The sequence below is a fragment of the Fimicolochytrium jonesii genome (assembly GCF_025526975.1).
Source record: "Fimicolochytrium jonesii strain JEL569 chromosome Unknown EV422scaffold_27, whole genome shotgun sequence".
NCBI classification, from domain to species: Eukaryota; Fungi; Chytridiomycota; class Chytridiomycetes; order Spizellomycetales; family Powellomycetaceae; genus Fimicolochytrium; species Fimicolochytrium jonesii.
Window position 1 is genome coordinate 1 of NW_026515694.1, and position 128,229 is coordinate 128,229.

A 128,229-nucleotide genomic window follows, 5' to 3' on the forward strand; every position below is an offset into this window, starting at 1 on the left:
CCGCACGGATTGCCAATCCGAGAGTCTTCAATTAGAGAATATGATATGGGGCCAACTTTTCAATTAGGACGCCAACTACGGATCGGCACTATAAGAATCCCAATTTGCACAAGTCCTATAACGTATATATAGCATATATGTCCCCTTTATATCAACCCCCCCCCCCTAGTGGCACCCCTGCCGCCCCCCGTACCCGCACCACCGCCCATATGACCCATCACTTGCCCTTGCACACCTAGTCCTCCCCGACTTGCCTAGGTGCGCAACACCCCTCGCCACTACATCCCTCAGAGTCAAAAATTCGAACTGTAGAACACACCCAAAAGCCAAAAAACTCGAAAATTTCTAAGTCCCTAGGGTTCCAGGCAACCCAATAATAAAACCCAACCCAGGGGGTCTTGTAACCCTAACCCTAACCCTAACCCTAACCCTAACCCTAACCCTAACCCTAACCCTAACCCTAACCCTAACCCTAACCCTAACCCTAACCCTAACCCTAACCCTAACCCTAACCCTAACGGATGACATAGGGCATGCAAATGGACATGCACTGCATGCTTTTTCCATGATTTGCTGGTTGACAAACACCCTGTCATATCCATGTATTGCAATGCAAAAAGGCATTTGCCATCCTCCACCAACAGGAGGAGCAATGGAAGAAAAGAAAGTATTTGGGCCTTAAAAGGATTTAAACATGGAGCAAATTGAGAGCAAACCAAAATGAGTCATTCGCCGCCAACTAGAGAACACCCCCATATTGCCTGGAAACAAAAAGTACCAGGAGTTGATGAATACTAGAGTAGATGAAGGTTCCTAGATGTTTTTGGGGATGTTTTCCGAGACATATTCCACTTTAAGCGAAATCCATCCACTCAGAGTTTCAGAAAATGCATTTTGGCAATATTTTCATAGTAAAAAATCGGAAAAACAGATTTTCCCGGGGCATTGAGTGGAAAACATGCCCCAAAATTTGAAGCACATTACAGTAAGATGCCCCTGAACATTGCTAGCAACTTTGTTTGACACTTTTTGGATGGCCAAAAATAACCCATAACCGGGAACAGTCCTGTAACCCTAACCCTAACCCTAACCCTAACCCTAACCCTAACCCTAACCCTAACCCTAACCCTAACCCTAACCCTAACCCTAACCCTAACCCTAACCCTAACCCTAACCCTAACCCTAACCCTAACCCTAACCCTAACCCTAACCCTAACCCTACCCTAACCCTAACCCTAACCCTAACCCTAACCCCTAACCCTAACCCTAACCCTAACCCTAACCCTAACCCTAACCCTAACCCTAACCCTAACCCTAACCCTAGGGTTAACCCTAACCCTAAAAAGGATTAGTGGAAAAAAAAAGTCAGGAAAAAAACAAGGATTAGTGAAAAAAAAAAGTCGAGAAAAAAAAGGATTAGTGAAAAAAAAAAAAGGAAGAAAAAAAAAGTTAGGAAAAAAAAAGGGGAGGGTTGCAGAAAAAAACTGAAGAACAGCTCCAGGTTGCCTTTGGCCAGACTTTTATAAAAGGAGAGGGCTGTTCAGATTCCCTCCCTCCAAAAGCACGCACCACCACCACGTTTCAGCACCTACGCCAATACCAACACCAATACCATCACCAACACCAGGGCCAACACCATGCCTTTCACCGCATTCACCAACAACACCCTTTCGCCGTCAAGCCTTACCTCATCCTTGTCGAACACCAGCCTTGAGGTCGAAATCTCCCAGACCTCATCCAGCATCGGCAGTTTGGATGTGGAGTTGTCCATTTCTGGTTCAAACGGCTCCAACTTTCATCATCATAGTGATGAGGGGCGTGAGGATATCAAGTTGCCAACTTCTCGCTCAAGCTCTTCAGATGAGGAACACCATCACTCTCCTGCCCCTCAGGATGAGCAGTTTGGGGTCTTTCGCAGTACTGGCTACTTTGATGTGGACTGGATGGCCTTTACGCTCCCTACCACAAAGCTGACCACCCTCTTTGGTGCCTTCACCTTGGTTGAACTGTTTGGAGTGATGCAGCATATCAAGGACAGTGAAGCTTTCGCCGGTTGGATGCGGATCGCTAGCAGACCTTGTATCATTAGCATTCCATTCAATCCAGAGTCAAAGGCAAGGATTCTTGAGTTACTTCACAATGAACATTCGATCATCGTGAGGGAAAGCACGGATCACTCACGATTGATTGCTGGGCGGCAAAATCTGTTGATGTCTGGATTCCAGGACATCATTGGTGCTGTGTCACCCTCTGTACGCATTGTGCAGTATGGAATGAAGCAACGCATTCGGACTTTGCCAGCTTATTCCTTTGATCAGGAAGTGAGCAACCATCCCAATGCTGCACTGAACACATGGGACATTGGTCAGACGTTGAACACTCATGGGGTCATTCCTTTGGTTCGCTACAATGGACGTGGAGTTGGCGCCACCTTTCCCATGCTCACCATCCTTGGTGAGGGATTTGGGTCCACCCGCTTTGACATTGCGGGTCACGCCAATGTTCGGGTTACTTGCTACCCAAAGCTTGTTCATGCGCTCAAAGCCTACTCTTCGACTTTGTCTTCGCGAATGCCCCAAACCAAGTCCAGCCTTGGTGATCGCAGTGAGACACTGAGAGGTTTACGTCAATGGCTCAACAGTCACCCGCTCCACATTACTGGCATGCGAGTTGAAGTGCGAGTTCAGTGCGCCAGGTTGGAATCAGCGGAACAGATGGTTTTGAATCTCCATTTGGACCAGATCGAGACCATTTTCCAGCACATGGGCGCAAACTCCTTGAAGCTTGTGCCGGTGGAAGAGTACTACAGTCTCATCAATGGCATCATGGACGCTGCCACCAGAGTTCTATTCAGAGGAGATCGCAATAGACAGACTACTGTGACAGACTGTCAGCGCTTCCGAGATGTTCTCAACTTCTTTTGGTTTCAATCCCGGATGGTTCAAAGGCATTGCACCCGTCATTGATCCTGCTCGTGCTTGGTGGGGTCATGGGGATGGGGAAGTGCCTGATGCTGCTCCCATTGGCAATATCCGTGAACTCTTCCATCAGCATCGTGATCAGCTTCAATGTCCCAACTGTGGAGGCTCAGCTTTTCATAGCATTGGCGGTCAGCATCGTTTCCGTCTCCGCTGCGCCAGGTACCCTGAGTGCCGTACGACTTTTGGACAGAACCAAGTCCGTGACATGCTTGCGGAAGTCCTTTAGTACTGTTGAATGTCGTTGATAACTTTACACCAAAACCCTTTTCTGAATGTGCGCTTTTCCAATGTACTCTAAATCAATAAATGCAATACTACTTTCCACCATTTTAAATGTTCCATGACAGAGACAGTTTGGCTGAATTTAATAAGTGATCTGGGAAATCTCTAACCCCAACCCTCTCACTCTGCGTACCCTGCAAGCAAGCCCAGGTCACGTGCTCTAACCTGCATGGACAAACTGTAGAACACTGCTTTAACCGGAAAATGTTCAACAGTTTTGGTAAATACATTCCGCAAGGGTCCTACAAACAGTCTACGATGCACAGCGGAATCACAAAATAGTTTACTGGAGAACACAGCCAAACCCCTTTGCCTGCACATACGTACTCGTGTCTTTTGTTAGGAGGATCTTGGGGGTCACTACTTGAGAATTGAAAAGGGGCCCTGTTCTTCAGCCAAAAGCAAGGTTACACAAGATTTGCTACCACATCAGCTATGCAAACCATAGGCTACAATCAACTTTCATTAAGTGCCCTACACTGGATAGTCAGCCAGATGTTGAGATATCACCACATTTTCCAACTTTTTACCCCCCGTCGCGTGAAAATTTCGTTTTTCTAAGTTTCTGAAGCCGTTTCCGCACGGATTGCCAATCCGAGAGTACTTCAATTAGAGAATATGATATGGGGCCAACTTTTCAATTAGGACGCCAACTCCGGATCGGCACTATAAGAATCCCAATTTGCACAAGTCCTATAACGTATATATAACATATATGTCCCCTTTATATCAACCCCCCCCCCCCTATTGGCACCCCTGCTGCCGCCCCGTACCCGCACCACCGCCCATATGACCCATCACTTGCCCTTGCACACCTAGTCCTCCCCGACTTGCTTAGGTGCCCAACACCCCCCGCAACTACATCCCTCAGAGTCAAAAATTCGAACTGTAGAACACACCCAAAAGCCAGAAAACCCGAAAATTTCTAAGTCCCTAGGGTTCCAGGCAACCCAATAATAAAACCCAACCCAGGGGGTCTTGTAACCCTAACCCTGTCCCAGGGGGTCTTGTAACCCTAACCCTAACCCTAACCCTAAAAAGTAAGAAGCTCTTCGCAGCGGCCGCTCAACTGACAGCTTTATATATGGGCTGCCAGTGGGGCTTGCGTGGCTTCAGTGAGGCTTGGCGCCTTATGTAATGTATCACCGGGAGCTCGGGTGGCCAGCCCGGGTCTCGGATCAAGTAGAAGTAAAGAGATATTATACGAAATACAGGTGAAGATGAGATATCCCCGACAGTCTACATAGTTTTTCGTTTTTCCATTTGCAATTTTGGGGCTGATACAGTCTTATCGCTAATCTTTTCTCGGGGTTTTCTGCAACGTTCGGCGTATACGGCCACTGGAAATTGGTTTTCTTGTTTTGCAGGTGATTTCTTCAGCGTTTTGGGCATTGTGGGAGCTTCTGGTTGGTTAATAGTCGGGTCGGGGGTGCTTTCATGTGTGGGATCCTCTCCTACGCCTACATCTTTCGCATGTCAGTCGTATCCGAGGACAAAACGTCGTTGTGAAGCAAGGTTTCCGTAAAGGTAGTTGTATTTGGTAATTCTCGGAGTGTCGGGAACGCAAGTGTGTCGATTTATTGTCGGAAGTTTTGACGGTATTTTGACGTTGTCATATAAAGATGATTTCATTCGCTCGTTGAAGATTCTAGACGTACAATTGGCGGCGGTATATTATCGACTTCATGCGCAGTTTGAAGCGCACTACTACAACGGTGACACTGTTAGATGGATGCCGAAAGCTTCGTGAGGCCGTTGAATGCCTGTACCTGTAGGTGCCTTGGAATTGTGTCGCTCGCAATTTCAAGATCCTGGCTGGCTGGCTGGCTGATAGCCGGCTGGGCTGGTGAGGGGGCTGATGAGGGGGCCCTGAATGAGCTGTTCTTGGCCAATCTTTTGGCCACCCACTGTACAGTCACCTTGCAAAACTCTGTACACCCCCTCTAATTGAAATCAATATTGGTTACTCACGTGAATTTGGCGTCGCGGCAGTCGCTGATTTATTTCAGGGGGGGGTACAGAGTTTTGCGAGGTGACTGTCCGTTCCTCGTCCAGGGCACAATGAGTGCACTTGTTGGCACTATTTGAGGCTATATATATCGAAGACTAAGACAGAAGCCTTCTTTGCCCCACGCCTCAGGGCAACCAACGTTTCCATATCCTTCTCACCCCGCCCAACACTGTCCCTCCTCCCACCGAACCCAATCTTGATTCCACATTATCCCCCTCACTCTCCTCCAGCAGCACCACCCAACAAACCCCAATAGCTTCTCAAAGAAACCAGCGACTCCACATCCGATTTCCGCAACTCGGCCTCCGACGAACCAGGCAAGCCATTCAGCCCCCAATTCACCATGAGCCGCGCATCTTCTCGTTCATCTGGAAACAGGGTACTGAACTGAACTGAACCTCTTGTCGTTTCGGCTGTCCTCTCTGACATTGTACTGTTTCTTTACATGCAAGTCGTCTGTCTTTCCAAGACACGTCAAGGCCCGCGATGGGAATAACTGCCTGATTACCGGGGAGTCTGTGGGCATTGATGCCGCCCATATTTTTCCTGTAGAATACGCAGGAACCGTACGTGTCGCCTTTCCATGAAGGGTAATATCAGACTGCAACTCTATAATCACTTTGCTCTCATAGGCCACCGCTGCGAAGGGGTTCGCTCTCTCCATCCAGGGGCATGACGATGTGCGGAACGGGCTGACCTTAGACAAACAATGGCATACGCTATTCGACGCAAATATGTGGTGTCTGAGGTATGATGCGGAGGTATGTAACAAAAGGAAGAAAACTATCATACTATACAGCCTGCCCCTCTCCATACTAAATTTGACATACCTGCTAGGGTTGGCCGTTCGTCCACGTCCTCATACCAGATACACGATTAATGCCGTTTAACGGCCAACGACTCCGGCTAGATGCTGGCGACAGGAGTAACTGGCCGGCCCGGGACGTAGTCGAATGGCGTGCACGTATAGCCGATGCCTTCTCCTCCGCATGGACGGGTCTACCTAGACCAAGTCCAAGGTGGTGGGATGGATACGATCCATCAAGCGGTGCCGGCGGCGGCGAGGCTGAGTTCGGACAAGGTGGTGATGGGGCCAGGGATGTGGGTGCGCATGGCGGTCCGGGGTTTCGACGTAATGTGGGTTTGGGAAGAGGGAGCGGGGGTGGGGCGGGGCCGATGGAGGAAGACATTGATATCGCGGGGGAGGGGGGATATGACAACGACGACATCGACACACCAGGAGAACACGAGGAGGCTTGTATCGACACATTGGTCGGTGGCACATTCCTGCACAAAGGTGGGGAAATCTTCGGCGCAACCATACCCAACTACTATGCCCCGCAAGGAGGCACAAGCCCAAGAGCCATCACCCGACCCTGAGATGAACTGCGTCTTAGGAGACGCGCGCAACAAGTGACCGGTCTTGAGATCGCCGACCATCTCGACGGCCTGACTGGCGGCGGCGGAAGCGAGAGCTCCAGCCATCAAGTTCTGCATCAGAGCACTCTCGACCAAAGGCGATTCCGTCATTCCCTTGGCACGGGTAATACCACCGTACACAATTTGGGCGGTCTTGGCAATGACACCGGTGGGGTTGATGTCGGTAGTACCGGAAGCTTGAATTCCAATGAAGGCGAAAATGAAAGCGAGAATAACAGCGAGGATTCCTTCACCGACGCCCACACCGAACATAGTGGATCCGACAATGACCGTCATAATGATGGAAGCGAGAAGACCACCGACCCACATCCACGCCTGGGGTTGTTCGTCGGGGCCTGCAGGGTCTTCCTCAGCGTCCTCGTCGATGGAGCGTGAGGAAGTTGAGGATCGGCGAAGAAGCTGAAAGTAAAGACCTTTGAAGCCAGCAACCATAGTGCGCCAGTTCCAGAACCTGCAGAAAACAGTTGAGTTGTTTGATCGCGGTCTCTTGAACTCAGAGTCTCGCAGAGGAGCGAGTATCAACTTACAATTCGGTGAAGGGAGCGGCAACCATGATCATGATACCAGGCCAGAGCAACCAGTAACGAGCAGTCGCACCGGTGGGGCTGGCAGCGTCGGCCGGTTAACGTTACTCCGGCTCCGTTACTTCGAGGATGTGACCCGTAGGCCGGTTATGCAACAGACTGGCGACTGTTGATAACCGTAGGGACACTAACATAGGAGAGGTTCCGGATCTCGTGGGCCATCAACATCAACGTCTGGTAGATACCTGGTGGCATGCAACCACATAGTGACCCGGACACTACTTTGCGGGTAACAAGTAGGGTGGAGCATTTCCTGACAACTCCTTCTTCTCCTGCACCAAGTATCTAACTAGCTCCTCCCCCTTCTTTGGCCTGATATCATCCCTTGCCCACCTAAATAAAGCAGCGCGTTGTGTGGGAGAAAGGATGGAAAAGATCTCGTGGGAAAATTGGAGGGATGATTCTGCATATTTGCGGCGGATTGCCCTGTAGGGTATTCTATATACAGTGCTACTATAATATGATCTAGTTCATTTCGAATGGGGTGGTAAAAATATGCCGCATCATAAACCCCGAGAGTCTTCTTCACACATCCGGCCTGCACACATTTTCTGGCGAAGCCTCAGCACCGTCCTCCAGCCTTTCGATATTTACTACAGGAGATGCATCGGGTAGCTGCCGCCCGGACGCAGTCCATTTAGCCGGCGGCGGTTGTATAGCACTGCTCGCTAAAGGTCGCAAATTTCTCCTGCTGACGGGGCCCGCAGGAGTGGATGCGTCCCGCGCGCATGCGAGATCTTTAAACGAGAAGGAAACTCCAGGCGGGTTCGCAGCAGGCCCGTTTGGATTGAGAGCCCGGTTGACGATAAAGTGCTGGCGGAGCTCTAAAAATCATCGGAAGGACTTGTCAGATACTGCCACACTCGGCTTGCGGGGAAGGCGATGCAATCGTACCTGATTCTCCATGAGAAACCAGTGCAGTCGTCATGAGGATGGAACTCATATAGATCTGGACCAAATACCGTTCTCTAGTGCCGAAGAACGCCCCAAACGCAATCGCAGACTCCACGGCGGAGAAAGTCATTGCATAAGGCCCTCGCAGCCCCGTAAGCGTCCCTCTTGACAGGATGAAGTTGACATGCAGCAAAAGCACGCTGGTGACGGAAGCTCCAAGCGCAGCGAGATCCCCACCTTCTGCACGATGATTGATCCACCGCCTCCACGCGTTGACCACCATCCACGCCAATCCAAGCTCCAAGCTCCCACCGAGCAAGATACAGCTGATCTGCTCCCGTTTCGGATGCTTGGGCCCAAACGCGGCCAACTGTTTGACCCCGGCCGCTAAAATGCACCCGACCGGTACCGTCACACAGAGATGGAGGAACCATACCGTGACCGTACGCGTTAGATAATACTCCCCACAGGCCGCGATCACGCTAGAGACAGCGGTGGATAAGAAGAGAAACTGCTGTTGTCGCTGGGAAACATCTGAGCTGAACGTGATGTACTTGACTTCCCACTCGGCCGCTGGAAATCTTTGCGCGTAGAAATGCAATATGATCCGTTTGGTGCTCAACAACCCAGCTCGGACGGTCTCCTGTATCCACTTCCACCTCGTTGGAGAGTCTTCTTGTTCGTTGCTCCGCCCGTGATTGCTCCTCCCAGCCCGAAAAGTGTCCACGACAAAGATATACCTCCAACGAGAACCCTCAAAGAGGGACCCCTGAGCGCCATCTTCGAAATCTTCGTCTGGTGCCAGGTTCTTCCCACCCTCCCCTTCCTTCAAATTTTCACCATCCTCCACAATGTGAGCACCGCTTTGCTTGCGTAACATTTCCGTTCGAAGGACTGCGACTCGTTTCGCTTGCGCGGCGTTGCCAGTGCCCAGCTTCTCCAGAATTTTCCTTTGCTTGTTCTGATATAGGAGCGCAAAGTCCTCTTTCTCCTGTATTGCGCGCCTGTGGAGAAAATAATTCTTTAGCATGACGCAGAGTAGCAGTCCCTTTCCATAAAACGGACTCACCTGCGATCGTCATTCAGCAACGTAACAATCACCGTAAAAATCAGCTGCACTGCCACCTGATACCCGCCGCCCACAAAGTCGTCTGTATGCCATGCCGCCGTCAGAAGCGTCCGTACGCCCAATATATACACCACTACCACCACCGCCTTATGGATCCACTCGCAATTCACCGCCCGCAGAATGATCCACGTAACGGCGGCTTCCCCGGGCCCAGCCAGCGGCTTCAGCCGCGGGTTGGATTGGTAGGCGATGAAGGGAACGTGGATGAAGTAGGTGCTAAACGTTATAAAGAGGAAGAGGGAGACGGCGCTGAGACGGGAGACCCATGGGGGTTTCAGGAGGATGGCGACGAGGAAAGCTAAGGCGCCGGTTAAGTAGTTTATCTGCATATATGAAAGTGACAAAGCAGTTAGGAATGCGTTGGGTCCTGCGCGGCCGACGGTAGCAGTTCTTAATGGGGGCGTCTGCGGAGAAGTACTTACCACATACGGGCCATGGACGATAAAAGCTTTATCCCTCAGCGGCAGGTTCGGGTTAAATTCCGCCGATGCTCGCTGCCAAAACACCGCTAGCATAACCCCCCCAACGGTGTAATTGACCAGGTTGCGCCGCCGCCGCTGGCTTGCTACGTGGTGCTCATATCTGGCCCCCGTGGATTTGGAGAAGGAAAATACCGCCGTTAGATTCGCCCCACTTCTATTGAAGCCCCCCTTTGCGATTGGGAGCAGCCCACGCGGCGTACCTCCCCTCCATCTCGGCGTCCCGGAATCGAGCCGTCCATCGCGACAGGGAATATGTAGCCGTCGCCGCGTTTTCCATATCAGTACAGCAAACGCCGTTTCCCGACGGCGGTCGTTGTCCAGGGATACTCGGAACCGAAAACGCTCGTTATTCGAAATGTCCTTGAACTCTTTACGGACTTTCCCTCTAAGCCACATATCATGCGATTGACTTTTAGGCGCACCTCCTGGCTCAGAAGCCGGATCCCAAGAATAGGCACATCTATTTGCCTTCATCCCGCAAATCAAACATTTGTGCTTAATCCAAGTTGGCTTTTCAGGTACCGATGCCCGGAACCCATAGTCGGGAATTCCAACCTGTTAAAATCCTGTCAAAACGTCGGTCGTTAAACCCTGATGAAAGTGCGTCCCCAACGGAAGTAAAACATACACATATGAGCCCTTTCTGTGCGCAGATAAAGCCTACTTCCGCCCCCCTTCCCTTTTTCTCTGATTCACACTGTGTCTAGGCTTCTCTATTCAATGGGATATCATACCGAGATACCACCAATCTACGCCAAAATTGCCATTCTACATAAAAGTTTCTCTACCATAACAGTGCCAGGACCGCCACCCCGCACACCAGCTTTGCTGCCGCTGTCCCACAATCAAAAAGCACGTTTGCTTTGGCTGAGGACAAGTAACTAAGCCTTCCTGCGGTGGTATCCCCCTGGTCTACCGAGCGGGGGATACCTGATGCGGTGCAACCACTAGACAAGACTAGTGCATCCACTAGTCGGACATCCGAAAAACCGGAACGACGGTTTTTCTGTTGTATTCTGGGATAACGGCGCAGGTATTCCGTTGTTATTATCAACTTAGAGTATCTACTCGTTCCTTCACCATGCCAGGAAGATCTAGTGGAATAGGTAACGTCCTGGTATGGCCCCCCAACGTTAGGGTTTCAGCTTAGAGTTTCAGCCACAGCTTCCTTTTTATAGTTGCCGTACCCCTTTTCTTCTCTGCAGATAGAGAGCTGGTTGTGTGTGCGCAGACCGTCCGTTCGAATGTCTATAAAACGAGTGGTGTGTGTGAAGGGGAATAAAGTAACGAGTTCCACAACAACCCCACGTCCTTTACACGCGTGTAAAGGACAATCCTCACTCTACTCTTCCTCACTCTACTCTTCCTCACTCTACTCTTCCTCACTCTTCGCACACCTCACGCTCTTGATTGCACCTCATCATGGCCCCCAATTACATACCAAACCTCCTTCCCAACCCCCTTCCTTCCCAACGCAATTGTGGGCAGTAAGCATCCCCGTTTTCACCTTCAACCGCTACCAGGTAACAACCGCAATTCCTCACCGCTCTCCGCAATCATTACCACAGCACTGACGCGAGTTCTTTGACACACAGCTATCACAGCAATCAACTGCAACACCTCTCTCGACTGACTTAAGGCACAGCACAGTCATCATGTCATCACACCAAGCGCTCCAGGGGTACCTGTGGTGTGGCATATTTACTGGAGCAACCACACCACGGCGGAAGAGGAGGAAGGTTGCTCCGGTTACCCCGCGGTTGCCCATATGTCTGCCAACTGTACAGACGCCATTGCAGCCCCCGCGATTCGAGTTCCCACCGTCTGTCCAACGCCACTTGCCCCAAGCAATTGCAGACATGGTTAGCGAGAGTTCCGGCAAGAGTTCCGGCAATGAAGACGGGCAGCAGCAGCAGCAACAGCAGCGAGGGCTTTCACCCGTGGACAGGGGTCTGCAGCGCCAGCGCCCGTTGAACCTCCCCGCTCCCATCCCGTTCCTTTTTCCCAGCACACCGGGTGGACCCCTGGTGTATGAACCCCCGCCACCACCACCCGCTCAACGACCCCGCTCGCAAACACACGCCAGCACCAAGGTTTCGCTTCACCGAATCATCCATAATCAAGCTCAAAGGGAGCAAAGGGAGCGCCTGACAACGTTCATCGGCAATGTTCACGTCCTTGCGCGCCACACAACCTTCTTTCTCAAGTACTACCTTGGTGAGTTTTTGAGGTACACTGTATATTTCCCATAATATTTCCCATAAACCAATGTCCTGACTACTACGTCTGCCCACCACAGCTGATCATCCTCTGCACGATTTCCCGGACATCACGGATAAGCACATCAGCATGATATTTGAGCTGCTAAACAATCCAGGCTACAACGGCAATCCGGTCATCACGCAAGAGTTGCGTCCATGGGTTCAAGACTACTGTAATGTTCACGGATTCGCCCCCATCCGCATGCAATATTGCCAACAGACTGCAGCGTACACAGCTACGAGCATCTTCACAAACCTCAAAGTCAACGTACAAGAGCATTTCATTCAAATGCTTCTGCGCTATGTCAATGAAAGGCTTGGTTTGAAGCAAGTCGTACTGCATCTCCGTAGAGCTGGAGTCAACCGAGCGCAGCGGCGACACTATTATCAGCGTGTCCGTCAGTTTAAAAAGTATGTGACGTTTGAAGAGTTTCCAACCGAAGAAGAGTTTGCGCCCCTCACACGACTTGAGCGGACCGTCCTCGACGAGTTATGGGCTCTGTTTCCTCCCCAGGATGAACCGCTTGCGTACAGCCTTGCGGTGGATGCAATGCCATATTTAGGTGAGTTAGTATATTTCCCCCCCCCCCCCCCCCCCGGCTTCCTCTTTTGTCTAATCATGCTCCGTACCTGCCTCATCACAAGTGCCTACTGTGAGCTCTCATGTCTCTATGAGCGCTGTGGAATGCGGCTGTTTTCAGCGATCCCGCTACGCAAATCTCGAATCCAGTCATCTGTTAGGATCGACACAAAGGTCCTAGCCACTCATATCCTGGGCTTGAGCCACCATCGCATGGGGAAACTCACCGATCAACGCAAGCGGGAGCTGTGGGGGCAGTTTCTCAATGTGAATGTAAGTTAAGTCTGTATCCTTCTGCGCTTATTTCACTCACCTCACCTCGCTGAATGACGGATTGCAGGACAAGGTCTTCAAGGATCGAAAGAAGCTTGGTCTCAAATTTGATGGCTCAATCAGCACAAACGAGTATTCCGCTACCATCCACTTCAAGAAGCCAGGGCTCAAGTACGGCCATCGCGCCGGGAAGCGCAGCAAAGCCCAAATGCAGGAAGAAGTCAAGCAGCTGTATTTTGAGCACCACATCGCCGAACTACGGGAGGCTCCAAACATCGTCTGCATTGATCCGGGCAAGCGTGACCTCTTGTTCTGTCGAGACATCAAGAAGGAGCGGCCATTTCGGTACGTTTCAGTTGATTACTACTGCCCTGCTGTCCCTCCTCCCCCCCCCCCCCGTCTCCGCCCGCCAGCCACCACGCACCTCACCCGCCAGCCCCCCGTCTCCGCCCGCCAGCCCCCCGTCTCCGCTACCCCCCCCCCCCCGTCTCCGCCCGCCAGCCCCTTGTCTCCGCCCCCCAGCCCCCCGTCTCCGCCCACCATCCCCCCGTCTCCGCTGCCGCTCCCACCGCCCCTATCCCCACCATCCCCATTGCGGCGACATTCCGTTGCAGCGTTCTCACAATGCACCACCCCATACCAGATACACATCCAATCAACGGGCGGTCGAGACAAAGTCGCGGTACTTTCAAAGAGACATGAGAGAGCGAAAGATCAATGTTGGCATCGCCGAGATGGAATCACATATTCCGTCGCACAAGAGCATGAAGATCGAGGCGTTCTCAGCGTTCATTGTGGATCACATACATGCAGGTATGATGTATTATGCATTGTCTTCAAATTCCATAATACATGGGCTGACATCCATATCCCAGATCCCGCCCTGGATGAGTTTTACCGGGATGAGATTCACGTCGCTCGCAGATTCAAGGCTCTCTCACTGCGGCAAAAGTCTGAGAGCAAGCTCATTAAGAACATGCGACGCCGGTATGGAAAGCATTTTTCGGTTGTCTTGGGTGATTGGAGCGATGCTGGGAAAACAATGCGCTTTCAGGAGTCATCAAAGACCAAGGGGTGAGTGACCATGATTGGTGGTATCTACTATGTATTCTATTATGCTAACTCATCATGGAAATTAGATTCCGCACACTCTTTGCGAGAAACAGCATTCCATGCTACTTGCTAGATGAGTATCGAACGTCCTCCGTGTGCCCAGACTGCCACGGGCGTGTGAAGAAAAACATCCGACGGCGGCTGTCATCTCGGCCATGGCAAGCTAGAAAGGGAAGAATGGAATACGTCCATGGATTGGTGGGTTGCCCCAACCCCGAATGTATCAACCAAGACTGGACGCCATTTGAGATTGCTGGAAGACGACCACTACGGATGAAAGTGCACAATCGGGACGTCCTAAGCACCAAGAATTTCCTCTCGATTGTGCGTTCGGTGGTGTTTGGCAATGGCCGCAGACCAGACGCATTCTCCTGTAACCGTAGGTAGTCTAGATTTCACCCCATACCATTTTCCGTGGTGGTTATCTGCCATCCACATCATTGTACCTCTGCCTGAGGCGTCGCCGATGAAGGCAACTTGTACACTTGACAGGATTGAACGCGCTGCATTTTGCGGAGGGCATTGCCGAAATTGGCTATTCGCTCACCGTTTTGTCATCGGCCTTGGCAAGCTAGCTCTTTTCGGGACTCCACGCTGGACTCCACGGGCACCCGCAAATGGGGAAGTCGTGCGCTGCTCCGTATCAAATCAACAACCGCACGGTTATCAACTCTCTCCATTAGCGGTACAGGCTCGGCTGCCACTCTGCATGCTTTGAAGCGCAGGTGGGCGCAAGCCCATAGACTTGATGGCCAATAGCTCCACTGACTGGGATGACCCGAGAAGCGGAGAGGCTGAAAGGCACCTTGGAACGATAGTCACCATCTTCGCTCTCGAGTGAAGTGCAGTTTTTGCCCCTCGCAGGGGGTCTTCCTGCGAGGAACTAGCCAATGGACTTAACCTGCAAATAGCCTACGGTAAACGAAATCTGATTTGGGAAGCTATTATGGTTCTATTTTGACTAGTGACATGATACACATAAAAGGCTATCATAGGGACTAGACTATGAATCGTAACTCCTCCACAACGCCAGTGTTGGATTGGCAGCCATGCCTACGTCCTTTTGATTCGTGATTCCATTACGTCGGCGGTTGCAAATCTCTTACGATCCGGGACGGAATGGGTTCCGCCTAACCGATCGAGGAAACTGAAGATGGGCGCGAAATTCTTCTTCAACGTTAAATGGTGTTCCTCATGCTCTTGGGCAACATGACGCGCTGAAGGTAGAGCTTTGACAAGCCATTGTAAAGGGCTCATCAAGTAGAGCAGAGGATGGTCGAGGTATCCGGTGTGCGCCGTATTGAATTCCATGACGAGGGTCAGCACAGGGAGGAGTAGAGTCCAGAGGTTGAGTGTTGGGAAGAACTTGAGGACCAGGATGACCCAGATCGAGATGCCGGGCGATACGGCCAATATGTTCTCAATATATTCGGCTTTTGCCGTTAGGAAGAGATGGACGGGAACATCCTCGTGATGGCGTTTGTGGATGTGCACATAAAGGAAGGGGACTTGGTGGAAGGTCCGATGAACGCAGTAGTAGATGACATCAAAGCAGATGTATATCCCGATGACCGATACTGCGATGTCCAGTGGCCGAAGCGCGAGATCCAAGCGGCCACTCAATACTTCAGGCGACGCGATGTGCACGAGCAGGGTCATCGGCGTTATCGAAAGACAAGTGAGATCTTTGAAGTTCTCGGAGAGGTGTCGACGACTGTTTGTCATCGGGCCGAGAGGCGTGCGACGCTTCAGAATCCTCGCGTGGAAGTAGAGGAAGTTGGTCCACTGCTCAAGGACGAGCATATGCGCTACGGCCCAAGCGGCGAGAAGGACCGACAAAGCGACCCCGACAACAATGGAAACGGAGATGTCTGTCATGTTTGTACAGCAGCGCAGACGGAGTTGGCAGATACATGATGCAATGGGAAAGCCTCTCGTTACCCCGCTTTTATACGGCAAGGGGTTATCTCGATCTCGGGCCGTCTCGCCAACTCGCCTGTATTGAGCGCGTCTCGCAATTCGAATTGTATACCAACCGTCGCTATTTTAGGAAACCTGACAATGCTGCTAGACTTCCTCCACGCGCTTTCTAATCCTTGCAGGCTTTCTTTCACGAGATTACGTTCTTTCACAGGTGTCAAGTCCTCTCGGCAAGGTTGATGTACACTTCCTCCGCCCGCTTTACCATTCCATTGAAACATTGAAAACAAACCGTTCCCGCAGTGCCCGGGTATTTCAAGAAACTGGAAAGGCTTTTTTTTTTGCGCATGTTAGGTTAGATATGCTTCCTCCATCCGCGTCTTATCCTTGCAAGATGCTTTCAAATGTACATGTAACGCGTCCTCTCGGCAAGCTGGTTATACTTCTTCCACCCGCTTCTTAGTCCTTGGAGGCTCAGTTTGAGATGTATCGAATCCGGTCGGCATGCTTGATGTGCTGCAGTCCATATCCCTCCAGATCCTTTCTTGACGCATCAGTTAGACTACCATAGTGCGCATAGATTCACCAAATCACAGCTATGCTCCTCAATGAAGTGCGCTTCTTGGATATCACCACCGTTCGATATAGCCCTGTCGACAGAGTTCTTATCTTACTGCTCTTGCTGGTCAATTTGGGGGCATGCCTTGGAAACGCCTTTTTAATCTACTTGTTCTGTACTGACAAGAAGCTTCGCAACCCCGCGGTAAGGATTGGGGAAAGTTCCCCGAGGATTTGTGCTCGACGGCTAACGATTTGTATTCTCTTAGACCTACCTCGTGCTCAATCTTGCCATCATCGATTTGTGTCTTGGCTCCGTCAACGCATTCTGTTTCTTTGCTCCAAATTTGATTACCGGCAAGTTTTACCTTGGCTTTGTCGGCGGACAGATCAATGGATACGCTGAAGTGATGTTTTGTGTGAGTGAGAATAAGAAACGTGACCTTTCCCAGTATAAAGATGAAGCATTCCTGATTTCGTTTTAAACATCCTCTAGGGGGCTTCACTCATAAATTTGGGCCTTCTCGGGTTTGACCGCTGGCTTGTAATCGTGCGAAACTACCGTATCAGTACCAAGCAAGCTTTTTATCTAGCAGCCCTCAGCTGGGTATGGGGCATCATTCTCGCGTCCGTTCCGTTCTGGTTCGGCAACCATCATATTCTTGAGTACAGTCGCCTGTACTTTGCGGGAGATTGGTCCAATCAAAGTCCTGGCGGTCTCGTCATGACCATAGGCTGCCTGTTTACCGTGTCAATGCCTCTGCTCTGGTTCACATATTCCTATGCACAAATCCTGCATGTTGTGAGGCAGAACAACCGGCAGTGGGCTCAGCTACAGCAACACGGACGGGGGAAGGACAGGAAACTGAGTGTCAAACCCGATCAACGAAGTCTGAAAGATCTCAAAGCTGCGCAACTAGAGGCTGCGATCGCGAAACGGTCGGCAATCGTCGTGGGTGTCTTCGTCATAAAGTACGTAAGGTGCAGAACATCATCGTTCTTGTGGCCGGCGTGAGCTTATGAATCGAACCATCGTGTAGCTGGCTCTTCTACCTTGTCAATTTTCTGGCGGAACTCACAACTGGGCGTCAATTCAATGGGACGCTCGACACATTCGCAGTTTTCGGTGCGCATCTCAATTCCTTCTTCAACCCGGTACTATTCATTCTATTGGATCCCCGATTCAAGGCCAGGGCTCGCCATGCACTCGGTATTAGACGTCATGGTGGTAATAGACGTCATGGTGGTATCCAACGTCAGGATGCGGACGACATCAGCAAAGAGAGTGGAGCCACGACATCCACGCACCGATCCGCGAACTTGTCTTGGGTGCCTCCGGCATCCCGAACCTCTATAGCTTCTACAGCGGTAAAGTCAACCCCCTCCCCCGTCATGGAGGCGTGCACAAACGTGTAGCGTGCGTTGATTTAGGCTCAACGGGGAGCGCGACAAGGCCAACTTCCGTACTTCTACTGCTCGCGTCTCGAAGTGTCTCTCGCCTGAGCAGTACCATTGTAGAATATAGACTTCTCCCACTTCACCGCTCTGATCAACTCGGCGAGTTTTTTCATAAACTCGCATCGTCCATTAAAGAGCGCATGTTCCGCTACAACCTTCATCTGTGACGTCGTTGCTTAAAATAGATATGTACTGAAATATGGCATCTTCACTTGGAGATGTACAGAGATATGACATGGTCACTTGGAGATGTTCTGAGGTACGTTGCGCTGAGATCTTCGCCGTCGAAGTTCTGACCGACAAATCTGCGCCGTCGGCACGGGTGTCCGAACATGTCGGCACATTGATCACTTCCAGAGCCCCGGGGGCCTGTCACGATTGTCCCCGTCCTTCCTGCTCCCGGCTAGTCAATGTTATGTGAATGGTTCCATTCACACATCGTCTTCGACCTTCCGGCGGCTTGCATTCGCGAACGAAGCTCCATTCACCTAAAAACCTTGATTGTGACAATCGCTCTGCCTGGCTATTCATAGGAACATTCGCTTGCAGACAGGTGCGTGGTACCGCGACATCCGAAATAGATTGTGCGATGGCTTTTCGACAGCGCGTACCCAAGTGAGGCGGTCGGGAATTGACAGTTCCGCGACCCCGCCGTCTCTAGAAGGACGAAAGAAGATGCCAAGGGATGAGCGGAATGCTTTCTAGAGAATGAAGGTTATTTTAGTATCGTCGTTTCTTCATTTGGGGGCGTTTACGGTCCCCACCGGTTTTCGTCGTCATCTACGCATTGCATAAAAAACTTCTCGTCAGACTTCCCTCCCCAACCGTTTTCATTAAGACAAAGAAAAACAGATTTGTGCGAGATCCGCGTGCTACCTATACCCCACGATACACTTCGCCTACTCAGCAACACTCCCCCATACCCACGTTTGCGCTCTCCATACCCACGTTCGCACTCCCAAATGGGATGCTCGCGAAACATGTTCAAGCTGGTGCTCGTGTGGACTTTGATCCTCCTGCTTGCGTGGCCTGGCACTTCAGCTCAGGGCATTAAGATCGGCGTGAGGTAACTATCGTGACTTTTTCATATCTCTGGATGCCCTCTGACCCGCCTTCTATTTCAATGACCTCCGCTCTATCCAGTCTATCCTTCCAAGGCGACGACGCCGAGTGGTCCGTCGCAGTGACAGAGGTCATGAACCTGCGGCTGCAGCAGCTGCTCGACCCCGCCGCAGACTACCCCGTAGTCGCCGATCTGCGTGTCCCGGGAGCGATCCAAATTGTGACCAACGACGCGTCGAGGCCGCATCAGCCATCGGTTCCGCCATCCACCTCGCTCAGACCCTCAACGCAAACGCGCTGATCGGCGTGGGCTACTCGGAGCCGACGACGGCGTTCGCGTCCGCGGCTCGGACGTTCGGTCTGCCCGTCTGCGATGGCGCGTCCACCAGCCCGAGCCTCTCCGCCAAGGGCGCGTATCCCAACTTCTTCCGGTTCCTCCCCAACGACAACATGGCCGGGGAACCGATCGTCGGGCTTGTGCACGCGCAGGGGTATCGGCAGGTCGGGGTCGTGTACAGTGTCGACAGCTACGGCGTCGGGCTCTCGAACTCCGTGCGCGACTATGCCGAGCGGTATGGCGTCGCGTTGCTCACGAGCCAGACGTATATTCCCGGCACGGGCGATTTCAAACCCGTCATGGATCAGATCGAGGCGTCCGGTGCGACGATCATACTGTTCCTGGGCACCCATAACGATCTGCTGAGCATCCTTGCGGAAGCCAGCACGCGCGGGATGGTCGGCGCGGGGTATCAATGGATCACGGGTGACGATGCGCTCTACACCGATGTGAACAAAATCACTCCGGTGGAGAGGCACCTGCTGCACGGGGTATGGGCGTCGTACCCCAAGGAAGGCACGGGGGTGGCATGGGACGCCTTCCTTACCGACTGGCGCAAAACGCACGATTTCGATCCATATTCGTATTCGCTTTTCTTCGCGTCCTGCATCGAATCGTTCGTCTGGTCCTACGACCACGCCCTCCGCCACGGCAATGGCACGACCCTCGCCGCCCTCGCATCCAACACCGTCCGGCTCGCAACACCGCACGACGTGAGCTTCCCTGACCGGCTGGGAGTGACGGGTCCGTTGGCGTTGGACGGGAACGGGGATCGCTGTTTTACTTTGACATGCACGACGGGGATAACGGCACTTTTGCCGCGTTTAGGAATTGGACGGGGATTGATGTCAAGGAGTTTCATCAGTACACGACTCCTGTGTACTTCTCCGGAGCGGTGGAGAAGCCTGCCGACGCGCTGGAAATCTACAAGGAGTACAGAACCGTAGCGTGGGGTTCGGGACTCGGGGTGTTTGTCGTCATCGTTTGTGCGCTGAGCGTTCTCGCTGTTGGCGCCGTCGCGGCATATGTGCTTGCAAATCAGCGAAGCAGTGTCTTCAAGGTAACAGCGGGATGTCTCCAACCTTTATGCATCTTCTTGCTACTTTTACTTGCCTCCTGTCACGGAACAACGAACACACTCCTTAGCCATTTTTTTTCTCCCTCCATCTGCAGCCGCTCAGCCCCTCCTTCCTCCTGACCACCCTCCTCGGAACCGCCATCGCATCCTTCTACCCGCTCACCCTCCTCGGCACGCCCACCATCACATCCTGCACAGCCTCCGTGTGGATCCTCCCCGCCGCGCTCGGCTTGGTGCTGGGCAGCCTGCTCGTCAAGACGTACCGGTTGTTTCGCATTTTCCGCAGTCAGGGCTTTGCGACCAAGAGTATGCAGAACTCGAGGATGTTTGTGCTGCTCGCGGTTTGTTTTGCGGTTTATATGGTATGTGCGTGCGCGCACACTTCTGCAAGGGATAGAACCGGGGGTGGGGGGGGGGGGGGGGGGGGAATCCGTTTCTGATGGCATTTCGTACGATTGTAGATGCTGGCTGTGGTATGGACTGCTGTGGATGCGCCGAAACCGCAGTGGCACTTGCAACAGAAAGTGAGCCGCACGCACCACATCTTCGAGTACTACTGTCGTTCGGACTCGGAAACGCTTCAGTGGGTTTTCCTAGGTGAGTGTGAAAGAAATCGGGTGCCATGTTTTCAACGATCTTTCTCCCTGTGTTGTCCGTGATGCTGACGAACGTTTCGTCGTTTCTGTCGCAGGCCTCACTTTTGCATACACCATTGGCTTGCTCATCTACGGCGGGTTCTTGTGCTGGGTCAGCCGAAATTTGCCAAAGAAGTTCAGGTGAGCTTTTTGGGAATCTGTCCCTTCTTTTCTCAAGTGTCCAACTCATCATCCGTGTGTATGTTAGGGAAAGCAAACCCATCGGCACCCTCCTCTACACGTACATCGGCATCTTCATCGCGCTCATCGTCATCCTCTTCGTCCTCGACCTGAATACCAGCGGGTTGTCCGCCCTCAAGACGATCGCCACCGGTGGGGTGGTGGGGTGCACGTTGGGCGTTCTGTTTATCAAGAACTGTTACCTGGCGTGGGCCGAGAAGCAGAAGGAGAAGTCTGCGCCGCTGCTTGTTTCGGGCGTGGGGGGGACGTCGGAGATAAGGGGGAAGGGCAAGGGCAAGGAGACCTCGAGCGTGGGTGGTGGTGGTGATCAGGGTAACAGTAACTTGGCTGTGAAAGCTGGGTCTCGGCATGCGGTGAGTGAGAATGAACATCACTTTGACAGCTGAACCTGTTTGTCCCCGGGATATGCTCATCGCCATGTTATTCCCCGTTCCTTCTGGTATGCTGCAGACCAAGGTCGGTGCGGTGTTTGTAGCCTCCAAACAATCGTTCATGACGGTTTGGCTCCCGAAACAGTTGATCCTTTATGGCGATAAAGGATTCGCATTGATTGTCAACAGCAGCGATAGTGATCCGACATTGAACAGTAACATGCCCGTAAATGGGGGAATCTTTGTTCATCAGTCAGCCCCCTCTCTTTTCTCTCCAACACATCCTCTGTACTTTATCACACACAGACCTGTCACTTCATTATGCTCTCAGAGTTTACATCAAGCATTCAAGCGTTGGAAACCAAACAACTTTACTGCCTGAAGCTCGCCCACAAGAAGGGCAAGACGGCCAACTTTATGATCCGAGTAGAATCTGAGCAAGAGTTGGACGACTGGACGGCGAGACTGGCAAAAGAGTGCAGATCGGCCGTGAACGGGACCAACACCATTGGGGCCGGGGCGATTGCGACGACTCAACGTGTCGCTGCTATCATGGAGTCGGCTACGGGGACGTCGAATGGGATGGACAAGGTGTAGGCGTTTTGACATCTAATCCCAACCCGGTATTATTGTTGATAGATTCCTCATCATCTATATCCTCATGACCGGATATTATGTAAGATTAATGTAAGAGCGTACTGTACGAGCGAGCGACTCGGGGGCTGGTGTCAATGGGTGTATGAAGTGCATTTGACGGAAACCGACAGCGCAGACTCCGTTGAGATGATATTTCATCCTACCCTAAGTCACGTGAGAGATGAAATCCCTTGCCATTTGATTGGGTACTAACTGGTACTGGCGCCGGGTGTTCGGAGGATGGGTAAAATTTGCGGGGGGGCCCAAATCAGCGAGCGACATGGCCGCCATCCCATCAGGCAGTCTGAGAGACTCTGAGTAAATACGATGGGTGGATGGAGTAGATGGATGGATGGAAGGGCGCAAGGCGAGGAGGAACGGGCGGGCGGCCGCAAACGCAAAAAGCAACAACAAACACCCAACCCCCCTACGGTATATTCTGTACCCTCATCCTACATTATCCTGCTCCCCACCCACCCCAGCATCTCTCTCGCCCAACAACAACCAACCACACTACATACAGTCCCCCCTCGCAACAACAACAACAATAACAATGGCTCGCTCCTTCGCTATCGTGTCCGCTATCGCCCTCTTGGCCGCTGCCCCCTTCGCAGGTGTGCTCGCCCAGGCCGCAGAAGCTCCCTGTCCCGCAGTAACAAGGTTCCCCGCTGCCTCCACCGACGGTTCAAGTATCGGAATAGTCGCTGAGTGTGCTAGGGCTTGTCTGCAGATGTCCAACGCGGTGAGTAGTCAGACCGACCAACCATCACTCTCCCCTTGGAGTTCCGTCAGTCCCATGAGGTCTCCTTTCTCATCCTTCTCCCCCCTTCCTTCTCCCATCCCACAGTGCGTGTGTGGATCCACCAACCCGTTCGCCGACCGCAACTGTGTCTGCACCCAAGAAAAGTTCGAGGACGACTTTGTCGGTTGCGCCCAGTCCGACTGCGCCGGCGCAGCTGACATCAACAAGTTCCGTGCCTACAAAACCGGTTTCTGTTCCGGCACCATCAAGCCCCCTGCCGGACCCGCTGCACCAGCAAAGACGACCTCCAAAGTCGTTGCCTCCACTACCCGCTCGGTGGTCATCGTCCCCACTTCCACCTCAGTCATCGCCAACCGCACCGTCAGTGCTAACGTCACCACCAGCGCCGTTACTAGCTCCACCTCCGCTGTCGCCTCCGTGACCCTCCGTCCCTCTGCCGTTGCTCCCGTCGTTGTTCCCGCTCTCACCAGCGCCACCGCCGCCGCCGCCGCCACTGGCACAAACTCGGCCCAGAACAACGCTGCCGTCGGATCCGGCGCTTTCGCAGCCCTCATGGGTGTCATCGCGGCTGCCCTGGCGTAGATTTGGACGATCGACATATGGAAGTTTCATCTAAACGGCGTACAATCATACAAGTAGAAATCAATGTAGATAAAGAGTTACTGTTACCCTCATCTTTTCTGTTTCGCACATATATATAGGCAGGACCCATATGTAATGTAGAAGAGCACTTACAAATACATGTTCAGAATCTCATCGCGTTTCGTTCAGAGACCGACTCCGGCGGATGTCAAAACCATATTGGCTCTAACATCAGCGAGGTATCGCACCGTCCCTTTTCCCCAATGCCTAGATCTAATACGTACGACTAGCCCCTCCACCACCTTCTATTCCTTCGCCCCTCCACAACCGTCTCAAACTCCCTCACGATCCGCTCACACTCCGCCCTCTCAAACCCACTCTTCCTCCCCGCCTCCTCCCACCACGCCTCCTCAACAACCCTCACCTTCCTCCTCTGCCACCACCTCCTCCTCCTCGGCATCCTCGGCCTTCATACACCTTCTTTGCACGCTTCCGTTTCGCCGCCTGCCTCACAGGCCCCTTTGATCCAACACCCCACGCCGGTCGCCAACCCGCCAAGCGCTTTGATGAGGTTAAGACACCCGATGAGCAGGCCGAGGAAGCACCCGAGGAAGAACCCGAGGAAGCAGCCGTTGCATCGCGCATATTGGACGGGGGCGACGGAACACGTCGGCGAACCCGGCCCACACTCCGACGGCGATGTGGCGGAAGCCTTCGACGAGGCCGGCGCCAAAGTTGTTGATGGGTTGCTCGTGCGAGTAGCGGTCGTAGAGGAGCGGCAAGCGACGGAGGAAGTCGCCGACCTCGATCAGCGTGTAGTAGTAGTAGCCCACTGTTCGATTGGAGAGAAGGACGGTGGGGGTGCGCGTCAGCCACATTCAAAGATCATCCTTACCGTCCAACCCGATCCCCCCCCCCCCCCCCCCCCCTCCCAAAAAAAAAACACTCACTCTCATAAGGACACCACGCCAACCAACCGACAGCCAAAAACCCCGTCCAAACCCCCACGAGCACCCGCGCAAACGCACCACCCCCTTTCTCCCCTTCCCTGCGCGGCCTGCCGGGAGAGCTGGAGGGTGTGTTCTGGCGCGTAGAGGGAGGCCGCGTAGGTGCTGTTGAGGTCGCTGCGGAGGGTGGTGGATAACGCCAGCGAGGCGTGGAGGGCGGCGACACCGGTCTTGATGCCGTTTTCCTACGCCCTCTGGTTTGCGATGTGTTGCGCGGCGTGGAGGGTGGCGGGGGAGAGGGCGGTGGTGATTGCGGCGGCGGTCAGGTCTTTTGCGGGGACCGGGAGGGGCCCCGGCTGTCATCTGCGAGAGGGTGTGGGTGGGTGAGTTTCGTGGTGAAAAAGTGGTTCATCCCCCGAATGAGACAACCCTTACCCGATAGACCATAGCCCCCCAGAAGACCTGATCCCCGGAAAACGGCACCACCACCGTCGGCTTCCCGCACCTCAACCGCGCACTCAGCGTCCCCGCCCCTCCATGATGCACCACTTAGGGGGGGGGGGGGGGGGGGGGGGAGTCGCTTGGTCCAGAAAGTAAAAGCCGGTGATTGCTACGTATCTCGTCGCAATGAGAAAAGAAACTATGACCCCCGTTTAGCGAAAATGGTGCCGGGGTCATTCTATGCAAGAACTCACCGATATTCGGGCCCCCAATCCACGGGCTTCGGAATCAAACTCGGACTCCAACAGGACGTCCACGGCACCTGCAACTACTCGACGGTCTCTGTGCCCTGCTGCACGCTCAACCCCCTCAACGCCAGCACCTCCCTCCTAAACTCATGGATCACATCCCCGACTCCCAACCACGTCACCGTATCCGCGAACTCCGTAGCTCATCCTGTTGACGAGCTTGTGGACGGGCTCGCTGTGCTCGATGTGGGTGCGCGGAACGAGATCGTGCGCACCCCACGGCAACCGTGAACGACATGTGCCGCGGGATGCCGAGCTTTTCGGGGCAGTGGATGTGCCCGAACGAAGGCGGGTTTGGCGATGATCACTGCCGCGCGGAACGGTTCGCCTATGCATTGCGAGGTCTTCATCACCGCTCGTTTCGAAAAGAACCCATGAGTGATGTTCCCCGCCGTACATACTCGTCTCGTCATCAGCCTCCCCGCAGCTCTTCCAACACCCTCTCAAAATCTCCCGAATCATCTTCCGCTTCGAGCCGATATCCCCCTTAGCTGGGTGTAGGCCTTTGTTTTCCACCGTGAAGGCCATCAGCACCGCAGGGTCGCCGCTGATCGGGTAGAACTCGACCTCGTAGCGGCGGATCCACGTGCGGAAGGTCTCGTGCGTTGCTATCCGCACTCTGGGGGATTCGTAAGGGGTTTGAGTTACATGCACCGGGGTGATGTTACTTGAATGCCACCTCACCTATGTCCATAAGTCTGCAGCTCCTTCGTCAACGCCGAAAACGGCTGCACGTCCCTGCGACTCCCCACGATCTGGATCACGATATTCATCATCGGCACCGACACGTCCGTCCGCGTCTCCCCATTCACTTGCGGAGACGCCGACGGGGGTACGCCGCCGCCGCCGCACATCCTCCGGGCGACGCAAGCTGCGCGGTTGCCTGAGGGATCCGGCGGTGCTGCTGGAACAGTTCCGTTCCTCGAAGGAGTCGGACGGCACGACTTCGGCTGGTCCTGCATCGTAGGGTGGGGTGTTGTGGGAGGAGGTGTGCGAGAGGCGGGGGAGGGAGAGGAGACCGTCTTGTTGGAGATTGACTTCGGAGGTGAGCTCCACGAAGGAGCTGCTTTGGATCGGTCGCATCTTTGGGAAGGTTGCCCGTCTGACGGCGTTGGGAAGAGGACGGAGCGCCCCCACGCACCCTGGAGCGGATCTATCGATGTTTTCTGGGGACGAACGCGGGCGGACTCGTTGGGGGATTTTTATATATCGTCGGCCCGCAGATGCGAAGACACATGCAACCCCGGACGTCCCGAGCGCCCCCCATGGCCTACATCACTCTGTGTGTATTTGGGTGACGGGGGCTAGTCTGAGGGTATGCGTATATCGAGTTAGATTTGGGAATGTGAATAGCACAGTGTTTGCAGCAGGATGAAGGTCGCCCGGACGTCGGGAGTTCCGCTCCCACCTGGGTTGCGCTTCCATGTCCATGGTTGCTCGGCGTGAACCTGGCTTTGACGCCGAACGAATATCATAAAGGTCCGCGAATATGTTTGCCAGCAATGATTGTCCCTTTCTTTGGTTGTTGGGGCGGGTTGTGGCTTTTGACAGTGACGGGATGTTTGACGAGTGAATTCGACAGCGCGACTTACATAAACACCCTTGAACGAGTATCGCAGAAGAGAGGATGAGATACAGTATGTACACGCGAGCCCCGACAGCCACGAGGGTATGTGTTTTGCCCCGCTTCTGGAGACTGGAGGCCCGACAGCCCCCGGAGAACCGTATAAGCGACATAAGCGACATCGTTCTTTCTTCCGTGGGGTCGTTCATGCATGCGAGAGGCGGGGTCACGTGACCTCACCGCTGATAACCGTACTCTGTATGTGGAAGAGGGTTTCTGGACTGAAAGGTGGTTTCAAGATCAAGACAAGTCACGCAGATGTGGAGCATCTGAGCACAGCCCCATCTGCCCAAGGACAACCCTGCCCGTCGAACGGAGCAGCCGGCAGAGACGAGAGCACCGCCGTTACCCCTGTCATCCTGATTGCCTGTGGAACTCTTGGTGGAGACCAAAGTACTCTGTGGAGCGGCGACAACCGAAGATGATATGGCTGGTTTTGGAAGTCAAAAGGTGGAGGGAGTCTAAAGTCGTGACTGTCGCTCGGGATGAATCGCATTCGCCTTGCTGCAGGAGTTCATGGGACCCACTGTGCTAGATCTACGGCCACCTCCCGAACAACGGCCGAAGTAAGCATATTCGACCAAAAGCTGGGACGAAAACCGAAGCAACGTCCCAGCACGGTATATCCAATCTCGTGTACGGGCAAACGTTCCAGGGAGCTCTACGCATTGTTGGTCGATGCGCTGGGTTTTCAGACAGGATCAACCCCTATGCATTGCGCAGAGGAGGTGCGCAGAAGGTTCAGCTTTATGGCGACCCACATCTCCGGCGGTAATGTGAGAAGGATATACCAAGCGAAGAAAGATGTTTGAGACAACCTACCGAACCGAATTGGTACCGTACGGTACGATTCCGGGGCGGCTCATCACGCGCAGACTGACGGTGGATTGCGTTCACTGGATCAACTGGTTGGCCAACGAGAACATACGGTCATGAGAACAAAGGGTCAGAACCATGTCAACCACGCAATCATCGCGAACTTCCAGCGAGCATTCCCCCAACGAAAATTGCTGGACGGACTCAAATTTGGAGAGTTGAGAGCAGCTTGGTCAAGGATTCGAGATGGAACACAAAGGTATGAAGGAGCGTCTGAGTGCCCTCGAACTCCACAAAGCGACAGTAGTTCGAGTCTCTTCCGCCGTTCACTCCGATGGACAACAGCGACGAAGGGGTCCGTGTGGCATGGGGGTTAGCCTCCAAAAAAAAACGGCGCGGGGATGACCGAAATCCCGTCGGCTGGCCTGAGATGGAAGACCTTATCTGACGACAAAGCAGCACGAAGCGCTGAAGAAATGCGCTTATCCGCAAAGCGCGCTTCTCCCCGATGACGAATTGGTATTGCTCGCGAGAACGGAGACGTCAAGGGGAGAGATCTGCCGAGGCGTTCGGGAACGGTCCCAAAGTGCCGCGAAAACCACCCAGCCTACTTACCGGTCGCGAAGAGGCCAAGATTCAATTGTCGCTTTTTTGTGCACCGCGGGCGGAGTTTATGAGGAATCCGCTACCGTCCGCAGCCTCTGGAAATGTCATCATTTGAACTGCCGGGACTCGGATGCAGGCTGGAGGTCTGTCGGGCTTCCACTGTATGCTCATGATGTGGCTATTCTCGTGTTTTTGGTTCAATGCAGAATTGGTGCGCCACCGTGATGGGACTTCTGCGGCGACTTTTGATATGCTACTACCCTTACGACACTTGTGAATAAGCCCTTGAGCATGTCTTGCCATGTCACCTTTGCGCGACATGCTCAACGGCTTATGCTATGACCGGACGCCGCCCCGAAGGTGGAGTTGTGCACACCTTGGAGGAGACTCGGGAAAACTCGAAGCACTGATCTGGGCAAGCACGTCAACGCGGACCACCTCAAAATAAACCCTTCGTGTGCAGCGGCTATGACTGCGCAGCAGCGTTTCCTCGAAGCCCTGATCTCGAAAGACACATCAACGGGGTCCAAGAGGAATCAAAGCCTACGTGTGCAGCGGCTACGACTGCGAAGCGGCGTTTAAGAATATCGAATTTCCACACCTTGGAGCGCCTGTGAGAAGGTCCGCTTTTCAATGCGCATTGATAAGGATGTTCGGTTTTCGTGTCCGCGCTTGTAAGCCGCCTTCGTTTAAGGGCCAGGTCCACCATCCCAGAACGAGTCGAAACAACCGCTTGGGGTCCACATTCCATCATACAGCCCCGGAGGCGTCTGCGTGGTGTGTGGGGCCACCACATCCGCTGCGTGGAGGACGGGTATTGTCAATGGTGTCAAGACAGCCCGGGCTGCTTGCAACAAGTGTGGGCGCGCCCAAGCCTATCTTGATGCCATCGCTGCCATCCCGGGCAAACCCGTCGTCCCCTCCACCACTCTCCCCGCACCCACCACACGCCTCACCCTCCACCTCCCGGCCCGCCCTCCGACCATCCCAACCCCCGTCTCCGCCGCCCGCGAGCGCATCCTCAAGCTGCGCGACGTCTTTCAGATCCTCGGAGTCCTAGAGACGCTTGCCGATATTTATGGCCAAGAGCGCAATGCAACCACGCGTGCTCCAACCCAAACCGCAGACACCCAGCGTCTGTCTACCGAAGGACAAGAGTATCCACCCGCATCGTCCACAGTCTTCACGAACGCTTCGGCACCCTTCTTGCCCAAGCTGGCGCGATCGCAGATATACGCCTCTACCAGGCCTACCCCCCCGTCACGACGGTGTCGCCGAGCGCGGCCGCGCCAATAGGAGTCCGAGAAAACGATGCGCCGCACGCGAGCAACGAGAACCAACCAGGTTCGCTACCATTCCTCTTACACATGGATATCAGCGAACTGATCTTGAGAATATCAAGGACGACGTTTTCGCTCTCCGGGCAATGGACGTATCTTCGCAGCGCTGACGCCAGTTCTGGATGGACAGATAGGGACGATCCACGGGCGCAGTGGGTGATCAAGGGGCTATGGTGGGCTTCCAGGATGGACTCGAGAAAGAAGGCGGTGCACTCATTGAAGAAGTTGAAACGGCAGCACAAAGAACAACTGAGGGCGGTTCGAAAGGAGGCTGCAGCAGAGGGGGAGAAGAAACTGCGGGAGGCTGAGAGGCGTATTGCAGAATGCGAAGGGCTATAGGTCACACTATCTTAGGGCGAGCTTCGAGGCGATCCCGAGCTTTGTGGGCCGCTATGGGGAGGCCGACGACCTCGTACGAGAGATGCGGTCTTTACGGGTCCCGTTGAGCGTAAGTTTTCCCTTTATAAGGTGGCACCCATCCTCGCCGCGCCTCCCACCGTCGTTACTCGCGGACCAGCGGGGATCTCGCATGGTGCCGCCCTCCGTAACCCGGCGTTCGAGGCATACAGTACATGGCCTCAAAGAAGTCGCGTCCCGGACCATCACAAGCGTCACATGCATCATCGAGGTCCCTATCCGGATGGGAGGCATGCACGGAGAATTGGGAGATCGACCCATCCCGGAATGGAGACTCAGAGGAAGGGAAGCAGCAGTTGGTTGGTAGGAACCATTTCTTTCGGCATGCATGCTGTTAAAAGTTCGTTGCCAGGGGAGACGCTATCCGAACTGCATCACAGTGAATTCAGGGACGCAGTGGACGATATCAGCAGACATCCACATTAGTGAGTGCACACGGCTGCTAGTAACGCGCAAGGAAGCACCCATCGGGGATAACGTCCAATCAGCGTTTCTCACTACGGGAGGAACCCTATCAGCACTATGCAACTAGTACTCAGCGATCTACAAGGATTGCACCCGGAGAGTGCTTAGAGAAGACTTGCGGGAGTTGCGTGGTGCCTGCGAGTGGGTTGTCGTTTGGCGTTCGTTTTTTTGCACATCATGGACTGCATCAAGGAACCCTACCTGGATTGTGCAGCTTTTGGGGAAACGGTCTCCCCCACCCAGCGAGGAACCGTCCGACGTTCAAGCTCGCAATGAGCTTCCACCCACCCACCGCAGCGACAAAGGCGATGGTATGTTCACCTGAATTGAACGATGCAATCCGTGTCTATGCCCAGGACCAGTAAGTAGGTTGAAAGTCCAAGTGAGGGAGGGAGTTATCGAGCGACAAGAACGGCGACCCAAAAATTCGACTGCTCGGCGGAGTTCCCCCAGACACTGCATTGTCTCGCGTCAGGCAACGTTTGACAAGCGTTTGCAACCGGAGGCACTTTTGGGTCTACGCGAAAACAAGCTCTTCGACTGTTTCATCATCTCAGACCTACAGTACAGCAACACACACGGCAACACGAACAACGAGCGAGTCGACACCGATGGATACGACCGAACACGAAAGCAGGAACAAAGCGGGTGCAAACCACGTCTATGGACCGCAACAGCCACGGCGAGAGTTGGGAGAATCGTGGGGGTGATGCTGGGGAAGCTGGCGAGCATGAAAATGACAGGCTCGGTGAGGATAGGATCGAGAGTGACTCAAACGAGGAGAGGGACGACAGTGACCATCCGCGACCCCTCTCCAATTGAGGCCTCCGGATGGGTCGGACGGCTGCCTGCTCATGGCCTGCCACTGAGTGGAGTGCTCCCCCCAAAACACGAAGGACGATCGATGTTTTGGCGCCCATCACCTGTCACTGCAAATCCTGGAGGTCGAAAGGGGGCCGGGTAGGATGCAAGGGGCGTAACGGGGAGTACGACGGTGGCGACAACTGAATCAATCGACCGCAAGGATACCCGTCCGTAAGGGACGGCCACACCGGATCACAAACTCCATCTCTCCGCATACGATGCGCATTCGTGCTCATCCTACACATCGCGGAGGACTCTGGTTGTTCCGGGTTCCCAGGCACCACTGGGCGGCCTCGCGGCGACTTCTCCGAGCAAGTCCTGCACGGCGCCCGTGAGGTCTGTCTCGTAATTGCGCAGATGAACCGCTGGCGACGTACGACTCGTGTGGGCTGCGTGTTTCCAGCATCCTTGGCAGCAAGGGTCGCCTGCATGAAGGGCCCGCGCGAAGATCTGCGTTGTCGCCGACCGTAACCACCTCCATTTTTCCGTCGTGAATGCGGGCTACGAATCCACATCCCATTCGAGATCGGAACCGACATCTTTGCTTTCGAGGATGTCGGCGAGATCGTGGTGCATTCAAGGCGGGCACGGGATTGCATTCAGGAGGAGTACCCACACCTGATCCAACCTCGATTCCCTGCGCCCGCAGCCGAGTGACATACATGCGTATTCGGAGAGCCTCCAGAAGCCATCCTCCCGCGCACATCAATATGGGCCAGCGACATATCTATCCCTTATGATGGGACGGGCATGCAAGAAGCGTGGGCTGCACGGACGCGCTGAATGACGCGGAACTCGGATGGAGGCGACCGGGAGAGGCATCATACATCTCATGCAGTCCAGCAGAAGTCCGAATCGCCACGGCCAGCCGCTTGTCTGAACAACCCCCTCGGCGCCGGCACGGGTGCGGAATGCGTTGGTAGCGCTTGTATAAGCTGCGGCGAGACTCCCTTTGCAGCCAATCAGGCCAGTCGTCGGGGCTCTGTCTTTCACCTTCGGCGGTCGAGTAGGTGCGTTGTTTGTGCGCGAAAAATGTGGTTTAGGACTTGATGTTGCTGGAAGCTCAGTGCGCACATACGTTCGCGCAGTCGCGTCGCTTTTACTGCGCGTGTTCTTCCCAGCCTGGCCGCCCGCGCATTGCCAGAATCTTGACCCACCATCTTGCAATTCAAAACCCAAAATCACTCAAACCCAACCCAGCATGGAGCAGTTTTCCAGACCCACTCAACATGCTGCCGGAGAGTACCCTTGGTCAGATCGCCAGAGTTTGAATTGGAAATCTGCGGCTGGAGGGTGACAGTAGATGGGAAGGGGCATAGTGGGCGCACAGGCTTGGTGATGGTCGACAGCGCAGGCCCCTTGAGTGGGGTTCTTTCTGTAATGTGTATGTGATATCTATAACACATCATCAAACGAGCAGCGTGCAGAGGGGGGTCCACAGGGGAAAGCCCTGGTGGGGGTGCGGGGTGAACCCCACTGTTGATGAAGTGTAGTATGGTGGGGTTCTCTTCCCGCAGCAAAGTGTAGTTTGGTGGGCTACGGATCAGGTGGGCGAAGTTGGCAAACCCCACTAAACTGCACCCATACCGCCATCGTCCCTTCCCGCCTAACACCTCTCCCAGACTCTCCGTTCTTCAGAGGCTTCCACCTTGCCCGACTTAGATGGATGCCATTCCACCTTCTAGAATGACCCACGCTCTTTCCATGTTTTGCTACATACGCCCATTGTCACCCAGTGGCCGGTCAATGTCTATGGTGGCTATGGACTCCTGGTTCCCCTTCCGCGCGTGCGAAAGCGCGTTCCTTGCTCGGCCGACGCTTGTAATGAATATGAGAGTTTGTCTTGAAGATTTTTTGTGGCGATTACACATTCCGGCCCGCTCTGCAGACTTGGCGAACGGTTGCTGTGCACTGGAGATGGCCAAGACGGGCGCACGCAGGATAGCAGCAAGGACCGGAGCACAAGGGATGGACAAGCGCTCTACGTGGGTGGCCTTGCGAAGCTGAGTTACTCTGTCCGTAGGACGGCAAAAACGTTTCGTAGATTATGTTCCGCAATTTGGAAAAGCTTTCTTACGTTTCCAAGGGGGAACATGAAGGTTGATCGCCCACGGCGTTAGGCCAATTGCACTTAAGTTTCCGAGGGTTCCTTTTTTATTCATATGAACAATCAAAAGGGGAAAAGTGGGTGTCTCACGGGACTTTTTCGCTCTCCCCGTCCCCGTCCGTCAGCCTTGTGTTGGAATATAACCTCTGCCGCGTGTGCCTTGGACGGCAATTTCAGTTTATTGCTAGGGAATGGAGATACAATTGTATATGTAGTACCTACCATTTTATTCATGATACGGGCAAGGCCGCGGCCTAGGACAGGTTTGTCCTGGCCGCGATGATCCTCGCCCAAAAATAAATCCACAAAACTCGGGCTTAGCTGCAGTATTGCCAAGGGTGCGCTGTTCATGATAGTGACAAGGTCGTGGCCTCCCGCAGGGTTCTCCTTGCCGGGCTGACCCCAACCCTAGTGTACTTGGACATCTCGTCGTGTCCGTGGAAATGAGGGAGGACTGTTCCCGGTGAGCGGGAGACGAATCACCCGGAGCACTCGCTGTAACGGAGCACTCCGACTGCGTATAGGATTCCTTCGCTGACGTTTGCGATCTTTGGTTGGGATGAACCCATGCATCCGGGGTTGATGCACAGCAACCCATTGTTGATGTACCGTTAGTCGGACAAGGGTAGCAAAGAAACCTCCGAACAGTCAGCGACCCGCCACTAAATTTCCCGAGCTCCTTGATCCCAACAAGCTTGAGTTACATCAACATGTATAACAGGATAACCCAAAAGGCCGACGGAACTATTCCACGTCCGAATATGACTTTTCACTGTGCTAGAGTCCGGGGGCGCTACCACTGGCTCACACGTCAATATGGGCTGCTGCGTATCTTCAAATGCAAGAGTGCAACCCAACAAGAACTCGGCGCAGGAAACAGCGGCGTCAGTTGCGCCGCGGTCAAAGGGCACAGTCGTGGACGGTGAGTGCTCGCAACACAACCATGTATATTATTGTGAAATTGACTTGGGCTTGTAGCGAACCCTGAGAGTGAACCATCTCCGGCCTACGCCGAACGGCCGTCGCTCCCTCTCCCAGAGATCAAGTCACATTACAACAATAAAGAAAATGCAGCGTCAGGCTTAGCCTCGCCCTTGGGCTCCTTAGATGCGCTTGGTCCTCCATCCGGTCGGGTCGATCCAACGGAAGGACGAAGCCCGTTGCACCCGAAACCAATTCAGTTCATCAAGACGACATTGGCCGGTCCCAGCCGAACATTTGAAGTGACTTCGGAGGCAACCGAGCTTCTGCAGGGCATTAACAAAAATGTATCGGTGATAGGAATTGCAGGAACTTACCGGCACGGGAAGTCTTTCCTGATGAACCAACTTTTCGGCACCCAATCTGGTTTTGAGCTGGGACCTCTTGCCGAAGGGAAAACCCGGGGGTCCTATTTATGGGCTTTCGAGCAAGCGGACAAAGATGAGGTCTTGCTGCTGCTTGACTTCGAAGGCCTCAAAGACACGGAGAACAACACGGCTGCGTATGACCTGCAGCTGTTCAGTCTTGCGGTTCTCTTGAGCTCATGTCTGATTTACAATCAGATTGGCAGTGTTCTAGATGCCGCTCAGATACAAGATCTCAGGTGTGATGCCTTGAAACGATGTCATCAAACGCAAAAATCACTCAAACTCTTTGACTCAGCTTCATTATAGACTTGACCAAGCACCTTCGAACTAAGAGCGGAGAAGAGACCGGTGCTGATTTTGATAAACACTTCCCGAGCCTGATCTGGGTGATGAGAGACAGTGTGTTGGAGCACGTATCCATCGACGGGAAGGAGCAGACAGACGATGAGTATTTCGCTAAACAGATGAAAGAGGAGCCAGGGTTCAGTCAAGATGTCGACAACAGAAACCGTGTACGCCGACTCATCAAAACGGCGTTCAAGCGACACTATTTTCGACGTCTACCCCGTCCCATACATAAGGAAAAGGCGCTTCGCTACATTGATAAGGCTCGGCCGGAACAAATTCGTAGCCTATGGTATACTTTAATGGATTCTCTGCGGGAGTTGGTCTTCTCCGTCACGGGACCAAAAGAACTCTTTTCTTCCGCTACCGACACAGTCACAAAAGTGAACGGGCCTGGTAGGTTTTCGGATTTCGGGCTTGGTTTGTTTGTCCTGCGGCAAAGATCATTGGCGGAAACTAAATTGCAAGTATCCAGCATTCCTCCTCATGACCGAGTCGTATATAACAGCTTTCAATCGAGGGGACGTCCCGAATATCAGTAACACATGGGATGTTTTGTGCGAAAACACCCGCAACAAAGCACAGGCGGAAGCCCTTTTGAAATACACCGAGCTCATGAGCAGCCATGTCCTTCCAAAATTCCCCGTGGATATGGACACACTTTTCGAGAATCACTCGGCGTTCCAGGAGCAAGCCATCGGCCGATTTTGTGAAGTCATAATTGGAACTGACATAGAGACACATGTGAATAAGCTAAAGGTATATAAAACACTGCGGCACTTGCACGGGGGTGAGAAAATCTAATTCGAACGGGGATGCAGGGTTTGCTCGCGCAGTACGACGAGGAAGGGGTGCTAATCAGCGGCGAATACCATCGATATGTGGAGATGAACCGAAGCAAGAGCCGCGAGCACTGCGATGTCATCCAGGCACGCATATGTGCCGCCCTGGAAACGAAGATTTCGAAGAAGGCTTTTGCTTCCTACGCGAAATATGAAGCGGCTGTAGAAGCAGCTCTCAAAGAGTATGACACTCTGAGCGTCGGGCCGATGGCCATGACAGTGAGAGAGACTCTTCAGCAGACCTTGGCCAGAGGCTCCGAGATGCAGGCTCTGCACTTCAAGCTTGATGAGGCCGGAAAAGTTGCCGCGCGGGAGGTGATGGAGCGTCAACGCCTGGAGGCCAATTTCATGAAAATGCGTCTGGATAATGATCAGCGGGAAAAAGGCCACCGCGATCAGCTACGGCAGCATATTGCTGCCAATGCGGCCCTGGAGGAAAGGCTTGTGCGAGAACACAGGTTGTGGGTGCAAAAGCACCAGGAAGACCTCGATGAGCGCGAACGTAAGTGGAAGAAAGCTCTAGAAAACCGGGACGCTCAGGCAGAAATGCATCGGACTCAGGTATTGTATGCACCATGCCTACCGTGATTACGCGACTTCCGCGCTCACGCACAATTTGACAGTTTGAAGATCTGAAACGGGAGATGGAGAGAATGAATCACATTAGGCAAATGGAATTTGAGGAGATTAGGGCTCGGCCTGTCCCGCAGATAACTTTTGAGCAAAGCTTGCCTCGGTGGGGCGTTTGCCAAGCTAGACTCGGGCGAGGATCAACACGGCCAGGAGAGCCCTGTGGCAGGGGAAGACCATGTCAGTATCATGGATAGCATTCATTGATGATACCAGCTAGCGATCCTCGCCCCTGTTCGACTGCAAGTTTTGCATGGGATTGGGCCGGCTTGTAACTTGCTGGCGGGGAGGGGGGTTAGGTCCAGCTGCTGTGGTGTGCTCAGCTGAGGCTCGTCCACCCGAAGATCCTGCCGCGTGTAATGTGTTAAATCAAGATTTGAAAGTGCCATCCAAAAGCAAGTTGTCTATATTTGTGTATATTCTGTGGAGCGGTTTTAGGAAACTACTCGGCTTCGCTGGTTTGTGTCCACCTGCGGCGGTTTAGTTCGCAGTTCGTTCTATGAAAACATCGTTGCCCCGGAGACACGTTGGACTCAGGCCAGGCTGGAAGTGCCGTGATTTAGTAGCGCAACATATTGTGCGTCGATATTATCATTCCCTCCGGCTCTGGGGAAGTCCCGTTCTATCATGTAGATAGATGGAATCTGCCCCGCACTCCATGGACTCAATCACCGCAATGATTCCCACTCAGACAAGAAAAAATCCGCATGCTATTCTCCACACGTCCTCAGCGCCAGCGACAGCGTCAGATACAAGATATACAAACGAGCGGGTGGGGGATGCTACAGTACACATAGATTACAGAGAGTCGTGGAAAAAGGGGAAGTAGAAGGTACAAGGGTAGTGAATTGTTTTGGATTGGGGGATGCGCGGCGGGGTGGGTGGGGGGTACGCCATCCGGTGGTCAGGGTGTGGTGGTGGGAACATACAGTATATACGCCGAAAGGGGGATCTCGGTTAGGGTGAGAGAGACAGGTTACTGATGTCCAAGTAAACGCGGAGAGTGTCCATGTGCGCGAATGTGTAAGAATGTTACGCCGCGTTTGGTAAGTGTCGCGGTTGGAGAGTTTAAGCGTCCTGGAGACAAGCAACGGGAAGCAACCCCTGTTGACCGGTCGTTTCGTTCGTTCCTTTCGCCCAGCCTGTAAGAAATACGAGTAAGACACTTTGCATTCCTTCGACCCAATATCGAGTGGGAACTCGTTCCCAACGTACCATCATTGAACAGGAGATCCAAACGGATCCTGTCGCCGACCTTCAATTGCACTTCATCTTCTGCGGCAGGTTGGTAATCGTGACGAACGACTATAGGATAGAGATGGAGGTTAGCATCCTACGTAAAAATTTCAATAGAGGAGGACGATCGCTCGATCGCGCTCGCTTCACGAAACATACCATAGTTCTTCTCCAAAACCGACGCAACACTCAACCCAGCCGCAATCCCCCCGATCGCCGACGAACTGCTCCCCTCGCCCGCTCCACCAGCCTCGCCCATCTCCTGCTTGCCCGCCGACGCAAACGTCACTGGGGGTGTGGGTCCCATCAACGGCGTGTTGGTGGCACTTCCGGTCGTTTTCCTGCGGCGGTAGATGAAGAAGGCGGCGATGAGTGCGAGGAGGACGAGTGCGCCGACGATCCCGCCGATGATTGCGCCGATGTGGGAGGAGGAGGAGGAGGAGGATGCGTTGGGATCTTGATTGGCGTTGGAGTTGTTGGTGGTGGGAGTTGCAGTGGAGGAAGGGTTCGCCGTTGCGGATGCGGCGGAACCTGAGGATGCGGGGTTGGGAGTCGCAGCGCCGCCTGTGGATCCTGCTGGGTTAGCGGCGTTGGTTGTTGCTGGGGTGGCGGGGTTGCTAGTCGTTGCGGCCGGTGCGCCAGCTCCCAGTGGGCCGACTTGCGAGTTTGAGCTGCACAATGACGAATACGGAGGGTCGTTGATGCATGGCCCAGTACACAGATTTTGCGTGATCCATTTGCGTTGGTCTGTGGAGAAATGAAATGAAAGAACGATAAGTACATCGACCGATGGATCGTTGGAGCGTTGATTGATGGGTTTTGATGACTGATGGATGACAACGATTCCCTGCTCGCTCGCTCCCCTCGCGCCAAGGATGTTGGGCTGCGGTGGGCGGAGCTGGGCTTTGCCGCACCTCAAGCACTCTCCTCGCTTCGCTCGGTTTCCAAATTCCCTCCTTCCCTCCACTCGGCCCTCGCTCCGCTCGGTGCGCTCCGCTTCGTCACTCGACCTCTCGGTACCTACCCTTATCACAAGAGACAAAGGTGACGCCGTCACAACCAAACTGGTCTTGTGCTGGGGTGCAAGCCGCGCCCAAATGAACGTTATTCTGAGCGGCGACAAAAGACGACGAGAGGAGAATGGCTCCAGCTGTGAGAGCCAGTGTTTTGATGGAGGGCATTGTTTGTGAGGGGTGTGTTGGGTGAGTGTGGTGGTGGTGGTTACGTTTTGGACGACGTTGGTTGAGTGTTGCTGAGGGCGGGGGAAATCTTTGGCCCCCAGTCGACAATCCCTAGAATTGCGGTGGCTGAAGTGAGCGGGTGACAGTCCGTCCCCGAAAGAAACGGCTCCTGTACAGCAGTAGTGGAAGGGTGGGTAGTGCAGTGTGCGAGTGGGGGCGGGCGGGTGGTTATGACTTTGTGTTGCAGGCCCTCTTTTTCTGAGGGCTAGAAAGGCCGGCAAAAGGACGAGGGCGTCTGCGGGCTGTTTGTTGACCGCAACCTCCCTCCCAAGAGTCCCAAGCCACCATGTCTAACCCTAACAACTCGCATACTGATGAGTTTCTAAACGTCGCGCTTCGAACAGACCCGGTTATATACGGCTATGTACGGTTAGCGTCGAGTTCATTCGCATGATCGCCCATCGTCCCACATCCCGATATCCTGGGACTCTCCCCCAAGTCCCAACCCGACGTCCATGACTCTGCCGAACAAGGGGCCGCTCAACAGATTGTTGTCAAAGTCAAATCCGGACGTGGATCTTCCCACGCTCCTTACTATTTTCTTGGCCAACGGCAGTCGGTTTCAAGGCGTCTGGACCGCCGCTACTGCCTTGATCCCGAACCCCCGTATATACAGGCATGATGAGGATTGACGATACCCCGTCTGACTCACTCTTTCAATAGTTGCATCTATTCCAGAGAAAAGGATGCTCCTTCTTCCTGAACGCGTCGTACTGCTCGCCGGTCATGATTTCGAAGGGCGTCCGCGATGCTTTCTTCATCAACTTCTTGAGTTGCTTGCGAGGGTCGCTGTTGAACCCGTCTGGCAGGTTGATGATGGTTCTGCTAAGCGGGCGGTGCAATTCATCCCAGAACTACTCTTCCAATTTAAGGAATCGGGTTTGAGGGCTCTCGGCCCATGGTGCTTGCCGATGGAGCCAACTAAGTTCCGTTCGAGTGGGGAACTTGTTGGCACTTGGCGGAGGAGGAGGAAGCGGCGTCAGCAGCCTGTTGGGTGAATATCATTTTTTATGGTTCCTTTGATCGCATCGCAAATATTCAATTCCAAATATAAGGCTGGCGCACTCTTCACCTCCATCGCTCAACGGTAGCAAAGATTCATAGGCTCCTACTGTATAACACGCGGTCCACCAAATCACAGTGGTAGGGAAGGAGGCCGTCAATGGTGACTGTCGAACGAGGCCGGGAGTGGCTTGGGCGTGGCTTGGGCGTGGCGCAACCCTCCTCGTTCCTCTCGCCGATGAGCCCCCAATGCAAACCAACCACCCTCTCGCAATCTGACCACCATACAGCACGCACAGCCAGGCAGCCGGACGCCGTTCCGTCATATAAGAACCGTCCTACTTGACAACCAGCGAATCACCGAAAAAATGCCTCTTTACGAATTGGTGTGCATATCAAAGGTATGTATGTGTTCTCTATGAAATTGTTGGAAGAGCAGGAGCTGCGAGTTTACGGGCCAGGGTGTGGGAGAGGTGAGGGAGGGGAGAGGTGAGGGAGGGGAGGGCGACGTAAATTTAGGTTGTGTGAGCGATGCGCATGGAATTACGACGACTATCGGACGGAGATCGTTCACGAATGAACGAATGAGAAGGCTTGGGAATGTGGACTAAGCAGACGGAGACCAAGAGCATCACTTTGGTTCGACACGTGAAAGCGAGTGCAAAGGGCAACGAGCGAATGAGCCTGAGAAGGAAGGGACCGCAGCACACCAAGGGGGGATCGGTTTATGTGGAGTGTCTCATGGGCCGGAGGCCTGGGACGACTGGCGAAGGCGGTTAGAGATCTCGCGTCTAGCTCTCCCGCCGACATCAATGATATCCCTCTCCTTCCCTGCGGAGAATGAGCCCCAATCGCTCACCTGTCGCTTCCCTCACTCCCACTACAAAGGCCGTAGCGCGGCAAATCCCCAAAAAGCCAATCCCCGCCCCCTCCCCCCGCCCCCGCCAATCCGTCTTCGGCCCCACTTCACCATCCGCCCACCCCCTCGCATCCTCCACCCAACCAAAATCAACGTTCTCCGCCTTCAATTCCGCGCCCGAGCCCGAAAAGGCTGACGAGGTCATCCCCCTAACACCCACCGAGGCGCTGATGAAGATGGCCGCCACGCAGATTATGGACCGTAAGGGGGTGGTGAAGGGGTTTTCGATAATGGAGCAGAATAGACAGCTGGTGTATCGGATGAAGAGACATCAGACGATCTTTGATAAGGGGGAGTATGTATCGAAATCTTGGGAAGGGATGATTCTGAGTCCGTTGATTGCAGTTACGCTGACGAATCCCTTTTGATTCGATTATGTAGCACATGGACAATGGAATTCTACGCATCCCCGCAATCCGTCCGGCAAATGTCCAAATCACTCAATTTTGACGAACGGGTCATCCGCCATACCGTCGTCAAGCTCGGAGAATCGTTGTCGGAACTCACGGGGTATAGGCGGCCGGAGAATATTGTTTGAGGGATCTGGAGGTGCGGCGGGGTGGAGGGATGGGTGGTGGGCGAATGTGGGGGTGCACACGGCGACTTATTGCTGCGCGCGGTTTGTGAAGGTGGAGCGATAGCCGATAGACGATTGACGGGATGGGGATCGGGATAGATGCGGGCGGGCGGGGAGAGCGAGGTGTATGGGACAGCGGCGCGGTCACGGTCGTCAAATCAACGGGCCAGCTTCAACGTCGACGTGATACCCCTTTCCGCCTCGTTGGGTTCCCGCCCGCCTCGAGTTTCGGACCTGCGGCGGGGATACGAGGGGATATTGCTGCGAAGCTAACAATGCGCCCAACCTCGAAAGTCGGACGAGCGGAGGAGGAGAACAGAGACCGGTGTGCGTCCGAGGAGCTCTCGTGCAACCCATCTAGTCCACTGCGGACTCTCTCCCTCTCCTCTCACGCGACGCACATTCACAGCATCAAACGCCGCCCCCTTGCACACTCCATCTGTACCCATATCTCTGGATTCTAGAATACATACGCCTGTTGCTCGCATACATGATCAGAGAGACCTCGCACATGTCCCGTCCATCGTGTTGTTTTACGTGTAGGTCGCATAATGTATCCGGCACCGAGAACTCAGAACGTGCTTTGACTGTTTACGGTACATCCATTAGCGTACAGACACTGTTCATTACAAAAGGGGCGATACGGGAATCGATACTCTACGGGTCCTTTCGTCAGAACGGCCGCAAAAGAAGGGGGGGAACCAACTCGATCGGCCCGGTGCAAGCCGGGGGGGTTGGTACGCACAAAAACCGGGGAATAAAACGAACTAACTACGGTATATCTACTTGGGGTGGGAATCCATGGACAAAACGGGAACAAAAAAGGGGACAAAAAAGAGGGGGGGGGGGGGGGGGGGTCTGTACAAAAACCAAGACTATACATTGTGTGGGACTGGAAGGTGAGGGGGGGGTGGAGAGTGAAACGTTGTTGTGGAAGGGGCTAACGCGCGAGGGTGGTCTCACCACAGATCGACGCCGTCATCGTCGGCATCAAACTCGGGACACGGCGGGAACTCGATCGCAAGCGTGGACGCGTCCAGGGTCGGCAGCGGGTGCGGTCCCGCCGACGGTATCTCCCCCCTGCCGCCCAAAACCCCCTTCACAACCGCCCGGGTCGCCCTCCGCGCCAACACGCTCCCCACCCCGACGCTCACGTCCACAACCTCCCCTCCCGAGCCCCTCACCATCTCGCTCTCAAACACGAGCGGGAGCGGGATGTAGGTGCGGGTGGTTAGACAGAGGTGTGTGTAGGTGTACAGGAAGCTGAGTTCGGTGGGGATGAGGTTGAGGAGGCGGCGAAAGAGGGGTGTTGTGAGGGTTGAGAAGATGTGGGTGAGGATGGTTGTTAGGTGGGTGAGGAGGGTCAGAAGTTGCGGTGAGGTGTCGGAGGGTGTGTTTGTGATGGTGGTATGTACGCCTGGTGTGGCGGCGGCGGTGGAGGTATGTGAGGTGTGAGATATGAGGTGCTTATCCTTATGTTGTTGAGGATGTTCGGTTGGTGAGGTATCATTGGTGGTGGTGGTGGTTGTGGTGAATGAGTGAGAGAGGGCGGGATGTCGAAGGTGGATGTTTGATGGCGGTATTGGGTGCAATGGCCTTGAAGACCGTCGTGGGGTATGCGTAGCGGGCGCCGATGTCGTCGGCTCGACAGACGCATTGGCAGATGCAGGTGGCGATGTAAACGCACCCCTCCCTCTAACGACCCTCCCCACCAACAACCCAACCAGGGCAGCATCCCCCAACGTCCTCGCCCATTTCCTGCGATGCCACTTGGGTTTGAGAATGAGTGCGGCTGCGCGTTTGGCGCGGACGGCGCAGATGACGAGGCCAGCGATGATGAGTTGGGTGTAGGAGGGGGGTGTGGGCCAGGTGCGGACGGCGGGTGGGGGGGTGGGAGGAGGCTGGTGGTGGTGGTGGTGATGGTGGTGATGGTGGATGTGGGTATGTTGCCGAGCTTGTTGCTGTTGTCGTGAGTGAGATTCCTGTGGGCGAGGTTGATGTGATCCATCAAGATGTTGATGTTGGGATGTTGAAGCGCGCTGCTGGTGAATGTGTTGACTGAGTTGCCGTTCGTGATGAATCCGTTGCTTAGGTGCCGACTCTGGGCGTCGATGGGTGGTCTGCGCAATCGCAATGGAATGCCTTCTCGGTGCCGAGTCTACCGAAGACATGCTCTCCTCCGCCGATTTGCTTTCCGTCACAATCGCCGCTTTACAGTCACACTGTCCACATGGAAACACGACGAGCCTGTTGATGGATTTGCAGTGCAGCATCTCTGCTTGTTCCATCGCTTTTTGCAATCTAAGGCTGTTCTGCTGCAAGGCCCAGAGTATTCCTGCCTTTGCTGTTTCCGCTGCTGCTGCCGCCCTCGTGGTTGCGTGTCGCTTTTCGAGCAGCCTGATCCTCGCGGGCCGGGCCGAAAACACTACGCGAGGTCGGGGTGAACTCAGCAGGAGTCGCCTGGACAGTGGCGCTTTTACTGCAGCTGCTGCGGAGGTGCTTCGAGAGGAACGCGAGTGAGAGATGAGAAAGGGTGCCACTGCTTTTGTTGCCGGTGCCGTTGGGGGCATGTTCAGGAGGTTGAAGAGTCGTGGGCCATGCGTGAGGGAATGTCTTCGGAGCAGTGCTTTTCTTATGGTCGTTGAGTGTTAAGTGGGCGGTATCGGGCTGTGGGTGAAGGTAATCTTGGGCCGTGAAGGTGGGAGATCTGCGCGTGAGTTGCGGGTTTGCCCCGAGAAGCCGCCGAGGGGAGTGATGGGGGGGAGGCGGACGGGCACGTCGTCGCCACTTCCTGGAGTGGAAGCCCCTTCTGCAATGGGCCTACTCTCAAGGGATGGCGGTTGTGGTGGCGAGCGAGCGGAGAAGGAGAGGAAGGAGGAGAGAAAGGGGAGGGAAAAAAGAGCGGCGGGTGAAGCCGGCGGGAAGCGCAGCTCCATCTCAAGAAAGGGCCCCCCTTGCTTCAGTAGCTATCATCCATCACCCACATGCATGATGTCCTCGAGATATCGATCTCAGCTCTCCGTCGCAACCATCTTAGTTACATATGGTAAATATGCATGGAAGATGGATATGTCGTCGGCTCACAGGCGCAGGGTTCCTAGGTACACTCAATATGTTGCCACCATGACCTTTTGACTTGGGAACTGCCCTGGATGTCCCTTGAAAATTAGCGATGAGGAAGCGAAAAGTCCGCCAGTTGATCTGTGTTGGAAACCCTCAAAAAGGTTGTCTACGTACGTACAGTACATGGCTTCTATGAATGGCGCTGGAACGCATTGATGCAACGTCCTCGACCTAACAACACCAGCGCGATATCGACTTTTGTCTTTGCTGACATAGATACTGCACATGCATAGATAGATATGCATCAGATGGTGGTGGGTTGGATATCTCGCAATACGCTGGCAACAGCTCGCCATGGGAATACCCTGCGATCATGATCGGGAGTGCGTGGAGAGGGGGGAGGGCCAAGGCTGGATGCACATTGCACACCTTCCTGCTCTGATACGAGACCATCCCAAAGGAAAGGAGCGCGATCACGAAGGGGTGTGCTCACGCGTTTCCGCGCAATGTCCGCCGCCCTCCCCTGCCCGTTTGTGTTCCGCTCCCGCTCGCTCGCGCCACAGTTTGCAATGGCTGACATCCAAGCGATTTGTACATCTCTCTGATGGATCAATCTCCCTTTCTTCGCCCTGCAGAGTGTCTCGCGAACGTCGGATGGATGGGAAAGGTCAGGATCACGCTCTTCCCTGACGCCATACTGTATGCGGTATGTAGTGTACAGTGCATAGAGTTTCGAGCATAGCCATATTTACCATCAATCTTCCTGGATGTCGATCGGGCTCGCCGAAGGTCCTCAGACCCTTGAGATCAGGAATCAGGATTTGGGCTTTGCGTTTCATGCAGGACGCAAAATCGTAAAGATGCACAAAACGAACTGGAAATACTGTACTATGACCGGGCGCGACAGACACCTAAAAACCTTACTCGGATTGCGCAAGCCAAGGCAACTTGGGATCGATGTACGGACCACGGTATCATCATGCATTTGTGGTTCCGCCGAAATCTAGGGGCGCTTCTGCAGGGAAGGATCGTCCGTCTGGACTATGGATCGCATTTTCGTGCAGAGTCGGAGCTGATCGTCTGCCCGGCATGTCGTCAGCGCATGATATTCGCCGCGGCGAGACACCGTTCAGGTTTTCTGTGATCTCGTCCGCATTCCGTGCATGTGTGAGAGCGATCTATACGCGTATGCATCCTCGTCATGGGCGCCCCAAATGATATAGGGGCATCCCACATATCCCGTTGGAAAACCTTCGAGGATGGCATTGCGAGCATCTGTACGAATGGCGTAGCCTGGACCATCCCCGCTCTGCGACCCGCCTGCAATCCGTGATTTGCGCCATACATCCAGGCCCCAGGCTCCAGCCGCCGAGGGCGGCGCAAACCAGGCATGTACCAACCTCGCCCAAAATCCGATCAAACACCAGGACTTCACGCCCCTCCTTCCTTCTCTGATACGCCCGTCTGGGAACAGAACCGTTCCCTCCGACGTACCCTCCTTGAAATTGAGATCCATGTACGACTGGCCGCACTGATCTTGCTCGCTAGCCGAGAGAATACATGGCATGGCTCCGACATGGCGCAATCCCTGCCGTTGATCGCATACACGGTCGATCATGGACCGCGGATGTTGCGTAGTGTTCTTCCAAAGTCGCTGCAGCCGGAACAGGACATACACACTGTACATACACAGCACAATCTTCGCCAATGGACGTCCCGGCTATAAAAGCTCGACAGGGCACGCTGCTCCCTTCTTGGTTTTCCTACACATCCCCACACACATACACACCGCTGCCCGCTGGACTCGGCGCAGACCCACATCCCTTAGATTGCGTACACAACTCATATACCCCCTCGACCACAACAATGGTCTTCCTCGCCCACGCCTGCACGGCCTTGGCCGCCACCGCGGCCCTCCTCAGCAGCACCGTCCTCGCCGGCCCGTACACCAACCACCAACTCGTCCGCGTCTCCACCTCTTCTTCGGACGGTCTTGCGGCCCTACATGCCCTGCTGGAAGACCAGCTCGGTCTCGATGTGTGGAACACGGGCGCGGATGGGATTGATGTGAGGATCGCGCCCGAAGAGAGGAAGTTCTTGGGGACAAAGGGGCCGATTGCGAAGGCGGTGAAGGTTTACAATGCGACAGTGGAGGTTTTGGAGAAGAATATTCAGGAGATTGTTGATAAGGGGGAGAGTGTCAACAAGGCGGCTAGCTTGGTGAGTCTTCCATTGACAATATCATCAACTGTTTGCGTACGGTTACGCTCTTTGTAAGAGCTGACTCGTTTCCCCCCCAATCGATAATGCAGGGCTTCGCCGCTAACCCCACCGCCGCCGCCGCCGACTGGTTCTCGGCCTTCCACACCTACGACGAGATCAAAGCCTGGTACCAAGCCCTGGCCACCAACAACCCGACCCTCGTCACCTTTGTCCCCTCCATCGGGAAATCCCGTCAAGGCCGCGACCTCTTCGCGGTCAAGATCACCAGCAACAAAAACACCGCTACGAAAAAAACCTTCTTCTTCCAAGGCCTCATCCACGCCCGCGAATGGATCTCCGGCTCCACCGTGCAGTGGGTATCCAACCAGCTCGTCTCGCAATACGCCTCTGCGCCGACTCTGCTCGACACGACGCAGTTTGTGATTGTGCCGATCGTTAACCCCGATGGCTATGTGTACACGTGGGGGTCCAACCGACTCTGGCGCAAGAACAGGGCGAGCCCGAGCGGGGTGGATTTGAACAGGAATTACGATGATGGGCATTGGGGACAGGGCGGGTCGTCGTCGTCGACGTCGAGTGACACGTACAGGGGCCCGTCGGCTGGGAGCGAGCCGGAGACACAGGCGGTGCAGAATTACTTTTTGGCGCAGACCAACCTTGTTGGGGCTATTGATTTCCACAGGTAAGCACAAACAGTCTTTGCCCTGAACGGCGACTTGAGGACTCGCGTTAACCCTCCAATGACTTTACCCAGCTACTCCCAACTCGTCCTCCGCCCCCTCGGCTGGACCAGCGCCGACTCCCCCGACGAAGCCAAAAACAAGGTCATCGGCGACGGTCTCCGCGACAAGATCTACGCTTCACACCAGGTCCGCTACACGTCCCAAAAATCGATCGACCTGTACGTCACCACGGGCACGTCCACCGATTTCTGGTACAACCGCAAACGCATCTACGCGTTCTGCATTGAGTTGCGCCCGGGGAATGCGTTCGGGAACCAGGGATTTGTGATTGACCCGAAGCAGATTGTGCCTACGGGAGAGGAGATTTGGGCCGGGGTTAGTTGGTGGGTGCAGTATGCGTTGGCGAACCCGTTGCCGACGAAGGCGGCGAGCCTTCAGGCTAGGTCTGCTGCTCGCTCGGCCTGAACGGCTGTTGACGCCAGACTGAGACGCACGATCTGAAGTCTGTCGCTTGCTTGGGCATTTCCCGACTCCCTATCTGTACTTTTCCCCCGGCGCCTTGAGCACCGCTGTTTACATATCTGACCTTAGTGCCTTAGAGGGGACATCGCTGATGCCCTGGCCTGAATCCTGATGCGGATCTCTTCTGATATACCTACCTGTATATGGACTCCTCTGCTTTTCGTGATCAAATCTGTACACACCAATACCTCGTTGTATGTTCCGCTTTTCGCTACTTCGCTTTTGTTCGCTGCAGATATATCATTTTGGCAGCTCTGAGGCGAAAGGATGGCCTCTTTCAATTGGGGAGAGCTCCTACACCAAACATTGCGTAACATTTCCGACTTTAAGTGTGGAAAGAGTGCGATTTCATTTGTACAGATTCGGCAACGACGATAAATAAATGCATGCAACTTCCGACTCCGCCTCAACACCTACACTGCAACTCCCCACCCGCCTCACTCCCATCACACGGCACCAACCCGCTCGTCTCACAGGTCAACTCCACCCTTCGCACACCCTTCTCCAACGGCGCGCTAAACAGCACAAACGGTCGCTGCCGCCTATCCTCGCCCTTCCAGAACTTGCCCTGCAGATGCAGCTGGTTGGAGGTAAAGTAGATGCGCCCGTTGGCTGAGACGCTGAGGGTGTCGGCCCATTGGATGCGGGGGTCGCGGATGAAGGGGGTGAGGACGAGGACGGGCGGGGGCGGGACTGCCGGTGTTGTTGCGTTGGTATTGTTTTTGGCGTTCGGGAGGGGTTTGGGAAGAGGGCTCTGGACCAGTCGCCCGCGGAGGATCGCGTTCTGGTCCTGGTTGGTGATGTAGATGTTCCCCTGGTCGTCCGCCTCGAGCCCGTCTGACGTCCCGCCCTTCTCGCCATGGTCGATAACGGTGGACGCGGTATCGTTGTCCCCCGCGATGGGGTCAGCGAGCAGGCGGGTGGAGACGGAGAAAATGCGGCGGGATGCGAGCGGGGTGTAGAAGAGGCGCAGGCCGTCGGAGGAAAGCGCGATCCCGTCGGAGCCGTCGGTCATGTAGCCTTGTGGCGCCGAGGCGTTCGGTTGGAGGAAGATGGGGAGGCCGGAGACGGATGGGACGAAGGAGGGGGTCGGGAGGGTGGAGGGGTGGCGGTCGAGGCGGCGCCAGGATGCGCCGGTCTCCAGGTCCTGATGAAGCGAAGTCATCCGTTAAGTCGAGGGATTCAACGAGAAGAGCGTTACTTCCCCCGTACTTACCACCACCACGATCCCGTTGGCACCCTTGTCGGACGAGTCTGTAATGTAAGCGACGCCTTGCGTCAAGATCCTCAGATCGAAGCGGATATCGTTCAAGTAACTCTGCGGAAGTGCGACGGTCTAGGAAAACGGACGGCATTGTCGATTATGAATCTCTGCCGCCCTTCGGAGAAGATAATGGACCGGTGGATCTTACCTCGGGGAAAAAAATGGTTTTGACGATAGTGTTATTGTTCAAAGCGACCGCAATCAGCTTCGGTCCACCATAGGAAGCCGGCTGCATAGTCTTGTTGATGGTGGGCCGGCCCGTATCCAAGATCCTGCACCCAAATGCATCAGATGTCATCCCTCGTCAAACCGCGTGGAACCCCAGATCTTTCTCAAAACTCACCACAACCGATCTAACGGATCCACTACCACACTCTGCACGCTAACCAACGTCTCATTCTGCCGCGTCGTATTCCACGCTCCCGGCCCAACCAAGGAATGATCAATGCCCTTAGGCGGGAACGGCACCTCCTTCTGGGATTTGAGGTCCAGCTCCGCAACGGTGAATTTGATGTCGTCGGACCAGTAGGGGTAGTTGACGAAGATACGATTGGATTTGGAGACGGTTACGCCTGTGGGCATTTGGGACTTGAAGAGGAATCTACAGGTGGGTCGGCGATGGCTCTGTTAACAATTTCCTGCGATCTCGTGTTAACTGCATAGCCCGCGTTTGTCCTTACTCGGTCCTGAGCTTTGGCCCAGACTTGCCCTCATCCTTCAATATGTTGCCATCCTGTCTGTGTGTGACGGAGTGCAGCACATCTATAGGGTTCGCGAACACTGCCGCCAACACCGATGAAACCGCCAAGTATTGGAACAGAGTGCGCAACATCTTGTTCCTCTGGCTTAATGGGGGATCTGATTTACAGGGCGAAGAACCACTTTGGAACAGGAATGGAACTGGCAGCACCTGTGGCCGTTATATATGCGTGCGCCGCATCCCACCCATCCCACCCATCCCTCATTTTTTCCGTTCTTGTTCAGCAAACCATTGTTCCATAATCTTACATACAAAGCGTCATGACGAACGCTTCGCCAGAACAACCAAAAAAAGAACACAGGACGATCGCCGTTGCAAATAAACGTGCACGTCCCTTATGCGCGCGCGTCGGTTGTTTACGTCAGTCATGCCTCGCGTTCTTCCTTCAGCCCTTCCTTTCGCCGAGAGTCCGTGTTTGGGAAAGCCCGCTGTTATGGAATAAGGCGGTTCGGCGGACGTTTGTGTGTGTCCGTCGGTGCGGCGGCGAAAGGACGGTGTTCCGGAGAAGGAACGGCTGCAGGAGGCTGGGGCAATGGAGAGCACATAGCCATCCATGTCCTAGCTTTCTGCTTGTGGGTGCAGGGAGACTCTGGGTTTCTCGCCATCGGCCACGGCCGCGCCTGCGGTGCGAGTGCGATGACGGGCGACGATCTGCTGTACAGTATGTTGCCCTACAAACCAGCATCTGAGGAATCTGAGGAACAGAGCGGCGAAACGATAGATATGCCCGTGGAGCATGGACAATCGCACCACGGGAAGAAAGCTCGACCAATGCATAAGCAAGTCTAAGCAAGTCACAAGACAGCAACAAATCCAAGACATCCAATGCGATCAATTGACATGCATTAGATAAATTGTGGTACAAGGGATATCGGAAAGAGTGGATTGGAAAGCTGGTGCGGGAATCTGAGAGGGTACTAACAACAGCCTTTCATCGTTTCACGCGCGACATACGTATGTATAATCGGCAGCAAGACGACGAAGGAGGATTGAAAGTAAGGCTTCCAGGGAGAAGTCGGATGAAAAGGCGCAAGGGGACATCTTTTTGTAGAGTGTAAAGGGAAACAATCTACAAACGACGACCACGACGACCTCCCTTCCTGCGGGTGCTGTCAGTGGGGATGGGGGTGACATCCTCTGTAGACATGAAGAAATAGAAACGATCAGCGCCTGGTCCGTGTTGCTCGAAAGTCTGCGAGTTGAGGAACAGTGGTACATACCAATGCGACCAATCTTCAAGCCAGAGCGGGCAAGAGCACGGAGAGCGCTCTGGGCACCAGGACCGGGGGTCTTGGTACCGTTACCACCAGTGGCACGGAGCTTGATGTGGACAGCGGTGATGCCGACTTCCTTGCACTTGACGGCAACGTCCTGAGCGGCCAACATGGCGGCGTAGGGAGAGGACTCGTCACGGTCGGCCTTCACCTTCATACCACCTATGAGAGGATAGAGATTGCCAAACAGAGAGAAAGGTTTCGGTCATTTTTTGGGCCCAGGTACGGATTGCGTGTTTCACCACTGATCCGCCCTCTGGTCGGGGGAGGAGCGTGAACGAACTGTGTGGGTTTCAAGCACCCAGTTTCGCCACACGTAAACGAACTGCGTGGGTTTCAAGCACGAGTTTCATCACGTCCAATACACCTTCCCATGCCTTCGAACCGTTTCCGGAGAATGGCTTCTGGTGTTACCCTTGATTCCATCATGCTTCAGCGTGAGGAAATAGAAGCGTATGGGAAGGGTGGGAAAGGACGTAGCAACATACAGTTGTGACAGCTATGGGGTTTCACGCCATTTCTTATCACAAAGCCAGTATGCACGAACCCCCGGCCAAAGAGCGAGTACATCGGGTAGCGAAATAACTGCAAAACGAAATAGGTACATACCAGTGACACGGGAGATCGTTTCACGGCCGGTCAAATCGGTGATGTGAACGAAAGTGTCGTTGAAGCTGGCGAAGATGTGAGCAACGCCGAAGACGTTCTCGCCTTCGCGGACCTGAGGTCCGAGCTTAATGTTCTCAGCAGCAGGCTTGGCGGCTTTGGGTGGCTGTTGAATAAGAACGGGAATGACGGAATGAGCAAGGGGTCCGTCCGAAGCACAAATTGAATTTTTGTTCCGCCCAATTCAAGGTAGTGGCGTTGTCTGCCATCGTCAAAGATGTCTAGAGCACCGCTGGGGACATAGATTCCCACGCTGAACACCATTTCGTTGCATAAAGATGCCGAATGCACAACTGCCTCGACCGTCCGTTCGACCGCATGCGCACCAACCCACGGATGTCGTGTGAGTAGCCCCATCGTCATTAGTCAACGCCTTGTCCACTCGCTTCCTTCCCTCGTGGTCGCAGCCATTTCCTGTTCTCTTCCTCACTAATCCATCCATCCGTCCATCCGTCCATCCATCCATCCATCCATCCATTCCGCTCCATCTCTCGTGTCGTGCTGTTCGTTCGTTCGTTGTGTCCGTGCCTGCGTCCGGTGATGGATACGTACCATGGCTGATGTTGCTGTCTGTCGACTTTTGTGACAATTGAGAGCGTTGGCAGAAGGGGGGAGCGAAAGGAAGGATCGCACAGCTTGCAGCGACTTGGTGGGAATGGGGCGAGTCGCGGGGGTTGAATTACGCTGCACGTGACACGTCATGTGACTGTCATGGGAGAGAGAGAGAGATGGAGGATATGGGCAAGCAGAGGAACGCATCCCTTTTCGCTCTTTCCCTTTTTCGTCGCTGAACTCACATTGCAAGGATGACTGTAAGTAGCATACACCCCCATAGAGACACTCACACACTCCACAGGACAAAGTTGCAACCGCTAGGTGGAGGGGGAGGCTATGCCCGACCGAACAGGGACAGAGAGCTGTGGCGGACGTGCAGGCTGAATCGAACGGGCGAGAAGGGCGGTAATTCGGAATCGCGAAATAGAAATTTTGGCGCATTTGGTTACCCTCCTGGGAGTCCCACGGGGGCTGGCAAAGAAGGCTAGGGTGGACCAGGTCTCTTTGGACTCGACTTTTCCAGATGGTTCAGTGGGATTTTGGACTTTGGCGAATCCCAGTCCATTCTCGACAGGATTCCGCTCCGGAATGGTCGCAAGCGAAGGGATTCGGAATTGAAATGCCAAACCGCTCCTCCTCCGCACAAGCAGCACAACCAGTCTGTCCTTCTCTCCAGAGTCTAACGCTGGCCTTCCTCTTCCGCCCCTTCCCACAGTTGGCCGTCGATCTCCTCAACCCCTCCGCGGCTAGCGAAGCCCGCAGGCACAAGCTCAAGCGTCTCGTACAGAGCCCCAACTCTTACTTCATGGACGTCAAGTGCCCTGGTACGTACACTGGGATCGCTTTTGCTTGCGGGGGTGCATCTTATCGGGCTTGCGCTTGCGAGTCGGGTATCTCAGAGGGGTTCATTTACTTATCACATTTGCCTCATTTTCTCCCTTCAACAACAGGATGCTTCAACATCACCACAGTCTTCAGCCACGCTCAGACTGTCGTTCTCTGCGGAAGCTGCGCAACGGTGCTTTGCCAACCTACCGGTGGTAAGGCCCGTCTTACCGGTAAGTACCGTACTTTTGAAGGCCTTTGTCTTGGGTGGTGCACCTTCTCCTGCATTCACGTCGGTTATTTTCGAATCTACACCGTACTCATTACTTTCTCCACTCTCGTTTCACAGAGGGCTGCTCTTTCCGTAAGAAGTCCGGTTAAAGCATCCGTAATATAGCAACAAATCTCAGCACAGACCCCTCCGCATTTGTTACATATATTATTGATCTTTTTCTCGCATCATCAAACCCCGACGGGCTAGCCTGCTGTTGTTGCTTGACGAACTTGGAGGACGGGAAAGGGATGCTGTACCTGCGATGCGATGCGATGCGAGCTGGAGCACGCATACGTTGTTTGGATCGTTGAAATAAAGAAAGGTCTCAAATACAGTTGTGCTGGTGCATGTGCTCCTTCTGCAGGGTCCATGGCTGTGAGCGGATAGGCTCCATTGCGGGAAAACTGTACGCTTTCAAGCTGGCCGAACTATGAGATCTACGAGTCGTTTTCGGGCATTATATACAGTACAACCTACGAAGGGGCCTTCCTTGGTCGGTTTCCATACAGCACAATACGCGCGTAGGAAACACGCCACCCTATCAAAGTACCTGCCTCCCTACGAACACGCCGTGACTCGGAACATGACTTTCTTCCCTACTGCCATCCCCTAGCCCGTCATCTCCTCCTATCATAGGGCGACCGTGACCATGACCGGCCCCTGAATCTCCTGGTCGGCGGTGGTGACCGCGACCGAGACCTGGAACGCGAGGGCGAGCGTCGTCTGCGTGTGTCGTTCCGGTCGGGACTTGGTGAGAATGATCGTGACCGATTGCGGGATCTGCGGGCGGGTGGGGATCGTGAACGTGACGGGGAGCGGTTTGAGCGAGTGCCGGGTGGTGGGGAGCGTGACCTTCGTCGAGATGGTGGTGGTAAGCGCCGAGCGTGAGAGCGGGGCGGTGGTGAGCGTGATCTGCTTCTCCGTGATTCCCTTCTGCCAGTATCGTCCCGTGCCTCCCTTGGTAATGTCTCGCGATCGCCATGTTTGTCGAACGAGCGCTTTCCATCGCCATCCACAGACGTCCTCCCCCGCTCCGCATCCCTGCCCCTCCCCGCCCGGTCATCGTGTCCATCATCTCCAACCGCCGCCGTCCCTCGCTTCTTCTCCTTTTTCTCTTTCTTTTCCTTCTTAGCGGCCTTCTTGGCTGCTTTTGCTTTCTTTTTCGCGGCTTTGTTCAGCATGTATGCTCGCATGGGGTCCTCTTCGTCCAGGGCATTTGCTTCGTCGTTGTCTTCTGAATCTTCACGAATGTCGGTGTTAGTATGCGACAAACTAGTGAAGCTCTGCGAGGACAGACAAGACATACCTTCTTCTGCACCAGCCTCGCGCGGCCTTAGATGAGGCGGAAGGATCTGGTTTTTCCGTTTTCGTTCCTCTTCGGAATCATAATCATCGTCTTTCTTTTCCCCACGGTATTTGGCTACATGGTCTACGCGTATTGTTCTGTTACGGATCTGCGAATGATAATGGGATCAGCAACTCGGCCCAAACTTGAATGAAAGGACCCCTGGCAAAACACCAATCACCCGCTCGACACCCACCTTAGTCCCATTGAAGTTATCAACACTCAAAACCGTCGACCTTTGATCCTCAAACCCCACAAACGCAAACCCTTTACTCTTCCCCGTCTCCTTATCACGGACCAAGTTCACATCCACAATTTCCCCGAACTGGGAGAAAATGGTGATCACGTCCCCCTCCGTCAGCTCGTATGGTAGTCCGCCGACGTAGATGTAGGCCGAGTCCTGGTGGTTGGAATGGGGTTGGTTAGCGGAAAAGTGGCGAGTGGGGAAGTTGGGCAGTGGGTCGGAAGTCTTACCTGGTATTGCGAGTGCCATGATGCTGTCTCTTTGGTGTTTCGCAATAGTTCGGAGTTGTTGAGGCGGTCGATTTCCTTAATGACGCTGTTGGGATTGCGGCGGTTAGCGATCGAGATGACTTCACACAATTGAGTAGGGATTCGTCCAGTCACGTACTTCATTTTGTGCTGGGCTTTCCTGCGTTCCGACTCCTACGCCGTTGACGGAGATGTAAGCTTCTCCTCGTATTATTGTCCAAGAAACAAGCTTTGGAATAGGGCAAGAATATAGTACGGTTCGGTGGATGGGTTCCCGGCCTGGACGTCGCCGTTGAGACAGACAACTGTAAGTCCGCTGGGAGAACGTAGGGGAAAGTGAACAACGAGGTCCTTCACGTAAGCAGAGCGCGCTTGCCTTTTCATCCCACACACGCAGACTGGGAAATCGCAGTGGATACCTGCTGAGGTAGAGAACGCCCCATTTGTTTGTGGTTTCAAAGTTTGCAACATTACAAAGAGGATTGGGACCCAGAGAAGTTGAGCAGATTGAGCAGTTCCATGCTGAGGCTGCATCGAGCTTCATGTGCCTTGGATATACTGTTTTGCAGCAGACTTTGCGACGTGGGCTTACTCGCTCCCATCTTTTTTGCGAATGGTAGCCGCAAGTAGGAGGGCTAGGCTTTTTGGTTGGTTGTGCACCTGCCATGGACACCACCTGGGCGCCAACCTGGCGACCAACGCCGGTTTCACTTTGAGTTCCGATTCGACAAGACGACGAAGAAGGGTTCGCATCGCGCGCCATCCTACTCGCGTGCCTGGGCTATTTTTTGGCGGCCACATGGTCTTGCGTGTGGCGACAGCAACGAAGAACCCGCCAAATGATCACACCTCGAACAACACAACCAGAAGATAGGCAGACCTCATTAGCTGCAGGGACTCCAAACACCCGAGAATGAGTACGCATTCCGCCAACGTGCTGAAATATGCACACTCTCATTGAGTAACATCGTATTCGGCCAGTTGTCCCTGTGGCCTCTGCCTTCATTCCTGCCGCCACCATGGGTGCATTCCGTACGGTTCCTGCGCCAACAGGGGAAGTGACCTCTGTTAAGTCAGACCAATATCCCTTCTTGACCCGCAAATGGGTCCAACGCGGATATGGCACCCGGGTGAGGAAGGCTCTGAATCAGCGCCTACATCCGGGAACGCATCCTTCGGATAACAGATTGCCTACAAGATCAGCAGGAAAATGGTGGATGAGCAAACGTTGTTGTTCCTTCAGCGAGAACTGTGGACAGGGAAGAGGGTTCGTCTACGGGACGACCTTCGGTGACGAAATGATCAAAAGTACGGCCTGACTGAACTCGCTTTGCCTCACACAAGCCTATCGTTTACCGTCTAGATAGGCCATGTTATCCCTCTTGTTGTGAGAAAAATTGTCTTCATTGTCTGTATCGTGGTCATTTTATGCGTTGACCATTCTTGTTCCATCATGTGAGCTGGAGAACTAAATACAGAATGGAACATCTTGACGTGGGAGCTTTGCCGTTGCTCTACTGACATACTTCAACAGTTTTTCACAGTTCGACTATGCTCTTCGAATGGGTGCGACTCCGGAACAGCGGAATGTAATAGCATCATCCCCGGTTCGAATGGAGATTTTCTTGCTTGTAATCGCCAATCGAAGGAAGTAAATGCAGGACCTTCTCTGGAAGGAGCTGCATGTGGTCGGCTCTTGTTCACGTATCTTTCACAATAAAAAGGACGGCATTAGGCCCGCGAATTCCACGCTCTCGTATATATGTACACCTCGAGTTTCAACACTGCTGATAAACACGGTGTCGCTTTCTCTCTCTATGCCACGTCATCCCAAGCTGAAAGACCACAACAGCAATGAGGACCGACTCTTTATGGGCGAGTTGACCAATCATGCGCGTCCCAACAGCGCGTATAATTATTTTTGCGCCTTCTAGAACCGCCATCCGCTCAAGTGACCCCGGCTCGTCCTCAAATTTGATTAGACGTCAGCCGCGTTCGATGCGCGCAGAAGTGATAAGGGTCTCTCATCAAAAGGGAGCTGAAACAGGCGGCTTTTGATTAAGGTGGCTGGGTTTACATACGCCAGGATGAGCAGCAGCAGCAGCAGCACGCACAAGCAAGCGCATCTGCAAAAAAGAACAGAAGAGAACAACACTGGCCGCCCCGCTTCGCAAAGTCCCCCATCGATCCGCAAGGCGCACATCTCGCAGGTATGTATTGCGGTGGCTATTCTTGCTTGGAAGCTCAAGCAGAGGTCTATATCCTATCGGTGTTGTGTCGTCTCTCCGCTCCATTTGCCCGATCCAACTTTCAAACCCTCTTCCATCTCGATTCTCACACCCACCTTTTGTCTTTCTTCGTGTTCGCTCATCGCAGTCCCATCTACACAACGCTTGGACAAACCAAATCGAATTCATAACCAACTACACCCCCGACACTACCCCATAACAATGGCTGAGAGAGGTAAGAGGCAATACTACCCTAGGCCTGGACTCGAGACGACGCGTTGACTATGCACGATGCGTGGGAAAACCAGCTGCATCGCAGTTCTACTGCCCTTGAGGCAAGATGATGCGGCTGGGGTTTTCAGCTCTGGGAAGACCGTACGCCTTCAGGCGCGATTTCTTCGTTCGTCTGGCTAACTGTACGTTCTTCATCCTACCGTTTCTTAGCACGTGAGGACCAGGTCTACATGGCCAAGCTTGCTGAGCAAGCTGAGCGATACGACGGTGAGTACTGCTCTGGCCTTTTACACTCGGAGGAAAGCAGATGGGGTAGTCTCAAACTCGGTTCTGCGGGGAGTGAGAGGGTATTACCTCGTGTGGGCGGTTTCACAATGAGCAAATAGTTTGGGTACCTTCATGCTATTTCCACAAGATCTGGCACTCATACGTACTTTCCTTTCGATCTTCCTTTTTCGCAGAGATGGTCTCTTTCATGAAGGCAAGCATCCGGAATTTGTCAACCGCAGGGGGCTTGTAACAACAACTTATACTTTCCTTTATCCACAACGAATTTCGAAACTGCAGGAGGTCGCAAAGGTAAGGAATTTACGGCACTTTACGCTGTATGAGTTCGTGGAGGGTCTTGGACATCGCTGATGGAAACTACTCCATCTTCGCGTGAGCAGCTCGGTGTCGAACTTACCGTTGAGGAGAGGAATCTCTTGTCCGTCGCTTACAAGAACGTTATTGGTGCCCGCCGTGCTTCGTGGAGGATCGTTTCCTCCATTGAGCAAAAGGAGGAGAGCAAGGGCAACGAGGGACAAGTGAAGAAGATCAAGGACTACCGCATTAAAATCGAGGGAGAGTTGGGTGACGTCTGCACCGATATCCTGAATGTCCTCGACGACCACCTCATCCCCGCCGCCGAGGCTGGCGAGTCCAAGGTGTTCTACTACAAGATGTAAGTCGAGCTTTGCCATAACTGGAGCGGGCACGTCTATCGCCGTTTTGACCGTCGCATATTCTAACCTATTCATCCGTCATTCGGACATACAGGAAGGGAGACTACCACCGATACCTCGCCGAGTTCGCCCAAGGGGAGAAGCGGAAGGAGGCCGCGTCGCACGCCCACGACGCCTACAAGTCCGCCACCGACGTCGCACAGACCGAGTTGGCCCCTACTCACCCCATCCGCCTGGGTCTTGCGCTCAACTTCTCCGTTTTCTACTACGAGATCCTGAACTCTCCGGACCGTGCTTGCCACCTCGCCAAGCAAGCCTTCGATGACGCTATCGCTGAATTGGACACTCTGAGCGAAGAGTCGTACAAGGACTCTACGCTCATCATGCAATTGTTGAGGGACAACTTGACATTGTGGACTTCCGACTTGCAAGATGGTAAGCAATGACGTCGACCTTTCACCCAAGTCGGTATATGTCGCTGACTTGGATTTCCTTTCGATTTAGCTGAGGGCGAGAAGGGCGAGGAGACAAAGGTTGAGGAGACCGAGGAAGCGAAATGATTTGGTATGTGCTAAATCGGCGCACGGCTGACGCATTGAATCCAGGACTCATTGAACATCCACATCTTTCCTTCCACGAAAAGATGCTCAATGTTATTTCAAGTTTTATATATGTAGCGGAGAATCGACCCGGAGTTGGGTGCAGATGCAATGAACATTGGGAGGCCCTGGGAAGACCAACGGACCATCAAACCACCGAGCGGAAGGATCTGGGGGGAACGTTGATCCGGGGAGCAGGGGAGACAATTGTTTTTCGTTGTCGTTGAACGTCATGACTTTATTAGGTTTTGATTTTTTACCCCTATCCTCGGACTGCAAATATCACCTCGTGCTTCTTTCTACTTCATGTGTGTAATTTGTTTGCCCTTGAACCGTGCTAATCGTATGCGTTTGTGAGAGCGTCTGGTCCAGAGTTACTTTTTTATGGGAGCGTGTGTGATGCGGCATTGGCACCCTCGATCTCTACCTTGCAAAGCTTAGGAGGACGAACCAGGCCAGGCGCGGCATTGATCGCCTCGTTTCGTTTCACGGGCTTTCACTGGTTGTCGCGCCGTCACCTGAAGGTCCGTCGTCCGTACCGCAGAAGCTGCATCGAAGCCACGTGGGAACGACGGTAGGTCCCTAGGGTGCATTTGACCCAGACCCATCCATGAACCCGGTCACCGCTGATTGGGGGGTCGCTACATACCCATCATTGCTCTCTTCGGTCAGGAAGGGACGCTGTGCCGCCCCGAACATGTTTCCAAAGAGTATAGGTGGGGAACAAATGCTGTCAGTTGGGGAAGTGACAGCGGGATGAATTTGACAGGGTTCCGGAAGTGTTGGTATATTTTCTTTTGTGATCCCTCCGAGGCTCCTCGTTCATATACAATATACAGAGGATGGTACAAAAGGGATGTGGTAACAGGAGGTCTTGAGCCTAGACGAATGTCGCCCGGCGGTGAGAGCTAGACCACGATTTTGGTCCTTTTCATATCGCGGGGTTGGGACGCTGCCGCGTAGTCTTGCAGACAGCTTCCAACCTGACGGACACCAATCTGTAAGAACGGAGCTCCTTAAATAGGTAGCCAGAGGGTTCTTTTGTCTTAGTGTATCACATTACTACGCCGTCAGACTTGATCGAGGCTGAACTAGGATGTTCACTCGATCTCTTCGATTATGGTACAAAAAAACGACAAAAGTCCAATGTTGGTAGAGAGTTCAGCGTCAGACAAGGGGACAAGAGTTCCAAGGAGATGAACGAATTACATAGACGCTACGCTGGATATCGAAGGCACATGGACGCAAAGTCGTGGTTCGAATAGGGTCTTTCTTGCTATGCGCGGAAGGTGCGCAAAAACGAGCTCAGGTACATAGACCTGGTGTGGGGGCCGCGGTGAGGAAGTCTACACCTCGGTGACATTCTTCTCAGCCTCATGCCGGGCAGCAATGTCACGAATCAACGCAGCGTTGGCCTGCCCCGTTGCCTCGACCAGATCCGCAAACAACGACTCCGGGTTGGCCAACAGGACGTGCGGGGTATCAAACTCGACGAAACGACCGTCTTTCAAGACAAGCACCTTGTCGAAACCAGCGATTGTGTTCAGACGATGTGCGATGCTGACTACCGTGCAATGCTTGAAATGGGACGAAACCATTTCCTGAATCCGCTCGTCGGCTTCGTGGTCGACGCTCGCTGTGGCCTCGTCCATGATGATGATCTTGGCGTTTGATAGGATGGCTTTCGAGAGCACGATTAACTGTCTTTGTCCAGAAGACAGATTTGCGCCGCCCTCGGTGACTTCCGCGTCGAGCTGACTGGGCAGGCCGGAGATGTACTCCTTCATACCCGCCATCTCCAACGCCTTCCAAATCTCCTGATCGGTGCGCTTGCCCCTACGATCGATGTTGGAACGGAAGGTGCCTGAGAAGAGGATCGGCTCTTGCGGAATGATCTGCAGACGTTCGCGAAGGGTGTCTAGATCGAGCTCGGAGATGTCTTGACCGTCAACGTGGATGGAGCCTTTGTAGGCCTCGACAATGCGGAACAGGGCGAGCATAAGCGTCGATTTGCCGGCCCCGCTCCTCCCGCAAACGGCCACCTTTTCGCCGGCGCGGATGGAGACAGACAGGTCCTGCAACACAGGCGCCGCCGTCGAATCGTAGCGGATCTCGAGATCCTTGATGTCGATGGCTCCAGATTGCGGCCATGCGTCGGAGACTTTCACCGTGCCGACCTGCCTTTCCATAGGTAATTTGCCTGCGTAGTAGTCCATCCGCTCGACAGCGTTGAATGAGGCCTCCGTCATGGATATCATCAACAACACAATGTTTAACAGAGAGGCCAGGTTGATCAACCCCACCAACATCAGGCCCGCCGCGCTTCCTTCCACCACCCCAACTTCGGCGAGAATCAATCCAGTCAGCACAATGATCGAAGTGAACAGCGCCATCCGCAGACTGATCCACAGCTTCGCCGAGTCCATCAGTAGCAGCGCTTTGCTCGCGAGGTCGGTGGTGTGTTCCTGTCGGGCGACGAAGCTCGCTTCCCAACGATACGCCTTGATCGATGGTATACCGTAAAACGTCTCGGAACAATGCGCGGAGAGTGGGGACTTGAGAATGGAGGAGAGACGCTTGAGTTCGCGGTACGACCCTTGAAAAAAGCGGAAAGCCCAGACGGAAGGTATCGACAGGATGGCGAAAGCGATCAGGATGTATGGCGTTCCATACGCAACCATGACGACCGCCGAGAAAAACATAATACCGCAGTCAAACAAATTCACAAGATCTGATAACGCAAGTGTTAAGCCAGTCAGACCATGATCGATGTACTAATCAACACTTAAGCTCATACCTTGTGAGAGGGTCAGGTCCATTTGCAAGACGTCGACCGTCATGCGATTGATGATCCTTCCCGCCGGTTGACCATCGAACCATCCCAACTGTTTTCGATTCAGCGTTAGCATTACACCAAAATCCTGCAACGAGCAAAGCAGGTGATGGAGCACTTACCGGAGCGCGCACTAACGCCGTCAAGGCATTGTGATGATATGCCTTCGAGGCGCGGTAGTTCAAAACATACCAGCACGTAACACTCATCAGATTAGAAGCCAGTTTGACAGTTCCGACGATCCAGTACAGTTGGAAGTACTGAGAATCCGACCAGCCCCACGAGTTGTCGGACCAGATGACCATGATAATGTTGCCAAACGCCGCCAAGAACACGGCGAAGGGAAGCCATAGTAACGGGAACAGGGCGAGAAGGAGGCCGCCATTCTTGAAATAGCGCCAAATCACGGCGCCGGAAACAATGCCCTGAAGGAAAAAAGAGCGTGTTAAAGCCCGTCCGAACCCGTAGATGATTGCCCCTCGCCAAATGCTCTTACCTGCTGCCTGTCTTCGGCAATCAGTTTCTGCTCCTCAAACTTCTTCAAGGCCTGTTCAATCTCTTCCAGGTCCCCACCGTCCTTTTCCTTATCCGGTTCGTCTTGCACGACTTCATCTTCCCTTCCCTCGACCGCGTAGTTCTTCATCATGTTCGCCAGCACACCTTCTGGCAAGTTCATCAACTCGGTGAAGGTACCCGACTCAGCCACCTTACCACCGTTGAGGACGACAACCATATCAGCCTTTGATATCAAATGCAGCTGATGTGTCACGAGCACGACTGTTTTGCCTTTCATGGAACCAAGGATCGTTTTGTCGAAGATGGTTTTCCCGACTTGAGCGTCCAGCGCCGCAAGTGGGTCGTCGAGCAAGAATATGTCGGCGTTCGACGCAATGGCGCGGCATAGCTGCGTTCGCGCTTTCTGCCCGCCTGACAGAGATATGCCCTGGAATTTTTGGATGAGAATAAGCCCAACTTTGTAAATCCGCACAATTTATTTTTGGATGGAAGGGAACCATACCTTCTCGCCGACCCGGGTTCCGAGTCCATGTGGAAAGGCCTCTATGTCGCGAGTCAAACAAGCGGCTTCGACCGCTTTGGAGACGTCGGCGTGGCTCAAATCGGCGGAGAACCCTCGAATGTTCTCTTCCAAAGTGCCCGATACTACCCAGGGGTCCTGCGCGCAATAACCGATCGAACCGACGAGCGTCGCAGACCCGGAGCCCACCTTGCGCATGGACCCAACCATCGCAGAGAGCAACGATGATTTCCCGCTGCCTACAGGTCCCACGATAGCAACCAGCGCCCCACGTGGGATCTCGAGCGTGATGTCAGATAATTTGAAGGCTTCCTTCGGCTTGTCACTGCCAGCTGTCTCGCCTTTGGCCTCCTGCTCCGCCTCTACAACGACGGTGTTGACCGATGTGGTCTCCTTCTCCCGTTCTTGCATCTCGGCGCCCTTCTTGTCAGCACCCTTCTTTCCTCCCGCTTTGTTTGCTTTGGTTGATCCTTTGGACGTTTCCTTAAGGTCCTTGGCATCAGGGGTGGTTTCCCAGGAGAAGCTGGCGCGGTCGATAGTAATCGCGGGAAGGTCAGCGGTTTTGGCATCAAGAGCGAGCCTTTCCGGAACGTCATGAGGGAGGATCTCCTCGGCAAGAAGAAACTTTGAAACTCGCTTGAGTGAAGGGAAGGCTTGCAGTGTGCCCCTGTTGAAGGCAATTCATTACGAGAGAGTGACAGACAGTGAGTGGAAGGCGAACCCAAGAAAAATGGATCTAAGCGATCCGTCTCACATAACTTGGTCAGGTACTACTCACATGACGGCACCTCCCAGCATACCCGAGGGTTCCCCTAGCGCGGCGATTAGCCCAAGGATGGGAAACACCGTGCTGGCGTTGATAGAACCACCGAATTGGGTGTATCCTATGATCGTGACGTACGGAAGGAAGTCTTGTTGGATGATGATAGCGAATATCACTCCAAGGAACCACATCGTCATCGTCTTCAGCAGTTTCAACTGCTCATTCCGCGGCTCTTCGATTCGTGCGGCCTCGTGCTTCTCCGCCGCTTCGAGTTTCAGACTCTTCATTCCGTAAATCAGTTCTCTGAGGAGTTTTGTGCGCTTGTCCAGATGCTTCATATATTGTCCTTGACATTTGACAAATTCGCGGATGAATTGGAGGGTGAGCACTGTCAGTAGGACAAACAAGCCTGCTGTGAGGATCGTCGTCACTCCGAGTAACCGGGCGAGTAGATAGAGCGCAAGGACAATCTGTGCCACGCAGGTGATGGATGCGGCTAACATTTTCGGAAATTTGCTGATCATGAGAACGTCGGTACTGATTAGGCTGTTAACAGTTCCGGGACCGTACTCCTAGGTATCAGGACGGGAGTGAGCCAAATGACGAATGCGGCGTCTTGCGGACGGCACGAAGGCCTCATTTGATGACTCACCTGTTGGGACTTTGCCGACAGCTTCAGAGCCTTAGAATAACTGATGAGAAATGGTTTAGTCCCCAACCCAAGTCTCAGAATACGCAATCGCGAGAACAAACCACTCACACCGCTCCAATGACGATCGCGCGAAGCTCCACGTTGAAGTCCAAATACATAGCTTCCTTATTGTAGGCAGCAAAGGCTGTTCCAACCGACAAGGCAAAGTAAAGTAGCCCATAGCCCCATACAGTCTTGATGATGGGACTCGAGTGGTCGGCCGTAGGATCGAGTAGATTGACGACATCGGAGATTAGCAGCGGCTGGATGATGGCGCTTGCTACGGCGATTCCGGCGAGGACGAGCGATACGATGCTGAAAGGTTGTGGGGTAATGTTAGGTCATGATGATGGAGAAGATGGATGTCGAGTTGCATCTGTACTCACTATCTGAACAAGAAGTGTCGCACAAGGGCCGAGGTGAAGCTCGGAGCGTGAGAACCCTCAGTGCTCTTGTATGTCTTGTATTGTGCCCAAAAGTCTTCCAAGACTGGCTTTGCAGTCTGATGGGCGGAGTCCTTTTCTGACAAATCCGGAAGGTCCTGCATGGAAAGAGAAGGTGAGCGATAATGGGTGGGGATTTCAAGCATAAGCTATCCTGTTCAGAGGCTGCAAGCTACGTCCACCTGAGGCCAGTAACCCGTGCACAGAGTCCATGGGGGCAAAGAGACGAGAGGGGAAACCCAGCGAGCAAACCCCCCTGAGCATGGCACTCTTCCATGATCGGGCATCTGATCTCTCCCCCGCAGGTCGTTATGCCTAGCGAAGGCCCCGCACTCCCGTAAACTCACCTCCTCCTGCAATGGTGCGCGACTTCCTTTCTTCAGAAGTGGGGTTATCCACGAAAACGTGATATAGGAGAAGAACGGACGGTGTATGACATCCTTGTGCGAGTGGTCGACGACGGAGTAGGTTGGTTGCTCGTTGAGCTGTTCAGTCTCCCCTCTCGACGACATGGCGGAGCTAGGGTCTTTCCTTCCGGAGGTGACAACTCGGTTGGCGATTACAGACCACTCTTCGCGTATATCACCAGACGCTGGACAACGTTCGGCTGAAGCAGCAGGTGAAGCAGCGAAGTTGGCCGGCGAGCAGTTTGGCTGAAAAAAGGAGAGGGGAGGAAAGCACAATGGGCTGCCTTCTTATATGGGGCCCGGCCAGAAAGACAAATGCGCCTGGACCAGTTGGAATGGAGAACAGGCAGCTGCGGAGTCTATGTCCGGACTTCAGGCCCTTCCGTCGTCCGTTCTCCGTCCTTCACCAAGTGTACATACAGTTCTTTGAAGGTTGCATCATCCTTCAGCATCCTGAAGCGATATATGTTTTGACAGTCTTCCAGCCATGGACACTTTTTCCCATGGACGTTCGAACTGCGAAGGCTGGTCCACACCGCATTTTAAATTTAGTGGTCCGCGGTGTTTGCGGGCTCTCGGTACCTCCCACAAGACGGGTTGACGCCGCGTTGATTCCAGGCTTGTCGTGCGCATCAGGAGTTTCGGCACTCGGAAGCTTGCGCTGGATGGGCAGGCGCCAGGTCCCAGCATTCTGGGACTGGGTGGACGTAAAAGATCTCCCAATCTTCAACTTGCACAACTGGCGTTCGATTTACAGGAGTCGGCAAGGGCATCAACAAGATACCCCAGAAGGGTGGAAGGCCATGGAAGGCCCATGGGCGAACATTGTATCAGTACAGTACTGTATGTACTGTACTGTACATGGGCCCATGGGCGTACGTTACTGTTGACTGCTATACAGGGCCGACTGAAAAAGATGTACATATGCAGGATACTCAACTGACCCGTACGGAACATGGTGGAAGGACGCTACGACAGGACCTCCGTCGGGTCCGGCCTTCTTTTACCTTCGACGTCTGATCAGTTCCCCGGGGACGTAATCATTTAGGTCTGATCAGAAAGACATATGCGTCGACTAATCAAAGGAAGGCAGATGTAATGATTGTGTGGACTGGGCTGTTCAATAGTGTGCGCGGACCTGGCCGCCCGACACCACATACTACAGTACGTATACTGTACATGTATACTCACGCGCAAGGCAAGTTCCCGAAGGACGCCGTCCCGTGCATCATCATCAGTCGTTCGATAGAGACCCTCGTAGATGACAAATTCCCCTGGTGGGCAGCTGGCTGTCGACACGAAGCCGAAGTACCACCATGCCAGGCCCATGCGATGGGATTCACAGTGATAAATTCTCTGTTGGCACGCCGTCGGTCACGACTCACAGTGCTGTCGTACGCGCACACGTTTGGAGCCGTGGGGGGGGATGAAGTTTGATGAAGGACGCGACGGGTGAGAAGCTGAGAAGCTGCTCCACCTTCTCCACAAGGGTATGGTGTCCGGCGGTCCTTGTGCAACCACACGCAAGTCACTGGGCACTGGCCAAAAAAGGTCGCATAAAAAGCACAGAGCGGTTTCGTTGGCAGCCCCACCGGCTAGCGTTCGTGCAAAGCGGCACTGCCATATTCAGGACAATCGATCCCATCTCGCCTTCCCTTCCTTCCCCTACAACAACTCAACGCAAGAAATAACAATGTCGGCTTCAGAAGGATCCCAGCTCTCTGGTGCACAGAAGCCGTCCAACTCAGCAGCCGCTCAAGGGAAACGCCCTTTCCACGGCTCATGCCACTGCGGTGAAATTCGCTACATCGTCTTCCTAGAACTTCCTCCGCGCGTCCTGTCAGTCGACACCACACCGGAAGACCATACCGTACGTATATCCCAGGTGCACGGCGCTTCGTTAAGCTTAACGAAGCGGTCTGGAATCGGGCTCACATGAGCTGGAGACTGGGGCGATGCTAGGAAGCTGGCCACTTCGTACTTGGTGTCCACGAGGTGCTAAACCAGGGTTTATGTATTCCATCTACCCTCGCAGATTCGCATCTACAAGTGCAATTGTAGCTCATGCCACAAAGCCGGCTTCTTTCACATCCGGCTTGCGAGTGCGCCTGATGATTTCGTCCTTCTGAGTCCATTGGATCCCATGGAGAAGCTGGGCAACTATACGTGTTTCTCCGGGAAGCTGAACTTCCTCTTCTGCCGTACCTGCGGTGTACGATGCTTCATTCTCCGGGGAAAAGGAGAGGTGGTGGATGTGGAACCCGGAACCGACCTAGCCGCCGCGATCGCACGGGTCTCCCCTCAACCGCATCACAAGAATGGAGAAGTCCACTCTGCGCCCGACGGCAAGACGAAAGTGTGGCGACCGCGGAAGGATGGCTGGATAGAAGGATGTGCCGGAAGTACGTCGTACCTCAGCGTGAATGCTACCTCATTAGACGCAGGACAGGAAGGGTTGGATCTTAGGGAATGGCGGGAGAAGCAGTGGATCCTCTATCTGGACTGTTTGGCGGAGAAGGAGGAGGACCGCTTTGATCGTCCTTGTACCGGCGGCCTGTATTGAGATGGATGCGGTAAGACTCGCAATTCACTATGTAGACTGTATGGTAGAGTCAATATAGTGGCTCATGTTGAGAACGACCAGAGAATGTCAATCAGAAAGCGTTGTCTTTCGCGTGAATTGGAGAACATTGAATCGATCCTCGAGTACTCTCTACATACATAATAGGCATCGCCAAAATGTTTCAAAGTCACATGTGAGCGGAGGGAATAACATCCTCGGATCCTCCTACACTCCAACAACCTTCTCCAAAAAGTCATCAACCAACTTTTCCAGCATATCCGCATCCTTCAGCCCCTGCACCCACTCGCCCGGCAACCCCTCAAAGCCCACACGACACCCCAACAGGGCGCCCGCAACCGTTGCGTTCGTGTCGGCGTCTCCTCCTTCCAGCGTCAACCCCGTAATGAGGTGTTGGAAAGCTTGCTGAGCCTCAACGTGGGACACTGATGAAGGAGTCTCGACTGATTGAGAAGGTGGGGAAGGAGCGGGCGTTACCCGCGTCAAATCCCTCCCAAACACGTACAACCCGGCCCCGAGAGCCTTGTACGTGTACCCCATATGCTTGCTATCGTCCAGTTTGAGCGCGCTGAGTGCCGTGTCTTGGCTAGTGTAGGCTCTGAACTCCTCTGTTGCGGTCGACGAGGTGTGGAAGTAGGCTTGCAAGGCGACAGGGCCGGCGCGGTGGGGCGGAGTTCCGGTTGTTGTCGTATTTGAGCTTCCGGAATTGGTGTGGGACCGTGAAGGAGGAACTCGTATTCCTTGCACACGTCCTGGATGAGAGCGGACACAGCCGCGTCGCGTGGAAGGGTCCCGACGTCTATGGTCGTCGGGGACGAGGGCGAGGATGAAGCTGCTGGAGGTCGGTCGTAACGAGCGAGATAGTTGGGGGGTTTGGCGAGGGTGTCGTCGTCTGATCCGCCCATGACAAACATGAACAGACGCTCTTTTGCTTTCTTGTCGATGAGAAATCGCGGGCGTCTCGCTGGTGGTGAATTCGTCTGAGAGGAAGGCGATTCGGCAACCACCGTTGGCGCCGCTACATTGACCGTCTTCAGCTGATCCCTCCCATGCACCATGAGCCATAAGTCCCTCTTTACAGCCTCACCAAGCGGGGTGACCGTCGCAGACGGAGACCCACCCACCTCCTCCCTCAGCATCCTCGCCACAAGGACACAAACCACCACGCAGCTCAGGACGCATCGTGGATCAGCATGCGTACACAGTGCGCAATCTATAGCCATCCTGGCAACCGAACCCTCATCCTGAAACCCCACACATCCCAGAACCGCACACCGCATCACCGCCCCGTTCGCTGCCGCCGCCCGGCCCGTATCCCGATGCCATGCTCGCCACGCCGCACCTTGCGGATCAGTGCAAAAGTCCTCCTGCCCGATGACGAGGGTCATGGTCTTCCCGATCCCATGTGCCGGGTTGCCGAGCTCGGGCAGCCCCTCCTGCGTCCACTTGCGAAGCCTCCGTGCGAAATCGAGCGTGTCGAACTGCGGCCGTTGCGCATCCTTTGTCGTTGTGCCGAGGAAGCTTTGCAAAACAACAATCATCTGATCCGTATCGTCCGTCCAGCTGTTCTCCGCAAACTTGCTTCGGTGGTGGTCACGCAGGAAAGGCTCGCCGTCGCGGGAGAGGCCGAACTGGATCGGTCCCGGACCGTACAGGTATTTGCATTCGTCTTGGTCAGGAACTCGCCCGCGAGCCCCACGGCGTCACCTAGCGCCGCGCCGAAAATGAGACCTTTGATGCGGCCGCGTAGGACGTGGCTTTGGGGCATTTGAGCCGTTTTACGTTGCGAGTGAGAGGCGGTCATATGTTTGTACGTGCTCTCCTGCGTTACGGATTGATCGGTAATGAGTAGAGGGAGCGCCCTGATACCAGTGTCCTTTTGAGGACGCTTAGACGGTAAAGGGCTGCTGGCCTGCTGCCATAAAGAAGTGAACTCCGTTTTGTGGTGGAACAGTCACCCATCCATCAGATGCTGTCAGTTCCTGTCGTTCCTGCCGGCGGTATCATAAGCAAAGGAAGTTTCTGCCTTGCCCGGAACTATAGCTGTGCAGGACTAAAGCCGATGGTTTTTTCACCCACGGTGCATCAAACCATAGAGCAGTCAACACATGAGGTCCCATAAGCTAGCAGGTTGTTTATAGACCTCATGAACAGCCGACCATCTTCTTCACCTGTCGGGGATATCTCATATTCACTTGTACTTCGTATTATATTTCTTTTACTTCTACTTGATCCGATACGCGGGCTGGCCATCCGAGCTCTCGGTAATACATTACATAAGGGTCCAAGGCTCCTCGAAGCCACGCAAGCCCAATACGCAGCTCATACGTAAAGCTGTCAGCCGTGCAGCCGCTGCAGAGGACTTCTTACTCTTTTCTTCACCTGAGAATATCGTTCTTCAGCCCTCTTGGAAGAGCCCATTGTCAGTCAAGTTTACTCTGACGTTACAGCGGGTCTTGCCAAAGTTTCAAGTCGCCAAAGAACAAGCGTGTTGGCTTACTTCGTTTGCTCCCAATTCCCGACCGATGTTGGCACACGATGGGTATGGATCCTGTCTCGATGCCAATAACATGGTCATGGGGGGAAGGTGCATAGTGATGCGTTCTATGCCAGCATTATTGTCTTCATCAACTATCTGTCATCGCGCGCGTACTTTATACCTGCAACATACACGATAACTGCCAAGGAGTTGGCACAGCTCTACTTCCGTGAGGTATGGCGCCATACAGGTACTGCAGCTGTGATCATCGGAGATCGAGATCCCCGCTACCTGGCAGATTTCTGGAAGGTGTTTCAATCGTTGCTGGGCACTAAGCAGAGCTTGAGCACGGCACGACACCAACAGACGGATGGAAAAGTCGAACGGTGTATCTCTATCTTGAAGAAGATGATTAAACCCTACCATAATGTAACGGGAGACGATTGGGTTGACAAACTGCTGATGTTGGAGTTTGCCTACAACCGTACGCAGAACAGCACCGGATACTGCCCTTTCGAGGTTGATTTGGGTAGAATTCCGCAGGCGCCGATGCATTGGCAAGTTGACGCAAAGGTGTTGCAACGTATGGACGATACGTCAATCCCATTCTTGCATAAGTCACAACGTGAGCTCATTGTACAGATGGAGAAGCGTGCTGAGGCATACCGATCCATTGAACTCATAGTGCAGCAGAGACTGCGGGAAGGCCAGGACAAACAAGCAAAGTATCATGATTGTGGACGTCGTTTACAGAGCTTTAGTCCAGGAAATGAAGTCCTGTTGAACAGCGATGGGATAACGATCCCTGCTTTCAACAAGAAGCTGCTCAAATTTAGACAGAGCTGGCTCGGACCCTTCATCGTGAAGAGGGAAGGACCACACCTGTAATGTGGGTTGTCCGGTCTTATTGGAGAACGACGCGTGAGCAAGACATGTCCCGCCGGGTGTGCCAGACATGTCCCAGACAGTGTTCTCCAGTGGACTCCGACCTCATGGGTACTTTAACAGTGCTCGTTGCGTGTTCCTATGCACATCGAGTAGTTCTTCTACTACATATCACATAGCAGCGCCGACGAACACTGTAATATTGCTAGGTCCGTTGCCAGAGGCTAGCTCTGTCTCCGGTTTGATGTATTGAAAGAATTCTAGGGTTTCTACCCCCCGGGGGGCCGCCTGAAGGCTTTTCTTCCCTTCGGGAGTCACCCCAGAGCGTAGGACTCCAATATAATCTATGCTACACGTGATCTCATGCCCTACGCGCTTCCCCGCACTAAGGTGACATCTGCAGCACCTCTGTTATGGACGACGCGCCCATACCATAAGCTTACCTACTGACAGCCGCCAATGTCAACCGCCAATGTCAAACGCCATGTCAATGTCAATGTCAGTGTCAATGTCAGTGTCAATGTCAATGTCAATGCCACTCCCCCTCTCTCCTCTCATTTCGCCAATCCCCCTCGGCTTCTCCACACCCCCCACTACTTCCCCATAGCCAGCAGCTGTAGCAATGCTCTCTACGCTCGCCACGCACGCTCTAGGAGCATAGCGGGCGCCCCCCCCAGTCCCCTCTTGTTGTTGTTGTTGTTCTCTGATCTGCTGGGTTGCCTATCTATAAATAGCCGGCCTCTCTTTGTCCATTCCCTTCCTCCCCAGCAGATCAACACCAGTTCTTCTCAGCTCTTGTTCTAGTCCTTGTCTCTTCTTTCGCCAATACAATCCCTTGTCGCCCATCGCTCTCGCCTTGTCTTCTCTACTTCGCTTCTGCCTCAGTCCTCGAGATCATAACAGTTTGATCTGCTCCAACACTGCAAAGTTCAGAACCCGTCCAGCCCTGCATCCGACAAATCTTTTCGCCATGTCCCAACCCGAATCCGTACCTTTCACCGCCAAGCAATGGAAAGATATGTGCCAAGCCATCGCCGCCTTGCAAAGCCAAAACGCCAACTTGCAGGCCAACCTAGCGCAAGCCCAAGCCGACGCACAAGCTGCCCAGAGCATCGCCGCCCAGGTTCAAGCCGATACGTACACCCGTCCCCAAGTCGCCAACCCTGCTCTGGAGCCAAGAATCAGCTCGCCTGAGAAGTTTGATGGTACCCGCAGCAAATTCCGTGGGTGGTTGAACAACATCCGGTTGATGTTCGCTCTCCGGCCCAACCGCTACCCCAGCGACATCATCAAGATCCAAACGATTGGCACCTACCTCACCGGCACTGCGCAAGCCTGGACGGCGCCCCTAGTCGAACGCCAAGATCACAGCCTTCAGAACTTCGATAGTTTTATCGGTCGGATGCAATCTGTCTTCGGAGACAGCGACAGGGTCCGCACCTCCGAAAACAAGCTCCAGAACCTTCGCCAAACCCGTGCAGCCACCGAGTACGTCGCTGAGTTCCGCCAGCTACAATGCGATGTCTCCTGGAATGACCAGGCCCTGATTGCGACCTTCCGCCGTGGCCTCAAAGAGGACGTCAAGGACCTGATGCTCACGATGCCTCCTGCTGCCACCATTGATGCGGTGATGGAGCAGGCGATCCAGTGCGATAACCGACTGTTTGAGCGCCGCCCGGAACGAAACAGAACCCGCCAGACCTTCCCAGTTCCCCATACCTTGTTTACCACTACCACCACCGTCGACCACAGCAAGCCCATGCAGATTGACGCCGCTCGTCCCCGCGGCCCTCTGAGCCCCCAGGAACGCCAACGCCGCATTTTCAACAGCCTCTGCCTCTACTGCGGTGGCGCGGGGCACATTGCAAAGGCCTGCCCAGCCAAGAACAAGACCACCACCCGTGCCGCCAACGTCGACATCAAAGAAACCTCCACGGAACAGGGTTTTCCCAAGGTCCAGCCGCAGTAAAGCCCCAGCGACTGGACAACACACACTCCTCCAGGCCTCCTAACCTCTCAGCTCCTGCAACAGAAGAGGCCACCCCCCTGGTTCCCGACTCCGTTATAGCCGACACAACCCTCCTAGCCGTCGCCCATGTCGAAAACTCCGAAATTAACCCACACGCCATGCTTGCGCTGGGTCCTGCCGAACCCTTCAACTACCCCGTTACCATCATGGTATCATCCAGCCGTGCCCCAATACCTATGTCAGCCATGATCAACAATGAGGCCCTGTCCTGCTTCATCGACGAGGACTTTGCCCGCAAGCACCGCATCCCCTTAGTCCAGCATCAGCTTCCTCTGACGATCGAACTCGTTGACGGTCGACCCAGCTCTGCTGGGCCAATCACCCATCACACCCAACCAGTAGGCATGTTGGTCGACGACCACTTTGAAGAACTCGTCTTCCATGTCACCAAATTACCCCACGCTCCAATCCTCCTTGGTCTCTCCTGGGTGCGCCTCCACGACGTTAACCTTGACTTCAAGAACCTTTTGGTCGGTTTCCGTTGCGACTGTCAGTACCACGAATTCGCAAATTGGGACTGCTCCCCGGCACCCCCGAGCCCAGCACCCGACAGAACTCCCGAGCCCTTGATCCGCATCCCCCAGGATGAAGTCCGCGTTGACGAAACATGGTCGATCCCAGTACCCAAGGTATCTCGCTCCAGCACCCCAGAACTGGCTCCCACACCGCTCCGAGTCTCGTTCATCTCCGCCTCAGCCTTCCGGGTCGCAGCAAGGCATGACCAGGTCTTTGTCACCTACGCCAACCCTGCAAAACCCGAGCTCCCGGCCTCGCCTAGCCCCAGTACCCTCCCAACACCCGAGAAAGACATCAAAGACTTCCTGCCCCCCAAATATCAAGATTTCGCCGACGTTTTCGAAAAGAAAAGTGCTGACACTCTCCCCGAGCACCGGCCCTACGACGGTCCTATCGACCTGGAAGAAGACAAGCAGCCACCTTTCGGCCAGATCTACAGCGTCAGCGAACCAGAAATGAGAGCACTCTGCAAATACCTCGAAGAAAACCTCGCCAAAGGATTCATCAAACCCTCAAAGTCCCCTGCCGGTGCGCCAGTCTTATTCGTGAAGAAAAAGGACGGTTCTCTCCGCCTCTGCGTCGATTATTGAGGCCTGAACAGCATCACGGTGAAGAATCGCTACCCCCTGCCCCTGATCAACGGTATCATGGACCGTTTGCGCGGTGCCCGCCGTCTCACCAAGATCAACCTCCGCAGCGCTTACAACCTCTTACGCATGCGCCTGGGCGATGAATGGAAGACCGCCTTCCGCTGCCGCTACGGCCTATTCGAATACAATGTCATGCCCTTTGGACTCAGCAATGCTCCTGGCGTTTTCCAGTACCTGATGAACCACATCTTCCGCGACATTCTCGATGTGTTTGTTGTCGTCTACCTTGATGATATCCTGATATTCTCCAAGAACCCCGAAGGTCACCCCAAGCACGTCCGCGAGGTCTTGTCCCGCCGCCGCCAGCATGGGTTGTACGCCAAACCCGAGAAGTGCGAATTCAACCGCGAATCTGTCGAGTTCCTAGGCTTTATCATCTCCGAGAAAGGCATCCAGATGGACTCCAAGAAGATCGCTGCCATCACGGATTGGGAGCCTCCCAAGAACGTCAAAGGCGTCCAGCGTTTCCTTCGCTTTGCCAACTTCTACCGCCGATTCATCCAAGGCTACTCCAAGATCGCCACCCCGCTCACAGCCCTGACCCGGAAAGACATCCCGTACGCCTGGACACCCGCCGCAAACACTGCCTTTGAGAACCTGAAGAAATCATTCACCACCGCCCCTGTCCTTGCTCACCCTGACCCAGAGAAGCCCTTCGTCGTCGAAACTGACGCCTCCGACTTCGCTCTCGGCGCAGTTCTCCTTCAACCTGACCAGGACACTCAGCTCCACCCTGTGGCCTTCCACTTTCGCAAATTCACGGCCAAAGAAATTAACTACGAGATCTACAACAAGGAACTTCTGGCCATCCAAGACTCCTTTGCCCAGTGGCGACACCATCTCATTGGCGCCCGTCACAAGATCACCGTTTACTCCGACCACAAAAACCTGCAGTACTTCATGACCACCCGCACCCTGAACCGCCGCCAAGCCCGCTGGTCGATATTCTTCTCGGATTTTGACTTTGTCATTACCTATCGCCCCGGTTCCCAGCAGCACCAAGCCAATGCCATCTCCCGACGCTCCGAACATGAGCTAAAGGAGGGGGAAGAAGCGTTCCGCTCCCAGGCGACCACAATTTTGACTCCCGAACGCCTTCGACTCGCCGCGGCCTACCTCACACCCATGGATACTACGCTGCTTGACAAGATTAAGGCCGCCCAGGCCTCTGACCCCCTCGCTAAGACCATCCGCAAAAAGCTCAAGATACCCCTTGCCCAACAGACCGAGGAAACCCAAGATCGTATCAAGCGGTTCTCCGATGAAGATGGGATCCTGCTGCACGATAACCTTGTCTATGACCCCACCAATGAGCTCCGAGCTGAAGTCTGCCACGACATGCACGATACACCCCTAGCCGGCCACTTTGGGATGTCCAAGACGCTCGAACTCGCCTCCCGCAACTACTGGTGGCCCAGCCAGTGGCGCTTTGTCAAGGCCTATGTCAAGTCCTGCGATACCTGTAGCCAAGGGAAATCCAGTCGACACAAACCGTACGGCCTACTCCAGCCCAACAGTATCCCTACCCACCCTTGGGGATCTTGGTCCCTGGACTTCATCACCGGTCTGCCTCCCGTTGATGGGTACAACTCCATCCTGAACGTCAACTGTCGCCTCACCAAGATGGCCCACTTCATCGCCTGCAGCGAGTCAGAATCCGCTGAGTCCACCGCCAACCTAGTCTTCCACAATATCATCCGTCTCCACGGCCTCCCCGACAACATCATCTCTGACCGAGGACCCCAGCTCAAGTCCCGTTTCTGGCATCGACTTCTCGAACTCCTTGGGGCGAAAGCCAACCTCTCCTCGGCCTTCTACCCCCAGAGCGACGGCCAGACGGAACGCACCAATCAGATCCTGGAGCAGTATCTCCGATGCTTTTGCAACCACCAACAGGACAACTGGAAACAGCTCCTGTCGTCTGCCGAGTTCGCTTACAACAACACCCACCAGTCCGCCTCCCAGACCACCCCCTTCTACGCCAACAAGGGTCTCCACCCCCACTTCAGTTTCGCGGCCTCTGCTACCTCCGTCCGTCAACCCCGCCGCTGAAGCCCACGCTAAACAAATCAGGGAAGTCCATGAACAGCTCGCCCTCGAGCTCAAGGAAGCCCAAGATCAAATGAAGCGCTATGCCGACGCTAAACGAATTCCTGGACCGGACTTCAAGCCTGGCGACCACGTCTGGCTCCTCCGCAAAAACCTCCAGACAACCCGGCCCTCTCAGAAACTCGACCATCGCAAGATTGGGCCACCCGAGCTCTCAGTGATACATTACATAAGGCGCCAAGCCTCACTGAAGCCACGCAAGCCCCACTGGCAGCCCATATATAAAGCTGTCAGTCGAGCGGCCGCTGCGAAGAGCTTCTTACTTTTTTCTTCACTACAATATACTGCTCTCAGCCCTCTCAGAAGGGCCCAATATCGTCTACGTTTCCTCTGACGTTACATCTACTTCCCCACGACGAACTCTGAGGGGGGGGAAGCGGGAGACGAGTCCGTCATGGACAAGGGAGCCATCCTCATCCTGGTGGACTACTTATCCAGCCACGTAATCCTCCTCGAGACCCACGCCAATGTGACGGCAAAGGAACTCGCCCAGCTGTTCTTCGACCAGGCCTTGCGCATCACGGGCATGTCCCACACGATCATCAGCGATTGGGACACCAAATGGACCGGCGCCTTTTGGAAGCACCTTCTGAAGTGCGCCGGCATAGAGCAGGAACTCTCGTCGGCACGACACAAACAGACCGACGGCAAGACGGAGAACGTCATCAAGACAATCAAGAAGATGATGGTCCCCTACCTGTTAAGATCTCGACGACAGAGGCGGAAGCGAAGAAGAGAAGACAGAGCGAGAGCGATAGGCGACAAGAGATTGTATTGGCGAAACAAGAAACAAGAACTTGAACAGTAGATGAGAAGAACTGGTGTTGATCTGCTGGGGAGGAAGGGAATGGACGAAGAGGGGCCGGCTATTTATAGATAGGCAACCCAGCAGGCCAGAGAACAACAACAACAAGAGGGGACTGGGGGGGCGCCAGCTATGCTCCTAGAGCGTGCGTGGCGAGCGTAGAGAGCATTGCTACAGCTGCTGGCTATGGAGAAGTAGTGGGGGATGTGGAGAAGCCGAGGGGGGATTGGCGAAATGAGAGGAGAGAGGAGGAGTGGTGATATTGCAGGAGGATTGGCGAAATGAGAGGGAGAGATGGGGAGTGGCATTGACATCGACATTGACACTGACATTGACACTGACATTGACATTGACATTGGCGTTTGACATTGGCGGTTGACATTGGCGGCTGTCAGTAGGTAAGCTTATGGTACGGGCGCGTCGTTCATAACATCACCCCTCTCTTTAGCGGCGGTGGCGGCGGCGTCGAGTTTGGTGTGGCCGCAGAGGAGGTGCTACGGGGACAGAGGAAGGCTTGTTGGGGTACGCGCTGTGGAAGTCCTGGAGGAGTGCGTCGGTATGGGTGAGGTGTTCCACGGGCTCCCAGGTGTTCTCGGAGTCAGGCCAGCCCTGCCATTTGACCAAGTACTGGAGGCAAGGACAATGGATGCGAGAGTCAAGGATGGCTTCGACAACCCACTCTTCTTGACCCTCAACGGTTTCTGGGGGCAGGGGTTCGGGTTCGTGTCGTTCGGGGATGGTGAAGCGGGGTTCGAGGAGCGAGACATGGAAGACATCGTGGATTTTGTACGTAGGCGGGAGCTTGAGCCGGTAGGCGACGGGATTGATTTTTTCAACGATGGGGAATGGCCCAATCTTGCGATGGTCGAGTTTCTGAGAGGGCCGGGTTGTCTGGAGGTTTTTGCGGAGGAGCCAGACGTGGTCGCCAGGCTTGAAGTCCGGTCCAGGAATTCGTTTAGCGTCGGCGTAGCGCTTCATTTGATCTTGGCTTCCTTGAGCTCGAGGGCGAGCTGTTCATGGACTTCCCTGATTTGTTTAGCGCGGGCTTCAGCGGCGGGGTTGACGGATTCGGAGGTAGCAGAGGCCGCGAAACTGAAGCGGGGGTGGAGACCCTTGTTGGCGTAGAAGGGGGTGGTCTGGGAGGCGGACTGGTGGGTGTTGTTGTAGGCGAACTCGGCGGACGACAGAAGCTGTTTCCAGTTGTCCTGTTGGTGGTTGCAAAAGCATCGGAGATACTGCTCCAGGATCTGGTTGGTGCGTTCCGTCTGGCCATCGCTCTGGGGGTGGAAGGCCGAGGAGAGGTTGGCTTTTGCCCCAAGGAGTTCGAGAAGTCGACGCCAGAAACGGGACTTAAACTGGGGTCCTCGGTCAGAGATGATGTCGTCGGGGAGGCCGTGGAGACGGATGATATTGTGGAAGACTAGGTCGGCGGTGGACTCGGCGGATTCTGACTCGCTGCAGGCGATGAAGTGGGCCATCTTGGTGAGGCGACAGTTGACGTTCAGGATGGAGTCAGTACCCGTCCACGGGAGGCAGACCGGTGATAAAGTCCAGGGACCAAGATCCCAAGGGCGGGTAGGGATACTGTTGGGCTGGAGTAGGCCATATGGTTTGTGTCGACTGGATTTCGCTTGGCTACAGGTATCGCAGGACTTGACGTAGGCCTTGACGAAGCGCCACTGGCTGGGCCACCAGTAGTTGCGGGAGGCGAGTTCGAGCGTCTTGGACATCCCAAAGTGGCCGGCTAGGGATGTATCGTGCATGTCGTGGCAGACTTCAGCTCGGAGCTCGTTGGTGGGGACATAGACCAGGTTATCGTGCAGCAGGATCCCATCTTCATCTGAGAACCGCTTGATACGATCTTGGGTTTCCTCGGTCCATTGGGCGAGGGGTATCTTGAGCTTTTCGCGAAGGGTCTTAGCGAGGGGATCAGAGGCCTGGGCGGCCTTAATCTTGTCAAGCAGCGTGGTATCCATGGGTGTGAGGTAGGCCGCGGCGAGTCGAAGGCGTTTGGGAGTCAAAATTGTGGTTGCCTGGGAGCGGAACGCTTCTTCCCCCTTTTTTAGCTCATGTTCGGAGCGTCGGGAGAGGGCATCGGCTTGGTGCTGCTGGGAACCGGGGCGATAGGTAATGACAAAGTCAAAATCCGAGAAGAATATCGACCAGCGGGCTTGGCGGCGGTTCAGGGTGCAGGTGGTCATGAAGTACTGAAGGTTTTTATGGTCGGAGTAAACGGTGATCTTGTGACGGGCGCCAATGAGATGGTGTCGCCACTGGGCAAAGGAGTCTTGGATGGCCAGAAGTTCCTTGTCGTAGATCTCGTAGTTGATCTCTTCGGCCGTGAATTTGCGAGAGTGGAAGGCCACGGGGTGGAGCTGATTGTCCTGGTCAGGTTGGAGGAGAACTGCGCCAAGAGCGAAGTCGGAGGCGTCAGTTTCGACGACGAAGGGCTTCTCTGGGTCAGGGTGAGCAAGGATGGGGGCGGTGGTGAATGCTTTCTTCAGGTTCTCGAAGGCGGTGTTTGCGGCGGGTGTCCAGGCGTACGGGATGTCTTTCCGGGTCAGGGCTGTGAGCGGGGTAGCGATCTTGGAATAACCTTGGATGAATCGGCGATAGAAGTTGGCAAAGCCGAGGAACCGCTGGACGCCTTTGACAGTCTTGGGAGGTTCCCAATCCGTGATGGCAGCGATCTTCTTGGGGTCCATCTGGATGCCTTTCTCGGAGATGATGAAGCCTAGGAACTCAACGGATTCGCGGTTGAATTCGCACTTCTCTGGTTTGGCGTACAACCCATGCTGTCGGAGGCGGGACAAGACTTCGCGGACATGTTTGGGGTGATCTTCGGGGTTCTTGGAGAATATCAGGATATCGTCGAGGTAGACGACAACAAACACATCGAGAATGTCGCAGAAGATGTCGTTCATCAGGTACTGGGAGACGCCAGGAGCATTGCTGAGTCCAAAGGGCATGACATTGTATTCGAATAGGCCGTAGCGGCAGCGGAAGGCGGTCTTCCATTCATCGCCCAGGCGCATGCGTAAGAGGTTATAAGCGCCGCGGAGGTCGATCTTGGTGAGACGGCGGGCGCCGCGCAAACGATCCATGATACCGTTGATCAGGGGCAGGGGGTAGCGATTCTTCACCGTGATGCTGTTCAGGCCTCGATAATCCACGCAGAGGCGGAGAGAACCGTCCTTTTTTTCACGAATAAGACTGGCGCACCGGCAGGGGACTTTGAGGGTTTGATGAATCCTTTGGCGAGGTTTTCTTCGAGGTATTCGCAGAGTGCCTTCATTTCTGGTTCGCTGAGGCTGTAGATCGGGCCGAAAGGTGGCTGCTTGCCTTCTTCCAGATCGATTGGACAGTCGTAGGGCCGGTGCTCGGGGAGAGTGTCAGCATTTCTCTTTTCGAAAACGTCGGCGAAGTCTTGATACTCGGGGGGCAGGAAGTCTTTGATGTCTTTCTCGGGTGTCGGGAGGTTACTGGGGCTAGGCGAGGCCGGGAGATCGGGTTTCGCAGGGTTGGCGTAGGCGACAAAGACCTGGTCATGCCTTGCTGCGACCCGGAAGGCTGGGGCGGAGATGAACGAGACTCGGAGCGGCGTGGGAGCCGGTTCTGGGGTGCTGGAGCGAGATACCTTGGGTACTGGAATCGACCATGTTTCGTCGACGGGGACTTCATCCTGGGGGATGCGGATCAAGGGCTCGGGGGTTCTGGCGGGTGCTGGGCTCGGGGGTGCTGGAGAGTTGTCCCAATTCGCGAATTCATGGTACTGACAGTCGCAACGGAAACCGACCGAAAGGTTCTTGAAGTCAAGGTTAATGTCGTGGAGGCGGAGCCAGGGGAGACCAAGGAGGATTGGAGCATGGGGTGATTTGGTGACATGGAAGACGAGTTCTTCGAAGTGGTCCTCGACCCACATGCCTACTGGTTGGGTGTGATGGGTGATTGGCCCAGCAGAGCTGGGTTGACCGTCAACGAGTTCGATCGTCAGTGGACGCTGATGCGGGACTAGGGCGATGCGGTGTTTGCGGGCAAAGTCTCTGTCGATGAAGCAGGACAGGGCACCGTTGTCGATCATGGCTGAGGTAGGTATCGGGGCGCGGCTGGATGATACCATGATGGTAACGGGGTAGTTGAAGGGTTCGGCAGGACCCAGCGCAAGCATGGCGCGGGGGTTAATTTCGGAGTTTTTGACATGGGCAGCGGCTAGGAGGGTTGTGTCGGCTATAACGGAGTCGGGAACCAGGGGGGTGGCCTCTCCCGTTGCAGGAGCTGCGAGGTTAGGAGGCCCGGGGCGGTGTGGGTTGTCCAGTCGCTGGGGCTTTACTGCGGCTGGACTTTGGGAAAACCCTGTTCGGTGGAGGGTTCTTTGATGTCGACAGTTGGCGGCACGGGTGGTGGTCTTGTTCTTGACGGGGCATACTTTTGCAATGTGCCCCGCGCCACCGCAGTAAAGGCAGAGGTTGTTGGAAATGCGGCGTCGGCGTTCCTGAGGGCTCAGAGGGCCGCGGGGACGAGCGGCGTCAATCTGCATAGGCTCGCTGTGGTCGACAGTGGTGGTAGTAGTAAACGAGGTGTGGGGAACCGGGAAGGTCTGGCGGCTTCTGTTTCGCTCCAGGCGGCGCTCAAACAGCCGGTTATCGCCCTGGATAGCCTGCTCCATCACCATATCAATGGTGACAGCAGGGGGCATTGTGAGCATCAGGTCCTTGACGTCCTCTTTGAGGCCACGGCGGAAGGTAGCAATCAGGGCCTGGTCGTTCCAGGAGACATCGCATTGTAGCTGGCGGAACTCAGCGACGTACTCGGTTGCTGCACGGGTTTGGCGAAGGTTCTGGAGCTTGTTTTCAGAGGTGCGGACCCTGTCGCTGTCTCCGAAGACCGATTGCATCTGACTGATAAAACTATTGAAGTCCTGAAGGCTGTGATCTTGGCGTTCGACTAGGGGCGCCATCCAGGCTTGCGCAGTGCCGGTGAGGTAGGTGCCAATAGTTTGGATCTTGATGATGTCGCTGGGGTAGCGGTCGGGCTGGAGAGCAAACATCAACCAGATGTTGTTCAACCACCCACGGAATTTGCTGCGGGTACCATCAAACTTCTCGGGCAAGCTGATTCTTGGCTCCAGAGCAGGGTTGGCGACTTGGGGACGGGTGTACGTATCGGCTTGAACCTGGGCAGCGATGCTCTGGGCAGCTTGTGCGTCGGCTTGGGCTTGCGCTAGGTTTGCCTGCAAGTTGGCGTTTTGGCTTTGCAAGGCGGCGATGGCTTGGCACATATCGTTCCATTCCTTGGCGGTACGGATTCGGGTTGGGACATGGCAAAAAAGGTTTGTCGGATGCAGGGCTGGACAGGTTCTGAACTTCGCAGTGTTGGAGCTGATCAAACTGTTATGATCTCGACGACGGGGGCGGAAGCGAAGTAGAGAAGACAGGGCGAGTGTGATAGGCGACAAGAGATTGTATTGGCGAAACAAGAAACAAGGACTAGAACAGGAGATGAGAAGAACTGGTGTTGATCTGCTGGGGAGGAAGGGAATGGACGAAGAGAGGCCGGCTATTTATAGATAGGCAACCCAGCAGATCAGAGAACAACAACAACAAGAGGGGACTGGGGGGCGCCAGCTATGCTCCTTGAGCGTGCGTGGCGAGCGTAGAGAGCATTGCTACAGCTGCTGGCTATGGGGAAGCAGTGGGGGGTGTGGAGAAGCCGAGGGGGGATTGGCGAAATGAGAGGAGAGAGGAGGAGTGGCGATATTGCAAGAGGATTGGCGAAATGAGAGGACAGAGGGGGAGTGGCATTGACATTGACATTGACACTGACATTGACACTGACATTGACATTGACATTGGCGTTTGACATTTGGCGGTTGACATTGGCGGCTGTCAGTAGGTAAGCTTATGGTATGGGCGCGTTGTCCATAACAATGCTGGATGAACTCAAAGAAGCCGGGATTTCGCTAGTCCGGACACAGCCGTACTCCTCCCAACAAAATGGTATTGCGGAACGGTTCAATCGAACAGTTATGGATCAAGTTCGCACCATAATGTGGATGAGTAACGTGCCAGAAAACCTTTGGAATGAATTTGCCGTTTTGGTGAATTACCTCAGACAAAGGACACCGGCCAGTGCTACTGGCACAACTCCATACCACAAATGGTATGGGAAATCAGCGGATATATTGACTTTGCGGACACCGTTGAGTGAGGCGTTCCTCCACATCCCTAAACAGAAGAGGAGAAGTAAACTTTCGCCTGGGCACTAGGTCCGTTGCGTTTACTTGGGTATCATGCCACTAAACATGACACTTATCGTCTCATTGATGAAGATATGCTCGAGATATTTGAGTCTCAGGATGTAACCTTCAACAAAGAAAACAGTCGTAGCGAATCCGTCGCTCCTGGATCAGAAGACCCTGCAGAATACGCCATTGAGAAAATACTCTTATCGAGTGGAGATGGAGATTTGGGGGAGAAGGAGTACCTCGTCAAGTGGGAAGGTTTTGACGACCCCACATGGAAACCCCTACGAATTTGTAAAAGACGCAGTAGCGTTATCTGAGTTTTTTGGGGGCCGAAGACGACGGTGGTCAGTACACAGGAGCGGAACTCCCTGGTAGCTACGGTGGACACAGATAAACCCACCACACTGCAAGCCGCTATGAAATCCCCATACTCACGCGAATGGCAAGCCGCTATGGAAGAAGAACTTGCCCTCTCACGCAAAGAACGGAACTTGGGAATCGTCTGATCAGAAAAACACTGGACACACAGTAGATTCCAAATGGGTCTTTAAAGTAAAGCGCAATCCTGACAATTCTATCAAGCAGTTCAAGGCACGTTAGTAGCCAGAGGATTTACGCAAAGAGAGGGAAATAGATTACCACCAAACGTTTGCGCCCGTCGTGAAGTTTAATACGTTGCGGATGTTGTTAGCCATCGCAGCGTCACACGACTTGGAGATCCATCAGATGGATGTAAAGGCCGCATTCCTGAATGGGAACCTTGACACCGTAAAATACCTTCGCCTACCAGACGGGACAACAGTGAAACTCAAACGTTCCCTATACGGGCTGAAACAGTCACCTCAGTTATGGAATAAGGTGTTGGACGCTTACCTCCGAGAAAAAGGCTTCAAACGTTTCCAAACCAGACTATGCTCTTTACATAAAGCGCATTGGCCGAGGTTTTATCATCATTGCCGTCTACGTTGATGATCTGACAATTCTTTCAACGAGCAAAGGGGAAATCTACTTTTCCGAAACAACTGTGTCGAGAATCATGTATGATTCTTTGTTGGCCAGCCATATCTGCTTCGGTTCGATACGTTTCTTGGGAAATTTGTGCTTTTCGACGAATGTCTTGTCAAGGAATAACCCAGTAGCGCCGCTATCAAAAAGAACACGAGTAAACTTGTTTCCGATGCGACAATGAGAGACCCTGAGTCCAGCAGACAGTGGTTCGAAGGCAGGTTTATTGGTAGGGATCGTATGTGGTAGGCCGAGCAGAGCTAACGAGGGGCTCTATCAGACCTTGGAAAAAACTCGAGCTTGATTTTTAGTAGTATCGTAGTATCGCTGAGTTGACGGCGTCATCAAGAATTTCCGTAATGCATGAACCCAGCATCAACCTGATTGGCTGAACCTTGTTGTTGATTAGGTTGCAACTGGGGCTGCGGAGTTTGAGCGCCACAACCGCAACTGTCGAAGACCCACCGCGTTCGCTTCTTGGGTTTGCGAGCCTTGCTGGTCAATTTTCGGGATTTGACCAGCATTCAACCTCTCCAATGTCCCATTTTGTTACAAAGGGGACAGGGAGTCGTTGGACGTTGACGAGGACCGTTGAGTAGCTTGCCAGTGTCCACGTCCGGCGAAAGGGCTGTTGAACGTTGGTAGGGAACTTGACCTGTAGTGATACGACTCACTCCAGGGGGATAGTATGACGTACCAAGGGCATTTGAGCCCAAAGGTCATATCATCTAAGTCTTGCTCAAATTCCGTAATTCGAGGATTGGTGTAAGGGGCGTATCGTCCACCACGACCACCGCCACGACTACCTCGACCGCAACTGGCTCCACGGCCGTCACGAGAACTTGTTGCCAAGGACATCGGACGAGGTGTATTGGCTTGGTAGCCGTCAGTGAACCCATGAGCCACATGAGCACGACGCGCTGCAGTGATAGCTTGATCGAGCGTGATAGGGGTGTTGATGTTGGTAGTGCTCGTGACTTCGAAGGTCGTAACGGCTTCAGCGAGATAATGACTGATTACTGTATTCTTGAGCAGACCGGCCTTGAAGTATCGAATCTGATCGATAAGGGGAGTGGTGCCTTGAGTGTTATCGAGACAATGAGCGGCTTCGAGCTCATTATTGGTGTCTTGAAACTCCTGATATATTTTCGAGAGAGTCACCAAGCTTGAGGCCAGAAAGCTTGAGCTCAATAGTATTACGCAAGTTGCGTGGATAAAGTGAGCGACAAGAGCCGTTTGAAAAGCTGTCCAACTCAACGGGGGGAGCGCGGCGGCGTAAGTTGTATTGTACCACTCAAGAGCAGTACCCTTGAGGTAGGTAGTGAGCGTAGGAGCGTACTCTGCCATATTAAAGGCTATGGCAGTGGCAGTTCCAGTACCGTCTGGTCCAGCTTGTACAGCCGGGACAGTGAGAGACTCGAGGGAGTTGATGTGAGACGTAACAAACTCTTCGATCTCTTTGGCAGCTTTGGCGCGATCGTATTCGACAAGCTTGTTCTTGCGAGCGTCCATAAGAAGTCTGAAACGCTCGGCTTGTTGGGTGTCTTGCGTAACAGCACGCCCCCAAGAAGCGAAAGCAGCTGCGACAGCCGCAACGATAGCTTGAGTTTGGTGGTCCATTCTTGCTTGTGAACGAGTGTAAGGGCGACGTCCGGTAGAGGGGCGACGTTGACGAGGAATCTCTTGGTGATGCTAGCGGTAGGTGGTGCTACCATGTAACGTCAGAGGAAACATAGACGATATTGGGCCCTTCCGAGAGGGCTGAGAGCAGTGTATTGTAGTGAAGAAAAAAGTAAGAAGCTCTTCGCAGCGGCCGCTCGACTGACCGCTTTATATATGGGCTGCCAGTGGGGCTTGCGTGGCTTCAATGAGGCTTGGCGCCTTATGTAATGTATCACCGAGAGCTCGGGTGCCAGCCCGGGTCTCGGATGAAGTAGAAGTAAAGAGGTATAATATGAAATACAAGTGAAGATGAGATATCCCCAACAATTAGCTCTTGTCAAGATGTTGGGCCAATCGACCATATCTCATCGGTCGTTACTTCCAATGTTTTAGCGATCACAAGGCACTCGAATTCATTCAAACGCAACCCCATTTGAGCAGAAGACAAGCCAATTGGGTGGAGAAGCTACAAGAGTATGATTTTGACATCCAGTATTTCCCTGGACAATGGAATCATATTGCCGACATGCTCTCCCGCAATCCAATCTATGCGCCTCGGTGTGTAGATTGTCAACGACGCCTCAACATGCATACGCAGATCAGCACATGCTTGTCAACGAACCTTCCTCCAATGCTACGACAGAGGATCCACAAAATTCCCCTACCTGCTCAGAAGAAGAATGGAAAAAAGCGCTATGCAAAGATCCATATTCGGATTATCTCGATGAAATTTCTCGAAAGCCTCAACATGCTAATCATCAGTACACCCATGAGTGGTGCGCACGCATGAGGCTCTAGCGCTGATATAACCTTCTTTCCCATGCAGCCCTTCTCACTGACGGAGGAATTCACCGCTGTCTACTGTCTGCATTCATTGACACCCGATACAATCGAGATTCGGGATGCGCAATCCAAGAAGTTGTCCGGTGTGTACGATTTGCCGTCAATCACTCTCAAAGGAGGCCGCCGAATGATCGCCGAAAATAAGCTGGCCAATGTTGTTTACAAGTTTGGGACAGCTAATCCCGGTGCTCTTCCGCGCAACATCTACCCGGTGAGTGAACAAACAACGATGAAAATTGCAACTTTCCGATGTTGACAATCGTAATGGGCAATGCCCAGAAAGTGGGGTGCACGTGGAGCCACGTGACCCATTTGTGTTGCTGGCACGGCCGTAGTATCTAAAGGCCTTCAAGTTCGTTCTTTTCTTCCTCCTCACTGGAAAAGCAACGCAGATAGCAATTCAATCAGCTACCCACCCTCCCTTGTTTGCGATGGATGTATGTATATGCGGTGTTGCTAATATATGCGTGCGCGGTTTTGCCCGCGAAGCCGTTCCGTCGGGAGCCACCTATTGGGGTGGTCACCAGGCGGAACGGCAAACCCCAGCCATGGATTGTAAATTTCCTTCCCTCAGGCGTGGTTGATGAATCTTACCAAGCCAAATGAACCCTATATCATCGATATGGCGACCACCGAAATCTACACCGCGATCGCGAGCGTGGAATACCCCGATACTTGCAATGTAAGAAAGGTAGCTTGAAAGCTAATAGCTCTTTCCGGCCCGGAACTAACGTCTCGAATCATCTTGATTTTTGAAATACCCTCAGTCCATCGCGAGATCGGGCTCAAACCAGACTTCAAAGACCCTTCGCGGACATCAACCCGGACAAGAAGGTCAAGCCCTCCTGCAGTCCGTTTACGAGTTCCCGAAGACGTCGACCTCCTCGTCGGCACACTGGCAGAGGAGCCGAGACCAGACGGTACGGGTTCGGTGACACGGCGTTCCACATCTTCATCCTCATGGCTTCCCGGCGATTGTTTCACGGATCGTTTCTTGACTGACGACTACCAAACCCGAGAATATACACCGCGGAGGGTATCAAGTACATCGAGACACAGGGCAACTTCAAGGGGTTGATCTCACGGCACTTCCCAGAGCTGGCCTCTTCTGTGACTCCGTCGACAACCCTTTCAAGGCCGTGGAAGCTTAGTTCTTGGACGGAGACTTCCGCGGAGTAGTATAGCAGATTCTTGACCTTTTGACCGATTTGCGGGTCGCATAGCACATTTCTAGTACCCTGGCTATAAACATATGACTGGCATTGTGAAAACTGATTACCTAGCACTGTGTCCATCATAGTGTGTTCCCTTTTTTGAGATGTCTTCCCAGTGAGCGACGCGCGGATCTGCCGGCGAGAGTCGCGCATGAGTTCTTCGCAGCTTTCGGCAGGGAATCAGCATTGGCCTACCACCCACCCAACCCCGCCTACTTCAACGTCAAGAGTCTTAGCGAGCCTCTCAAAGTGCTTGCACTCCCCCACCAACCGGCCGTCGGTCCGTATGTTCAATGGGACCCCTTTCTACCGTGCAGCATACGTTGCTTTTCGACCTTCTCGACCTGCTACACAAAGAGGATGACCTCAGACCGCTTCACTACACAGTGTGCGGCAACAAGGGAGGCAGAAAGTATAAGCGGGAGCTCATCAAGGCCATTGTTGAAGAGGAGGATAACGTGAAGGCTTTGGTCGAGAGAAAACAGGTCCGGACGGACGACCTCAACCATGTGGTCGAACGGTACACTGGACGCAAAAAGGGAAATCAAGCAGAAGCCCAAAGGGCCTTTTGCGCGCTGTTTGGTATGCGGGGTTCCTTTTACCACTTTAGGAGTCGCTCTATCGCTATATGAATTCCTTATTTTATATGATATGCAGAAAAGTCAGGGTTCAAAGGTCCCCGTTTGCAAGACAAGTATGAGTTCCCGTCCGTGTCGGACATCGAAAGAGCGAGTTCTGCTATCCGACGAAAGCATTCTTGATAAAGGCTTTCCCAATGGAAGACCTTCGAGGCTTTTGCCGCGATCCCTCTGTTGAGGACGCTCGAGTGGCCGATACCTTGATAGCGGACAAAGTTCAGCATGAAGGAGTTTATTTGCCTGATCTCGTTCGCGGGTGTATGCTGTTGGAGATTCCGTTCGACCGAGACATGGCCCGACACCGGGAATGGTCCCACGACGAGCTTGAAGAGAGAATAGAGGATGCGCTGCGAGTTGTCGTTATGGAAAGGGGGTTTTCCACGCCATACGCAGGTGGCAAAAAGAAGGTCGGTTTTTCCTTGTTTTTCCGGACACTTATCCTCGCGAAACTAAATCTCATTGTAGGACCCCGTCGAATGCATAGACTTGACGTTTGAAGATATAGGTGTGTGATGAAAAAAACTGTTATGCGAAGAAATAGGAGCGGTTGCTCACAAGTTCTCTCCAGCCGGTGGGAAAAGGAAGCGGACAGCGGGCGATAATGAGAGTAAAGTTTTGAGAGTTTTCCTCAGCAAACTCACCAATGGGTTACGGTTGGGGATGGACGAAGAGAAGAAGTCGAAACAAGTAAAAAAACAGAGCAAGAAACAAGACGGAGGCTTCTGCGTACGTTTACGAATCCGGAGATTTGTTGCGCCGCTTGTCGATTCCCGACACAGGACTAAATCTTCCTATAGACTACAGCTCAGTTTCGGCGCCGGTTGACGAAAGCCGGCCTCCGACTGTTACCAGACCAAGACGTCTTACACATCATTGCATCATCAAATGGGGGTGCAGACCACGTCGACAACTACCATTGGCTCGGCAACCGGGTTCTCGACATTCAGATGGGAAATAAGACCGATCACATCTATTGCTATCTTGCCGGGCAAGTGATGGCGCGGGCGGCGGTCAAGATCTCGAAGAAGCACGGAAAACAGGACAGGCATGAAGTACCAAGGGGACGACGCCGATAAACTTCATATAAAAGGTGAAGAGGTTTTCCGAAGAGCTGCTGCCGACGCCAGAGATAAAAAGCGGCAAAATCTCGGTGCCGCTTGAGTCGAGCAGAGGGTAGAGGGGCTCATCGCCGAGCAAAGGAGCCATCCTTCCCTTGGAACACTGTTCTGCTGTTACCTTGGACTCATATGCAAGATTCCGTTTCTTGGATTAATGTAGCGTTAGATCTTAGGAGTGGCATAATGAATATGCCGGACGAAAACTGCAGAGACTTACCTTCCGTCTCCGGCTTTTATGTAGTTCGCGCTTGTTGATTTCGTTCCGCGCGGATGTCACGCAGCGCAGCGGCAACGGTTAACTTCCAGTAGAAGACCGTGCGCATGCATAGCATCACCGCACCGCACCTTACTGCACATGTACATAGTGGGAATGTAAGATCGGCTCAATAATGCATACAAAGCACAAATCCTGATGGGAGTCGTCTTTGCAACCTAGTACGTGACGCCATTCGCTTCTTTTTCAACGTTCAGTAGAACCATCCCATTCGATGACCCGAGCCGGATACTGCAGATCCAGTTCCGAACCGCAGGCGTTGCCCGTCTTTGAGCTGATCGGCATTCTTGTTCATAGAGTAGGTGACCGAATGGTGAGAAAGGACTCGGACGGACTTTGGATGATGAGAGAGGCGACGTTTGAGTCCCTCCCCGGTTCCCAACGCGTGATTCATGTCATGACAAAGACGCGTCAAGGCCGTTGTGCATCCATCATCATTGTACCAGGTCTCCCGAAGTCCACAATCCACAACCCGGCGGAACTATCTATCTTGAGCGTTTCCGTGATGCATCTCCTGCGTTTCTCCTGTCTCGCTGTTCTAATGCCTCCTGCTTCGTTTTGAGGAACATGAAAGGTGGAACCGCCGGATATTAAAACGAACCGACTTCCGCCCCCGTTTGGCGCCAGCGGTGGCTCGAGTTCAATCGTTGTCATCTCGAGAGCGCGTGCTGGTGGCAGCGCTTGAATGAGATGGATTGGATGGCCTCGACTCCTATGATTCATTTCTGTTCAGAAATGTTTGTAGATTCACGTTCTTTTTTGGTTTTCATTGTTCTTGGGCCTGCTATAGACGATTTGTGTAGAAGCAATTGGATTAAGATGGCGTAGTATTTACCTACATATCCTCAGTTATGTTATCAAATAACAAACTCGGCTAGTGAACAAGAGTAGTATCTACAGCAGATGCAATTTCAGATTTGTTGTAATGAACAGCAAACGCAACCTACGCTACGAGCTACACTACAAGATAACACAATTAACCTTAACCCGCGGCAGCAAGGGGGGTATTGGATGTCTAACACTCTCAACCCTCTCAACCACAACCCCAACAACAGCTAACAGCCCCAAACACACCACCGCGACCAGCAACCCGCCCATGAAATCCACGATCTGCTGATCTCGCCATATCAACAGGGACATCTCCCACACGGTGCGGCCGAGGATCCAGTACTGCACTGCAAAGTAAAGGAGGTAGACGCCCACAATGCTTGTGGTCAAGACGTCGAAGGCACGGTGTAATCGCGGCCGAAGCCACAGCACCGCCACATGTGCCTTGACTTTGGGCCAGATCAGTGCGTTCCTGCATTGTCGGTGGTTGCGTTTTGAGTCGTGGTGCAGGAAGAGGGCGGAGGCGATTGTGGCACCTGTTGCGAGGAGTTTGCCGTAGTGGGTGCGTATGAAATCGTAGAGGGGTTCGAGGGACTCGGGCATTGGGCGCGGCGGTGGATGATGCGGCGGCGGAGGTTCTCGATGATGGCGCCTGATGTAGCATCTCTGACCTGCTTTGAAGTGGCTTCCCGGTTGTACTTCACATCGAGTATCAGAGATTGCGGATCGTCCGAGCGTGGTAGGATTCTGCGCGCGGTTTCCAGAGCTGGTGCGAGTGCACTTTTGACGAGTGTGTCTATTTCTTTCCTCAAGGCCGACTTGGAGATCATGCACAAGTCTTCGTCGCTGGCTAGGAGGGTGCGCAGGGAACGAATGATGACCGTGGTAGCAGGGCATCCTAGGGTCGCTACGTGACTCCGTGCCCAATCCACATATCTGACAAGACGCACAAAAGTGTCAGCCATCGGAAGGCGAGTGCGTCCTTAACAGTTCTTGCGCGCAAAGTTCTTTACCTTTCGATGTACAGACTCTTCTTATCAGCAAGCTGTTTCCCCAACAGCACAACACCAGCGCTCTGCTCCGGTTCCTGCCCCACTCTCGCCGCCAAAATCCGCATCGCTTCCGATATCCTCTTCACCCTGCTGTCCAGGTTATCGATAAAAGCATCGTACGTGATGGTTCGCGGATCCGGTGGAAGGAGCTGCGAGACCTGGCAGTCGAATATTTCCAGCAGGGGTTGGCGTGATGACCTCACTTTTGGCACGGGAGTTGTGCCGAGTTTACCATCAGTGACTCGGAGGGTCTCATCATGAACAAGGCTAACAGTTGCCAGCCCGGCTTCGGTCTTCGATTCCAGCGGCTCGGTGGCCCTCAACTCAATTTACCTCGAAAAGGTCATTTTCATTCGAGACAGTTTGAAGCCTGCCTTTCTGGAAACCAGTGATGCTGGCGTCCCCGCTGAAAGCCTTCATATCGCACTAACCAGCGGCGATTGAAGATGCGCATCCTCCAAGTACCGGAGCCCGGAGCTGTTTCTCGAATTGATCCCCGCCATGATTCTCGCGAGTAGATCTTGTTACTCGTAAGCAACATTCCCTAAGCTAGCCGACAACGTTTCGTGGGGCGCTCAGGTACCGGTTCAGCCGACTTCCTAGGCCGTCTGCGCAAGATGGGTTCGACCAAAGGGCCGCTTGAAGCGACGGCAGGAATGCCGATGTCAGCTTCCAGCTCTTCAGTTTCGCAAGCGGACGAATCGCGGCTCCAACGGCTTACCCTGGGTTGTTTGGGCAGTGGGGCCGGTGGCGCTATGACTCCGGTCGTAGGTATCTCAGCCTCCAGGTCTCGCCCTGAACGGCGGGTCGGGGCTTGGCCTATGGCTTCTACCGGGCGGAGGACAACGTCCTCCACATCCTCCTCTATTCTAGCACATTTGCGAACTCATAACGCCTCGGGCGACCTTTTAGCCTTGCGCTTAGTCCCTCTCGGGACCCTCCACCGTCAGATCCACAGCTTTCGGAAGAGTGGGAAAGTCAGGAGGAGTCGGTTGGGGAACAGGCACTTTTGGAGGATCATCGTCCCTGCCGACGGCTGCTAACCTCCTCCTTGCCCCTATGTCGTCCCATATAACTCTCGCCTTCTTCTTGTCTTGAGCGGTGTACAAAGTGCTGCTGCCGGCTCGCTTCTTTCCCTGGTTGAAGACTGGCACGGGAGGTGGCTCGTACTTTCGGAACTCGGCGTGTGGGCGTAGGAGCTGGAACGGAGACGAAGGTTGCGTTCTGATCTAGTATGTCAAAGATCTCATTTCTCTGGCCAGTCCGATCGCTTAGGACCACCGCGTCACGGGGGCTCACAGGTTGAGAAGGCTGCGGTGAGGGCGTGGTGTCACATACACCTCCATGGGAACTTCAGCCGTTCGGCCAGGGAACGTTCCGGGCATAACATAGTCTCCTTTTCGGCGCGGGGAACTTGGGCGAGCGGTCAACAACTCCGGTCGCGACGCCGACTCGATGCGTGCCGTCCATTGGATCTACGCGGATCTCCATCTCTCGCGTCTGAATAACAGGATTGACATTTTTGGTGTTCAGATTTAGCTTCTCCTCGGGAACCTCCTTCCCCCCACTGGGAGCCTGGAACTGAAGGCCAGTTTGAGCCGTAACTTCAGCGGGGTAGTTGTACACGTAACCTGTCTGATCAGGGATCGGCAACCCGCTTGTAGAGGTAGAGGGTACCAACGGAGATCGCGGTCCCCGCTCGCCTCGAAGGCGTGATGCGATCCAGGAAACGTTCGCGTTCACGGTAATCCTTCTCTGCTTTGAGGAACTCCTGGGCATCTTTGTAGGCTTTCGATTGAAGCCTGGCTGCATTGAAGCTTCAACGCTTCAACGGAGGAGATGACCGTCTCATGTTTTGGAGCGGTGTAGTTCTGTTTAGTAGCGAGGTCCTTCCGGTGGATGTTCCTGTTCCACGCGTACTTCACATTGGGGACACCCGAACGCGTCGAGATGACCGTAGTCAAGCGCCTGGCCAATCTGATGGCGTTGGAGGTTCGTAATCGGCTTGGGCCGATTGATACCTTGGGCTTCGAGAGGGTTTGCCCTGTAGATGGCCGCCATTCTCGCACTTTCTAAAGCGATGAGAAAAAATTCTATCCATCATGCTAAGACAGCGAAACCCTCGATGCCCAGTTTCCTTCAGAACGTCAAGACTAAAGCCCGTCATCTGTTCACGAACGCGCCGTCGTATCTGAACAAGGCGAGAGGGTTCGCTACCCAAGTCGTGATGTCGGGGATATCTCATCTTCACTTGTATTTCATATATATATCTCTTTACTTCTACTTGATCCAAGACCCAGGCTGGCCACCCGAGCTCTCGGTGATACATGACATAAGGCGCCAAGCCTCACTGAAGCCACGCAAGCCCCACTGGCAGCCCATATATAAAGCTGTCAGTCGAGCGGCCGCTGCGATGAGCTTCTTACTTTTTTCTTCACTACAATACACTGCTCTCAGCCCTCTCAGAAGGGCCCAATGTTGTCTACATTTCCTCTGACGATACACCAGGACTTGAGGAGTGTTGTATCCATCCTTTTTCGAGCATCGAGGTGATTTGTTTCTTGAGTTCAGCGAGTTCTTCTTTGTTCATGTGCCGAAGAGGTTGCCAAACGGGTTCAGCACCTTCAGTGAGTTCGATCTTGAAATCATCTTCTCCGCGATCAGGGGGTAGACCTTCCGGTTCCTTGAAGAGCGTATTGACGTGTTTATTTAGGATATCCTTGAGATGTCCTGGATTTTTTTTAAGCTCTTGTGGAGCGTCCAGTATTTCGTTAAGAGCGAGGGGACAGACTGGGTCTTTTTCAAACTTGTTCCGTCGCCAAGCCTTATTGAATTGCTTAAAAGTCATTTCTATGACTTGAGGATTGCGAAGGGCATTGGCTTGAGCAAATCGAGATATATAATGAGGTGCGGCTGGTAGAGGACGAGTATCCACAGGTTTACTGATCCGAACAGGTCGAACAGGTCTTTTGTCATAGACCGGATCTCGTTGTACATCGAAGTAAGGGTTGTTGTGTTTCGGGATGTATTCGACGTCTTCCCAGTTTCTTGAAGTTCTTTCGCACTTGATGGTGACAGACTGCGGTGCGTTTGGTATAGGGCCGTAATTGGTCCAGCGAAGGGTAGGTAAGGTACTCATCGAGAATTGTTCAGCGTAATTAAAGAAACGCCAGAAAGGCTTTCCAATAATAGCGTCGTAAGCCAGATTACTGACTAGCCAGGGTAGTTGTCCAACTAAGAAAAGCGACTGAGATTTGAGATCCCATAGATCTAACTTTTCCGAAACGACTGTGTCGACAATCATGTATGATTCTTTGCCGGCCAGCCATATCTGCTTCGGTTTGATACGTTTCTTGGGAAATTTGTGCTTTCGACGAATGTCTTATCAAGGAATAACCCAGTTGCGCCGCTATCGAAAAGAACACGAGCAAACTTGTTTCCGAATGCGACAATGAGAGACCCAGAGTCCAGCAGACAGTGGTTCGAAGGCAGGTTTATTGGTAGGATCGTATGTGGTAGGCCAAGCAGAGCTACCGAGGGGCTCTATCGACCTTGGAAGAAACTCGAAGCTTGATTTTTAGTAGTATTCGTAGTATTCGCTGAGTTGACGGCGTCATCGAGAATTTCCGTAATGCATGACCCAGCATCAACCTGATTGGCTGAACCTTGTTGTTGATTAGGTTGGCAACTGGGCTGCGGAGTTTGAGCGCCACGACCGCGCTGTCGAAGACCACCGCGTCGCTTCTGGGTTTGCGAGCCTTGCTGTCGATTTTTCGGGATTTGACCAGCATTCAACTCTCCAATGTCCCATTTTGTTACAAAGGGGACAGGGAGTCGTTGGACGTTGACGAGGACCGTGAGTAGCTTGCCAGTGTCCACGTCAACGAAAGGGCTGTTGACGTTGGTAGGGAACTTGACCTGTAGTGAGACGACTCACTCCAGGGGGATAGTATGACGTACCGAGGGCATTGAGCCCAAAGGTCATATCATCTAAGTCTTGCTCAAATTCCGTAATTCGAGGATTGGTGTAAGGGGCGTATCGTCCACCACGACCACCGCCACAACTACCTCGACCTCAACTGGCTCCACGGCCGTCACGAGAACTTGATGCCGAGGCAATCGGACGAGGCGTATTGGCTTGGTTGCCGTCAGTGAACCCATGAGCCACATGAGCACGACGAGCTGCAGTGATAGCTTGATCGAGAGTGATAGGGGTGTTGATATTGGTAGTGCCCGAGATTTCAAAGTTCGTAACGGCTTCAGCGAGATAATGACCGATTCCTGTATTCTTGAGAAGACCAGCCTTGAAGTATCAAATCTGATCGATAAGGGGAATGGTGCCTTGAGTGTTATCGAGACGATGAGCGGCTTCGAGCTCATTATTGGTGTCTTGAAACTCCTTGATACATTTTTTGAGAGAGTCACCGAGCTTGAGACCGGAGAGCTTGAGCTCAATAGTATTATGCAAGTTGCGAGGATAGAAGTGAGCGACGAGAGCCGTTTCGAAAGCTGCCCAATTTGCAGGAGGTCCAGCGGCGTAAGTCGTATTGTACCACTCGAGAGCAGTACGTTGAGTGCGTGAGTTGAGTGCGTTGAGTGTCAAAAAAAAAGAACGAGGGAAAACAAGCAGTGCGTTTCACTACACATATTTATTCTATCCTATAAATCTTCCACTTGGGAAGGGTTTGTTTTGTTTTGTGCAAGCTAGTAGAGCGGTTAGGTTCGGCGCCCATCTGGTAATCTCCTCCTTTTATCTTGTTTATTGCTGAGGCCTTCACGCCGTTGTTCATATTGGTACAACTGCGTCCTGTAACATCTAAAACCTTTGTTGACCATTTGTATGAACTCTTTCTTGATTTGTCCATCCAATACTTTTTTGAAATTGTCGTAGGTCAGAAGATCGACATTCTGTTTCTTATTGGTCCCCTTGCAGCTCACCTTGCTGCGCTTCTTGCTCCGTAGGAACTGCTCTTCATCTCCAACCACAAAGTACATCTTGGGTGCCAGGGCAATCAGCGCTGTCCCGGTGAACTCTATCTTGAATAGCCCCGGGGTCTTCTCGTTGTATTCATCCCCATCGGCAACCAACCATAACCCGCGTTCCTGTAGAAACTGCTCCTTGAGTTCTGGCCTCACCAGGGAATCAATGGTGTCACCGGCAAGCGCCATATACATGCTATCTGTGTCCATCTGAAGCAGCTCAGATGTAATAATGCTAGGTCCGTTGCCAGAGGCTAGCTCTGTCTCCGCTCGATGTATTGAAAGAATTCTAGAGTTTCTACCTCCTGGGGCGCCGCCCAAAGGCTTTTCTTCCCTTCAGGAGTCACCCCAGAGCGTAGGACTCCAATATAATCTATGCTACCCGTGATCTCATGCCCTACGCGCTTCCCCGCACTAAGGTGACACCTGCAGCATCTCATTACACCCCCCTTAGAGCGAAGTGTCACATCACACATCACACACGACGTCCGCTTAGGGACACCTTTGCCTCAAACACACAAAGGGGACAGCCTAAAGAAGGCTCTCAAGCGACAGCGAGTGTGTAATGAGGTGCTGCAGGTGTCACCTTAGAGCGGGGAAGCGCGTAGGGCATGAGATCACGGGTAGCATAGATTATATTGGAGTCCTACGCTCTGGGGTGACTCCCGAAGGGAAGAAAAGCCTTCGGGCGGCGTCCCGGGAGGTAGAAACTCTAGAATTCTTTCAATACATCGAGCGGAGACAGAGCTAGCCTCTGGCAACGGACCTAGCATTATTACATGGTAGCACCATCCTTAAAGATCTCTCCGGCAACCTACGATGAGCAACTCTCAGGCGGGTGCTAATACCGCCGTCAGCTCTGCGATAGTTAACAATGACCGCTTAAAGCTTGATCCATTTGAACACCCGCATCGAAGGGCGCAACGGCTCGACAGCGACCAACGCCAAGGCAACGGCCCCGCAGAGCGTAACCGCCCCTTGCACAGGCGCAGGGGGTCACCCCCGTGGTCGCCACCTGGAAGGAGGCACTCCAGCTCACGCTCACCTTGTCGACGTCGAAGCCCGGACCCTCGACGCCAGAATCGGACGCCAGAGCGATACAGGCGCGGACGACGAGGTCGCAGGAGCATCTCCCCACCCCGTCGAAGGAGCCGCTGAGTAAGCCGCTACCGCAGCCGCTCCCCGGCGAGGACCCGAAGCCGCTCCCCCATGCGGCGCACGAGCCGTACCCCAGCCCGACAAGAGAACGGACAGGCAACAATCCTCCAAATCCTAGCCCAGCTGGCCAACACCAACGCCCAACTCCAGCAGCAATTCGAGCGCCTGGAGAGGGACTGCCCAGATGACAGCCCCTTCGCTGGAGTACGGGTTAGCCGCGAGGACCATTTGGCGGCTAGCGAAGAGCGTAAGCGCAAGGCGGCCACCGAGAAGGAGTTCCGAACCACCTTGGCTAAGATGCTGACCAAGTTTGACGGTAAGGCTAATGGTAAAGACATGGTCGCCAAACTGGACGAGTTCGTCGACGCCCACCTACGCTATCTGGAAGTTACCGAATTCAGAACAGAGGACGGGGATGTGAAACACTTCGTAGCCCACTTGTTGGGAGACGCCGCTGAGTGGTGGAAGCTCGAGGCTCGCTCCGGAGAGCCTTCCGCCACCCAGGAACGGTTCCTGAAGGCACTCAGGCGCAGGTTCTACCCCGCCAACCTCCGTAATTCGGTCGAGGCGAAACTGGCCGCCCTGAAGTTCAAAGACAGCATGTCCGACTACGTTCCGGCCTTCAACGTACTGACCACACAGATCGTTATCCTCCCCAAAAAGGAACATCTCACTCCGCGACAGGAACGTGAGTACTTCCTGAACGGGCTGACCTTCCACCAGGTCGGACGTCGCATCCGTGAGCAGTGCTACCAGTTCATCCTACAACAGGGCAATGAGGACGAAGACATCCCCATCAAGACCCTTCAGGGAGCCGCCCAGAGGGCCTTCCGCATCGGGGGTTATGCCGACGGGATTGCCCACATTTCGGAGGACGGCAAACGGGTCCAACCCGGAACGGCCACTCCGGCCCAGGCTTGCGACAAGCGCGATACGCCCCCCACCTTCAACTCCAACCGAGTACCCCTTGGGAAGGAGAGGAAAACTCAGCGAGGCGAATGTCACACTTGCGGCAGCAAGGACCACTACGCCCGGGCGTGCCCTAAGAACCCGGACGGACTCAAGATCTCGGCGGCGCCCGCCAAGGCCTTCAATGATGACAACGACAAGTTTCATTTGGCCGCGGAGGAGCCCCCGAGCCGCGCATACTCCATCGACAGTCAGGATTTTCTGCCCAGGGCCTGACCGCCTGCAGCGCCTCAGCGTCCAGATAACCCGAGGGACCTACCGGACCCCGACTGCAGGACACCATTCCGGAATACCGCCCCACCCCCATCATCGACAAGCTCACGTTCAAGGTCCATGGACGTGTCGGCGGCATCTTCTGCCGCACCCTCATAGACACTGGTTGCAATACCATGCTCATTAGCGACTCATTTGCCCAACGCCATGATCTTAACACGTACGACTGTCCCATGCCCCTTGAGGTGCGCTGGGGTGACAAAGCCGGATCATACGGCACCACGCGGATGATTTGTGCCAACCTCTCCGTCTTCACGGAGGAATGAATACCTCATAAGACCCCTCGGGTCCCGTTTGTCGTGGCCCCGATCCGCGCGGATGTTATCCTAGGGCTACCCTACATCTTGGACCTTGACCTCATACGCTTATGGCGCGACAATGGGTTCCCGGCGCTTCAATTTGAGGCTAACGCAACCGTACTAACTTTCCGAGCTAAACCTACCACCCGCCGATGGCAACAACCCAGCGCTTGCGCGGCCCGGTTACTCGAACCTCATACGGGCCCTCACCCCCGCCGTTTCTACCCAAAGCGCGCGGCCTTAAATGAGGAGGGCTTCCTCACGGCCAAACAATTCAAGCGAGGAATCAAGAGGAATAAGGCCACCGAGGTCTATACCGCATGGGTCTCACGCACAGACACGGAGGTGGACCTGGCCACAGACGACACCCTCACGGACGTCGCCGAAGCAGAGGCTAACTTCGTTCGCACGGTCGAGGCAAAGAAATGTGCGATCATTGCGGACCGAAAGGCAACGGACACCCCTCCGGATACCACCCGGGGGATCCACTCGCATCGGTCGCCCCCGACCACCCTCTTCGCCCGACGTTGGAACAGTTTACAGATACCCTCTTCACCGAACAGACCGGCCTCCCGCCGGACCGCGACGACGACAACTTCAGCATCAACTTGAAGCCCGGCTCCAAGCCTGTCATGCTCCCACTCCGCCACTTGACCCCCGACGAACTCGACGAGCTACGGCAGCAACTCGAGCGCCTATCATCCCGCGGGTGGATCTCCCACTTTAAGAGCCCCTGGGGGGCACCCATACTGTTTGCCCCAAAGAAGGACGGTGGCCTCCGCTGCTGCATCGACTACCGGGCCCCTCAACAAGATGACCCATAAGGACGCCACGCCCCCTCCCAAACCTCAACGACCTTCGGGACCGCCTCGTCGGCATGAAGGTCTTCACCGCTATCGACATCCGCGATGCCTACCACTGCATCCTCATGCGGGAGGAAGACCATGAGAAGACTGCCTTCCAGACGCGCTTCGGCCACTTCCAGTACAACGTACTGCCCTTCGGGCTGACGAACGCCCCCGCGACGTTCCAACGCCTCATGAACAAACTCCTGGGTGACAAGTACGATTCATACCTCATCTCTTACCTCGATGACATCCTTATTTTCAGCACCGACATGGACCCACACATCGGGCATGTCACTGATGTGCTCAAGACCCTCTCGGCTCACGGCCTTCACGGTAAACCATCCAAATGTCAGTGGGCAGTGGACCAGGTCAAGTTCTGCGGGCACATGGTGGGTAAGGATGGCCTTTCCATCGCCCCGTTCAAGGTCAAGGCTGTCCGCGCTCGACCCGAACCCACCAGCGCCCTCGAGCTCCTCTCCTTCATGGGGCTAGTCAACTATGTCAAGGAATACATTCCGCATTATACTGACACAGCCCTCCCACTGACCAACCTTCAATCCGGCACCCGCCCGTGGCAGTGGGGCGCCAAGGAACAAGCAGCCTTCAACACCATCAAGGCGCTCGTCGCCGATGCCCCTTGCCGGGCGTTCTTCGACCCCGATAAGTTCCCCCTACGTCTTCTCATGGCTGGATCGTCAGGGCACGGACGGCGACTTTCCCATGCTGAACCCACTGCCCACCATGAAAAAGGGCCCCAATAACCTTCCGCGCCTCCGCGTCATCTCATATTACTCACGCAAAATGGCTCCGGCCGACACCCGATACCCGGTGCACTAACAGGAGCTCCTCGCGTTGAACAAAGTGATCCGCGCTAACCGCCATCACCTCATCGGTCGCCAATTCCGTGCATTCGTCGACCATGAATCCCTCATATACCTCCAGAATCAGCCTCATCTCTCCCGGCGCCAGGCCGGATGGGTGGAGTTCCTTCAGGACTACGACTTCACTATCGAATACCTCCCCGGCGAGTTCAATCACATCGCCGACATACTCAGCCGCACACCACGGTACGCCCCGAAGTGCGCCAGCTGTCAGATGAACGTCGAAGTGTTCTCCATTGTCACCGGGACACCTCTACCGGACATCACCGGCCGCCTCCCTACCGACACCAAGTGGCTCACTGCACTTGGCGATGACATGTTCTGCAAGGACACCCTCGCCCACCTGCAGACCACCATGACAAACCCTGATGACCCCTCTACCCTCTCGGGTTTTGCGCGCCGCCTCACGCGTGACGACCGCGGCTTTGTTTTGTAGCATGGCCGCTGCTCCGTCCCCGAGGGCCTTCGGGGCCCCCTCCTCAGGTTCTATCATGACTCCCTGGCCAACGGCGGCCACTCAGGTGTCCAGCGCACCGGCGCCAAACTCCTCGCGCTCTACTACTGGCCCCTCCTCAAGCGCGAGGTCCACCAGTACGTCCGGACTTGTCCCGACTGCCAACGCAACAAGCAGGCTTCCAACTTCGGGCTCCTACGCAGCATTCCGGTCCCCGACGAGCGCTGGCGTTGCGTCGGCTTGGACATCTACTTCCCCATGACAAACTCTAAGGGGGGCGAAGCGGGAGACGAGTCCGTCATGGACAAGGGAGCCGTCCTCATCCTGGTGGACTACTTATCCAGCCGCGTAATCCTCCTCGAGACCCATGCCAAGGCAACGGCAAAGGAACTCGCCCAGCTGTTCTTTGACCAGGCCTTCCGCATCACGGGCATGCCCCACACGATCATCAGCGATTGGGACACCAAATGGACCGGCGCCTTTTGGAAGAACCTCCTGAAGTGCGCCGGCGTAGAGCAGGAACTCTCGTCGGAACGACACCAACAGACCGACGGCAAGACGGAGAATGTCATCAAGACAATCAAGAAGATGATGGTCCCCTACCTGAACTACACCGGCTCGAACTGGCGCGAGATGCTTCCCCTCCTTGAGTACACCTACAACAGGACGTCCCAGACCTCCACGGGCATGTCACCGTACGAGATCGACATCGGGTACATCCCGAAGGTACCAGACCAATGGGGTACCAGCGACCCAACAGAGCAACTGAAACAGGCCCATCGAAAGTGCATTGAGGAGCGCATGCAGCAACTGACCGAGGTGAGCCGCATCGTTCAGCACAGACTCCGAGAGGCCCAGGACAGGCAGGCAAGATACTACCACAGGAACAAGAATACGGATGCGTTCGTAGTAGGCAACCAGGTCCTGCTGAACCGCGAAGGCATCCAGATCAAGGGGATCTCGGCCCGAAACAAGAAGCTGTCCGCGCTGTGGATCGGGCCCTTCACCGTCAGCGGAAAAGGGCTCCACCCGGATACCTACAAGCTGGAGCTCTCCCACGAGTTCAGTGGACTACACCCGGTGTTCCATGTCAACATCCTACGCGGGTACAACCCTCCGGAGAACGGCCCATACCAAAAAGTGGACGCGCCACCCCCCCCGGAGGAAGTCAACGGCAAACTCGAACACCGAGTTGAAGACATCCTCGATTCCAAGTGGGTACGCAACACCGAGATGTTCCTGGTCAGATGGGCCGGCTTCGACGTGTCCCAGAACACCTGGGAGCCACTCCGACACGTCTGTAACACCTCGGCCCACAAGCGATATGTCCGAAAGCAAGCCGTCAAACGCCAGGAGACTTGGGAGACCAAGGCGAAGGAGAGAGCGGCAGTCTCTCGTCGCCGTAAACGTATCTGAACCTTGTACATACATCAAAACAGAGTTTCTACTGTCCGAAATGATCATTACCATTACGGACTCATGCGGGCGGGCACTAGTACCAAGGCCGATGATGCGGGCGGGTACATTGTACCAGGGCCTATGATGCGGGCGGGTACGTAGTACCAGGACCTATGATGCGGGCGGGTACGAGGTACCAGGGCCTATGCGAGCGGGCAAGCGAGGTGTCAGGGCTCATGCGGGCAGGTATGCAATACCAAGGCCTAAGATGCGGGCGGGTACGAGGTACCAGGGCCCATGCGAGCGGGCAAGCGAGGTGTCAGGGCTCATGCGGGCGGGTATGCAATACCAAGGCCTAAGATGCGGGCCAGTACGAGGTACCAGGGCCTATGCGAGCGGGCAAGCGATGTGTCAGGGTTCATGTGGGCGGGTATGCAAGACCAAGGCCCAAGATGCGGGCAGGTACAAGGTACCAGGGCCTATGCAAGCGGGTGCGAGGCACCAGGGCTCAGAACGATCGGTGAAGTACCAAAGGGGAATGCTCCGAAGAGATCAAATTCAACAAAATATATACAAGAAAGAAGAACGATGGCGCCAGGCTAAATACCAGCCTGTTTGGCGAGAGACCACTGGCATCGTGTGCCGTGGCAGGCGGTCCTCATGCCACAACGCAGCGGGACAAACTGCTGGACGTTCATCTGGCTAAAGGGAACGCGTCACGTCAACGGCGGGACCTGTTGAAAATTCCCAACTGTTGTACTTACGCGCGGACATGCCCCATACACTGGATGTGGTCGCAGGGGAAGACCCGCACGTCCTAGGCCAGACAATCGCAGGCGGGCCACACACAGGTGCAGGGTAGCGCCTGGCAGAAGAGCAGTGTTTCGCACTCTTCCCCGAAACCGTTGATGTAGCCGCACGTAAACTCACCGACGGTCGTGTCGGTCTGTCGGAAAGAGACGTGAGCTGTCAGTCACCTCACAGGAACCACCCATAACATGCGGTTCCTTACGGTGTCATCACAGAGCGGGAGGATGCAAGGCCGGCATATAACGTGCTGGCACGCCGAGAGGAACACCTTGCGGGGGCGGTACGTTTTGCAGTTCCAACACGTCGGTCGGGCTGGTGGAGCCGGGGGCTCCGGGGTACTGTCCGAGTGCACCTTGGGGGTGTCCTGAGATAAAATTGGTCAAACCACGTAAGTTTGGTCAATTGGGCGCCCTCGTGGACTCACCACTCGCTGTTGCTTGAGAGCCTTCTTTAGGCTATCCCCTTCGGTGGGGCCCTCACCCACCCGCTTCTTGCCCGATGACGGGCCGGCAGCGGTGGGCTTGGCAGGAGGAGCTACGCTGGCCATGGCGAAGAGGAGAACGGCAACGGTGAGAGGTTACGAGATTGGGAACAAAAGATATAAGGTCCGAGGACTGGTGGAAAGGTGCCAAGGGGACTACTGCCTTCCTTTTATATGCCGCAGGGACAAGGACCATGGCGCCCCACGACCAACTGCGGCCGAATCATCTCTACCTCATATCGGCGTGGATCTGATTGCCATCATGGTGACCACCGGTGACGCCAGCTGCTCCAGTAGAGCCTTCCGCGTTCCTCATGGCCGACACCTGTGTCAGCTCCACATCAAGCAACAGCGGGGAGCGCTTGACAGGCGCGGTCGGTGTCGGAGTGACACTTCGCTCTAAGGGGGGTGTAATGAGATGCTGCAGGTGTCACCTTAGTGCGGGGAAGCGCGTAGGGCATGAGATCACGTGTAGCATAGATTATATTGGAGTCCTACGCTCTGGGGTGACTCCTGAAGGGAAAAGCCTTCGGGCGGCGCCCCGGGAAGTAGAAACTCTAGAATTCTTTCAATACATCGAAGCGGAGACAGAGCTAGCCTCTGGCAACGGGCCTAGCAATATTACATTGACGCACTGTGTGATGTGTGTGTTTGAGGCAAAGGCGTCCCTAAGCGGACGTCGTGTGTGATGTGTGTGTGTAAGGTCGGTTTTTGCGTCGCCGCGCGTGATGTGATGTAGTTTACGTCGCTATTGTCAGCGGTGTGACTGATAGTGAGCGGTTCTTGCGGCGTGGCGCGTGTGATGTGATATGAGATGCTCTATGCTGTTCGTGCCCATATCCACAAAGATTGTGGGTGAGCTTTTCGTCATCGTTTGTAGGCAGGCGTGTAGCAAAGTGCGGATTCGGGTTCCCACGTGGGGTGAGGATAAGCGAGCCATTGGACTAGAAGATTTCGTATGGCGCGTCGCTCGTCGATGATATCTTCTACAACCCATTCAGGTTGTCCGCGTTCTTTGATTGATGGAGGAGGTTGTGGAACTGCACATTGCGGATATTGCTCTTCGCGATGTGGTCGTAAAATATCGACGTGAAAGACGGGCCAGATGCCGCTGATCTCCGATGGTGATAAATCGAGTTCATAGGTGTCAGGATGTGCTCCCAGTTCAATGATTTTGAATGGTGTGATCCACATAGCTGAGTATCGAAGTCCTCTTCGAGCGCCTACTTCTAGGTTGATTCCTTGTCGATTTGTATCAACAAGGTCGCCAATTTTGTATGCGATTGGCGTTCGACCTTTGTCGTGTTGATGTGCAACTTGATCTTGCGATCTCTGAAGGTTTTCGCGTACGATACAGGCGATATCTTCCTGCCCTTTCTTGAAGACTTCGATTTCGTTTCGATCTACAGCTTGAAGTTTGAGTTCCTGGCCTTTGAGTGTTGGATTCCAACCCGGAAGGATTGGAGAGCGTCTGAGATCTATTTCCAATGGCAATAAACCTTCATATTCCTCCCTCGGAGTAGTGTTGTATGCGAATTTGATTAAAGGCAGTAGTTTCTTCCAATTGCTTTTGTCGGAGTTGAGGTATTGCTCCCAAATCCTTTTCAGGGTTTGGATGGCTCGCTCAACTTTGCCGTCAGTTTGCTGATGACGAGCCATAGCAAATTTGTGTTTGACACCGAGGAGAATATCGAATGCGAGGAAGAAGTCGGAAAGTGGGCAAGGTTCGCGATCCGTAACGAAGACTTTTGGCGTACCGACATGTTTCCAAACATGATCTAAAAAGACTTGGGCTAGTTAGCGTCCAGTAATTGTCTTCTTGATTGGTGTCAGAATCACACAACCGGAGAGGTAATCAATGCAGACAAGACAAGAGTTTGTTTCATCTACTTCGAAAATGTCGAATCCGATTGTGTGCCATCTTCGAAAAGGTATAGGAAGAGGTCGAAGAAATCCGTGTTGACGATGACCAGGTTTGAATTGTCGACAGGATTTGCAAGTTCCAATGTATTTGATGACGTCGGAGCGTACGGTAGGCCAGTAGTAGTCCGTAAGAATTCTCGCGAGGATCTTCTTAACACCAAGATGTCCTCCGGTGGCGAGTTCGTCAGGGAATTTCCGCAAAATCTTTGGGCAAATGTCTTCAGGAACGTATAGACGTCCTTCGTGTCGTACTAATCCATTTTCGAACGTATAACGGAGTTCTTTCGAAGTTTTCTCATGTTGAGGCTTTCGAGAAATTTCATCAAGATAATCCGAATATGGATCTTTGCATAGCGCTTTTTTCCATTCTTCTTCTGAGCAGGTAGGGGAATTTTGTGGATCCTCTGTCGTAGCATTGGAGGAAGGTTCGTTGACAAGCATGTTGCTGATCTGCGTATGCATGTTGAGGCGTCGTTGACAATCTACACACCGAGGCGCATAGATTGGATTGCGGGAGAGCATGTCGGCAATATGATTCCATTGTCCAGGGAAATACTGGATGTCAAAATCATACTCTTGTAGCTTCTCCACCCAATTGGCTTGTCTTCTGCTCAAATGGGGTTGCGTTTGAATGAATTCGAGTGCCTTGTGATCGCTAAAACATCGGAAGTAACGACCGATGAGATATGGTCGATTGGCCCAACATCTTGACAAGAGCTAATTGTTGGGGATATCTCATCTTCACTTGTATTTCATATTATACCTCTTTACTTCTACTTGATCCGAGACCCGGGCTGGCCACCCGAGCTCTCGGTGATACATTACATAAGGCGCCAAGCCTCATTGAAGCCACGCAAGCCCCACTGGCAGCCCATATATAAAGCGGTCAGTCGAGCGGCCGCTGCGAAGAGCTTCTTACTTTTTTCTTCACTACAATACACTGCTCTCAGCCCTCTCGGAAGGGCCCAATATCGTCTATGTTTCCTCTGACGTTACATGGTAGCACCACCTACCGCTAGCATCACCAAGACATTCCTCGTCAACGTCGCCCCCCTACCGGACGTCGCCCTTACACTCGTTCACAAGCAAGAATGGACCACCAAACTCAAGCTATCGTTGCGGCTGTCGCAGCTGCTTTCGCTTCTCGGGGGCGTGCTGTTACGCAAGACACCCAACAAGCCGAGCGCTTCAGACTTCTTATGGACGCTCGCAAGAACAACCTCGTCGAATACGATCGCGCCAAAGCTGCCAAAAAGATTGAAGAGTTTGTTACGTCTCACAGCAACTTCATCGAGTCTCTCACTGTCCCGGCTGTACAAGCTGGACCAGACGGTACTGGAGCTGCCAACGCCATAGCCTTTACTATGGCAGAGTACGCTCCTACGCTCACTACCTACCTCAAGGGTACTGCTCTCGAGTGGTACAATACGACTTACGCCGCCGGCGCTCCCGCGAGTTGGACAGCTTTTCAAACGGCTCCTGTCGCTCACTTTTATCCTCGCAATTTGCGTAATACTATTGAGCTCAAGCTTTCCGGCCTCAAGCTCGGTGACTCTCGCGAAAAATATATCAAAGAGTTTCAAGACACCAATAATGAGCTCGAAGCCGCTCATTGTCTTGATAACACTCAAGGCACCACTCCCCTTATCGATCAGATTCGATACTTCAAGGCCTGTCTTCTCAAGAATACAGTAATGAGTCATTATCTCGCTGAAGCCGTTACGACCTTCGAAGTCTCGAGCACTACCAACATCAACACCCCTATCACGCTCGATCAAGCTATCACTGCAGCCCGTCGTGCTCATGTGGCTCATGGGTTCACTGACGGCAACCAAGCCAATACGCCTCGTCCGATTGCCTCGGCATCAAGTTCTCGTGACGGCCGTGGAGCCAGTTGCGGTCGAGGTAGTTGTGGCGGTGGTCGTGGTGGACGATACGCCCCTTACACCAATCCTCGAATTACGGAATTTGAGCAAGACTTAGATGATATGACCTTTGGGCTCAATGCCCTCGGTACGTCATACTATCCCCCTGGAGTGAGTCGTCTCACTACAGGTCAAGTTCCTTACCAGCGTCAACAGCCCTTTCGTCGACGTGGACAATGGCAAACTACCCACAGTCCTCGTCAACGTCCAACGACTCCCTGTCCCCTTTGTAACAAAATGGGACATTGGAGAGTTGAATGCTGGTCAAATGCCGAAAATCGACAGCAAGGCTCGCAAACCTAGAACCAACGCGGTGGTTTTTGAGAGCGCAGTTGTGGCGCTCAAACTCCGCAGCGCAGTCGCCAACCTAATCAACAACAAGGTTCAGCCAATCGGGTTGATGCTGGGTCACGCATTGCGGAAATTCTCGATGACGCCGTCAACTCTGCGAATACTACGAATACTACTACAATTCAATCTTCGAGTTTTTTCCAAGGTCAATAGAGCCCCTGGGTAGCTCTGCTCGGCCTACAACATACGATCCTACCAATAAACCTGCCTTCGAACCACTGTCTGCTGGACTCTGGGTCTCTCATTGTCGCATCGGAAACAAGTTTGCTCGTGTTCTTTTCGATAGCGGCGCAACTGGGTTATTCCTTGACAAGACATTTGTCGAAAAGCACAAATTTCCCAAGAAACGTCGCCACGCCCACCTCCTTCACAAACGCTCCCAACAGACTATGCTGCCCCTGACCACCCCGAAAATAGGAAGCCTTCGCAACAACAATCAGCCTGTCCTTTGCATGGGTAAGCGCCACATTCATCCGTCGCTAACTGATGACAAAACCCATCCGCGCCGTGCGCACCGCGCTGAAGACAATGATATCCGCTTCTTGTCCCTGCACAGTGTCGACGGTATGCACGCGCTCGTCAGCGAGGGTGGGTTCTGCGTCGGTTTTGCGGTCGGCGCTGAGGCGGGTGATGCGGTCGCGGAGACGGTTTGCGATTAGTTCTTTTTGGGCGACGTAGGGGGTTATGAAGAGGAAGTCGGTGGTGAGGTAGTGGGAGAGCATGAGTTTGACGACTGTTCCGGCTTCTTGGGGTAGGACATCGTCGACCAGAAAAGAAGACCACAGGCCGGAGCTGAGGTAACTTCTTCCATTGTCTGACGAGAGTAGGCAGATTCGTAGGGATCGTTTCATCGCCAGAAGGTTGTCCAATCCAGCCAGCAATAGCGTAGCCTGATGAGTCGGTATAGACGTAAATCGGCTTGGTTTCATCGATTGTTGCAAGCGTAGGCGCATTGATCAACGCTCCTTTCAACTTTTGAAATGCCTCTTGTTGCTCAGGACCCCATCGAAATTTGACTTTCGAAGATTGAATGCTTGATAGGGGCAGAGCGATGTCCGAATAACCTTGTACGAAGTCAAGGAAGTAGTTCGTGAACCCGGGAAAGCTTTGAACTCCTTTTGTTGACTTTGGAGTAGCCCAATCCTTAATAGCTTGGATTTTCAAGGGCGTGATGCGAACACCATGTCTTCCGACAATATGTCCACACCATTCGAGTTCTTCTTTAGCCCATACGCACTTTGAAGGCTTGATGAAAAGGGCGTGTTCTTCAAGTTTCTTCAGGATACGATCGACGTGTTCCCGATGTTTGGCTAAGGTCTTCGAGAAAATAAAAATGTTGTCCAGGTAGGTAGCAAGGAATTCGTCATAGTCTTTATGGAAGATCTTATTCATAAGACGTTGAAATGCAGCAGGTGCGTTGGTAAGCCTGAACGGCATGACCAAATACTCGAAATGTCCGAAGCGAGTTCGTATTACCGTTTTTTCTCGATCTTGTTTTCGTATAAGAAGACGATGGTATGCTTCTCGAATATCGATAAGCGTAAACCATTTACAACCTTGAATCCGATCCCGCATCTCACGAATATTGGGTAAAGGAGTGCAATCTTTCTTGGTGACGGCGTTGAGACCTCGGTAGTCCCAACAGATGCGTAATCCACCATCTTTCTTTTTCGCAAAGACGACACTAGCTCCCCAGGGACTTGAGGAGTGTTGTATCCATGCTTTTTCGAGCATCAAGGTGATTTGTTTCTTGAGTTCAGCGAGTTCTTCTTTAATCATGTGCCGAAGAGGTTGCCAAACGGGTTCAGCACCTTCAGTGAGTTCGATCTTGAAATCATCTTCTCCGCGATCTGGGGGTAGACCTTCCGGTTCCTTGAAGAGCGTATTGACGTATTGATTTAGGATATCCAGGAGATGTCCAGGATTTTTTTTAAGCTCTTGAGGAGCGTCCGGTATTTCGTTAAGAGCGAGGCGACAGACCGTGTCTTTTTCAAACTTGTTCCGTCGCCAAGCCTTATTGAATCGCTTGGAAGTCATTTCTATGACTTGAGGATTGCGAAGGGCATTTGTTATGATCTCGACGACTGAGGCGGAAGTGAAGTAGAGAAGACAAGGCGAGAGTGATAGGCAACAAGAGATTGCATTGGCAAAACAAGAAACAAGGACTAGAACAGGAGATGAGAAGAACTGGTGTTGATCTGCTGGGGAGGAAGGGAATGGACGAAGAGAGGCCGGCTACTTATAGATAGACAACCCTGCAGATCAAAGAACAACAACAAGAGGGGACTGGGGGGGGCGCCAGCTATGCTCCTAGAGCGGGCGTGGCGAGCGTAGGGAGCATTGCTACAGCTGCTACAGCTGCTGGCTATGGAGAAGCAGTGGGGGGTGTGGAGAAGCCGGGGGGAATTGGCGAAATGAGAGGAGGGAGGAGGAGCGGCGAATGGGGGGATTGGCAGATGAGTGGAGAGCGGGAGATTGGCGAAATGAGAGGGGAAGGCATTGACATTGACATTCACATTGACACTGACACTGACATTGACATTGGCGTTTGACATTGGCGGCTGTCAGTGTGCTGTCATGAGGTAAGCTTATGGTATGGGCGCGTCATCCATAACATCACCCCTCCCTTTAGCGGCGGCGGCGGCGGCGTCGAGTCTGGTGTGGTTGCTGAGGAGGCGCTACGGGAACAGAGGAAGGCTTGTTGGGGTACGCGCTGTGGAAGTCCTTGAGGAGGGCGTCGGTATGGGTGAGGTGTTCCACGGGCTCCCAGGTGTTTTCGGAGTCAGGCCAGCCTTGCCATTTGACCAAGTACTGAAGGCGACGACGATGGGTGCGAGAGTCAAGGATGGCCTCGACAACCCACTCTTCTTGACCCTCAATGGTCTCCGGAGGCGTGGGTTCCGGTTCGTGTCGTTCAGGGATGGTGAAGCCAGGTTCAAGGAGCGAGACATGCAAGACATCGTGGATTTTGTATGTAGCCGGGAGCTTGAGACGGTAGGCGACGGGATTGATCTCCTCAACGATTGGGAATGGCCCTGTTATGGACGACGCGCCCATACCATAAGCTTACCTCATGACAGCACACTGGCAGCCGCCAATGTCAAACGCCAATGTCAATGTCAGTGTCAATGTCCGTGTCAATGTCAGTGTCAATGTCAATGTCAATGCCACTCCCCCTCTCTCCTCTCATTTCGCCAATCCCCCCGCAATATCGCCACTCCTCCATCCATTTCGCCAATCCCCTCATGGCTTCTCCACACCCCCCACTACTTCCCCATAGCCAGCAGCTGTAGCAATGCTCTCTACGCTCGCCACGCCAGCTCTAGGAGCATAGCTGGCGCCCCCCCCCAGTCCCCTCTTGTTGTTGTTGCTCTCTGATCTGCTGGGTAGCCTATCTATAAATAGCCGGCCTCTCTTCGTCCATTCCCTTCCTCCCCAGCAGATCAACACCAGTTCTTCTCATCTCCTGTTCGGGTCCTTGTTTCTTGTTTCGCCAATACAATCTCTTGTTGCCTATCACTCTCGCCTTGTCTTCTCTACTTCGCTTCCGCCTCAGTCGTCGAGATCATAACAGTTTGATCTGCTCCAACACTGCGAAGTTCAGAACCCGTCTAGCCCTGCATCTGCCACACCTTTTCGCCATGTCCCAATCCGAATCCGTACCTTTCACCGCCGAACAATGGAATGAGATGTGCCAAGCCATCGCCGCCTTGCAAAGCCAAAACGCCAACTTGCAGGCCAACCTAGCGCAAGCCCAAGCCGACGCACAAGCTGCCCAGAACATTGCTGCCCAGGTCCAAGCCGATGCGTATACCCGTCCTCAAGTCACCAACCCTGCTCCCGGAGCTCTGGAGCCAAGGATCAGCTCGCCTGAGAAGTTTGATGGTACCCGCAGCAAATTCCGTGGGTGGTTGAACAACATCCGGTTGATGTTTGCTCTCCAGCCCGACCGCTACCCCATCGACATCATCAAGATCCAAACGATTGGCACCTACCTCACCGGCACTGCGCAAGCCTGGATGGCGCCCCTAGTCGAACTCCAAGATCACAGCCTTCAGGACTTCAATAGTTTTATCAGTCAGATGCAATCGGTCTTCGGAGACAGCGACAGGATCCGCACCTCTGAAAACAAGCTCCAGAAACCTCGCTAAACCCGTGCAGCCACCGAGTACGTCGCTGAGTTCCGCCAGCTACAATGTGATGTCTCCTGGAATGACCAGGCCCTGATTGCTACCTTGCGCCGTGGCCTCAAAGAGGACGTCAAGGACCTGATGCTCACAATGCCCCCTGCTGCCACCATTGATATGGTGATGGAGCAGGCTATCCAGTGCGATAACCGACTGTTTGAGCGCCGCCTGGAACGAAACAGAACCCGCCAGACCTTCCCAGTTCCCCATACCTCGTTTACCACTACCACCGCCGCTGACCACAGCGAGCCCATGCAGATTGCCGCTGCTCGTCCCCGCGGCCCTCTGAGCCCCCAGGAACGCCAACGCCGCATTTCCGACAACCTCTGCCTCTACTGCGGGGGCGCGGCGCACATTGCAAAGGCCTGCCCAGCCGAGAACAAGACCACCACCCGTGCGGCCAACGTTGACATCAAAGAAACCTCCACGGAACAGGGTTTTCCCAAGGTCCAGCTGCAGTAAAGCCCCAGCGGCTGGACAACAGACACTCCTCCGGGCCTCATAACCTCGCAGCTCCTGCAACGGAAGAGGCCGTTCCCCCGGTTCCCGACTCCGTTATAGCCAACACAACCCTCCTAGCCACCGCCCATGTCGAAAACTCCGAAATTAACCCATGCACCCTGCTCGCGCTGGGTCCCGTCAAACCCTTCAACTACCCCATTACCATCATGGTATCATCCAGCCGTGCCCCGATACCTACCTCAACCATGATCGACAACGGGGCCCTGTCCTGCTCCATCGACAGAGACTTTGCCCGCAAACACCGCATCCCCCTAGTCCCGCATCAGCGTCCCCTGACGATCGAGCTTGTTGACGGTCAACCCAGCTCTGCTGGGCCAATCACCCATCACACCCAACCAGTAGGCATGCGGGTCGACGACCACTTCGAAGAACTCGTCTTCCATGTCACAAAATCACCCCATGCTCCAATCCTCCTTGGTCTCCCCTGGCTCCGCCTCCACGACATTAACCTTGACTTCAAGAACCTTTCGTTCGGTTTCCGTTGCGACTGTCTGTACCATGAATTCGCGAATTGGGACAACTCTCCAGCACCCCCGAGCCCAGCACCCGCCAGAACCCCCGAGCCCTTGATCCGCATCCCCCAGGATGAAGTCCCCGTCGACGAAACATAGTCGATTCCAGTACCCAAGGTATCTCGCTCCAGCACCCCAGAACCGGCTCCCACGCCGCTCCGAGTCTCGTTCATCTCCGCCCCAGCCTTCCGGGTCGCAGCAAGGCATGACCAGGTCTTTGTTGCCTACGCCAACCCTGCGAAACCCGATCTCCCGGCCTCGCCTAGCCCCAGTAAACCCCCGACACCCGAGAAAGACGTCAAAGACTTCCTGCCCCCCGAGTATCGAGACTTCGCCGACGTTTTCGAAAAGAGAAATGCTGACACTCTCCCCAAGCACCGGCCCTACGACTGTCCAATCGATCTGGAAGAAGGCAAGCAGCCACCTTTCGGCCCGCTCTACAGCCTCAGCGAACCAGAAACGAAGGCACTCTGCAAATACCTCGAAGAAAACCTCGCCAAAGGATTCATCAAACCCTCAAAGTCCCCTGCCGGTGCGCCAGTCTCATTCGTGAAGAAAAAGGACGGTTCTCTCCGCCTCTGCGTCGATTATCGAGGCCTGAACAGCATCACGGTAAAGAATCACTACCCCCTGCCCCTGATCAACGGTATCATGGATTGTTTGCGCGGCGCCCGCCGTCTCACCAAGATCGACCTCCGCGGCGCTTATAACCTCTTACGCATGCGCCCGGGCGATGAATGGAAGACCGCCTTCCGCTGCCGCTACGGCCTATTCGAATACAATGTCATGCCCTTTGGACTCAGCAATGCTCCTGGCGTCTCCCAGTACCTGATGAACGACATCTTCCGCGACATTCTCGATGTGTTTGTTGTCGTCTACCTCGACGATATCCTGATATTCTCCAAGAACCCCGAAGATCACCCCAAACATGTCCGCGAAGTCTTGTCCCGCCTCCGACACCATGGGTTGTACGCCAAACCAGAGAAGTGCAAATTCAACCGCAAATCCGTTGAGTTCCTAGGCTTCATCATCTCCAAGAAAGGCATCCAGATGGACCCCAAGAAAATCGCTGCCATCACGGATTGAGAGCCCCCCAAGAATGTCAAAGGCGTCCAGCATTTCCTCGGCTTTGCCAACTTCTATCGCCGATTCCTCCAAGGTTATTCCAAGATTGCTACCCCGCTCACAGCCCTGACCCGGAAAGACATCCCGTACGCCTGGACACCCGCCGCAAACACCGCCTTCGAGAACCTGAAGAAAGCATTCACCACCGCCCCCATCCTTGCTCACCCTGACCCAGAGAAGCCCTTCGTCGTCGAAACTGACGCCTCCGACTTCGCTCTTGGCGCAGTTCTCCTCCAACCTGACCAGGACAATCAGCTCCACCCCGTGGCCTTCCACTCTCGCAAGTTCACGGCCGAAGAGATCAACTACGAGATCTACGACAAGGAACTTCTGGCCATCCAAGACTCCTTTGCCCAGTGGCGACACCATCTCATTGGCGCCCATCACAAGATCACCGTTTACTCCGACCAGAAAAACCTTCAGTACTTCATGACCACCCGCACCCTGAACCGCCGCCAAGCCCGCTGGTCGATATTCTTCTCGGATTTTGACTTTGTCATTACCTATCGCCCCGGTTCCCAGCAGCACCAAGCCGATGCCCTCTCCCGACGCTCCAAACATGAGCTAAAAAAGGGGGAAGCAGCGTTCCGCTCCCAGGCAACCACAATTTTGACTCCCGAACGCCTTCGACTCGCGGCTGCCTACCTCACACCCATGGATACTACGCTGCTTGACAAGATTAAGGCCGCCCAGGCCTCTGATCCCCTCGCTAAGACCATCCGCAAAGAGCTCAAGATACCCCGCGCCCAACGGACCGAGGAAACCCAAGATCGTATCAAGCGGTTCTCCAATGAAGATGGGATCCTGCTGCACGACAACCTTGTCTATGTCCCCACCAATGAGCTCTGAGCTGAATTCTGCCACAACATGCACGATACACCCCTAGCCGGCCACTTTGGGATGTCCAAGACGCTCGAACTCACCTCCCGCAACGACTGGTGGCCCAGCCAGTGGCGCTTCATCAAGGCCTACGTCAAGTCCTGCGATATCTGTAGCCAAGCGAAATCCAGTCGACACAAACCGTACGGCCTACTCCAGCCCAACGGTATCCCTACCCGCCCTTGGGGATCTTGGTCCCTGGACTTTATCACTGGTCTGCCTCCCGTTGATGGGTACGACTCCATCCTGAACGTCAACTGTCGCCTCACCAAGATGTCCCACTTCATCGCCTGCAGCGAGTCAGAATCCGCCGAATCCACCGCCGACCTAGTCTTCCACAATATCATCCGTCTCCACGGCCTCCCCAACGACATCATCTCTGACCAAGGACCCCACTTCAAGTCCCGGTTCTGGCGTCGACTTCTCGAACTCCTTGGGGCGAAAGGCAACCTCTCCTCGGCCTTCCACCCCCAGAGCGACGGCCAGACGGAAAGCACCAACCAGATCCTGGAGCATTATCTGCGATGCTTTTGGAACCACCAACAGCCCATCCTGGGCTTCCTTGAGCTCAAGGGCGAGCTGTTCATGGACTTCCCTGATTTGGTTAGCGCAGGCTTCAGCGGCGGGGTTGACGCATTCGGAGGTAGCAGAGGCAGCGAAACTGAAGCAGGAGTAAGGACAATGGAGACCCTTGTTGGCGTAGAAGGGGGTGGTCTGGGAGGCGGACTGGTGGGTGTTGTTGTAGGCGAACTCGGCGGACGACCGAAGCTGTTTCCAGTTGTCCTGTTGGTGGTTGCAAACGCATCGCAGATACTGCTCCAGGATCTGGTTGGTGCGTTCCGTCTGGCCGTCGCTCTGGGGGTGGAAGGCCAAGGAGAGGTTAACTTTCGCCCCAAGGAGTTTGAGGAGTCGATGCCAGAACCGGGACTTGAACTGGGGTCCTCGGTCGGAGATGATGTCGTCGGGGAGGCCGTGTAGACGGATGATTTTGTGGAAGACCAGGTCGGCGGTGGACTCGGCGGATTCCGACTCGCTGCAGGCGATGAAGTGGGCCATCTTGGTGAGGCGACAGTTGACATTCGGGATGGAGTTGTACCCATCAATGGGAGGCAGACCGGTGATAAACTCCAGGGACCAAGATCCCCAAGGGCGGGTAGGGATACTGTTGGGCTGGAGTAGGCCGTACGGTTTGTGTCGACTGGATTTCGCTTGGCTACAGGTATCGCAGGACTTGACGTAGGCCTTGACGAAGCGCCACTGGCTGGGCCACCAGTAGTTGCGGGAGGCAAGTTTGAGCGTCTTGAACATCCCAAAGTGGCCGGCTAGGGGTGTATCGTGCATGTCGTGGCAGACTTCAGCTTGGAGCTCATTGGTGGGGACATAGACAAGGTTATCGTGCACTTGTGGGGGGATTGGCGAAATGAGAGGAGAGAGGAGGAGTGGCGATATTGCAGGAGGATTGGCGAAATGAGAGGAGAGAGGGGGAGTGGCATTGACATTGACATTGACACTGACATTGCCACTGACATTGACATTGACATTGGCGTTTGACATTGGCGGTTGACTTTGGCGGCTGTCAGTAGGTAAGCTTATGGTATGGGCGCGTCGTCCATAACATCGTCGGACCCTCATCAGACTGCTCGTCCTCAAAATCACCCGCCAACGGGTTTTCGGCGGGGGCAGACCGCTTTTCCTTGAGGCCTTCGCGGTACGCCAGGTTGTCAGGGCACTTCGGGCTCTGAATACTCCTACGAGCGATGACCTCCGATGCTGATGTGGGTTTGGCCGATGCTGATCGCCCAGCTTTAATGCAAGCTTGGCAAGTGAAGTCCGGAGTCGACTGCGACTTGGTCATGGTGGTTGAATTGGCGCGGTTAGAAACTCTGCGTATGAGGTTGAGACACAGAGTGAATGGTTTTGGTGTGGACCGCGACTCTGCGTATGAGGTTGAGACACAGAGTTCCTGGCATGCCCCCAAGGGCCTCTTCAGACCCTGCTTATATACTCCGCTTGTATTTTGATAATTTCAGTGCGACACAGAGTCGGTCTCGGTGCGGCACAGAGTCAGGATTCATATGTTTTGACACTTTTTGACACTTCCTGACGCGGAGACGTTGTCTTCCCCTCAATCAAGCCCCTTGGTGACTCACTCAGTCGGATTGGGCGCAAGGAGAGTAGTGAGAGATTGGGGTTCTTCAGTTCGCAATCTTTGCCACTGTTTCGCCCCTCTTTGAACCCTATTCAGACGTCCACCCACTGAGACTTTGGCGCGTTTCTGGGACCATATCCTGCTTATTGGACCGAGCCCGTGGCTTTGGATCTGGAACGGCTTTGTTGCGTTTCTGGGGGCTTTATTCTGCTTATTGGAGCGATTCCGGAAGTCTTGGGTCGGTACATTTTGAAGCGATTTTGGGTCTGTTTCGAGGGTAAATGACTGTTTCTGAAAAGTGTGGTTATCTGGTGGCCAATATACTGACGTGTCACGGACTTGGTCACTTTGGCCCTGTTTGGCCGACTTCGTCACCTTCCCAAAAAACAGACAAAGCAGACAAATGGCGTGCTAAATAAAGCGGTTCACATTGCAGACATCTGTTGCTCACTTTGCCTGATATCTCTGTAAACCAGCAGCCGGGTTCTTTTTTGGGCTCAAGGGGTCTTCAGGCCTTATTCCAAGTTCTGAAGGGTGCCGAGGACCATCCTTTGAGGCATCTTACCGGCTGTAAATGGCCTCTAGCTCAAGGGTCCCGTCTCCAAGTCCTTCAACCAGATCAAATGCGCCTCTTCTGGGACGGCGAGGAAGTGTAGACACCTTGGGAACAATGTCTGGCTTGCACACTCCAGAAGTAGATCCTGATGCCGATGAACGGGAAGACTTGTTGGCAGCCGCGGCGGCTGCTGGACTGAGTATGCCTAACCGGCCGGGGGCTAGCTCCGTTCGCGAAGCCGAGGAAGGTGCAGGGTATGTGTGCACCAATGACACGCTAGCATCTCGACAAGTTGAACAAGACTGATAGAAAGACGTCCAGAAACGCGGAACCGTTCACTTTCAAAAGGAAAGGGCCATCGAGACGAAACTCGACTTTTATCAGAAACGGGAGCATTCTCGGTGGACTAGCGGCGTCATGGCGCTCATCGAAGAGTTCTTTAATGGGATCTATTGCTCCGGCAAGTTTGAGAAGCCCGACGGCCGGAGTATACTATGGGCCCTCTGCCGCCGACAAGGTATGCTGTGATGCCTTGAGGTGGGATGTCAGCGATGAGGCGGCTGATAGGCTGTTGGCTATCTGTAGGTGGATAGTTATGACCCCAAGTCGGCGGAATGGGCAATGGAAGGAACGGGACGACGTGTAGCGTATGACGACTTCACGACAATTGACTGGATACACGACTTTTCGAAAGGTGGGCAGCTGAGTCGACGAATATGCCAACGATTGTGGGTACTGATGGCACTTTCATCTACGCTGCTGTCAGAACGCGTGAGGATAAGAAAGATGCGTCAACATACGGGGATCCGCGGGAATATCAGAAAGGCCTTTGATGCATGCCAGGCCTGGATCTTGGTCTTCCTCGTGGGAGCAGTGACAGGGTTGCTTGCAGCATATATCGATCTTGTGTCGGAATGGGCCGGTGACATCAGAGAGGGGCATTGCAAGGAGGGTTTCTACTTGAATCGGAAGTTCTGCTGTTGGCATGTGGATGGAGACGACGTTTGCGACACATGGGCAGCCTGGGGTGGTGGAGGCGACGGAGCAGCGCATTGGGCCACAGAGTACTTCTCGTACATGCTTTTTGGAACGGGATTGGCTGTTACGAGTGCTGTGCTGGTGAAAGTTTACGCTCCGTAAGTCGGACATCTCTTGGCTGATGTGGTGCGGGAAATGTGCTGATGCACGGTCACTTTGTCACTCAGATATGCCGCTGGTTCTGGAATACCGGAGATCAAGACCATTCTGGGTGGCTTTGTGATCCGGAAGTTCTTGGGTGGATGGACGTTACTGGTACGATATCCAATTGTCAAGAATGGTCACCTGTTTGCCCAAGGCTAACACCCGTCCAGGTGAAATGTATAGGAATCTGTTTATCGGTCGGCTCTGGTCTTTCTCTCGGCAAAGAAGGACCATTTGTGCATATTGCCTGTTGCGTCGGAAACATTTTACCTCGAATCTTCGATAAGTATGCTAAGAACGAAGCAAAGAAGCGTGAGATATTGGTAAGCATGCTCGTAACGTAGACTGCTCAAGCTGCAAATGGCCAATTGTTCTGCGTTGCAGAGTGCCGCCAGTGCCGCCGGGGTATCCGTTGCGTTCGGAGCACCCATCGGTGGGGTGTTGTTCTCTCTCGAGGTATGAAACGCGTCTGTAAGATGAAGGCATAAGCCCGTGGCGATTTGCTCACCATAAACATCCGATTGCAGGAAGTATCATCGTACTTCTCGTACAAGACGATGTGGCGATCCTTCTTCTGTGCCATGGTGGCTGCCATATCACTGCAACTCGTAAACCCCTTCCGAACGGGAAAGTTGGTGTTGTTTGCAGTAGAGTATAAGCGACCATGGCACGGATTCGAGTTGCCTTTCTTTGTCTTGTTGGGGATCTTGGGGGTATGTATGATCGGATATTCCTGTCACCATTCCTTCTCTGACACGTTGATTGGGCGATTCAAGGGCTTATTCGGCGCGTTCTTCATACGCATGGTACGTCCCCTGCGGTTCTGGAGATGGCGTCTTCACCTTTTGAGCTGATCTCGACATAGAATATACGGGTTGCCGAGTATCGCAAAAACACACGACTCCGAGATTGGCCAGTCACCGAAGTCTCTGTGATTACGTTCATCACGGTGTTGCTCAGCTTCCTTCATCCCTTGTTGAGGTACGTTGGCTAGCAATCAATACCCGCTGAGGAAGCTTCGCGCGGCTGACTGTCGGGCGTGCCTGTTTCTAGGGTTGGCAGCGTCGATTTGGTAGCAAACCTATTCCGAGAATGCGTCGAACATGACTCTAGCTTCTACGGGCTCTGCGAGTGAGTTTTGGTGTTGACTGGAGTCATCTGACATACCGACTGCCTGACACCTTCGTTTCGTTCGCAGAGAGCCATTGAAGAACGTGCCGAGCGTGATATTCTACCTTATTCTCGCCGCCGGGCTGAAGATTCTGTTCACCATTTTCACGTTCGGCATCAAAGTGCCCGCCGGCATCTTCATTCCTTCGATGACGATCGGAGCATGCGTTGGTCGTGCTCTGGGGATCATCATGCAAACTTGGCAGAAAGAGTACCCAAGCTTTTGGTTGTTCAACGTATGTGGCGAGGATTGTGTCACACCGGGAACATATGCGAGTAAGTATGCCACGCGCGAGTCACCGCACGTAGTGAAATGCATGTCTGACTGTTTCGGTAGTGGTGGGGGCCGCCGCCGCCTTGGCAGGAGTTACCAGAATGACCGTGTCCCTCACGGTCATCATGTTTGAACTGACTGGTGCTCTAACCTATAGTAAGTGCATAGTATACTAGGTGAAGTTTACTCAAGACGGCATGCTGACCTTGCAACCAGTTCTGCCCATCATGCTTACGGTTATGGTCTCCAAATGGGTCGGGGACGCATTCGGCACCGAATCAATCTACGACGCGCACATTCACCTCAATGGATACCCCTTTCTGGATGCCAAGGACGAATACGTGTGGAACACGACAGCCGGGTCTGTCATGACTCGCGTTGAGGACTTGGAAGTCATTGTTGGGTCGGGGTGCACTTTGGAATCTCTGCAGGAACTGTTGCAGGGTACGGCATATAAGGGGTATCCTGTTGTCGATGGCGCGGACTCGATGCGGTTGATTGGGTTCGCTGGCAGAGCTGAATTGCGTTATGCTATGGGTTAGTTGAGATTCGCGGCGTGCACCTTGTTCATCCTCAAATCTGTGTGCGTGTGTTGGAAGTACTGACCAGCTCCACCTTCCCCGTATGCAGAACAAGCTCGCAAAAACGAACTCCCACCCCACACGATCTGCACATTTGCCGAAAGTGCCTCGCCCTCGACGGCCCGTCCCTACTCCACCGCATCCTACGAAGAAAACGATATCTCCTTCGTCACCGCCACCGATTCTGAAAACCCCGAGTTCAGCGGCGACCACCGCGGCCTCAACACCGAGGACATGTTCCTCGACCTTCGCCCATGGACCGATCAAACCCCCATGACGATATCGCCACGATTCCCGATGGAGATGGTAATGGAGCTGTTCAAGAAGATGGGGCTGAGATATGTGCTCGTCTGCAAGGACGGACGGCTGGTGGGAGTTATTACCAAGAAGGACTTGTTGAGACATGTGAACGTCGAGAAGAGTCGATGGCACTGAGGTTCTTGAGGAGGATGTCCTGAAATCTGTAGTTTAAATGTACATATGTAGAGTTTACCGTTTTTCTTAGCGTAATGTAATGTACATAAAGTAGTTTCGCCCGCATCTGGATCGCAAGAGTACAGTATCTGATTCCTTGATTTTATCAAAAAAAAAAATATTCCGACTCGGCTGTTTCTTTGGGACGCGGAATCGCTCTCTGGGCGATTTGACACTCCGAACGTTTAGCCAATTCAAGACCGTGCACCTCAGCAAACATGGCCGCAAGCAACACCGAAGCCGAAGCCGATGCCCTGGTTATATCGACCAACCCCGAGCACCCCGCTAACCTCATCCCGGAGCTCTGCAGGTTGTTTTGGACGTTGGGCTGGGTTACAGGGACAGGGTACGTCTATTGGCAGTCGTCTTTTCTCATAGCGGTGGTTCCCTGTTAACCCACCACATTACCTTCCCATTACAGAGGAGGCATCACGATAAAAGAGGGCGAAACCATCTACATTGCCCCATCGGGAGTCCAGAAGGAGCGCATGGAGCCTCATCACCTCTATGTCCTCACCCTATCCCTTCCCCGCCGCGTCCTCCGCTCCCCACCGCCATCTCTAGGGTTCAAACCATCACAATGCACACCTCTATTTGCAAATGCATATGATATGCGTGGGGCAGGAGCATGCATCCACACGCACTCCCAGAACGCCGTCATGGCAACGTTGCTGTATCCCGGGAAGGAGTTTGTGATAACACATCAGGAGATGATTAAGGGGATCAGGAGGGGGAGCTCGAAGGAGTCGTTTAGGTATTTTGATCGGCTGGTGGTGCCTATTGTAGAGAATACGGCGCAGGAGGAGGATTTGAAGGATCGGATGGCTAAGGTGCGTAGATGGACTATTGCGGTCACATCACTGAACGTATGCTGATACCTGGCAATATAGGCGATTGCGGACTATCCTGAAACAAATGCCGTTTTGGTGAGGAGGCATGGCGTCTATGTCTGGGGAGAGAACTGGCAAAAGGGTAAGTGGCATCGCACATGGCGTTCCGCAATGCTGAGTCCTGTATGCAGCGATAACCTCAAACATTTCTCGTCAGCCAAATCCATGACCGAATGCTACGACTACCTGTTTGAGATTGCTGTGAAGATGAAGAGCGTAGGGCTGGACCCAACCCAAGTCCCAGATGATAGCGAATACCGTGACGTTTGCCAGCAGCATTAGATCTTAGATTGTAGAATTCTCGCCTGAGGTCGAAAACAGCGTAGCAACCGAAACATACGAAGTCATATACGGCCTCGGTACGCCGCGCTTTGTCGCAGTCCTTCAAAAACGGGTATTATGGCGCTCATATCACAATCGCTCTTGAAAGCTCCATTCGACTACGCTTTCCGCTGATCAACAGAGCCAGCCAGCTCGTATTACAGTTCATGAACCAATGTTCTTATTCAAATGCAGTAGGGTGATGATTGTCACAGTGTGCATATGTACAAGGACTTCCGGGCTATATATGACTATCCCTGGAAGCTGCGGTAATCTCCGAAAGTTAAAGGAACCATGAGAATGCCTCCTTGAAGGCCTTCTCCGCATCCGTCTCAACGATCGTGCCGTGGCATGGGACTGTTGGAGGTATAAGCAAGCAAAATCAGGGATCTGATTCAAGAGGAATGAGCCCTTAGATCGGGATCACTTACTAATGCGATCAAATTTCCAGTTGTCAAGAACATGCTTGACATCGCTCTTCATCTGCTCGGTATCCGCGTTCATCAGGTAGCGGTTGAAGAGCTTATGCGCCCCCGCGTCTGGTTTCAAGAACAGCTGCATGGCGCCATTGAAGATATCACCGGCAGTCCCGCTTGGCCCACCTTGCTCCTTCGGAAGCGGGAAATTGATCATCAAATCGGCAGTAAGGAGCGTCTTTGATGGGCGGTGCAAGTAAAGCGTGTCCTGGTTGCGTTGTCCGCTGAAATGGCGATAGCTGATCTCGTCTTCAAATCCGATGCGCTTTGGCGGGACAGCCGGTGCCGGGTTGGCGGCATCAATGGGTTTCACGCCCTCTACGATGACATCGAACTTGACATCATCCCTCTTTTCTTGAAGACCCGGAACACCGATGAGCACAGCGTCGGGCCACTTTTGCTTGTACTCTGCGGCATGGAGATGGTGGACGATGTTGGGGCACACGACGTATTTGACCTTGCCGAGTTTCTCCAGTTCGGCGAGTGTGGTCGTCCCGTTCGCATCGGTCGTGTCGCCGAGCGGCGTGGGTGAGACGACGAACAAGTCGCCGTTTTGCAGACGCACGGCGGTCATGCGCATGCCGACCGGCATGACCCCGCGGGTGACGAAGGATTTGGAGAACGTTGTGACGGCGTTGTCCAAGTGCCGGACGGTGGTGGTTTGGGTCGACATGGTGGTTGAGAGCTTCTCGTATTCGAGGGTAATATCGAAGCGCTGTAAGGCGTACAGGTATGTGCAAGCAGGATGACGTTCAGGGTATGAAGAGAACAGGGCAATGCTTTGATATGTACAGGCTGTGAAAGGAGGGTAAGATGATCTCGATGGGTGCTTCGGAAAAAATTGCGAGAGGGTGAAACTCTGGGAGACTTTCTATGATGTCAACAGTGTCAACGCGTAAAACGGGTGGTATGTTCGTAACAGGTAAACAGCAATGATATATCTGAGGCTACAGTATTCCGGCCTTAGTGAAGTGATTTCTGAACGACAGCCCCCCAGAGCACTGCGGAAACAGCCATACGAAACTCAAGATGCCAGTAGCAAAAGCACACCTCGAAGAGGCTATCAAGTCCAAGCTGGAAGCCGAGCACGTTGTAAGTCTCTGACGTGTAATTGCCGCATTTATTGCCTTTGCACTCTCGCTAAACCGTACCTTTCCCACCTTAGGACGTGATCGACACATCAAACGGCTGTGGGCAGTCTTTTGAGGTAGTGATTGTTTCGAAGCTGTTTGAGGGGAAGCCGACATTACAAAGACATAGGTGGGTTCTCAAACGAAGATGGTTTCGAGAAGCACTTGGGACGGACGAGTCGTAAAGGGGAGGTCGACCGGTTGGGTGTGCGGGCTGGAGCGGGAGGTTTAACAGGCGAGAGTGCATCATCACTCTAAACCTCGCCGACGTTTCATAGATTGGTGAATGAGGCCCTGAAAGATGAGATAGCACAGATCCACGCCTTCACTCAGGTAAGGGCTTCTTCGCGGGGGACAATTGGAAAGGTGCTTGCATCTGACATCCGTGGATTGCCGCAGAAAACGTATACCCCCGAACAATATGCAAGTTTAAAGAAATAGATTCCCGTCGATGCGATTACTGACCTCTACGGTGTAAGAATGGCAGCAAAGCCTTTCGGAACGAGCACTGGCGTAGAAGGAGGGGAAATGGGCGCGGACGACCGGGGCAGTTGGATTTAGCGTTAGATCTGTTCTTGTTGAACATGCGGTTTGCTGGCGTCGAAAGCCATTTTGGGAGTGGTGACAGTGGACGGACGTCCTCCTGCCACATGGGAAAGTTCCAAACAATCCGCCTCCTCCCTATTCTCTTGCCAATCCATCATGTTTCTTAATCTCCATGCTCCTCAACCGCTACATCTCTCGCGCAAAAGTTTGTTCGGAAAAATCATGCCAGTGGTATTGGGATCGAAAGAGATATGGTGGAGAACAAGAAAGAGCCAACTGGAATGGATGGCTGTAAGGTCCATTTCGGTCCAATCTGCATCCTCCTGCTGCCCATTCCAAAATGTTCTCGATACGTTAGGGTTGCTGTCCGGGTTTGGGGTTGGGGATGTTTATCCGACAATGATCTTGCCGTCGGCGTCGTTGAGTTCGTATGCGGGGATTTCCAAGTTAAGAGGCGCGGGTCCCTTCCTGTTCATGGGAGGGGAAGTGAGTATCTGCAAGGCAACACACGATCAACGTCCGCGAGTGCCAGCATCAACGTACCTGATACGGCCACTGATGTCGTAGTGGGATCCGTGGCAAGGGCAGAACCAGCCTCCGTATTCACCAGCTAGGGAACAAATTGAAAATGAGGACTCCATCCGTTCGTGGAACAAAAGGGCAGCCTCACATACCCTCTCCGATCGGAACGCACCCGAGATGTGTGCATCTAAAAACGGGAATTAAACTTAGTTAAATTCGTTTTTAGAGAACTTCCTCGCTACCTTGCGAAACTCACACGCCGAGCATGACAAGCCATTCGGGGTTCTTCGTCCTTTCAGCATCTGTTTCGGGGTCGCGAAGTTCGGCGACATTCACGGCGTTGGCTTCTGCGATTTCCTCAGCGGTACGGTGACGAACGAAGACGGGCTTTCCACGCCACTACAAGATGCACGATATCGTTCAGTGCCTTCTCCCACGGCTACAATATGGGAAGAAATGTGCCATACCTTGATGACAACGTTCTTTCCTTCGGGGATGGAAGCCATATCAAGCTCAACCTTGGCCAAAGCCAAGACATCCGCGGACGCAGCCATGTGCACAAGGTAATCTGTCACGATGTTCTTGGCCATGACAGCACCGACGAAGGAGTAAGCACCGATCATGAAGTAGGCGTAGTTGCGAGATGAGTACTCGTTGTAGTTCTTGACTTTGTAGGCATCCTGTTCGCGTGGGGGGACAGTGACGTCTGCGGAGTACTGCACTTGCTTCACCGGGGAGGCGTAGTACCGCTTCTGGCTGAGGAAGTTGGGGCCGGCTGTTTCCGTCGTTCAATTTGAACGACGTATCGTCAGTCAGTGTCTGTCCCATATCACGCCGTAGTCTCCCAGACTCTTTCCGTACTCCTCCTCCCTCCACATCTCTACAGATGACCAGCAGATAAACTAGCCGCCCGAGAGCAGTTTCTTACCGGTGTAGTGGGTCTTGGAAGACAGTTGAGCACCGTTGATGGTGGCAAGGACTGGCCTGGCGACGTATGGCACAGAGGCCTTCGATGCCTTAGCGGGCGAAGCCGTAAGGCTACGGGGTGTGCCAACGATGGGCTTCGCCCAGAAAGTGCGGGAAGCAGCGAGTGCCGGGGAAACCTTTGATGCCATGGTGCTCGCTATGTACGAAAAAGAACGTGGGGATTGGATTCAAGAGGGAGTTAGCTGGATTCCGAACCTTCGGCAGATTTGCATGCGAAAGCTCCGACGTTGCCA

The 128,229-nt window shown here is 53.9% G+C and overlaps 30 protein-coding genes across 30 annotated transcripts in view; 14 read left to right on the forward strand and 16 right to left on the reverse strand.

Annotated features, from left to right (window-relative positions):
* Positions 1 to 5,256: 5,256 nt before the first annotated feature.
* Positions 5,257 to 6,433, reverse strand: EV422DRAFT_540850 (uncharacterized protein). Its single transcript, XM_053071164.1, has 2 exons — positions 5,727 to 6,433; positions 5,257 to 5,653 (listed from the first exon to the last, which is right to left on the reverse strand). Exons 1-2 carry the CDS (start codon positions 6,086 to 6,088, stop codon positions 5,491 to 5,493), a joined length of 525 nt encoding a protein of 174 aa, XP_052922462.1. The 5' UTR covers positions 6,089 to 6,433; the 3' UTR covers positions 5,257 to 5,490.
* On the reverse strand, positions 6,316 to 10,321 carry EV422DRAFT_580601 (OPT oligopeptide transporter protein-domain-containing protein; the record flags this gene model as incomplete). The annotated part of the gene is made up of 10 exons (XM_053073343.1): positions 10,004 to 10,321; positions 9,744 to 9,903; positions 9,262 to 9,644; positions 8,193 to 9,196; positions 7,828 to 8,122; positions 7,521 to 7,631; positions 7,431 to 7,483; positions 7,347 to 7,404; positions 7,242 to 7,319; positions 6,316 to 7,165 (listed from the first exon to the last, which is right to left on the reverse strand). Exons 1-10 carry the CDS (start codon positions 10,078 to 10,080, stop codon positions 6,316 to 6,318), a joined length of 3,069 nt encoding a protein of 1,022 aa, XP_052922463.1. The 5' UTR covers positions 10,081 to 10,321.
* Positions 10,322 to 13,043: 2,722 nt separating this feature from the next.
* Positions 13,044 to 14,514, forward strand: EV422DRAFT_590373 (uncharacterized protein). Its single transcript, XM_053073523.1, has 4 exons — positions 13,044 to 13,262; positions 13,561 to 13,730; positions 13,793 to 13,991; positions 14,057 to 14,514. Exons 1-4 carry the CDS (start codon positions 13,126 to 13,128, stop codon positions 14,415 to 14,417), a joined length of 867 nt encoding a protein of 288 aa, XP_052922464.1. The 5' UTR covers positions 13,044 to 13,125; the 3' UTR covers positions 14,418 to 14,514.
* Positions 14,515 to 15,083: 569 nt separating this feature from the next.
* EV422DRAFT_508825 (uncharacterized protein) lies at positions 15,084 to 15,908 on the reverse strand (the record flags this gene model as incomplete). Its single annotated transcript, XM_053068792.1, has 1 exon — positions 15,084 to 15,908. The coding sequence occupies one exon, from the start codon at positions 15,906 to 15,908 to the stop codon at positions 15,084 to 15,086; it is 825 nt and encodes a 274-aa protein (XP_052922465.1).
* A 640-nt stretch (positions 15,909 to 16,548) lies between these two features.
* On the forward strand, positions 16,549 to 17,924 carry EV422DRAFT_622466 (uncharacterized protein; the record flags this gene model as incomplete). Its single annotated transcript, XM_053074173.1, has 5 exons — positions 16,549 to 16,713; positions 16,778 to 16,927; positions 17,005 to 17,480; positions 17,549 to 17,663; positions 17,769 to 17,924. The coding sequence occupies 5 exons, from the start codon at positions 16,549 to 16,551 to the stop codon at positions 17,922 to 17,924; spliced, it is 1,062 nt and encodes a 353-aa protein (XP_052922466.1).
* A 1,022-nt stretch (positions 17,925 to 18,946) lies between these two features.
* On the forward strand, positions 18,947 to 22,361 carry EV422DRAFT_580604 (periplasmic binding protein-like I; the record flags this gene model as incomplete). Its single annotated transcript, XM_053073344.1, has 10 exons — positions 18,947 to 19,032; positions 19,110 to 19,248; positions 19,269 to 20,113; positions 20,194 to 20,425; positions 20,539 to 20,805; positions 20,905 to 21,040; positions 21,135 to 21,219; positions 21,287 to 21,632; positions 21,730 to 21,876; positions 21,957 to 22,361. The coding sequence occupies 10 exons, from the start codon at positions 18,947 to 18,949 to the stop codon at positions 22,245 to 22,247; spliced, it is 2,574 nt and encodes an 857-aa protein (XP_052922467.1). The 3' UTR covers positions 22,248 to 22,361.
* A 262-nt stretch (positions 22,362 to 22,623) lies between these two features.
* On the forward strand, positions 22,624 to 23,823 carry EV422DRAFT_540897 (uncharacterized protein). Its single transcript, XM_053071165.1, has one exon. The coding sequence runs from the start codon at positions 22,639 to 22,641 to the stop codon at positions 23,629 to 23,631; it is 993 nt and encodes a 330-aa protein (XP_052922468.1). The 5' UTR covers positions 22,624 to 22,638; the 3' UTR covers positions 23,632 to 23,823.
* A 1,259-nt stretch (positions 23,824 to 25,082) lies between these two features.
* Positions 25,083 to 26,387, reverse strand: EV422DRAFT_215297 (uncharacterized protein). Its single transcript, XM_053065419.1, has 4 exons — positions 26,012 to 26,387; positions 25,729 to 25,946; positions 25,274 to 25,655; positions 25,083 to 25,218 (listed from the first exon to the last, which is right to left on the reverse strand). The coding sequence occupies exons 1-3, from the start codon at positions 26,287 to 26,289 to the stop codon at positions 25,471 to 25,473; spliced, it is 681 nt and encodes a 226-aa protein (XP_052922469.1). The 5' UTR covers positions 26,290 to 26,387; the 3' UTR covers positions 25,083 to 25,218; positions 25,274 to 25,470.
* Positions 26,388 to 34,261: 7,874 nt separating this feature from the next.
* EV422DRAFT_215361 (guanylate-binding protein) lies at positions 34,262 to 37,015 on the forward strand. Its single transcript, XM_053065420.1, has 6 exons — positions 34,262 to 34,488; positions 34,545 to 35,151; positions 35,211 to 35,656; positions 35,736 to 36,019; positions 36,082 to 36,663; positions 36,726 to 37,015. Exons 1-6 carry the CDS (start codon positions 34,383 to 34,385, stop codon positions 36,927 to 36,929), a joined length of 2,229 nt encoding a protein of 742 aa, XP_052922470.1. The 5' UTR covers positions 34,262 to 34,382; the 3' UTR covers positions 36,930 to 37,015.
* Positions 37,016 to 37,428: 413 nt separating this feature from the next.
* EV422DRAFT_540918 (uncharacterized protein) lies at positions 37,429 to 39,507 on the reverse strand. Its single transcript, XM_053071166.1, has 4 exons — positions 38,993 to 39,507; positions 38,128 to 38,715; positions 37,948 to 38,037; positions 37,429 to 37,874 (listed from the first exon to the last, which is right to left on the reverse strand). Exons 1-4 carry the CDS (start codon positions 39,147 to 39,149, stop codon positions 37,801 to 37,803), a joined length of 909 nt encoding a protein of 302 aa, XP_052922471.1. The 5' UTR covers positions 39,150 to 39,507; the 3' UTR covers positions 37,429 to 37,800.
* Positions 39,508 to 40,314: 807 nt separating this feature from the next.
* Positions 40,315 to 41,822, forward strand: EV422DRAFT_215595 (uncharacterized protein). The gene is made up of 3 exons (XM_053065421.1): positions 40,315 to 40,612; positions 41,100 to 41,425; positions 41,512 to 41,822. The coding sequence occupies exons 1-3, from the start codon at positions 40,580 to 40,582 to the stop codon at positions 41,666 to 41,668; spliced, it is 516 nt and encodes a 171-aa protein (XP_052922472.1). The 5' UTR covers positions 40,315 to 40,579; the 3' UTR covers positions 41,669 to 41,822.
* Positions 41,823 to 42,204: 382 nt separating this feature from the next.
* Positions 42,205 to 44,718, reverse strand: EV422DRAFT_215762 (uncharacterized protein). Its single transcript, XM_053065422.1, has 2 exons — positions 44,692 to 44,718; positions 42,205 to 44,527 (listed from the first exon to the last, which is right to left on the reverse strand). Exon 2 carries the CDS (start codon positions 44,275 to 44,277, stop codon positions 42,667 to 42,669), a length of 1,611 nt encoding a protein of 536 aa, XP_052922473.1. The 5' UTR covers positions 44,278 to 44,527; positions 44,692 to 44,718; the 3' UTR covers positions 42,205 to 42,666.
* Positions 44,719 to 46,636: 1,918 nt separating this feature from the next.
* EV422DRAFT_508835 (carboxypeptidase A1-like protein) lies at positions 46,637 to 48,141 on the forward strand (the record flags this gene model as incomplete). Its single annotated transcript, XM_053068793.1, has 3 exons — positions 46,637 to 46,990; positions 47,083 to 47,675; positions 47,748 to 48,141. The coding sequence occupies 3 exons, from the start codon at positions 46,637 to 46,639 to the stop codon at positions 48,139 to 48,141; spliced, it is 1,341 nt and encodes a 446-aa protein (XP_052922474.1).
* A 463-nt stretch (positions 48,142 to 48,604) lies between these two features.
* Positions 48,605 to 50,044, reverse strand: EV422DRAFT_499998 (major royal jelly protein-domain-containing protein; the record flags this gene model as incomplete). The annotated part of the gene is made up of 4 exons (XM_053068114.1): positions 48,605 to 49,345; positions 49,415 to 49,534; positions 49,611 to 49,734; positions 49,806 to 50,044. 4 exons carry the CDS (start codon positions 50,042 to 50,044, stop codon positions 48,605 to 48,607), a joined length of 1,224 nt encoding a protein of 407 aa, XP_052922475.1.
* A 989-nt stretch (positions 50,045 to 51,033) lies between these two features.
* Positions 51,034 to 52,834, reverse strand: EV422DRAFT_540950 (putative 40S ribosomal protein RPS14). The gene is made up of 4 exons (XM_053071167.1): positions 52,715 to 52,834; positions 52,106 to 52,268; positions 51,443 to 51,658; positions 51,034 to 51,359 (listed from the first exon to the last, which is right to left on the reverse strand). The coding sequence occupies exons 1-4, from the start codon at positions 52,715 to 52,717 to the stop codon at positions 51,292 to 51,294; spliced, it is 450 nt and encodes a 149-aa protein (XP_052922476.1). The 5' UTR covers positions 52,718 to 52,834; the 3' UTR covers positions 51,034 to 51,291.
* Positions 52,835 to 52,930: 96 nt separating this feature from the next.
* EV422DRAFT_540954 (ribosomal protein S27-domain-containing protein) lies at positions 52,931 to 54,176 on the forward strand. Its single transcript, XM_053071168.1, has 4 exons — positions 52,931 to 52,974; positions 53,433 to 53,541; positions 53,668 to 53,775; positions 53,892 to 54,176. The coding sequence occupies exons 1-4, from the start codon at positions 52,969 to 52,971 to the stop codon at positions 53,921 to 53,923; spliced, it is 255 nt and encodes an 84-aa protein (XP_052922477.1). The 5' UTR covers positions 52,931 to 52,968; the 3' UTR covers positions 53,924 to 54,176.
* Positions 54,177 to 54,271: 95 nt separating this feature from the next.
* Positions 54,272 to 55,060, reverse strand: EV422DRAFT_215882 (uncharacterized protein). The gene has a single exon (XM_053065423.1). The coding sequence runs from the start codon at positions 55,007 to 55,009 to the stop codon at positions 54,434 to 54,436; it is 576 nt and encodes a 191-aa protein (XP_052922478.1). The 5' UTR covers positions 55,010 to 55,060; the 3' UTR covers positions 54,272 to 54,433.
* A 102-nt stretch (positions 55,061 to 55,162) lies between these two features.
* Positions 55,163 to 55,797, reverse strand: EV422DRAFT_499940 (uncharacterized protein; the record flags this gene model as incomplete). Its single annotated transcript, XM_053068110.1, has 3 exons — positions 55,163 to 55,270; positions 55,358 to 55,561; positions 55,636 to 55,797. Coding segments are annotated over 3 exons (474 nt in total), but the record flags the coding sequence as incomplete, so codon positions are not given.
* Positions 55,798 to 57,661: 1,864 nt separating this feature from the next.
* On the forward strand, positions 57,662 to 60,018 carry EV422DRAFT_540968 (14-3-3 domain-containing protein). The gene is made up of 8 exons (XM_053071169.1): positions 57,662 to 57,863; positions 58,030 to 58,116; positions 58,326 to 58,382; positions 58,577 to 58,596; positions 58,683 to 58,694; positions 58,784 to 59,058; positions 59,154 to 59,494; positions 59,564 to 60,018. Exons 2-8 carry the CDS (start codon positions 58,104 to 58,106, stop codon positions 59,617 to 59,619), a joined length of 774 nt encoding a protein of 257 aa, XP_052922480.1. The 5' UTR covers positions 57,662 to 57,863; positions 58,030 to 58,103; the 3' UTR covers positions 59,620 to 60,018.
* Positions 60,019 to 60,686: 668 nt separating this feature from the next.
* Positions 60,687 to 66,308, reverse strand: EV422DRAFT_540974 (P-loop containing nucleoside triphosphate hydrolase protein). The gene is made up of 10 exons (XM_053071170.1): positions 65,772 to 66,308; positions 65,368 to 65,522; positions 65,051 to 65,296; positions 64,943 to 64,982; positions 64,306 to 64,862; positions 63,510 to 64,194; positions 62,988 to 63,434; positions 62,614 to 62,916; positions 62,456 to 62,543; positions 60,687 to 62,389 (listed from the first exon to the last, which is right to left on the reverse strand). Exons 1-10 carry the CDS (start codon positions 65,934 to 65,936, stop codon positions 61,005 to 61,007), a joined length of 4,071 nt encoding a protein of 1,356 aa, XP_052922481.1. The 5' UTR covers positions 65,937 to 66,308; the 3' UTR covers positions 60,687 to 61,004.
* Positions 66,309 to 67,724: 1,416 nt separating this feature from the next.
* Positions 67,725 to 68,493, forward strand: EV422DRAFT_540978 (uncharacterized protein). The gene has a single exon (XM_053071171.1). It carries the CDS (start codon positions 67,975 to 67,977, stop codon positions 68,392 to 68,394), a length of 420 nt encoding a protein of 139 aa, XP_052922482.1. The 5' UTR covers positions 67,725 to 67,974; the 3' UTR covers positions 68,395 to 68,493.
* Positions 68,494 to 70,324, reverse strand: EV422DRAFT_540979 (ADP-ribosylglycohydrolase-domain-containing protein). Its single transcript, XM_053071172.1, has one exon. The coding sequence runs from the start codon at positions 69,951 to 69,953 to the stop codon at positions 68,895 to 68,897; it is 1,059 nt and encodes a 352-aa protein (XP_052922483.1). The 5' UTR covers positions 69,954 to 70,324; the 3' UTR covers positions 68,494 to 68,894.
* Positions 70,325 to 89,467: 19,143 nt separating this feature from the next.
* Positions 89,468 to 90,822, forward strand: EV422DRAFT_216158 (uncharacterized protein). The gene is made up of 4 exons (XM_053065424.1): positions 89,468 to 89,898; positions 89,957 to 89,996; positions 90,060 to 90,217; positions 90,289 to 90,822. The coding sequence occupies exons 1-4, from the start codon at positions 89,629 to 89,631 to the stop codon at positions 90,565 to 90,567; spliced, it is 747 nt and encodes a 248-aa protein (XP_052922484.1). The 5' UTR covers positions 89,468 to 89,628; the 3' UTR covers positions 90,568 to 90,822.
* An 862-nt stretch (positions 90,823 to 91,684) lies between these two features.
* EV422DRAFT_540990 (uncharacterized protein) lies at positions 91,685 to 92,963 on the reverse strand (the record flags this gene model as incomplete). The annotated part of the gene is made up of 3 exons (XM_053071173.1): positions 91,685 to 92,247; positions 92,307 to 92,647; positions 92,725 to 92,963. Coding segments are annotated over 3 exons (984 nt in total), but the record flags the coding sequence as incomplete, so codon positions are not given.
* Positions 92,964 to 97,479: 4,516 nt separating this feature from the next.
* On the reverse strand, positions 97,480 to 97,953 carry EV422DRAFT_570554 (uncharacterized protein; the record flags this gene model as incomplete). The annotated part of the gene is made up of 1 exon (XM_053072885.1): positions 97,480 to 97,953. The coding sequence occupies one exon, from the start codon at positions 97,951 to 97,953 to the stop codon at positions 97,480 to 97,482; it is 474 nt and encodes a 157-aa protein (XP_052922486.1).
* A 21,300-nt stretch (positions 97,954 to 119,253) lies between these two features.
* Positions 119,254 to 123,249, forward strand: EV422DRAFT_541004 (chloride channel). Its single transcript, XM_053071174.1, has 15 exons — positions 119,254 to 119,697; positions 119,765 to 119,960; positions 120,029 to 120,137; positions 120,210 to 120,579; positions 120,649 to 120,736; positions 120,796 to 120,948; positions 121,010 to 121,081; positions 121,153 to 121,338; positions 121,402 to 121,431; positions 121,491 to 121,606; positions 121,679 to 121,756; positions 121,824 to 122,071; positions 122,133 to 122,225; positions 122,286 to 122,606; positions 122,700 to 123,249. Exons 1-15 carry the CDS (start codon positions 119,462 to 119,464, stop codon positions 123,083 to 123,085), a joined length of 2,682 nt encoding a protein of 893 aa, XP_052922487.1. The 5' UTR covers positions 119,254 to 119,461; the 3' UTR covers positions 123,086 to 123,249.
* Positions 123,250 to 123,302: 53 nt separating this feature from the next.
* Positions 123,303 to 124,531, forward strand: EV422DRAFT_541005 (methylthioribulose-1-phosphate dehydratase). The gene is made up of 4 exons (XM_053071175.1): positions 123,303 to 123,470; positions 123,546 to 123,954; positions 124,015 to 124,096; positions 124,172 to 124,531. The coding sequence occupies exons 1-4, from the start codon at positions 123,343 to 123,345 to the stop codon at positions 124,294 to 124,296; spliced, it is 744 nt and encodes a 247-aa protein (XP_052922488.1). The 5' UTR covers positions 123,303 to 123,342; the 3' UTR covers positions 124,297 to 124,531.
* Positions 124,309 to 125,621, reverse strand: EV422DRAFT_216377 (uncharacterized protein). Its single transcript, XM_053065425.1, has 2 exons — positions 124,767 to 125,621; positions 124,309 to 124,692 (listed from the first exon to the last, which is right to left on the reverse strand). Exons 1-2 carry the CDS (start codon positions 125,482 to 125,484, stop codon positions 124,619 to 124,621), a joined length of 792 nt encoding a protein of 263 aa, XP_052922489.1. The 5' UTR covers positions 125,485 to 125,621; the 3' UTR covers positions 124,309 to 124,618.
* A 219-nt stretch (positions 125,622 to 125,840) lies between these two features.
* On the forward strand, positions 125,841 to 126,382 carry EV422DRAFT_570568 (bola protein; the record flags this gene model as incomplete). Its single annotated transcript, XM_053072886.1, has 4 exons — positions 125,841 to 125,903; positions 125,977 to 126,071; positions 126,220 to 126,274; positions 126,341 to 126,382. The coding sequence occupies 4 exons, from the start codon at positions 125,841 to 125,843 to the stop codon at positions 126,380 to 126,382; spliced, it is 255 nt and encodes an 84-aa protein (XP_052922490.1).
* A 310-nt stretch (positions 126,383 to 126,692) lies between these two features.
* EV422DRAFT_541013 (cytochrome b-c1 complex subunit Rieske) overlaps positions 126,693 to 128,229 on the reverse strand; it is a 1,684-nt gene continuing 147 nt past the window's right edge. Inside the window, exons 1-6 of the mRNA XM_053071176.1 lie at positions 127,938 to 128,229; positions 127,477 to 127,784; positions 127,266 to 127,408; positions 127,162 to 127,196; positions 127,031 to 127,097; positions 126,693 to 126,955 (exon numbers count right to left, since the gene is read on the reverse strand). The exon at positions 127,938 to 128,229 is cut by the window's right edge and continues 147 nt beyond it. Of these exons, the coding sequence (XP_052922491.1) occupies positions 126,877 to 126,955; positions 127,031 to 127,097; positions 127,162 to 127,196; positions 127,266 to 127,408; positions 127,477 to 127,784; positions 127,938 to 128,124 (819 nt within the window). The 5' untranslated portion in view covers positions 128,125 to 128,229 and the 3' untranslated portion in view covers positions 126,693 to 126,876. The remainder of the gene's footprint in view (positions 126,956 to 127,030; positions 127,098 to 127,161; positions 127,197 to 127,265; positions 127,409 to 127,476; positions 127,785 to 127,937) is intronic.

What these genes read in the sequence shown, in the direction of transcription:
- EV422DRAFT_540850 (XM_053071164.1), bottom strand. Translation starts at nt 6,088, where the DNA reads ATGGAGAGGGGCAGGCTGTATAGTATGATAGTTTTCTTCCTTTTGTTA. An exon ending in TGTCTTGGAAAGACAGACGA is followed by an intron (nt 5,654 to 5,726) that starts CTTGCATGTAAA and finishes TCAGTTCAGTAC; the next exon opens with CCTGTTTCCAGATGAACGAG.
- EV422DRAFT_590373 (XM_053073523.1), top strand. Translation starts at nt 13,126, where the DNA reads ATGCAGGAAGAAGTCAAGCAGCTGTATTTTGAGCACCACATCGCCGAA. An exon ending in TGTGGATCACATACATGCAG is followed by an intron (nt 13,731 to 13,792) that starts GTATGATGTATT and finishes TCCATATCCCAG; the next exon opens with ATCCCGCCCTGGATGAGTTT. An exon ending in GAGTCATCAAAGACCAAGGG is followed by an intron (nt 13,992 to 14,056) that starts GTGAGTGACCAT and finishes CATGGAAATTAG; the next exon opens with ATTCCGCACACTCTTTGCGA.
- EV422DRAFT_540897 (XM_053071165.1), top strand. Translation starts at nt 22,639, where the DNA reads ATGGAAGGGCGCAAGGCGAGGAGGAACGGGCGGGCGGCCGCAAACGCA.
- EV422DRAFT_215297 (XM_053065419.1), bottom strand. Translation starts at nt 26,289, where the DNA reads ATGCAGGACCAGCCGAAGTCGTGCCGTCCGACTCCTTCGAGGAACGGA. An exon ending in CTGCAGACTTATGGACATAG is followed by an intron (nt 25,947 to 26,011) that starts GTGAGGTGGCAT and finishes CGAATCCCCCAG; the next exon opens with AGTGCGGATAGCAACGCACG. An exon ending in GGAGGCTGATGACGAGACGA is followed by an intron (nt 25,656 to 25,728) that starts GTATGTACGGCG and finishes CGCAATGCATAG; the next exon opens with GCGAACCGTTCCGCGCGGCA.
- EV422DRAFT_215361 (XM_053065420.1), top strand. Translation starts at nt 34,383, where the DNA reads ATGGGCTGCTGCGTATCTTCAAATGCAAGAGTGCAACCCAACAAGAAC. An exon ending in GCTCAGATACAAGATCTCAG is followed by an intron (nt 35,152 to 35,210) that starts GTGTGATGCCTT and finishes TCTTTGACTCAG; the next exon opens with CTTCATTATAGACTTGACCA. An exon ending in CACAAAAGTGAACGGGCCTG is followed by an intron (nt 35,657 to 35,735) that starts GTAGGTTTTCGG and finishes GCAAGTATCCAG; the next exon opens with CATTCCTCCTCATGACCGAG.
- EV422DRAFT_540918 (XM_053071166.1), bottom strand. Translation starts at nt 39,149, where the DNA reads ATGCCCTCCATCAAAACACTGGCTCTCACAGCTGGAGCCATTCTCCTC. An exon ending in CTTTGTCTCTTGTGATAAGG is followed by an intron (nt 38,716 to 38,992) that starts GTAGGTACCGAG and finishes ATTTCTCCACAG; the next exon opens with ACCAACGCAAATGGATCACG. An exon ending in GGATCTCCTGTTCAATGATG is followed by an intron (nt 37,875 to 37,947) that starts GTACGTTGGGAA and finishes TATTTCTTACAG; the next exon opens with GCTGGGCGAAAGGAACGAAC.
- EV422DRAFT_215595 (XM_053065421.1), top strand. Translation starts at nt 40,580, where the DNA reads ATGCCTCTTTACGAATTGGTGTGCATATCAAAG. An exon ending in AATTGGTGTGCATATCAAAG is followed by an intron (nt 40,613 to 41,099) that starts GTATGTATGTGT and finishes CCCACTACAAAG; the next exon opens with GCCGTAGCGCGGCAAATCCC. An exon ending in ACGATCTTTGATAAGGGGGA is followed by an intron (nt 41,426 to 41,511) that starts GTATGTATCGAA and finishes TCGATTATGTAG; the next exon opens with CACATGGACAATGGAATTCT.
- EV422DRAFT_215762 (XM_053065422.1), bottom strand. Translation starts at nt 44,277, where the DNA reads ATGCCCCCAACGGCACCGGCAACAAAAGCAGTGGCACCCTTTCTCATC.
- EV422DRAFT_540950 (XM_053071167.1), bottom strand. An exon ending in AACGATCTCCCGTGTCACTG is followed by an intron (nt 51,659 to 52,105) that starts GTATGTACCTAT and finishes ATCCTCTCATAG; the next exon opens with GTGGTATGAAGGTGAAGGCC. An exon ending in CTTGAAGATTGGTCGCATTG is followed by an intron (nt 51,360 to 51,442) that starts GTATGTACCACT and finishes TCATGTCTACAG; the next exon opens with AGGATGTCACCCCCATCCCC.
- EV422DRAFT_540954 (XM_053071168.1), top strand. An exon ending in CATGGACGTCAAGTGCCCTG is followed by an intron (nt 53,542 to 53,667) that starts GTACGTACACTG and finishes CTTCAACAACAG; the next exon opens with GATGCTTCAACATCACCACA. An exon ending in TGGTAAGGCCCGTCTTACCG is followed by an intron (nt 53,776 to 53,891) that starts GTAAGTACCGTA and finishes CTCGTTTCACAG; the next exon opens with AGGGCTGCTCTTTCCGTAAG.
- EV422DRAFT_215882 (XM_053065423.1), bottom strand. Translation starts at nt 55,009, where the DNA reads ATGCGAGCATACATGCTGAACAAAGCCGCGAAAAAGAAAGCAAAAGCA.
- EV422DRAFT_540968 (XM_053071169.1), top strand. An exon ending in GCAAGCTGAGCGATACGACG is followed by an intron (nt 58,383 to 58,576) that starts GTGAGTACTGCT and finishes CCTTTTTCGCAG; the next exon opens with AGATGGTCTCTTTCATGAAG. An exon ending in GACTTCCGACTTGCAAGATG is followed by an intron (nt 59,495 to 59,563) that starts GTAAGCAATGAC and finishes CTTTCGATTTAG; the next exon opens with CTGAGGGCGAGAAGGGCGAG.
- EV422DRAFT_540974 (XM_053071170.1), bottom strand. Translation starts at nt 65,936, where the DNA reads ATGTCGTCGAGAGGGGAGACTGAACAGCTCAACGAGCAACCAACCTAC. An exon ending in GCGCACCATTGCAGGAGGAG is followed by an intron (nt 65,523 to 65,771) that starts GTGAGTTTACGG and finishes CTTTCCATGCAG; the next exon opens with GACCTTCCGGATTTGTCAGA. An exon ending in ATGCTGGGAGGTGCCGTCAT is followed by an intron (nt 64,195 to 64,305) that starts GTGAGTAGTACC and finishes TGCCTTCAACAG; the next exon opens with GGGCACACTGCAAGCCTTCC.
- EV422DRAFT_540978 (XM_053071171.1), top strand. Translation starts at nt 67,975, where the DNA reads ATGGAGAAGCTGGGCAACTATACGTGTTTCTCCGGGAAGCTGAACTTC.
- EV422DRAFT_540979 (XM_053071172.1), bottom strand. Translation starts at nt 69,953, where the DNA reads ATGATTGTTGTTTTGCAAAGCTTCCTCGGCACAACGACAAAGGATGCG.
- EV422DRAFT_216158 (XM_053065424.1), top strand. Translation starts at nt 89,629, where the DNA reads ATGGAAGACCTTCGAGGCTTTTGCCGCGATCCCTCTGTTGAGGACGCT. An exon ending in ACGCAGGTGGCAAAAAGAAG is followed by an intron (nt 89,899 to 89,956) that starts GTCGGTTTTTCC and finishes ATCTCATTGTAG; the next exon opens with GACCCCGTCGAATGCATAGA. An exon ending in AACAAGACGGAGGCTTCTGC is followed by an intron (nt 90,218 to 90,288) that starts GTACGTTTACGA and finishes ATCTTCCTATAG; the next exon opens with ACTACAGCTCAGTTTCGGCG.
- EV422DRAFT_541004 (XM_053071174.1), top strand. Translation starts at nt 119,462, where the DNA reads ATGGCCTCTAGCTCAAGGGTCCCGTCTCCAAGTCCTTCAACCAGATCA. An exon ending in GGCCCTCTGCCGCCGACAAG is followed by an intron (nt 119,961 to 120,028) that starts GTATGCTGTGAT and finishes GGCTATCTGTAG; the next exon opens with GTGGATAGTTATGACCCCAA. An exon ending in CAAAGAAGCGTGAGATATTG is followed by an intron (nt 120,949 to 121,009) that starts GTAAGCATGCTC and finishes TCTGCGTTGCAG; the next exon opens with AGTGCCGCCAGTGCCGCCGG.
- EV422DRAFT_541005 (XM_053071175.1), top strand. Translation starts at nt 123,343, where the DNA reads ATGGCCGCAAGCAACACCGAAGCCGAAGCCGATGCCCTGGTTATATCG. An exon ending in GGCTGGGTTACAGGGACAGG is followed by an intron (nt 123,471 to 123,545) that starts GTACGTCTATTG and finishes TTCCCATTACAG; the next exon opens with AGGAGGCATCACGATAAAAG. An exon ending in GGGAGAGAACTGGCAAAAGG is followed by an intron (nt 124,097 to 124,171) that starts GTAAGTGGCATC and finishes ATTTCTCGTCAG; the next exon opens with CCAAATCCATGACCGAATGC.
- EV422DRAFT_216377 (XM_053065425.1), bottom strand. Translation starts at nt 125,484, where the DNA reads ATGTCGACCCAAACCACCACCGTCCGGCACTTGGACAACGCCGTCACA. An exon ending in CTGGAAATTTGATCGCATTA is followed by an intron (nt 124,693 to 124,766) that starts GTAAGTGATCCC and finishes TACCTCCAACAG; the next exon opens with TCCCATGCCACGGCACGATC.